At 43.9% G+C, this 120118-nt stretch overlaps 1 protein-coding gene across 4 annotated transcripts; it reads left to right on the top strand.

Moving 5' to 3' along the window:
* Nucleotides 1-27996: 27996 nt before the first annotated feature.
* Nucleotides 27997-109831, top strand: LOC121580748 (CMP-N-acetylneuraminate-beta-1,4-galactoside alpha-2,3-sialyltransferase-like). 4 transcript variants are annotated; one of them, XM_045224673.1, is made up of 13 exons: nucleotides 27997-28165; nucleotides 46323-46484; nucleotides 56560-56613; nucleotides 57098-57145; nucleotides 59200-59242; nucleotides 61398-61490; nucleotides 68465-68559; nucleotides 73740-73803; nucleotides 75542-75637; nucleotides 76767-76953; nucleotides 100176-100322; nucleotides 104649-104795; nucleotides 106305-109831. In XM_045224673.1, the coding sequence occupies exons 2-13, from the start codon at nucleotides 46376-46378 to the stop codon at nucleotides 106392-106394; spliced, it is 1173 nt and encodes a 390-aa protein (XP_045080608.1). In that variant the 5' UTR covers nucleotides 27997-28165; nucleotides 46323-46375; the 3' UTR covers nucleotides 106395-109831. The 4 variants fall into 4 exon arrangements, with proteins under 4 accessions (XP_045080608.1, XP_045080611.1, XP_045080610.1 ...); XM_045224675.1 differs by lacking the exon at nucleotides 27997-28165 and adding an exon at nucleotides 33027-33050; XM_045224674.1 differs by lacking the exon at nucleotides 27997-28165 and adding an exon at nucleotides 35372-35552.
* Nucleotides 109832-120118: the final 10287 nt, after the last annotated feature.

Genomic DNA, 120118 nt, shown 5'->3' with positions numbered 1-120118 from the left:
AATTGACCACAAGAAGCCCAAACTGATATAATATTTGCCTGAACAATCATTTCAAACTTTGCTTACATTTGTATACAATCACATATCTCACTATTATGCGTGAAATACTTTGGAACATTTCCAAAATTTAAATCACTTGGTGCTGATTTGCGGTTGTTTTTAGTCTTGTTTCCACCAATAAAACATGCTTGTTTTTGTTTTGCTCAGAAATCTTTGGGGGGCCAAATAAAATCACCCATGGGCCAAATTCGACCCACGGGCTGCCAGTTGGAGAACCCTGCGATAGATAGATACACTGAGTGTAAAAAACACTAATATTGAGTTGCACCCCCCCCTCCCTTTGCCCTCAGAACAGCCTCAATTCGTTGGGACATGGACTCTATAAGGTGTCAAGCGTTCCACAGGGATGCTGGCCCATCTTGCCTCCAATGCTTCCCACAGAAACTGTTGAGCGTGAAAAACCCAGCAGCATTGCAGTTCTTGACACAAACCGGTGTGCCTGGCATCTACTACCTTACCCCGTTTAAAGGCACTTACAGTGGGGGAAAAAAGTATTTAGTCAGCCACCAATTGTGCAAGTTCTCCCACTTAAAAAGATGAGAGAGGCCTGTAATTTTCATCATAGGTACACGTCAACTATGACAGACAAATTGAGGAAAAAAAATCCAGAAAATCACATTGTAGGATTTTTAATGAATTTATTTGAAAATTATGGTGGAAAATAAGTATTTGGTCACCTACAAACAAGCAAGATTTCTGGCTCTCACAGACCTGTAACTTCTTATTTAAGAGGCTCCTCTGTCCTCCACTCGTTACCTGTATTAATGGCACCTGTTTGAACTTGTTATCAGTATAAAAGACACCTGTCCACAACCTCAAACAGTCACACTCCAAACTCCACTATGGCCAAGACCAAAGAGCTGTCAAAGGACACCAGAAACAAAATTGTAGACCTGCACCAGGCTGGGAAGACTGAATCTGCAATAGGTAAGCAGCTTGGTTTGAAGAAATCAACTGTGGGAGCAATTATTAGGAAATGGAAGACATACAAGACCACTGAAAATCTCCCTCGATCTGGGGCTCCACGCAAGGTCTCACCCCGTGGGGTCAAAATGATCACAAGAACGGTGAGCAAAAATCCCAGAACCACACGGGGGGACCTAGTGAATGACCTGCAGAGAGCTGGGACCATAGTAACAAAGCCTACCATCAGTAACACACTACGCCGCCAGGGACTCAAATCCCTGCTTAAGCCAGTACATGTCCAGGCCCGTCTGAAGTTTGCTAGAGTGCATTTGGATGATCCAGAAGAGGATTGGGAGAATGTCATATGGTCAGATGAAACCAAAATAGAACTTTTTGGTAAAAACTCAACTCGTCGTGTTTGGAGGACAAAGAATGCTGAGTTGCATCCAAAGAACACCATACCTACTGTGAAGCATGGGGGTGGAAACATCATGCTTTGGGGCTGTTTTTCTGCAAAGGGACCAGGACGACTGATCCGTGTAAAGGAAAGAGTGAATGGGGCCATGTATCGTGAGATTTTGAGTGAAAACCTCCTTCCATCAGCAAGGGCATTGAAGATGAAACGTGGCTGGGTCTTTCAGCATGACAATGATCCCAAACACACCGCCCGGGCAACGAAGGAGTGGCTTCGTAAGAAGCATTTCAAGGTCCTGGAGTGGCCTAACCAGTCTCCAGATCTCAACCCCATAGAAAATATTTGGAGGGAGTTGAAAGTCCGTGTTGCCCAGCGACAGCCCCAAAACATCACTGCTCTAGAGGAGATCTGCATGGAGGAATGGGCCAAAATACCAGCAACAGTGTGTGAAAACCTTGTGAAGACTTACAGAAAACGTTTGACCTGTGTCATTGCCAACAAAGGGTATATAACAAAGTATTGAGAAACTTTTGTTATTGACCAAATACTTATTTTCCACCATAATTTGCAAATAAATTCATAAAAAATCCTACAATGTGATTTTCTGGAAAAAAAATTCTCATTTTGTCTGTCATAGTTGCCGTGTACCTATGATGAAAATTACAGGCCTCTCTCATCTATTTAAGTGGGAAAACTTGCACAATTGGTGGCTGACTAAATGCTTTTTTTCCCCACTGTACATTATTTGTCTTGCCCATTCACCCTCCATGTCTCAAGGCTTAAAAATCATTATTTAACTAGTCTCCTCCCCTTCATCTACACTGATTGAAGTGGAGTTAACAGGTGACATCAATAAGGGATCATAGCTTTCACCTGCATTCACTGGGTCAGTCTATGCCATGGAAAAAGCAGTGTATATAACAAAATGATGTTCTTCTGTGTCCTAATTGCTCCATTGTATAGCAATTCAGGAAGGGGCATCAATCTGTTTTGTTTTGTCATACATTTTAAAGGAGAAGTTCACTATTTTACAATTTGATGTTAGATTGTTTCTCACCCTGAAAATAGTGTATGGGCCAGGAGAAACTGTAATCCATGGTTCAGTTTTCTTTAAACAGCCATCACAAACTTTAGCCACCGCTAGCCAAAAATCTATGGAAGTAATGTGAGCATGTTTTTTATAATTTTTTATGGCCAAATAAGTAACGTCCCAACTAAAATTGAGTTGATTTAAGGGGATTTAGACATATCTTTTTTTTTTACATGCTCACAAGCCTTCACTTCCATAGATTTTTTTGCTTGCGGTGGCTAAAGTTAGCTGAAGTTTGTAATGGCTGTTTAAAGAAAACTGAACTATGGATTACAGTTTCTCCTGGTCCATAGACTATTTTCAGGGTAAGGAACCATCAAACGTCTAGTTGTAAAATAGTGAACTTCTTCTTTAACCTCTTAAGGACCGGACCCTTTTTTTTTCAATTTTCGCCTAAAATGACATACCCAAATCGAACTGCCTGTGTAGCTCAGGACCTGAAGCAAGGATATGCATATTCTTGATACCATTTGAAAATAAACACTTTGAAGTTTGGACTATTTTGTATCAAGTCTGCCCAAATGTGCTGAATTGGTCAATTGATACATTTTCAAGTACATAACTATACAGAACATACAAAAATGATATGGTAATACAAAATGTACGTTTACACACTCCCAGGAATGTCATACATGATGGATCATTAGCTTATACACTAACTTTCACACATCTAGATGGCCGGGCGGTGTGGGTGTGGAGCCAGAGACAGCAGGGGTTCAAACTGTCTCTTCCGTCTTCAATAGAGCGAGAGTTGCACCCCTCCTCAAAAAACCTACACTTGATCCCTCCGATATCAACAACTACAGACCAGTATCCCTTCTTTCATTTCTCTCCAAAACTCTTGAGCGTGCCGTCTCTAGCCAACTCTCCTGCTATCTCTCTCAGAATGACCTTGATCCAAACCAGTCAGGTTTCAAGACTGGTCATTCAACTGAGACTGCTCTTCTCTGTGTCACGGAGGCTCTCCGCACTGCTAAAGCTAACTCTCTGCTCTTATCCTTCTAGACCTATCCGCTGCCTTTGATACTGTGAACCATCAGATCCTCCTCTCCACCCTCTCCGAGTTGGGCATCTCCGCCGCTGCTCACTCTTGGATTGCGTCCTACCTGACAGATCGCTCCTACCAGGTGGCGTGGCAAGAATCTGTCTCCGCACCACGTGCTCTCACCACTGGTGTCCCCCAGGGCTCAGGTCTAGGCCCTCTCCTATTCTCTCTATGCACCAAGTCACTTTGTTCTATCATATCCTCACATGGTCTCTCCTATCATTGCTACGCAGACGACACACAACACATTTTCTCCTTTCCCCCTTCTGATAACCAGGTGGCGAATCGCATCTCTGCATGTCTGGCAGACATATCAGTGTGGATGTCGGATCACCACCTCAAGCTGAACCTCGGCAAGACGGAGCTGCTCTTCCTCTCGGGGAAGGACTGCCCGCTCCATGATCTCGCCATCACGGTTGACAACTCCATTGTCTCCTCCTCCCAGAGTGCAAAGAACCTTGGCGTGACCCTGGACAACACCCTGTCGTTCTCCGCTAACATCAAAGCGGTGACCCGATCTTGCAGGTTCATGCTCTACAACATTCGAAGAGTACCACCCTACCTTACACAGAAAGCGGCACAGGTCCTAATCCAGGCACTTGTCATCTCCCGTCTGGATTACTGCAATTTGCTGTTGGCTGGGCTCCCTGCCTGTGCCATTAAACCCCTACAACTTATCCAGAACGCTGCAGCCCGTCTGGTGTTCAACCTTCCCAAGGGGAAGGCACCTCCTTACCTTCAGGCTCTGATCCTACATCCAAACGAGGGCACTACGTTCATCCACCTCTGGCTCTGCTCCGCCTGCTAGCCCCCCTACCTCTACGGAAGCACAGTTCCCGCTCAGCCCAGTCAAAGCTATTCACTGCTCTGGCACCCCAATGGTGGAACAAGCTCCCCCACGACGCCAGGACATCGGAGTCACTGACCACCTTCCGGAGACACTTGAAACCCTACCTCTTTAAGGAATACCTGGAATAGTATAAAAGTAATCCTTCTACCTCCCCCACAAAAAAAATAAAAAAAAGTGGTTGTCCCACTGGCTATCATAAATTGAATGCACCAATTTGTGAGTCGCTCTGGATAAGAGCGTCTGCTAAATGACGTAAATGTAAATGAAAAAACCCAGTTCCTACATTTGAATATAAAAATGGATTTTATCAAACAAAACTATGCTACATTTGATCTCTGGGACCCTTAGAATGACAAATCAGAGCAAGATTACTGAATGTAAGTACATTATTTACCTTCAGAGGTGAATGTATCAAACCAGATGCCGTGATAAGTTTTTTGTTGTTGTGCACTCTCCTCAAACAATAGCATGGTATTTTTTCACTGTAATACAGTGGGGGAAAAAAGTATTTAGTCAGCCACCAATTGTGCAAGTTCTCCCACTTAAAAAGATGAGAGAGGCCTGTAATTTTCATCATAGGTACACGTCAACTATGACAGACAAAATGAGAAAAAAAAATCCAGAAAATCACATTGTAGGATTTTTGATGAATTTATTTGCTAATTATGGTGGAAAATAAGTATTTGGTCAATAACAAAAGTTTCTCAATACTTTGTTATATACCTTTTGTTGGCAATGACACAGGTCAAACGTTTTCTGTAAGTCTTCACAAGGTTTTCACACACTGTTGCTGGTATTTTGGCCCATTCCTCCATGCAGATCTCCTCTAGAGCAGTGATGTTTTGGGGCTGTCGCTGGGCAACACAGACTTTCAACTCCCTCCAAATATTTTCTATGGGGTTGAGATCTGGAGACTGGCTAGGCCACTCCAGGACCTTGAAATGCTTCTTATGAAGCCACTCCTTCGTTGCCCGGGCGGTGTGTTTGGGATCATTGTCATGCTGAAAGACCCAGCCACGTTTCATCTTCAATGCCCTTGCTGATGGAAGGAGGTTTTCACTCAAAATCTCACGATACATGGCCCCATTCATTCTTTCCTTTACACGGATCAGTCGTCCTGGTCCCTTTGCAGAAAAACAGCCCCAAAGCATGATGTTTCCACCCCCATGCTTCACAGTAGGTATGGTGTTCTTTGGATGCAACTCAGCATTCTTTGTCCTCCAAACACGACGAGTTGAGTTTTTACCAAAAAGTTCTATTTTGGTTTCATCTGACCATATGACATTCTCCCAATCCTCTTCTGGATCATCCAAATGCACTCTAGCAAACTTCAGACGGGTACTGGTTTAAGCAGGGGGACACGTCTGGCACTGCAGGATTTGAGTCCCTGGCGGCGTAGTGTGTTACTGATGGTAGGCTTTGTTACTTTGGTCCCAGCTCTCTGCAGGTCATTCACTAGGTCCCCCCGTGTGGTTCTGGGATTTTTGCTCACCGTTCTTGTGATCATTTTGACCCCACGGGGTGAGATCTTTCGTGGAGCCCCAGATTGAGGGAGATTATCAGTGGTCTTGTATGTCTTCCATTTCCTAATAATTGCTCCCACAGTTGATTTCTTCAAACCAAGCTGCTTACCTATTGCAGATGCAGTCTTCCCAGCCTGGTGCAGGTCTACAATTTTGTTTCTGGTGTCCTTTGACAGCTCTTTGGTCTTGGCCATAGTGGAGTTTGGAGTGTGACTGTTTGAGGTTGTGGACAGGTGTCTTTTATACTGATAACAAGTTCAAACAGGTGCCATTAATACAGGTAACGAGTGGAGGACAGAGGAGCCTCTTAAATAAGAAGTTACAGGTCTGTGAGAGTCAGAAATCTTGCTTGTTTGTAGGTGACCAAATACTTATTTTCCACCATAATTTGCAAATAAATTCATTAAAAATCCTACAATGTGATTTTCTGGGGAAAAAATTCTCAATTTGTCTGTCATAGTTGACGTGTACCTACAGTGAGGGAAAAAAGTATTTGATCCCCTGCTGATTTTGTACGTTTGCCCACTGACAAAGACATGATCAGTCTATAATTTCAATGGTAGGTTTATTTGAACAGTGAGAGACAGAATAACAACAAAATAATCCAGAAAAACGCATGTAAAAAATGTTATAAATTGATTTGCATTTGAATGAGGGAAATAAGTATTTGACCCCTCTGCAAAACATGACTTAGTACTTGGTGGCAAAACCCTTGTTGGCAATCACAGAGGTCAGACGTTTCTTGTAGTTGGCCACCAGGTTTGCACATATCTCAGAAGGGATTTTGTCCCACTCCTCTTTGCAGATCTTCTCCAAGTCATTAAGGTTTCGAGGCTGACGTTTGGCAACTCGAACCTTCAGCTCCCTCCACAGATTTTCTATGGGATTAAGGTCTGGAGACTGGCTAGGCCACTCCAGGACCTTAATGTGCTTCTTCTTGAGCCACTTCTTTGTTGCCTTGGCCGTGAGTTTTGGGTCATTGTCATGCTGGAATATCCATCTACGACCCATTTTCAATGCCCTGGCTGAGGGAAGGAGGTTCTCACCCAAGATTTGACGGTACATGGCCCCGTCCATCGTCCCTTTGATGCGGTGAAGTTGTCCTGTCCCCTTAGCAGAAAAACACCCCCAAAGCATAATGTTTCCACCTCCATGTTTGACGGTGGGGATGGTGTTCTTGGGGTCATAGGCAGCATTCCTCCTCCTCCAAACACGGCGAGTTGAGTTGATGCCAAAGAGCTCGATTTTGGTTTCATCTGACCACAACACTTTCACCCAGTTCTCCTCTGAATCATTCAGATGTTTATTGGCAAACTTCAGACGGCCCTATATATGTGCTTTCTTGAGCAGGGGGACCTTGCGGGCGCTGCAGGATTTCCGTCCTTCACGGCGTAGTGTGTCACCAATTGTTTTCTTGGTGACTATGGTCCCAGCTTCCTTGAGATCATTTACAAGATCCTCCCGTGTAGTTCTGGGCTGATTCCACACCGTTCTCATGATCATTGCAACTCCACGAGGTGAGATCTTGCATGGAGCCCCAGGCCGAGGGAGATTGACAGTTATTTTGTGTTTCTTCCATTTGCGAATAATCGCACCAACTGTTGTCACCTTCTCACCAAGCTGCTTGGCGATGGTCTTGTAGCCTATTCCAGCCTTGTGTAGGTCTACAATCTTGTCCCTGACATCCTTGGAGAGCTCTTTGGTCTTGGCCATGGTAGAGAGTTTGGAATCTGATTGATTGATTGCTTCTGTGGACAGGTGTCTTTTATACAGGTAACAAGCTGAGATTAGGAGTACTCCCTTTAAGAGTGTGCTCCTAATCTCAGCTCGTTACCAGTATAAAAGACACCTGGGAGCCAGAAATCTTTCTGATTGAGAGGGGGTCAAATACTTATTTCCCTCATTAAAATGCAAATCAATTTATACAATTTTGACATGTGTTTATCTGGATTTTTGTTGTTGTTATTCTGTCTCTCACTGTTCAAATAAACCTACCATTAAAATTATAGACTGATCATTTCTTTGTCAGTGGGCAAACGTACAAAATCAGCAGGGGATCAAATACTTTTTTCCCTCACTGTATGATGAAAATTACAGGCCTCTCTCATCTTTTTAAGTGGGAGAACTTGCACAATTGGTGGCTGACTAAATACTTTTCCCCCCCACTGTAGCTACTGTAAATTGGACAGTGCAGTTAGATTAACAAGAATGTAAACTTTCTGCCCATATAAGACATGTCTATGTCCTGGAAAGTTTGCTGTTACTTACAACAGTCATGCTAATCACATTAGCGCATGTTAGCGCAACCGTCCCGTATACAGGACACCGATCCCGTGGAGGTTAAAGGGCAATTCTGCCACTTTTCAACCTCATATTCATCATCTCCAGCACCAAACCAGCGCGTTTCTATGATGTGCTTAAAAAGACAAAGGTCCTAAAAAAATGCTTCTCTGTGACATCACAGGGTTGGATTAAAAGTAAAAAAACAGTTATTTTTAAAACCTGCATTGAGTTTCTATTTTTCTTGCTACCCGTCACTGCAAATCTGTGTTCGAAAATCACCGTTTTTGAAATGTTTTAACTTCATTTTCTTCTACAAAACTTAGTAATGCGCCGTTTTCACATACGTTGAACACTGGTATTGTGCTGGAGATAATGAAAATGAGGTTGAAAAGCGGTGAGGTTGCCCATTAAGTTCATAACATGAACGTTGTGCAAGAATAATGAAAACATCAGCAGCATCAATGAACATCAATTTCACAGTGCCAGAATTTTTTCTCTGTAGTTCCTGGTCAGACAAAGACTGAAACAAATGGCATCAGAATGAATGAATGAATCAGAAATGGCATCTAGTCAGAAACTAAATTCCTGTATTCTGGTGATCATGGCCATCTTCACACATAGTGTACCTGGTTGGAGAGTAGGCTATAGCTTATATTCAATTATTGGGATTTAATGAGAGGAAAAGTTCATATTGTAACATATTGTAGTCCCGTGTAGCTCAGTTGGTAGAGCATGGCATTTGCAACGCCAGGGTTGTGGGTTCGATTCCCACGGGGGGCCAGTATGAAGACAAAAAATGTATGCACTCACTAACAGTATGTTGCTCTGGATAAGAGCGTCTGCTAAATTACTAAAATGTAATACAGTGCATTTGGAAAGTATTCAGACCCTTAACTATTTCCACCTTTTGTTACATTACAGCCTTATTCTAAAATTGATTAAATTGTTTTTTCCCCTCATCAATCTACACAATACCCCATAATGACAAACAAAAGTAGGTTTTAGACAAAAAACATATCAAATGTGCATAAGTATTCAGACCCTTTACTCAGTACTTTGTTGAAGAACCTTTGGCAGCGATTACAGCCTCGAGTCTTCTTGGGTATGACGCTACAAGCTTGGCACATCTGTATTGCTGCTCTGGCACCCCAATGGTGGAACAAGCGCCCCCACGATGCCAGGACAGTGGAGTCACTGACCAACTTCCGGAGACACTTGAAACTCTACGTCTTTAAGGAATACCTGGAATAGTATAAAAGTAATCCTTCTACCCACCCCCCCATAAAAAAAAAAATCATAAATTGAATGCACCAATTTGTAAGTCGCTCTGGATAAGAGCGTCTGCTAAATGATGTAAATGTAATGTAAATATTTGGGGAGTTTCTCCCATTCTTCTCTGCAGATCCTCTCAAGCTCTGTCAGGTTGGATGGGGAGCGTTGCTGCACAGCTATTTTCAGGTCTCTCCAGAGATGTTCGATCGGGTTCAAGTCCGTGCTCTGGCTGGGCCACTCAAGGACATTCAGAGACTTGTCCCGAAGCCACTCCTGTGTTGTCATGGCTGTGTGCTTAGGGTCATTGTCCTGTTGGAAGGTGAACATTCGCCCCAGTCTGAGGTCCTGAGCGCTCTGGAGCAGGTTTTCGTCAAGGATCTCTCTGTACTTTGCTCTGTTCATCTTTCTGTCGATTCTGACTAGTCTCCCAGTCCTTGCTGCTGAAAAACAGCCCCACAGCACGCTTCACCGTAGAGATGGGGCCAGGTTTCCTCCAGACGTGACGCTTGACATTCAGGCCAAAGAGTTCAATCTCGGTTTCATCAGACCAGAGAATCTTGTTTCTTATGGTCTGAGAGTCCTTTAGGTGCCTTTTGGCAAACTCCAAACGGGCTGTCATGTGCCTTTTACTGAAGAGTGGCTTCCATCTGGCCACTCCACCATAAAGACCAGATTGGTGGAGTGCTGCAAAAATGGTTGTCCTTCTGGAAGGTTCTCCCATCTCCACAGAGGAACTCTGGAGCTCTGTCAGAGTGACCATCATGTTCTTGGTCACCTCGCTGACCAAGGCCCTTCTCCCCCGATTGTTCAGTTTGGCCGGGCGGCCAGCTCTAGGAAGAGTCTTGGTGGTTCCAAACTTCTTCCATTTAAGAATGACTGAGGCCACTGTGTTCTTGTGGAACTTCATTGCTGCATAATTTTCTTGGTACCCTTCCCCAGATCTGTACTTCGACACAATCCTGTCTCGGAGCTCTACGGACAAATCCTTCGACCTCATGTCTTGTTTTTTGCTCTGACATGCACTGTGGAACCTTATATAGACAGGTGTGTGCCTTTCTAAATCATGTCCAATCAATTGAATTTACCACAGGTGGACTCCAATCAAGTTGTAGAAACATCTCAAGGATGATTAATGGAAACAGGATGCATCTGAGCTCAATTTCGAGTCTCATAGTGAAGGGTCTGAATACTTATGTAAATAAGCTATTTCTGTTTTTCATTTCGAATATATTTGCTAAAGTTTCTAAAAACCTGGTTTTGCTTTGTCAGTATGAGGTATTGTGTGTAGATTGATGAGGGGGGGAACTATTTAATCCTGTGGCGGTCCTCATGAGAGACAGTTTCATCATAGCGCTTGATGGTTTTTGCGACTGCACTTGAAGAAACTTTCAAAGTTCTTGAATATTTCCGGATTGACTGACCTTCATGTCTTAAAGTAATGATGGACTGTCATTTCTCTTTGCTTATTTGAGCTGTTCTTTCTATAATATGGACTTGGTCTTTTACCAAATAGGCCTATCTTCTGTATACCAATCCTACCTTGTCACAACACAACTGATTGGCTCAACGCATTAAGAAGGAAAGAAATTCCACAAATTAATTTTTAACAAGGCACACCTGTTAATGCATTCCAGGTGACTACCTCATGAAGCTGGTTGAGAGAATGCCAAGAGTGTGCAAAGCTGTCATCAAGGCAAAGGGTGGCTACTTTGAAGAGTCTAAAATCTAAAATATATTTTGATTTGTTTAACACTTTCTTTGCTACTACATGATTCCATATGTGTTATTTCATAGTTTTGATGTCTTCACTATTATTCTACAATGTAGAAAATAGTACAAATAAAGAAAAACTCTTGAATGAGTAGGTGTGTCCAAACTTTTGACTGGTACTGTAAATACAGAAAAATGAAATAGACGGCATTTGAACCCAGTCTGACACAAAGAGAAGATTAATGTGGGAGACAGGTCTCTCATGTGAATGAGAGTTATGACTGGGGACCATTGGATATATGGGTTTATCAGTTCGCTGAGGTTGTCAGAGGAGAAGGCCAGTTGTATTCATGGAGTTTGTTAACAATGCTCTTTGGATCGAAAGTATGTGACTTTGGATTCAATGATGGATAATGAAAATCAATAGTCAATAAGACATTTTTACAGGTCTATGGGAAGCTTGCACAGAGAAAATGTAGTTGCCTTTCCTACCATAACAGAATAGTTAGTAACTAGATGATGACAATCATTAACACAAAATAGGCCTACTGTACATGGAGACATGTTCGCTATACTGAAAGGCAATAACATGGCTGTAACAAGTCACCACAATGTAAAGGTCCAATGCAGCCAAAACATTTCTATCTCAATATCAAATCATTTCTGGGTAACAATTAAGTACATGGAACATGCACTGGGCTATTAAAGTACCTGTAATTAAGCCAGCTAGCTACCTACCATTCAGCTGTTTTTCTAACCTCATTATCTGAAGCATTAACCGATAGAGCTAGCTAGCTAGCGGGTAGCTACTGGTAACTTTTAGCAACGGTGGATAGTTGTTTCCAATGTTATTTCACGCTTAAGAGTACCTGTAATTAAGCCAGCTAGCTACCTACCATTCAGCTGTTTTTCTAACCTCATTATCTGAAGCATTAACGTTAGGTAGTTAGTAGCTAGTGTATTTAATTACAGCTACTGATGACAGAAAACCACCCAGACAGCTGGCGTCGGGTAAGTTTGGCTTTATGCATAGCTTGGGCTTTGTCGAGTAGGGCTTAAACTATGTATTTGGATTGTAGTTGGGTATTGTAGCTGGGCATCGTGGGTTGTTGTGGGTAGTTGTTGTATGTAGTTATTGTAGGTTACTTCTGTATTCGGCGGTGCCGGGTGTGGCACGAAGCTAGCTGGCTAACTCACCTCCTGACTGGCTGGCGAGTAGCTATTAGCAACGGTAGCAACTAGGTACGGTGTCCTTTTGGCCAGCTACGTTCGTTCGCAGCGACGCCGTTTTTCAAGCAGGGTCAGCACAGCGGCCATTGCTAGCTAGCCAACACTGCCAGCTAGCTGTACTGTAGTAGCTAAATACAATATCTTTGTGCTAGCTAGCCAATGTTTATTTATTGCTGCGTTATGAAAGAACTAGACACGGACACGAATTATCTGTTTAGTGTGTTAACACACTATTGGTAGTTTGTTGTAACCAAGTATTGGTGCTAAACTGTGTGTTATTGGATGCTAGCATGCTAGTTAGCTATGGCGTCATAGTTAGTTAGCTGAATAAAGTAAGTTGAGTCTATTCCTTGAAACATTGAACCGCTGTAGTTTACAACAATTCTAATTTCTAAAGTGGAAGTTGGGAGAGTTTTATTCGGGTGGTTCAGTGAAACAATTATAGTTTCTGAGGTGGAAGTTGGGAGAGTTATATTTTTTTGGTGAGGGAGGCCCTGCTCTCTCCTTTCCCAGATGTTTAGTTCATTTCATTCCGATCTCCTCTGCATTATTGTAGCCATCTGCTACAGCCTGTCAACTATGCCTCTGCCTATCCCTGTTCTCTCCTCTCCGCACAGGCTACACAAACGCCTCACACCGCGTGGCTGCTGCCTCTCTAACCTGGTGGTCCCTGCACGCACCACACACCTGGAGTTCCAGGTCTCAGGCAGCCTCTGGAACTGCCGTTCTGCTGCCAACAAGGCTGACTTCATCCCAGCCTATGCTACCCTCCAGTCCCTCGACTTCCTGGCGCTGACGGAAACATGGATTACCACTGAAAACACTGCGACTCCTACTGCTCTCTCCTCGTCTGACCATGTGTTCTCGCATACCCCGAGAGCATCTGGTCAGAGGGGTGGTGGCACAGGAATCCTCATCTCTCCCAAGTGGTCATTCTCAATTTTTCCCCCTAACCCATCTGTCTATCTCCTCATTTGAATTCCATGCTGTCACAGTCACTAGCCCATTTAAGCTTAATATCCTTGTCATCTATCGCCCTCCAGGTTCCCTTGGAGAGTTCATCAATGAGCTTGACGCCTTGATAAGTTCCTTTCCTGAGGATGGCTCACCCCTCACAGTTTTGGGGGATTTCAACCTCCCTATGTCTACATTTGACTCATTTCTCTCTGCCTCCTTCTTTCCACTCCTCTCCTCTTTTGACCTCACCCTCTCACCGTCCCCCCTACTCACAAGGCAGGCAATACGCTTGACCTCATCTTTACTAGATGCTGTTCTTCTACTAATCTCACTGCAACTCCCCTCCATGTCTCCGACCACTACTTTGTATCCTTTTCTCTCTCGCTCTCCTCCAACACTACTCACTCTGCCCCTACACAGATGGTAACGCGCCGCCGCAACCTTCGCTCTCTCTCTCCCACTACTCTCTCCTCTTCCATCCTATCATCTCTTCCCTCTGCTCAATCCTTCTCCCTACAATCTCCTGATTCTGCCTCCTCAACCCTCCTCTCCTCCCTTTCTGCATCCTTTGACTCCCTGTGTCCCCTATCCTCCCGGGCCGGCTCGGTCCTCCCCTCCAGCTCCGTGGCTTGATGACTCATTGCGAGCGCACAGAACAGAGCTCCGGGCAGCTGAGCGGAAATGGAAGAAAACTAAACTCCCTGCCGACCTGGCATCTTTTCACTCCCTCCTCTCTACATTTTCTTCATCTGTTTCTGCTGCTAAGGCCACTTTCTACCACTCTAAATTCCAAGCATCTGCCTCTAACCCTAGGAAGCTCTTTGCCACATTCTCCTCACTGCTGAATCCTCCCCCCCACCCCCCCACCCCTCCTCCCTCTCTGTGGATGACTTCGTCAACCACTTTGAAAAGAAGGTTGACGACATCCGATCCTCGTTTGTTAAGTCTAATGACACTGCTGGTCCTGCTCACACTGCCCTACCCTATGCTTTGACTTCTTTCTCCCCTCTCTCTCCAGATAAAATCTTGCGACTTGTGACTACAGGCCGCCCAACAACCTGCCCGCTTGACCCCATGCCCTCCTCTCTTCTCCAGACCATCTCCGGTGACCTTCTCCCCTACCTCACCTCGCTGATCAACTCATCCTTGACCGCTGGCTATGTCCCTTCCGTCTTCAAGAGAGCGAGAGTTGCACCCCTTCTCAAAAAACCAACACTCGATCCCACTGATGTCAACAACTACAGACCAGTATCCCTTCTTTATTTTCTTTCCAAAACTATTGAGCGTGCCGTCTTTAGCCAACTCTCTTGCTATCTCTCTCAGAATGACCTTCTTGATCCAAACCAGTCAGGTTTCAGGACTGGTCATTCAACTGAGACTGCTCTTCTCTGTGTCACGGAGGCTCTCCGCACTGCTAAAGCTAACTCTCTCTCCTCTGCTCTTGTCCTTCTAGACCTGTCTGCTGCCTTTGATACTGTGAACCATCAGATCCTCCTCTCCACCCTCTCCGAGCTGGGCATCTCCGGCGCGGCTCACTCCTGGATTGCGTCCTACCTGACCGGTCGCTCCTACCAAGTGGCGTGGCGAGAAGCTGTCTCTGCACCACGTGCTCTCACCACTGGTGTCCCCCAGGGCTCAGTTCTAGGCCCTCTCCTTTTCTCCCTATACACCAAGTCACTTGGCTCTGTCATATCCTCACATGGCCTCTCCTATCATTGCTACGCTGACGATACACAACTAATCTTCTCCTTTCCCCCTTCTGATAACCAGGTGGCGAATCGCATCTCTGCATGTCTGGCAGACATATCAGTATGGATGACGGATCACCACCTCAAGCTGAACCCTGGCAAGACGGAGCTGCTCTTCCTCCCGGGTAAGGACTGCCCGTTCCATGATCTCGCCATCACGGTTGACAACTCCGTTGTGTCCTCCTCCCAGAGTGCGAAGAGCCTTGGCGTGACCCTGGACAACACCCTGTCGTTCTCCGCTAACATCAAGGCGGTGACCCGATCCTGCAGGTTCATGCTCTACAACATTCGGAGAGTACGACCCTGCCTTACACAGGAAGCGGCACAGGTCCTAATCCAGGCACTTGTCATCTCCCGTCTGGATTACTGCAACTCGCTGTTGGCTGGGCTCCCTGCCTGTGCCATTAAACCCCTACAACTCATCCAGAATGCCGCAGCCCGTCTGGTGTTCAACCTTCCCAAGTTCTCTCACGTCACCCCCCTCCTCCGCACACTCCACTGGCTTCCAGTTGAAGCTCGCATCCGTTACAAGACCATGGTGCTTGCCTATGGAGCTGTGAGGGGAACGGCACCTCCGTACCTTCAGGCTCTGATCAGTCCCTACACCCAAACGAGGGCATTGCGTTCATCCACCTCTGGCCTGCTGGCTCCCCTTCCTCTGCGGAAGCACAGTTCCCGCTCAGCCCAGTCAAAACTGTTCGCTGCTCTGGCACCCCAATGGTGGAACAAGCTCCCTCACGACGCCAGGACAGCGGAGTCACTCACCACCTTCCGGAGACATTTGAAACCCCACCTCTTTAAGGAATACCTGGGATAGGATAAAGTAATCCTTCTATGTTACTATGGCATATCTATGTTACTATGGCATATATATGTTACTATGGCATATCTATGTTACTATGGCATATCTATGTTACTATGGCATATCTATGTTACTATGGCATATCTATGTTACTATGGCATATCTACAGTTGAAGTCGGAAGTTTACATATGTTGGAGTCATTAAAACTTGTTTTTCAACCACTCCACAAATTTATTTTTAACAAACTGTAGTTTTGGCAATCTACTTTGGGCATGACACAAGTAATTTTTCCAACAATTGTTTACAGACAGATTATTTCACTTATAATTCACTGTATCACAATTCCAGGTAGTCAGAAGTTTACATACACTAAGTTGACTGTGCCTTTAAACAGCTTGGAAAATTCCTGAAAATTATGTCATGGCTTTAGAAGCTACTGATAGGCTAATTGACATTATTTGAGTCAATTGGAGGTGTACCTGTGGGAAGTATTTCAAGGCCTACCTTCAAACTCAGTGCCTCTTTGCTTGACATCATGGGAAAATCTAAAGAAATCAGCCAAGACCTCAGAAAAAAAATTGTAGACCTCCACAAGCCTGGCTCATCCTTGGGAGCAATTTCCAAACGCCTGAAGGTACCACGTTCATCTGTAAAAACAATAGTATGCAAGTATAAACACCATGGGACCACGCAGCCATCATACCGCTCAGGAAGGAGACGCGTTCTGTCTCCTAGAGATGAACGTACTTTGGTGCGAAAAGTGCAAATCAATCCCAGAACAACAGCAAAGGACCCTGTAAAGATGCTGGAGGAAACAGGTACAAAAGTATCTATATCCACAGTAAAACGAGTCCTATATCGACATAACCTGAAAGGCCGCTCAGCAAGGAAGAAGCCACTGCTCCAAAACCGCCATAATAAAGCCAGACTACGGTTTGCAACTGCACATGGGGACAAAGATCGTACTTTTTGGAGAAATGTCGTCTGGTCTGATGAAACAAAAATATAACTGTTTGGCCATAATGAACATCGTTATGTTTGGAGGAAAAAGGGGGATCCTTGCAAGCCGAAGAACACCATCCCAACCGTGAAGCACGTGGGTGGCAGCATCATGCTGTGGGGGTGCTTTGCGGCAGGAGGGACTTGTACATTTCACAAAATAGATGGCATCATGAGGAAGGAAAACTATGTGGATATATTGAAGCAACATCTTAAGACATCAGTCAGGAAGTTAAAGCTTGGTCGCAAATGGGTCTTCCAAACGGACAATGACCCCAAGCATACTTACAAAGTTGTGGCAAAATGGCTTAAGGACAACAAAGTCAAGGTATTGGAGTGGCCATCACAAAGCCCTGACCACAATCCTATAGAAAATGTGTGGGCAGAACTGAAAAAGCGTGTGCGAGCAAGGAGGCCTAAAAACCTGACTCAGTTACACCAGCTCTGGCAGGAGGAATGGGCCAAAATTCACCCAACTTATTGTGGGAAGCTTGTGGAAGGCTACCCGAAACATTTGACCCAAGTTAAACAATTTAAAGGCAATGCTACCAAATACTAATTGAGTGTATGTAAGCTTCTGACCCACTGGGAATGTGATGAAAGAAATAAAAGCTGAAATAAATCATTCTCTCTACTATTATTCTGACATTTCACATTCTTAAAATAAAGTGGTGATCCTAACTGACCTAAGACAGGGAATTTCTACTAGGATTAAATGTCAGGAATTGTGAAAAACTGAGCCGGTTGTGCGCCGCCCCATGGGTCTCCCGGTCGCGGCCGGCTACGACAGAGCGAACCAGGATCTCTAGTGGCACACCACTGCGCCACTCGGGAGACTTACTCAAAGACCACAATGTTCTAAGGTGCTATTTTCTGCAACGTTTCTCATCATGTTCGATGATCAGTACATAAGGTGCCTTCAGAAAGTATTCACACCCATTGACTTTTTCCATATTTTGTTGTGTTACAGCCTGAATTTTAAATTGATTGAATTGAGATTTTGTGTCACTGACCTAAACACAATACCCCATAATGTCAAAGAGTGTGCAAAGCTGTCATCAAGGCAAAGGGTGGCTATTTGAAGAATCGCAAATATAAAATATATTTTGATTTGTTTAACCCTTTTTTTGGCTACTACATGATTCCATATGTGTTATTTCATAGTTTTGATGTCTTCATTAATATTCTACAATGTAAAAATAAAGAAAAACCCTTGACTGGTAGTGTACATCACTGGAATCGTTCTGTAATTGGTTTATTCAGTGGGTCCTTCTACAAGCAGGGGATGCTAAAGGATATGTAGTAATCATATTCATTACATGTCATTATGTACATTGTGTTGAGAGAGTGACATAACATATGCCCTAATATTGATTCATGTCCTGGGTCGGCCTCTGACTGTTTCCCAGGTAGTGTGGGCTCTACTCGTTCTAGTTCTACCCTAGTCGTCGTGCCATGAGCCCATGCACCATACTTCCTGAGCTCACCACACTAGGCCATTGTGCTCTGCCTGCCCCCAGGAAACATTGCATGACATGTACAGGCATTGCATAAACCAACTCAAAACCCCAGAGAGAGTTCTGCCAGGTTTCTGTCCCTTTAGGGCAGAGAGAGACTTGCTGTGAGGAGAGTGCCTGTGTTCAGGTGGCAGGGTTGGTTCATCGACTCTGTTCAGCTCTGCTTTCCCCCAGGGGCCTGGGAGACTGAAAGGGAGCCACCTGCAGCCACACGACTGGCTGATGAGCATTGCCGCTGGGCTACGTGCCCTCGCTCCCCACCCCTCCCAGGCCGTGGCAGAGGATCATATCAACATCTGCTGACGGACAGGCAGAAATACCAAGCCTTGAACTGAGCAGCTTTGTTTGCCTTTTCCATGTGCCTCTGCCAGATGGAGAAATCAACAGTTACCGACAAAAAAATTAAATAAGGATTTATCGTAAGATCACCTGTGTCTGAGAATTAAAAAATTAGGCAAACCACAATACTGTATGTCCACATGAAAATACTTTTCTAACTAAATTATGTTTGAATTTAATTATTATATTTCAGTTGAATTCATATCAAAACTCCCCAAAAATGTTGCGTGACTTGAAAATGTGTTATGACTTGAGCCTACACTTGCATGAAAGCAAGTTTTATATGTGACATATTGATAGTAACTTTCCTGTATTCCCTTAGGCAAGGTTTTTTAGGTGATTCAGAGTTGACAGTACACCGCAAACAAACGTTTTATTTACTCAAAGTCACAAAGTCCTTTTGGAGACTAGAGGAAACAGACAATAGATATCATCAAACTGTCTCTGTTCCCCAGGTTATCAATGTAGTTCATCTCTAATAGTGATGCCATTGTGGTGTGAAATGTTACTCAGAACCGGCGGTCTGTAAAAAAGTGTGTAATATCCTGTGTCTGAGCAGCAGTGCTTGTCGAACTCTGGGAAGAGAGGTTACTCACTGCTCCCACACCAAAGTGGAGTTGTAATTTAGGCATCATCCCAAAATACACATCATGTTTTACTGGAAAACGTTTTGAACTGTGACACATTTTATTCTGAAATATTGTTGCAATGAGGATAACAAGTAGGGCAAGTTGCTAAGTGTATGTTTTCTACTGATACTGTCGGCTATATGCATCTTTATGTTATTCTGTTCGTATTTTTGTGATTTTCTTCTTCTTTTTTCAATTTCTTGTTTTTTTGCTCAATCCCACTGAAAAAATGGGGCGGCAGGTATCTTAGGGGTTAAGAGCGTTGTGCCAGTAACCGAAAGGTCGCTGGTTCTAATCCCCGAGCCGACTAGGTGAAAAATCTGTCGATGTGCCCTTGAGCAAGGCACTTAACCCTAATTGCTCATGTAAGTCGCTCTGGATAAGATCGTCTGCTAAATGACTAAAAATGTAAAATGTAAATAGTTGATAGGTGTCAACATGCATGTGTTATTTATAACACTACTTACGTTCAGTAATACAAAACATAAACCAGTCATTGATGAAGTGATCTATCATCTATCAAAGGGAAGAAATGCACTTCTCTTTTCCCACTAGCACTGACTTTGCTGATAAATGCTTTGTTGAGGGAAAATGTACTTGATTGTGATGTGTTGTTGTCTCACTTAGCCATCTTAAGATCAGTGCACTAATTGTAAGTCACTCTGGATAAGAGCATCTGCTAAATGACTAAAATGTGAAAATGTAAAAATGCATCATAAAACAATTTCCTATTACCTTTAACGGCCAGTTTCGCGCCTATTTGTATGATTTACAATAAATGCAATACCCTGTATTTCTGAAATAAATGTTTTTAATCAAAGGACCTTTGCTCATAACAAAGTATAACAGAGAAATCAGAGCCATACAGTATATAATAGTTTCGGTTGAAACCTCAAAGGCCATATTAGGCTCTGGTGAAAACCAAGCGGTTCATTTGGCTTCATTGGTTCTGTAGTTCCACTGTGATTGGCTGCCAGGTGTCAAAGCATGTGAGTATGTTGGATATGTCCTCAGGCCCCACAATGAATAGGTGAGCCTTACTGAGGCTATGAATTACCCAATGACAAACCAAGACTGAAGCGCTGAAGTGGGTCACTAAGAATAATGTGATTTAATACAGCCAATGTGAAAGTGTGGGAGATCGGTAATGGGGGCAAGGCAATGGGGAATGTGTGAGAGGTGTGACAGTTTCTAAATGAAAGGTGACAGAAGTCAACAGTAGTCAGAGGGGTCTCGCATTTCATACCACCAAGGATGTGATGGCTTTCTCCACTAACAGTAAACTATTGGATATGCGGAAAATCACATACATTAAGCCTCTTTATTTTCATCCACCATTCTCTTCTTCCAAACCCCCATTTTCTCACCCCCACTCCATATTTTCCATAATCCCTCTTTTTCCTCCTTATGCCCTATTTTCCCTCCTTCTCGGTCTCTCTCGGTCTCTCTCTCTCTCTCTCTCTCTCTCTCTCTCGCTCTGTCTCCCTCTCTGTCTCTCCCTCTCTGTCTCTCTCTCTCTCTGTCTCTCTCTCTCCCTCTCTGTCTCTCCCTCTCTCTCTCTCTCTGTCTCTCCCTCTCTCTCTCTCTCTGTCTCTCCCTCTCTCTCTCTCTCTCTCTCTCTCTCTCTCTCTCTTGTTCCCAGTGCTCTCCTTTATCTCAGAGGGGTATTAGTTGCTTGGGGGCCATGTGCCAATCACATGGTGGTCAGGTGGTAGAGCTACATTGTAGAATAATAGTGAAGACATCAAAACTATGAAATAACACATATGGAATCATATAGTAACCAAAAAAGTGTTAAACAAATATTATATTTGAGATTCTTCAAATAGCCACCCTTTGCCTTGATGACAGCTTTGCACACTCTTGGCATTATCTCAACCGCTCTCTCTTTTGAAGTGGAGAGTTTGGCTGTGGCTAAGTTCAATTAACTTCACCCAACAAAGTGATGCATTATTCCCAAATGCGTGAAGAGTCTGATGGACCGATACGTCAAACGTGGCCTTAGTTAGCCAATACAGAGAGCCGGGAGAATATCCATACGCATAGGCATTGGCTTAATCAGCTTAATCTACATTTGACATTTTCACATTTTAGTCATTTAGCAGATGCTCTTATCCAGAGCGACTTACATTTAGTGCATTCATCTTAAGATAGCTAATAACCACATATCACAGTCATAGTAAGTAGATTTTTCCTCAAAGTAGATATCAGCAAAGTCGGGGGGAGTCAAGTGTGAGTGTTAGTTCACGAAAGGGGGGGTGGGAGGGTGCATCTCCCACAACACCTTCCCAGTACACTGGTTGTGACTAGGAGTACAGCTACGACCGGTAGTGACTTTTGATAGCAGGTTAGGAGAGCATTTTAGCTAACCTTAACCTAATTCTCCTAACCTGCTGCGTAAATTCTCCTAACCTGCTACGAAAAAGTCACTTCCAGTAGTAGCTGTATACCACCTTGTCAAAACCCCGTACACAAGCACACCATATACAGTCCTTGGGGTTTTCTCATTTGGGAAAAAGACTGTCCTCCATCCTCTCTCCTCTGTGACATGGGAGTGGTCGAGGAGTGTGTCAATTCATTAGTAGGCAAACAGAAGAGTGTCCTCCCCTCCTCGATAGCGACCTTTCATCGAGGATACTCCTACCACGGAAGAGTTTTGAAAGTTGCCACACCCCCTTTAAATCAGCTTTTGTTTTGTCAGAGAAAAACATGCACACATTTAAAAACAATATGCTACTTGTTTTATCTATAAAATGTCTTGCACAACTAATTTCATTTGTTTTGAGCAATTTACACATTTGTTTTTGGGATCCACCCTTGTAAACATAATTGCCAAATGATGCGGAGGTGGAGAAGGTACTGTATGTGTTGCAAATCTGAGTGAGAAAGGTATGTGTCGCAAATCACTTCTGTGTATAAGTCCATAAAGTTCCTATATGAAGCGTCCCAAGGTTCATGCTACAGTTGAAGTCGGAAGTTTACATACACCTTAGCCAATCACATTTAAACTCTGTTTTTCACAATTCCTGACATTTAATCCTAGTAAAAATTCCCTGTCTTAGATCAGTTAGGATCACCACTTTATTTTAAGAATGTGAAATGACAGAATAATAGTAGAGAGAATTATTTATTTCAGCTTTTATTTCTTTAATCACATTCCCAGTGGGTCAGAAGTTTACATACACTCAATTAGTATTTGGTAGCATTGCCTTTAAATGGTTTAACTTGGGTTAAACATGTCGGCTAGCCTTCCACAAGCTTCCCACAAAAAGTTGGGTGAATTTTGGCCCATTCCTCCTGACAGAGCTGGTATAACTGAGTCAGGTTTGTAGGCCTCCTTGCTCGCAAACGCTTTTTCAGTTCTGCCTACACATTTTCTATAGGATTGTGGTCAGGGCTTTGTGATGGCCACTCCAATACCTTGACTTTGTTGTCTTTAAGCCATTTTGCCACAACTTTGGAAGTATGCTTGGGGTCATTGTCCATTTGGAAGACCCATTTGTGACCAAGCTTTAACTTCCTGACTGATGTCTTGAGATGTTGCTTCAATATATCCACATAATTTTCCTTCCTCATGATGCCATCTATTTTGTGAAGTGCACCAGTCCCTCCTGCAGCAAAGCACCCCCACAGCATGATGCTGCCACCCCCATGCTTCACGGTTGGGATGGTGTTCTTCGGCTTGCAAGGATCCCCCTTTTTCCTCCAAACATAATGATGGTCATTATGGCCAAACAGTTCTATTTTTGTTTCATCAGACCAGAGGACATTTCTCCAAAAAGTACGATCTTTGTCCCCATATGCAGTTGCAAACTGTAGTCTGGCTTTTTTATGGCAGTGGCTTCTTCCTTGCTGAGCGGCCTTTCAGGTTATGTCGATATAGGACTCGTTTTACTGTGGATATAGATACTTGTGTACCTGTTTCCTCCAGCATCTTCACAGGGTCCTTTGCTGTTGTTCTGGGAGTGATTTGCACTTTTCGGACCAAAGTACGTTCATCTCTAGGAGACAGAACGTGTCTCCTTCCTGAGCGGTTTGACGGCTGCGTGGTCCCATGGTGTTTATACTCTCGTACTATTGTTTGTACAGATGAATGTGGTACCTTCAGGCGTTTGAAAATTGCTCCCAAGGATGAGCCAGACTTGTGGAGGTCAATACATTTTTTTCCTGAGGTCTTGGCTGATTTCTTTTGATTTTCCCATGATGTCAAGCAAAGAGGCACTGAGTTAGAAGGTAGACCTTGAAATACATCCACAGGAACACCTACAATTGACTCAAATTATGTCAATTAGCCTATCAGAAGCTTCTAAAGCCATGACATCATTTTCTGGAATTTTCCAAGCTGTTTAAAGGCACAGTCAACTTAGTGTATGTAAACTTCTGACCCACTGGAATTTTGATACAGTGAATTATAAGTGAAATAATCTGTCTGTAAACAATTGTTGGAAAAATTACTTGTGTCATGCACAAAGTAGATGTCTTAACCGACTTGCCAAAACTATAGTTTGTTAACAAGAAATATGTGGAGTGGTTGAAAAATTAGTTATAATGACTCCAACCTAAGTGTATGTAAACTTCAGACTTAAACTGTATGTGCATCCTTATCAGGGAGTGTGAAACTATTGAAATATGTAACTTTCATTTTTATTGATAGTTTTACTGAGTTCCAAAAAGTATTGCTGTTGCTAACTAGCATGTATATGTGCTGCCGATGGCTAGCTGGGCTGCCGCTGTATGCTAGCGCGGCATTATCGGATATGTAGTCAAAGACAGTACAGTGTGTAGATAGGCAGAAACTGCTTATCCAATAGAAATCCCAGATAACGCTTGTAGGCGAAGTCAGTGACATTGGCTAGCTAAACCCATGTGCAGAAACACGTCATCGTGTCTAACCAAAGAGTTTTATAACTAACCCAAGAAAGACCACAGCCTGTCGTTTCCAATGGGAACAAATGAGTCAGTGTGCAGAACAGGCAAGGAGGTGGGCAGAGCCAAGCACAAGCTAGCAAGATCCGATTGGCGCGTTCTAGCAAACATTTGCATATTTCCATTAGGGAGCGCCTACTCTGTGAAATGCGCGTGTGCAATAACTCAATTCGCCCTTGCACTCCTTCTAAACAACGCCATTTTTTAAACAACTTTGGTAAAGTCTACAAAACTTTGTACACTCTTTTTGTAACAGATTTTCGTTCTGGGAACAGAAACCTGTATTAAGGTCAAATGTTTAATCAAGGAGAAAATTTGCAGAATGTTTGCCACAATCCATCTCGCTCAATCTTCTCCCACTGCAGGCCACTGGGATTCCTCTCATCACTATATTTGGTGGTGAGTGGAAACGCCAACCGGATGCTTCAGATCTATACATCCGGTGAAACATCTGACTTTAATCTGCGGTCTAACTGTCGCCTCACGACAAACTGCGCATGTGCAGGCCGTCGACTCAAAGGCACTCCTTCGGTATAAAGTTGTTTTTGACGAAAATGAAAACATGTCAGTTTGTCACTTTCACGAGGTTTGAGTAATAACATGTTCAACTACTTAAGACATTGGCTCGAATCTAGGTTGTGCCTTTAGATTTCGAGAAAATGAACAACTAACGAATAATTTTTCACTTCTCTCATTGACTTCTCAAACCCCGGCCTGGTCTGCTTGGTCTGTTTCGAAAGCGTCCCTAGAAGTCTCGCGATGTTGTGCCTCTGGGTTTAGAAAGCTCCCGTTAGGTCTGAATAGGATAAATGTGACTTTACATTGTAGCTTGTTTATAATACAGTGTTTTTGTACATGAGTTGTTGTATTTTAATACGATCAACACTTAGAGCACCTAGCAATCTATTAGAGATAAGCCTGGCCTCAGAGCTATACGAAATATAGCCTACATTACGTATTTTTTTAATCATCTCCAAGACGTATGATACCTACCAGTGTTGTAGTACTCGAGACCTACTCGAGACACAGGTCTCGAGACCACATATTGAGTGTCTCGGTCTTGTTTTGGTGTCTGATCAGTGTTGCCATGTTCGTGTTTTTTTCTCCAAATTGGGCAACTTTGAAAACGATGTTGCGGGTGAAAATTGGTGGCGGGTTATTGGGCTACTTCTAAATTGCACCGCGGCCGCCATGGCATTTCTCTTGTAAAAAATATAGATTTCACTTTGACCTGCTGCTATCAGGCAGTGGGCAGGCTGTTACTGATTGAATGGGGGAGGGCCGGAGGGGTGTGTGTGCGTTGAGAGCACTAATTGAGAGAGTGTTGCAGCAAGACGAAAATGAGTCAGAGGAAAACGCGCGCACGTCGTGGCAACTTTTTTACCAGGTGTTGGTAGGCTATTTAGATTGGTCTTCTTCTTCTTCTTCTTCTTCTTCAGTGGGGTTTACCGGCGGTTGGCATCCAACGTTATGGTGCATTACCGCCACCTACCGTACTGGAGTGTGGGCCAGAGACAGGGATAAACTAAATACTACCTGCCAACCCCGTTTCTCTTAAAAAAGATAACAAAATATTTGAGACTATATCTAATGACGCTCTACTCAATATACTCTTTAAACTAATTTCCTGTATCCCCTTCTCCCTCATACTAAATCTCATCCTCTCTCTTTCCCTCTGATACTGCCCACACTGTAGCAATACATGCTCCACAGTCTCTATTTTCTGACAATAATCACACTTTCCTGATGGATGCTTTCCTATCACGTTTAATGTCTTATTCAACTGGCTGTGTCCCACCCTTAATCTTGTAAAAATAGCCACTGCTCCTGCCATCTCTTCACCATCACTGTATATATCAGTATTTTTGCCTCTGCCTTGCTCATTGACACTTCAACATCAACATCCCCACTACTAAGTGCTTGTTTAGCCTGTTCATCTACCGCCTCGTTCCCCTCCACCCCCACATGGGCTGGAACCCAAGTAAATCTCATCTGAAAACCCATCTGTTTAATCCTGCCATGGGTTTGTAGCACCTCATAAAGCAGGTCTTGTCTGCTACGTGAGCTAAAGGACTGGAGACTCATTAACACTGCACATAAATCAGAGCAAATAACTACTCTGTCTAGCTTAACTTCCTCCACCCACAGCAAGGCCAACAGTATGGCCATCAGCTCCGCTGTATATACAGCCAGATGATTTGAAATACGTTTCCTGACTTCCACCCCACATTCCTGCACTACAAATGCTGACCCAGTACGTCCTGTCCTTGGATCTTTTGAACTATCTGTGTAAATGGGCACAAAATCCTCATACACAGTTTCCAGACATCTCTTAAAGAAATCAGCTGGATCAACACCCTCCCTATCTTTCTGTAGTCTCTCCAACACTTCTAGATCAACTACTGGAGACGGGAGTAACCATGGTGGATTTAGAGGAATAACTACCGTTGGACTAAACTCCCTTCCATACAGTCCCATCTCCTTCGCCTGGGTATTACCCACCCACCCAAAGCTTGTGTTCGGTCTTCGCTCATGTTCCCAGCATGCCTGTAAAATCCCCTTCGCAGGATGAGACACCCCATGTCCTTGTAGGTCCCGTGTAGCTCAGTTGGTAGAGCATGGCGTTTGCAATGCCAGGGTTGTGGGTTCGATTCCCACGGGGGGCCAGTATGACAAAAAATGTATGCACTAACCAACTGTAAGTCGATCTGGATAAAAGCGTCTGCTAAAATGTAAAATGTAAATAGTCTATTACAGATCGGATCAATGCAACATACAATGAGGAACGCCCAGCCCCCCACTCCTTCCCCGTCAGACAGCGCATCACATTTAGCACCTTCTTACACTTTCCCACCCCTCTCTCAATGTTTTCTGCCCAGGTCAGTCTAGTATCAAAGTATACCCCCAGGAACCTGAAGGCCCCCACCCTCTCCAAGTTTCTCCCATATAACCTCAAGCATACCTCATCCCCCACCTTCCTCCTGGTAAAGAACACTGTTTGAGTTTTCTCTACAGAGAACCTGAACCTGAACCCCACATTAATGCCCACCGCTCTACCTCATCAATTGCTTCCTGTACCTTCCTGACTATGTAAATCAAATCAAATCAAATCAAATTTTATTGGTCACATGCGCCGAATACAACAGGTGCAGACATTACAGTGAAATGCTTACTTACAGCCCTTAACCAACAGTGCATTTATTTTAAACAAAAAAAGTAAGAATAAAACAACAACAAAAAAAGTGTTGAGAAAAAAAGAGCAGAAGTAAAATAAAGTGACAGTAGGGAGGCTATATATACAGGGGGGTACCGTTGCAGAGAAATGTATGGCACATTTCTTCCCCTCTTCCATAAGGCACCATCATATGCAAATAACGACCTCCCTATATCCGGCTGTACCTGAGAGTAAACATCATTGATCATGATTGAGAACAAACAGAGATTTAGATTGGTCATTAACGAGACACCCTTTTTCCATAACATGCTACCCACACCGCACGCGTCGCATGCGCGAGCGTTGCAAAATATGTTATTCAATCCATTGCACCCACACTGCTCGCGCTCATCAACGAGCTTCTGCGTGGCCAGGCGATAAAATAGAACTCGGTTCTATTTGTGACGCTCAACGCGCTGCAAGTCCCGCCTCTTCCATCTCCTCATTGGTTTTTAGGAGCATCTACCACGTGGGCGATTGAAAGACACACTCCAGTTGGTGTTAATGCACCTTTTAAAGTTGGTTGCCAACGCAATATAAAGTCCAAAGAAGAAGAAGAAGCCTGAAGGAGAAGAGATTACTAGAAAACAAATGTTTACCGTTTTATCTGTGGATTAATTGTCGGAGTAGAGGACCTTGTGCATTTCAGGTAAAATAACAACCCAATGTTTATATCCCAGGACAAAGTAGCTAGCAACAGCAAGCTAGCTAGCTAAATTGCCATAAATGTTTAATGCTTTTCGACCTGTCCCCAAATTAATATAATTGGTTCAGAGTTTATTTTGATATTTCAACCTGCATGTCCTGATCGCGTCTGGTGTGGGGGACAAAATCAACTTGCGCGCGATGTCGTACGCGGACGGTCTGGGTAGCATGTGTAACATATTAACGCGTTAGAACTGATATAACGGCGACAAAACATTGGAAAACGACTTTAGGTGCACTAGAGTTCTTTAGATAAGTTCGCTCAGAGGTGGTTTAAAGTAAACTGCATTCTAATGTCGACTTTTCTTATGGATAACCATATCAAACGAAGGGTTTTACTCATGCTCAGTTCTAGGGTCTGGTGCGCTGCGCAAGTGGAAATTTGAAATGGAAGTTATGCAACTCCCTTGCATGCTTGTGTTATGGGGAACAAGTCCACAATGAAAATTACTTTAAATGTGGAGAATGATGGGCTACATTTGCAGCTGTTAGCTATTAGCAGGCTATTAATTTATAGGCTACTGTAGCCTACCATTTGATACAATAAATACAGTATGTTGAAATGACGATATCACTTGAGTCATTGCAAATCAATTGGTGGCACTTGTGTAGCCTACCTGGAGCTGGCAAACGGATTTAATAAATAGCCTATAACTCAGTTTGTTCATGTAGCCTTGTGTTATTATGAAAGTATTAATGGCCATGTTTAGTTAATTAAATTGGAAGTTAGCAATTGTGATCATGGTCACAGCTCTATTGCAAATGTATCATTCTCCACATTTAATGTCAGTTTCATTGTGGATTTTCTCCTGAAATGAGATGTTGGCCTATCAAGGACTATAGGCTACCTGCATCTAGTTCAGCAAAATGTAATTGCAATTATAAACCCAGATTTTTGTCAGTAGCCTATGCCTATTGCAATAACAAGTCATTCTCGCAAATAGGCCCTTTATAACAGGTTGTAGTCTTAACATCAGTCACATAACGGCACAATTGCCAGAAAATAGCTTAACATTTATTTTTTGAAGTTCATCCAAGTGTTTCTTGCACAGAGATTTTGAGATCCTCTGTCCAACTTTCATCACTCAAACTCTCCTGTCGTATTTATCTATAGTTATGCACATGCGCAAACGGGATTTGTTTACAATTATAAACTGGGTGGTTTGAGCTCTGAATGCTGATTGGTTGAAAGCCATGGTATATCAGAGATGTACCAAGGGAAAGAGGACAACTTACTTTTTACTGTTCTAATTACGTTGGTAACCAGTTTATAATAGCAATAAGGCAACTCAGGGGTTTGTGGTATATGGCCAATATACCACGGCTAAGGGCTGTTCTTTGTAGTATATGGCCAATATACCACGACTAAAAAGGTTTATTGGATAAATGTGGTAACTCATCTCTTGCTGCACATTTTTTGGGGGGATAGTTTTCAGCCTTTGTGGGCAGGTTTTCAGAGGTCATTGGGCTAGACATTTTAGCTAGACCTGGCAACCCTGTGTCTGATACATGTTTACTCAGTCTTGGACAGTGAGGACTCGTCATTTCTTTGAGAGACCATCCTAGACCAGCGGAGTAAAAAACTCATACTGTAATTATCAGCTTCAATAGAGTACCACAGTATGAGTCACAATACCCATAAAACCTAGCGGTCAAACAGGGAAATGGTTCCAATAGTTTTTCCACCATTTCATTTTTTCCATAGGGGATTTTTAGAAACACTTAAAATAAGGACTGTGTTTTGTGTAAGCTTACCCTAACGTGACATTTTGATAACCATGTAAATCTCTCTAGGACAAGGTGACTTTTATCAATATATACGCCTGTATTTTTTAGTGTTTCTATTCAATAGTGTGAAACTGCAGCCCGCAATTCCCTCCAGTCTTGGTCTTGACTCGGACTCGATTCGATCTGGTCTTGAATCGGTCTCGCTTTAGGTGGTCTCGGACATAACACTGATACCTACTAATGGTCTAGTTACTTGAGACAAAAATGAAAATAAGGACTTTGGGTGGACGTAATCTGCGACAGTCTAGCAATTCAAAGATTGCATGTTCGAGTAGCATTTTAGCTAACCCTAATTCTAAACGTAATCCAATTCACCTAACCTGATATGTAAATTATCCCAGTAATTCTCCTTTGTTGTTATGGTTCAACAAGCAACATGGTCTCAGATAACGATATGCAATACTATACATCCTCCAAGATGTATGGTAAGATGCATCCTCTAATTCGTATGATATTGTATGATCGCTATTCCATTCAAAATGTACTGTAACGTAACATATATCATACTAAATGGAGTTTCACAGATTTACTTACAGAATCATTCGAATTGCCCTGAGACCACGTTGTAGAGATGTGAGACAGGAAATGTGTTTTACTTTTCTTTATGGTCCTCTATAGAACAACTTGTCAGATGGTGAATTAAAGACTGTGTTCCTGACCTGTCTTTTCATAATATCATTGCAGGTATGGTTATATTATCGAAGAATTACCACTTTATGATCTTTGTATTGAAAACGGTTGATTATTTTATTCTATACATTGTGGCTATATGTATAAATTGTATAAATGATTGTGGAGTTCGTGATTACACACACAGAGAGAAAGAACAACTTGTCAGATGTTACATTGAAGACTGATGTGTTCCTTTCCTGTCTTTTAATAATGTCATTGCAGATCTACATAAAATACCTAAAAGACAGCTGTGGTGTCACTCTTCATTTCTAGATGGTTATGTGGTACATGTAAAGACATCAACCAAGTTAGAGTTACAGCTGTGGTTGCACTGGTTGACAAGTTGCTAGAGTAACAGTTGCACCCTTAACCACGTGTTGGATCTGCCTGACGTTGGCTTTTCGCCTCCTTCACTTCCTACCCGACAGTTTGACACATGACACGCTTTGCTGACATCCTGTCATCCTACATAGCGCCTCTGAATAGGTACACTGTGTGCAAAGTTAGTGTTTGAATGTTTGCGAGGCGAGGGTACAGATCAAACCGGCAGGTAGGCTGGCAGGTAGGAGTGGTGGGCCAGTAACCGAAAGGTTGCTGAATCTCCGAGCTGACACAATAAAAATCTGTCGTTCTGCCTCTGAGCAAGGCAGTTAACCCACTGTTACCCGGGTGCCGATGACGTGGATGTCGATTAAGGCAGCCCCCCCCGCACCTCTCTGATTCAGAGGGGTTGGGTTAAATGCGGAAGACACATTTCAGTTGAATGCATTCAGTTGTGTAACTGACTAGGTATCCCCCTTTCCCTAAAGAAAGAGACAGATACACAAAGAGGGAGCATGCAGGGCTGTGGCCAGTCTTTGCCTATTTCAGTATACCTACTAACACACCAGTGGAAGACCACTGTTAAGGCTGATTACCTCACAAGCTGAGCCTGTCCTCCCTGTCGTCTCTCTCTCCCACAGATAAACACAGTGTGTTGTCGTTGCGTGCTATATTGCTCTGTGCTTCTCCATTGTTGCATTTGTTGTGTTCTTATCTAAAACCCGGCCTATTCAGAAGGTTGGTTATTCTCTAATTTCATTGCATCATTTTGAATTCCATCACTTTGGACTTGTCCTATTTCCTTGTAGTCTTTTGTGGTGTTGTGTCATGGTCTTTCTCTGTGCTATTTTTCTCATAGTGTTGCTCCTCTGTTGTTTTACCAGCCAATTAAGCATCAGACTGCAGCAGCGTAAAATAAGCCCCCAAGGCACAAAGTCGTCACATGATGAATGATCCAGCCAATAATTGTTTGAGCAATCTGTGTCTGCCAGCATGTGATCCTCCTTCCCCATCAACCCCATTGCCATCAAAGCAGGGGTGGTCATCTGGCCGACCATTTCCCCAGATCAGACATCTAGGGGTTCCTTGTTGTGTCTGACTGGTTCAAGTTTGTTATGGTGAAAGATCACTCAGCCAGAGTGTAATTGATGTCAATCAACTTCAAAGGCTTAACTCACCTCATAGTGATTATTGAATAACAAATGCTGTATCTGGGGCTCTGAGGAAGATGCAGTTGTTTGACCTGTCTCTTTTCATTAAAATAAATGTGAGGTGTGCTCCAGTATGAATACTCTATATTGTTTTTCTAAGTAATTTGTCATCAAAAATAAATAAAGTATTTGCTGCTCCTGTGCTCTAAGACCTATTTGGATCGCCTATCACACAGATTCCTAGCTAATAACAGACTTGGTCTAAAGAGACTGGTAGGTGAAGCTCAAGTAGTAAGGGCAGCCATATATACTGTATTTCTTTAAAGATATGCTCCGGAATGTTGGCGACTACTAAGTCTTTTTTTAAACCTCACACTCAATTTTCGGGGCCAACTTTTGGCTCGTGAGCGCAGAACTACTGCCTAAAAAGTATTAAAAAGTATCGGAGAATCTCTTTTAGGGAGTCTGTTGTGTAGAGAGTATAGCTTGTCAACAGATGGTCGGTCGGTCAAAGACCTCAATTAAACCTCAAAATGATGTAACCGCTTTCATAAACAGCAGAGTCCAAAGAACCTCACGTCTTGTGAGATGTTGATTGTAGGAAACATAAGGGGGTATTATACAGTTAAAGAAGGCACTCTCAAACCCAATGAAAGCCCTGGGACAAATGTCTATCATGCTGAGAGAACTTGGCCCAAATGTCAAGAGACAGCAGCTAGAGAGAAAAAGCTTTTTGTTCACTCAGATTTGGGAGAAAACACATAGCTTTTTTATACACTCTCTGAACATCTTCCCAGGGGTCTACTGAATAGATGGCTGCGAGTTGGTGGTGCTGTACAAGTTTTGCTACTGGGCTATCTGCACATATTACATATTTTATCTGAAAAAATATCAAAGGTAAGAAATTAAACCTTTTAAAGATCTATTAATATTTAAAATATATTTGTAAGATTAGCTCCACATTTCATTTATACATTTTAAACTACTATGTTGCCGTTCTAGATTTTTAAAGGAGCCAAGATCTGTGTTGTAGTCTTGGGGGGTAAGTTATATCATGTCATTTTTTGAAGTGGGAGGAAAAGTAAATAATTTATTGCAGCGAACCATTGCTAAAGGACATTATTTTGATACCATCAAGTAGTTAACACTCCTGCAAGCCTCTTTTTCATGAGTAATGCATTTCTTGCAAGAGTGGTGATATTTTCAACGGCATCATTTGGGTGTAAAACCAGAGAGCGTTTGTTAAGCCTGAGGGACGGGGAGGGACATCTAGAAGCCATAGAAAACTAAACCACAGCATTGAGGATTAGATAAAAGTAAGCCCACACAACTAATAATAGTAACACATGAGACTGAATTTAAGAACCTTTAAACTGGAAAGAAAGTAAACCAAATTATCCCCTTATGCTTTTAAGCCCCTGGAGTGGCTTATACTTAAGCATGTAAACTGTGTGACTATACTGTCAGATAAAAAGCTAATCCCACCCATGAAATAGATAACATCGCTGCTATCGCTCAGATAGGCAATCCTCACAGAGGAGGGGTTTATGTATACTCATATATATCTCTCGTCAAGAGACAGGGATCCACCACTCAGGACGACTATATGTCACAATTACAGGCCAGCCTAAAAGAAAGCCTATAGGCTAATTGAGAGTAAAACAAATACATTGAAGAACATTGATGATGCTCTCCCAAGATCATGTGATGAAAAGTAGGGTTAGGGAACATGAGCATACATTCCTTCTAGGATGCATTGTATAGTTATATTATACAGCGGCTTGCATATGGTTGCTTATAAATTAAGATGAACCCGCTCACACTTAAATGGACTGCCATTGGCCGTCTCAACGCTTGCCCTGTGGTCACATCTAGGACCATCTTGCCTTTTTGAAGAGATATTTGATTGATGAAATTTAATTTTAGCATGGAAATTAACTATTGTACATGTATAATGTAGGCTACATGCGGCGCATTCTCAATGAACATTAACAGGTAGGTGATGTTATAGTAAACTTGTTGCAAACCACCTTCAATTGGGGAAATTTCACGTAAGCCCTGTTCAGCAAACATTTCATGTTCTATGGATGGAGATGGATGATGTTGAGGTAACTGAGCAGTAGTAGAGGGCACTATCTGCCTGCCACCAGAGAAGACTCCCATGAGGGCAGCTCTGATATGTTAACATGTTGTTGGACACAAGTGCCTTTGTGTTCCGGTATAAATACTTAATCTTCTCACTAATCTGTCTGGCCCTGATGGAAAACACTGGGTGTACGGATTGTGTTTCCTGATTGATTCAATATTCATAGATCAGTGTGCGATATTACTATACATCATAGGGCAGAGCAGATGCCTTTTTCATCCTGGCCCTGAGCCCAATATAGGATGGGGCCTATAAATGTCACATACATCACTTGGCTGCTCAGAGGATAACCGAATTAAGAGTGTAATCCGAGCAGGTGAGAGGATAGATCTGCTGAGCTCCAACAATCTGTGCCAGCAGCAACATTTGGTCAAATAGCCTACACTGTGGCCCTTAGCTACAGTAATGCATAGAACTCTGTCTGTTGGTATTTCTTGAAAAGGTTTTGACATGAGACTTCGCAAATTCTATCTCAAGAAGTAAGCTGTGTGAGCAGGAAACCACAATGTGAAAGCGGATATAAATTGTTTTTATTCACTAGGAAAGCAACTAGGCCATCTCTAGCCTATCTCTTAAAAATCACAGGCTTACCCTCCCTGTAGTTGATGGTCAATTTAATGTGAAAGGCAATAAATGGCCATACAACATTATTTGCCATTAGACATTTAGTAAACAACTGCCAGAACAGATCTGTTTATAATTGATCATGTGTATGGTAACAAAATATGTGCATGTCAAGCAAAACCTATAGATATAGTGTAGGCGACAATGCAACAAATACATTAATCTCTATTGTTGCACGTGAACCATCCAGTTAGATAGCTAAAATGTTGAAAGGACGATGGGGACAATGAAGGGATTTTGATGCTACCATCGGGTACATAAAGGCAAACTGCAAACATTGCACACGCAACAGCCGAATATAATGTAAAAGCTGACTGGGAGAGTGCCACGTGAAGGTTTGAACAAATGAAAAGGTGCATTCAACTCAATTGAAGTACTGGAGATAATCGCAAACGCAACAGAACCATATGACAGACCTGCCATTGAGCTGGAGTGGTTTGGAGAGAAGAGAGGGGGCGCGAGCAATAGGGGAGGGTGATTCTCGAACATCTTCTGCTAGTAGTTCTCATGTCATGAAGAATGTTCGGAAAAGTAGGGGGAATATGGTTGCGACCTTTTCGTTTTTTAAACTAGCGCTAGCGACGTCTAGCATTTTCTACAACAGGCAGTTCTGAAAAAGGGACGATAAGGTAACTACCATAAACATTAAATCTGTTTTCTTGTAGCGTGCTTTACGTTTTGAGGACGTCCTGTTTTTATACGACGTTGTGGTGAATGTTGTCTGGCTAGCTACGTAACGTTAGCTAGCTAGTTAGCGGTTGTCTACAATAACAACCTGGATATCTTGCATTGTTTCCAATCCATCTCATTGTCGTCTAGCTAGCTATCTAAAGTAGCTAATCTAGGTAGTTAGCTATGTTTTTGTAAATTACTTAATCTTGTTTCCAGTCGTCGTTCCTAACCCTTGGTTGTGGTGATTGCGATAACTAGCTATGTCTGACGGTATAGAAACCTCACAAAACCCAACGGCAATTTCCAGGTTAGCAAGAGTGCCAATGTAACCAGCCACTGTTACTGTTAACTTAGCTACAGTAACTAGATAAGACGACGGATAGCGAACTTCTTCATATCTTTTTTTGTGGGTTTAGGTGGATACAAACGTTTTGAATTGTCTCAACAACCCGACTGCCAGGGAAAGATAGTTTGTCCAACTAGCTAGCTAAGTTGGCTAACTATCTGCATTGATGTTTGAATTGCAAAACGGCTACATTCTGTATAGCGAAATGGGATGCTTGCTAGCTAGCTAAGCTAACTAGCCAACAAACCAGGCAGCTAGCGAATTACATGGCTCTGACGTTAAGAGTATTGTAACTGGCAGTCAAGAATCATAGTAACTAACGTTAATCATCTGGTACTTTATCAAAGGTTGGGTGACGATCCACTCCCTGTAGGGCTCCCTCCTTACATTATCCAGTAGCTACTCCCTGTATTATAGCTTTAATGTCACTTTTTGGGCGACCCGACCAAATTCGCATAGAAATGTGTTATAGAGCTGTCATTCTCATTGAAAGCAATTATAAGAAGTGGTAGATATGTTCTGTTCTATGTGCCTATTTCTATGCTTCCAATTCTTTCATTTCGTTTTTGTGTCTTTTGGTTTTGTACATCAGCTAAAAATACAATATATTTGGTTATGGAAAATATATTTTAGAGCGGTTTAGATGGTAGTCATTTTCTACACTATCCTTGCTTGTTTTGGCACATAAACTGAAATTAGGCGAACTATTAAAAATGTTGCAACCAGGTAATGGAGGAGCGATTTCTGGCTAGTGCATCTTTAACGTTTCCATTGGTAATCAATCGATTAGTTGGATTTTTACCCCATTTTCCTGGGATGATAGCGCTAAGTGATTTAGAGCTTTTTGAGGTCTATGCGCCTACATATTTTTATTCTAGCTTTAATACCTCAAATATTTTTCATTGTGCTCCTAAATTTATTTGTGTGCGCCTACATTTTTCAACTTAGGCGTACACGTGTTCCTTGTAAAAAAGGTCAGCATAGAGCCATGTGGGCAACAGTATAGATAATAGACTGAGCTGTAGCAGAAGCGTGTGTGTGGCGTCAGTATGCATGTTATGTGTGTGTGGGCGTATGTAATGTGTGTGTGTGTGCAAACTTGATGTTGGAGTTGTGCACGGCCACGCACTCATGGGTGAACCGTGTTGATGGTCAGCGTGGCGGATGTGTTGTTGCCTACCCTCACTGCTTGGGGGGGGCCTGTCAGGAAGTCCAGGATCCAGTTGCAGAGGAAGGTGTTCAGTCCCAGGGTTCTGAGCTTAGTGATGAGCTTGGAGGGGACTACGGTACTCAATGCTGAGCTGTAGACAATGAACAGCATTCTTATATAGGTATTTGTTTTGTTCAGGGCCTGGTTTCCCAAAAGCATTTTAAGGCTAAGTTCATCGTTAGAACCTTCGTAGGAGCATCATTAAATCTCCGAGCTGTTTCCCAAAACCGTAGTTATTAACATGCACTTGAAAATGCTTGGAAGCTAACGCCTGCATCAGACCACTCGTAGAACAGCTAAGTGCGTCGTTAGATGCTTTTTTGCCCTTATGTGTCACTTTATACACAAGATCTCCGCTGAACATTGAATCACATGGTTTATCTCCTTTGTGACCGCCGATAACTTCAAAACAAAGTTGACTACAAGGACAAAGTTGACAATGTCTTCGCAATTCATTCAAACAAGCGACATATAAAAATGTGGAGGTTTATCAGTCGTCAGTATTGTAAAATATTTCAAATGTTAAGGTAAGATTTCAATTGAGAAAGCTGAGCAGCTTCCTTTTTTTCGATCCTCTCAGTATCGACACATGCTCCAACGATGCACTTAGCGACTGTTCTCTTTGCGCTGTGTTTTGGGAAACGCATGTTACATCTTCGGCCGTTGTAGGAAAGATGCATCGTTAAAACACTCATAAGCCTAAATTCCATTGCTATCAGGAAACCCGGCCCGGTTCAGTGAGGGCAGTGTGAAGTGCAATAGAAATTGCATCATCTGTTGGGATGGTATGCGAATTGGAGTGGGTCCAAGGTGTCTGGGATGATGGTGTTGTGAGCCATGACCAGCCTTTCAAAGGATTCCATGGCTATAGATGTGAGTGCTACGGGGCGATAGTCATTTAGGCAGGTTACCTTGGCATTCTTGGGCACATGGACTATGGTGGTCTACTTGAAACAGGTTAGTATTACAGACTCGTCAGGGAGAGGTTGAAAATATCAGTAAAGATGCTCTGAGTACGCGTCCTGGTATTCCGTGTGGCCCGCGGCCTTGCGAATGTTAACCTGTTTTAAAGGTCTTACTCGCAACGGCTACGGGGAGAGGGCGATCAGTCGTCCGGAACAGCTGGTGCTCTCTTACATGGTTCAGTGTTACATTTATAAAGCTGTTTTACCAAAACTCCTACTGTACCTAACGTCATTAATATACAGTGAGGGGGAAAAAAGTATTTGATCCCCTGCTGATTTTGTACGTTTGCCCACTGACATAGACATGATCAGTCTATCATTTTAATGGTAGGTTTATTTGAACAGTGAGAGACAGAATAACAACAAAAAAATCCAGAAAAACGCATGTCAAAAATGTTATAAATTGATTTGCATTTTAATGAGGGAAATAAGTATTTGACCCCTCTGCAAAACATGACTTGGTGGCAAAACCCTTGTTGGCAATCAGAGGTCAGATGTTTCTTGTAGTTGGCCACCAGGTTTGCACACATCTCAGGAGGGATTTTGTCCCACTCCTCTTTGCAGATCTTCTCCAAGTCATTAAGGTTTCGAGGCTGACGTTTGGCAACTCGAACCTTCAGCTCCCTCCATATTTTCTATGGTATGAAGGTCTGGAGACTGGCTAGGCCACTCCAGGACCTTAATGTGCTTCTTCTTGAGCCACTCCTTTGTTGCCTTGGCCGTGTGTTTTGGGTCATTGTCATGCTGGAATACCCATCCACGACCCATTTTCAATGTTGAGGGAAGGAGGTTCTCACCCAAGATTTGACGGTACATGGCCCCGTCCATCGTCCCTTTGATGCGGTGAAGTTGTCCTGTCCCCTTAGCAGAAAAACACCCCCAAAGCATAATGTTTCCACCTCCATGTTTGACGGTGGGGATGGTGTTCTTGGGGTCATAGGCAGCATTCCTCCTCCTCCAAACACGGCGAGTTGAGTTGATGCCAAAGAGCTCCATTTTGGTCTCATCTGACCACAACACTTTCACCCAGTTCTCCTCTGAATCATTCAGATGTTCATTGGCAAACTTCAGACGGCCCTATATATGTGCTTTCTTGAGCAGGGGGACCTTGTGGGCGCTGCAGGATTTCAGTCCTTCACGGCGTAGTGTTACCAATTGTTTTCTTGGTGACTATGGTCCCAGCTGCCTTGAGATCATTGACAAGATCCTCCCGTGTAGTTCTGGGCTGATTCCTCACCGTTCTCATGATCATTGCAACTCCACGAGGTGAGATCTTGCATGGAGCCCCAGGCCAAGGGAGATTGACAGTTATTTTGTGTTTCTTCCATTTGCGAATAATCGCACCAACTGTTGTCACCTTCTCACCAAGCTGCTTGGCGATGGTCTTGTAGCCCATTCCAGCCTTGTGTAGGTCTACAATCTTCTCCCTGACATCCTTGGAGAGATCTTTGGTCTTGGCCATGGTGGAGAGTTTGGAATCTGATTGATTGCTTCTGTGGACAGGTGTCTTTTATACAGGTAACACGCTGAGATTAGGAGCACTCCCTTTAAGAGTGTGCTCTTAATCTCAGCTCGTTACCTGTATAAAAGACACCTGGGAGCCAGAAATCTTTCTGATTGAGAGGGGGTCAAATACTTATTTCCCTCATTTAAAATGCAAATCAATTTATAATATTTTTGACATGCGTTTTTCTGGATTTTTGTTGTTGTCATTCTGTCTCTCACTGTTCAAATAAACCTACCATTAAAATTATAGACTGATCATTTCTTTGTCAGTGGGCAAACGTACAAAATCAGCAGGGGATCAAATACTTTATTCCCTCACTGTACATACGAGTTACCATACCTGTTCTCAGGGATGGCTAACTCTGGAAATTCCTTTAGTCTCTGAGTTTGGTAAATCAGCGATTTGTTTTTTTGCACCTTATTTGGTGCCTCTAGGGCAATTGAGACGGCTGATTTGAGGACCTTTTTTCTGAAGAATGTGTTTGTTTTCTAAGATTGTGTGTTTTACCTCTGTTTTGCTCTTCGTATTGTTGTGTATATTTTTACTATAGGTCTCATCTGTAAAAGACACCTTGGTCTCTGCATGACTCCCTGTCAAAAGTGTTTGTGTTGAGTAACCTTGATTAGAGTATGCTGATGTGCACACTGGCTGGAATGTTCTGTTTTGACTCGACTGTTTGTCTGTGAGAAACAACCCAAAGCGGTGTCTGAGTCAGTTTACTGCTTTTATTGAAGGTATGCTTTTATTTTTTATTTTTTTGTTTTATTTTTTATGAACGCATGATGATATATGAGGAGCCTAATCCTGCTATGAATAGTCCTGTCCTATATAATCTTCAAGTCATAGCTATAGAATCAGGATACAGTATGCCTTTTGCTTTTAACCCCTGGAGAACATCTGTTGCTCTTTGCATTTTATGCTGCTCCATCTGTTATAATGGTCGCTGTAAAGAGAGGTAATGTAATCATATTTCTACACGAATTCAGCTGTGCACAGTCGCCTTGCCCATAAGAGAATGCTGCCACCACAATACTTGAAAATACAGGGGGTTTCACTTTGTGTTATATTGGATTTGACCCAAAACTGTAGTTTTTAATTTAGGCCAAAAAGTTAATTTCTTTGGTGTCTTCCAGTATTACTTAACGGCCTTGTTGCAAACAGAAGATAAGATTTGGAGGGGATTCTTTTAACACAGGCTTTCTTCTTTTCACTTTGTCATACAGGCCATTAATGTGGAGTGAATGCAATGTTCTTGATTCAAGTATTGTGGTGGCAGCATCATGTTATGGGAATGCTTGTCACCGGCAGGGACTGGAGTTTGTCATGATCAAAATCAATATGACAGGAGCAAAGCACAGGTAAAAAGTTAAAAGAAAATCATTAATGAGCTCATGGAGAACAGAGGAGTTGATCCTGATTCGATAACCCTCACAGATATCCTCCAATCACAATGATTATCCAAGTACTGGGACTCTCACTTTTTCCCCCTCCACAGAACACCTTGGTATCTGATTGCTAAGCAACCGTTTTTTGTTCGTCCAGATGAAACCAGTCTGTCAAAAGTTGCTAGCTCACATCAAAATTCTCAAACTAAATACATACTGCAATTCCAACCACAAAACCTATTTGCTTAGATTTTAAGCCTCAGAATACAACTTGCCTAGCTAACAGCTAAATGTTTTTTAAAATGTTGTTATAATTCTAATTATGAGGCTCCAATGAGCAACTCCGCCGTAAATTCAGCTGCATATTGAACGTTGAGATTGCCGAAAGGCCAGTCTCTTTGGCAATGACATGGTGTGCCAAGGAGTGGAATGTTAACTTAAAAAGACTTCTACGCAGACTACAGATATTCAATCACCTTCTGGATCAAGATCCGTATTGCTTTAACTACTGCCAAATATTTCCATGAAGAAACTGATAAAACACACAGGTGCAAAATCAAGGTGACTTACAAAGATGAGGAGGACCAACAGCAAGAGAGGGAGTGAGGTGATGTAGTATCCACAACTAAAGAATATGGAATCTGAAAAGATGTATCCCGAAAGCATGATTGTGTGCACATGCTAACAGAAAGGAATGAGGTGGGTAGCTAGCTGTGTCATTGTAGCAAAGTATTTATGCGTACATAAATCTGATCTATTAAAAGTTTTCATTTTCGTTCGATTATCTATACATTAGGCCAGGGTTCACCAACTGGCGGCCCGTGGGCCAAATCTGGCCCGCCAGCAATATTATTTGCCCACCCAATGCCCCCCAAATAAATTAATTATGAATATTATTTTCGAAAAATAAAAAATTGATTAAAAAAGTATCGGACCCGACATGCAAAAACTCCCAAATGCAATGTGCCAAGAAGGAAGTTACCCTACCTAAATAATGTAAACGTTACATTTGAACTTCATTCATGAGGAGAGGGAATGCAGGAGACAGTCAACTAAAAAAGCAGGCAGCGGACCATTTCGTGGTGCTGAAACGTAAAGCTGCAACCGCAGCGCAATCAATAGGCGGTGAACAGCGCCTGGTGCTGAAAATATAGCTAACTTGTTATGCAAGTGTTGCACAGCAACAGATGGAGAAACCCTACACAAGTCGAATAATTCATTTCAACAATAATCTTCATTTTAATTTGACTTTACAAACAACAAGAGGGCTAAATTGGAGACGATTTCTTCCGAGCCTAGGCCTATATAAAATAACTTAACTGGCTGAGGTAGGCTGAGACTTAACAGCATCTTTCACAATGAAACAAATACATGGCCTAATAGAAGTGGGATTTTTTATTTTATTAGGCCTACTTACAATTACAACTGACCAAAAATGTAGCATCTTACATAAAACAATAATTTAAAGAAAAAAAGACGGTGTCTGAATGTCTGTATCGGGATAGCCTGCTCTTTAACGACAGAACAAACAGAAAATACTGTCAGCTTGAAACCTAAATATCCCTGGATAAGCACTCACAATAATGTTAGTATTTACTAAATATAGTCATATAGGCCACTAAGTGACTTACTCATTGGGAAAAGTTGCATTTCCTCTCGGACGCAATCTTTTGGATGTCGCGTGACATGGGTGTGATTTTGATGCGCAGGCAGGCCTCATGACTTATGTGAAAGCCGGTTCCTGTCTTGAATCTAAATTGTGTTCATAGAGGAAAATGAGGACTTGCAGGTGTAAGTCGATCTGAACATTGTTAGCACATAAAATGCAAGTTTCTTTATTGTGCTGTATTCCTCTGAGCATGCCACCCAAAACGCACAAGGATTCGGCACTCCTGATTGCATCCATGATGTGCTGAAGTGCAGTAGCCTTCCAGATGACATGTCCAAATCGAACAACTCAAGCTTCCTAGTAAAGGCCTCAAGTTTTTCCACCATGTCCACGACTGTTTTCCCTCTTCCTTGTAACTGCCGATTTAACCCGTTTAAGTGACAGAATATGTCAGCCAAAAAAGCAGTGTGTGTAGCTTGCAGTTAATGCTTCAATGTTTCTGTGTCGGTCCTCTGTCTGGGGCGGGAAAGCCACTTTGAAAGTTCCATGCATTGATTCATAATGACGTCTGAGATTGAATTCTTTGTAAACAGCGACATTTTCATTGCAAATAAGACACACTGGCTTGGCATTGGGAAAATATGGTAAGATGAACGCATCTCTCTGTACTTCCCTGAAACTTCGATTTTCATTATCCACCTTTCTTTTTATACTTTTTGAGAGCGACATTTTCTCTTGCTATCAAGCTAATTGTTCTGAACGCACAGAGAAATAGATCAAATAATATTTGAATAGAGACATGGTGATTTTATGAGTGTAATCAGATCGAAATTATTATGTTATTGTCACTGAATTTATTATGTAGCCTACTAATCAGATGTGTTAAACATGTTTTTCAATTTGTAGTGTAGGACAATTAATTGTGCTAATATTACATACTAATTAAGTTGTGGCCCACCGACTATTAGCTCAATAAAAATTTGGCCCAAGACCGAACCTAGTTGACAAACCCTGCATTAGGCTTTCATCGGTCTTGGCCCAATAGGCCTGACATTTCACCTCTTTCAAGGAGCTTTCCGTTTTTGATGGCTTATTTTGCCTAAAAACCTTTAGGCCTACCTATAGAAAATTGCTAAAACAATTAGGTCCATGATCTAGCCCTGTTTTATTATTAAGATTAAAATAATTTAAAATACTAATAATTCATGTTTTGTGGAGCTCACAATACAATTGAATTTATTTTAACTTATTATCACGCCAATTTGATTGTGTGTGTATGCACTTCCGGTAATACTGTATACGGTACAGAAACAGTATGACGTATGAAAATCTGGATACTGCCCAACCCTGCCGTAGTCTTCTGAAAACCTAACCCTAGTTTTATTTTTCAGCGGGACAATTACGCACATGTTTTTATGCCAAAGACACACCAGAATGGCTTTCCAAGAGGTGGTGAGTTTCCAAAGCGTTTGTAGACTTTCACTAGGGACTGTATATTTAGCTCTAAATGATGTGCCCATGTTTTATGCCTACTTTCTTGCCTAAGACCTCAGTATTTCCTTTACAGACCTATTCAGGGCTAAAGTCTAGGCCAAGACTACACTGTGGGGTGACCAGCTTCTCCACAGGTGTCAATCAGTTGGGGCAGTGGCAATCATATCTGGCAGGTTTTCAGGAGATTGAGTGTTTGTGTTGAGTAACCTTGATTAGAGAACGCTGATGTGCACACTGGCTGGAATGTTCTGTTTTGACTCTGTCTGTCTGTGAGAAACAACCCAAAGCGGTGTCTGACTCAGTTTACACCGTTTATTGAACATATGCTATGAGCAAGACCGAGAGGGTTGTGTTATTAGTAGTTTCTTTATGAATAGGTGCTGCTATATGAGGAGCCTAATCCTGCTATGAATAGTCCTATGCAAATGGTTTTGATCAGTACAGTAACATAATGTTCCCCTAGCAGTTGCCAATAAAATAAGTTCTAAATGGATATTTTTTTTTGTCATCTGTAGCCCCATGAAATGAGCTAAAACAAGGTCAAGTCAATGCATGCGCTGTGAATAGACCTAGGCTACGCTGTGAATAGACCTAGGCTACGCTGTGAATAGACCTAGGCTACGCTGTGAATAGACCTAGGCTACGCTGTGAATAGACCTAGGCTACGCTGTGAATAGACCTAGGCTACGCTGTGAATAGACCTAGGCTACGCTGTGAATAGACCTAGGCTACGCTGTGAATAGACCTAGGCTACGCTGTGAATAGACCTAGGCTATGTCTTGATTTACCTAGTTTATCAATAGATTTACCATTCAAATAAATGATTACATTTTATGAAATAAGCATATTTTGCGTTATGTTTTGCATCACAAACAAAGTACGAGGGTAGTGAATTCAGCTGTAAGTTAGCAAGGAAAGTTAGATTGGTTAAAAACAAAGTCAAATTGATTGTATAATTGATTCATTTAATGCATATATGGATGTCTCTAAAAAAAATAGACCGTATGTTCAAATGTAATAATATTGAGCTCAAAAGATTCCCAACGATCTTAAGGCTAAGTTTGTTAGAACCATTGGGGTCGGACCGGTTCATTGTTAGAACCATTGGGGTCGGACCGGTTCATCGTTAGAACCATTGGGGTCGGACCGGTTCATCGTTAGAACCATTGGGGTCGGACCGGTTCATCGTTAGAACCATTGGGGTCGGACCGGTTCATCGTTAGAACCATTGGGGTCGGACCGGTTCATTGTTAGAACCATTGGGGTCGGACCGGTTCATCGTTAGAACCATTGGGGTCGGACCGGTTCATCGTTAGAACCATTGGGGTCGGACCGGTTCATCGTTAGAACTGGTCCCCGAGTAGTAGCTGAGTTTATCTGTCTGGATCAAGTGCCATTCTGTGACTTTGGCTAATATGCTTTCTTTTTTTATTTGTTGTGATACAAAACCAGGTATCGACGGTATCGTGACACTATTGTGTGCGTAATAACAGTTAATGAAGATCAATGGAATTTGCAGGTGTGACAAAATTGCGTTGGTGTTGGATTACATTTGTTTATACAATAGACATCCGGGTCGGGGTGATTTGTAAATCACACAGAAGTGCTAAATGAATGGGATTAAGAGAATGGGTTCATAACCCAGATATGACCACTATCTCTTCACTCATCGGTGCTGCATTCCAATCTCAGGGCACGACTGAGCAGGCATAGTGCCTCTTCCTTTGTCAAGGTGGAAACTATGGGAACCGATGGTAGGGGAGGCCAGTTGGATCATATTACCTCAGTCATGGAGAGTTTTTGGAAATTTAAAAAAACGTCTGTCGCTCAGCCTAGTTGGATGTTTGCTCAGCAGGAAACGTTCTGTTTTACTAGACATTGTTGACCAATTTCAACAATTGCAGTTTCTTAAGCCGCCGACGAGCAGTGTGCTCCACCTGTTGCAACACACTGACTTTTCATCTTCTCCCTCCCTTGATGAGCACTGATCTTGGCGTAATGGACAGCTGAAACTAATAGCTTGGTTTGGTGACCCACCTCATTGTGTAATCACCTCACTGGGTAAGCTAGTCTTCGATCAGTTGTCATTAAAGAGAGTAGATTGGGAAAGGTGAAACAGCCTAAGCCGTTTGTTACAGCCAGCCAGCCTATTTGCACACATTACTGACTCCTCCTGAACTCCCTTTTCCCTCCTCTCCTCTGCATCTCCAGTATCCTTGTAGGTGATGTGCCGGATGGTGCCATGTGAATGACTGAGAACCACCATGAAGTCGTCACACAAGCTGCTGTTCATCCTGTGCCCCATGCTGGTCCTGGGCTTCATCTACTACTCCTCTGGGAAGCTACACCTGCACATATGGGGCCAGAAGCCACGTGAGTTACGCTAGAAAGCCTATGCCTCTCTCCACTCATCCATCCATCCATCCATCCACTCGTCCATCCACTCATCCATCCATCCATCCATCTATTTGTCTATCTAACTGTCTGTTTGTTAGACTGCTGGTCAGTCTCCTCTCTCTCTCTCTCGATATGATTTTCAGCCTGTTGATTACTCCTGTCTTTCTGTTTCTGTTTGCTTGTCAGTCAAGATCTGTGTCACTGGTCTACACACAATACCCCAATAATGTCAGTGGATTTATTTTTGTTTTTTACAAATTAATAAAAATGAAAAGCTGAAATGTTATGAGTCAATAAGTATTCAACCCCTTTGTTATGGCAAGCCTAAATAAGGTCAGGAGTAAAAATGTGCTTAAGTCACATAATAAGTTGCATTGACTCACTCTGTGTGCAATAATAGTGTTTAACATGATTTTTCAATGACTACCTCATCTCTGTACCCCACACATACAATTATCTGTAATGTCCCTCAGTTGAGCAGTGAATTTCAAACAGATTCAATCACAAAGGCAAGGCAGGTTTTCCAATTCCTTAAAAAAAAGAGCACGTATTAGTAGATGGTTAAAAGCAGACATTGGATATCCCTTTGAGCATGGTGAAGTTATTAATTACACTTTGGATGGTGTATCAATACACCCAGTCACTACAAAGATACAGGCGTCCTTCATAGATCAGTTGCCGTAGAGGAGCGAAACTGCTCCGGGATTTCACCATGAGGCCATTGGTGACTTTAAAACAGTTAGTTTAATGGCTGTGATAGAAAACTGAGGATGGATTAACTACATTGTAGTTACTCCACACTACTAACCTAAATGACAGAGTGAAAAGAAGGCACTAAAGTAAAACTGCATAAAATGTAGCATAAAAATGAACTTTATATCCTGAATACAAAGCGTTATGTTTGGGGCAAACTCAACACATCACTGAGTACCACTCTTCATATTTTCAAGCATGGTGGTGGTTGCATAATGTTATGTGTATGCTTGTCATCGGCAAGGACTAAGGAGTTTTTTTAGGATAAAAATAAACCGAATAGAGCTAAGCACAGGCAAAATCCTAGAGGAAAACTTACTTCAGTCTGCATTACACCAGAGACTAGGAGAGGAATTCACCTTTCAGCAGGACAATAACCAAATATACACTGGAGTGGCTTTCCAAGACGGCATTGAATGTTCCTGAATGGAGTAGCTACAGTTTTGACTAAAATCGGCTTGAAAATCAATGGCTAGACTTGAAAATGGTTATCTAGCAGTGATCAACAGCCAACATGACAGAGCTTGAAGAATTCTAAAAAGAATAATGTGCAAATATTGTACAATCCAGGTGTGCAAAGCTCTTAGAGACTTACCTAGGAAGACTGCAGCTGTAATCGCTGCCAAAGGTGATTCTAACATGTATTGACTCAGGAGTGTGATTACTTATGTAAATGACACATTGCTGTATTTCATTTTCAATAAATGTGCATGTTTTCACTTTGTCATTTTGGGGTATTGTGTGTGTAGATGGGTGAAATTATTATTATATTAATCCATTTTGAATTACATTTCTGAAGGTACTGTAGACACACACACACACACACACACACACACACACACGTATAGATTCATGCTACACACACATCACAACTGCTGCTACCAGACTTATTATACTGCTCAATTTATACACTGCCCCCAATACAAGTGTAAATCTTTGACTATAAATTGTTCCTTCCTGTATTATACTTACGCTAAAATGTTTATTGTATTCTACTGAAACATTTACTTTGTTTGTGTTCTTATCTTTTCTTATTGTTGTTGCAGTGTCGAGAGGGAACCTGCAAGTAAGGTTTCGTTGGACGATGTATACCATGCGAATTCCATACATACGACTAATAAAACTTGAAACTATACATGTGTATTACCATTCCCTAGGTAGCCGAAGCCCATTTCTCTCATTCATTTCCTGTAGTTGATGAGGACTAAGAGTTCCAGCTGGAGGATACAACTACAGACTGAAGGCTGTGTGAGCCCTGTGGTCAGCTCCGTACCCGCCTGGCATGTTTTGGGTGTTGGTTGGTTATGAATCAGTGTTGGTATTGAAGAGGGCTACGTAATGTTGGAAAACCTGACTCTTCCAGGGCGTGGATGGTTGGGTGATGTTTCACTGCTGGGGGTCACTGAAACATTTCTTTGTAACCAGCAGAGGGGGCTAAAAGATTTCCCATAAACACACCCCAGAACTTTTAGAATTGGCTGGCAGAGGTTTGTTTCATATCAGCAGGAAACACTGTATATGCACTTTTCAGAGGAAGGGTTTGAATGGAAGTTGAAGGTTTGTGCTTTAGACTGTGGTTGCCTCTGAGTAACTTGTAGCCTGAGACATTGAAGGAAGCTTGAGAAGCTAAAAGGGACATTTTGGAAGAATATCAAAGTGTAGGGTCTTGTCCACCGGAGGGTGTTGTAATACCGCTGTGAGACTGGCATCCGAGAGGGGAGGCCCAGCTTCCTCAAGTTATCAGAGGCTCCAGTTACGGTGTCTGTTACTCTGTACACGCCCCCCATTACATTCCCAGTAAACATTGTAATTTTAGATACGCGTGCCCCTTCAAAGTAACTAATTTGAATATTTTTCATTTGCCTCAAGTTTTTTTTGTCATTTTAATTATTCAAAAATTATTAATTTGTCCTTTTGATTTATTCATAGATGATTCTGAAGTCTGTTTCCAATTATATAGTCCAGAAAAACACTGGGTTTGGGAGTTGTGGCTTTTTGCACACTGCTGCCAGATGTTAAGGTCCCGAGGTCTGTTTGTTCAAGAGGACAGGGAGCATGTTGACATCCCTTTTGTGTACTCTCCCCAACTCTGACTTTGTTATCTGTTATTTCACCACAGAGGATCAAACCGAATAATCCCTTTTCTACACTTTTGAGGTATTCTACTCTGGGAGTCTTTGAATCACCGTTCAGGGCATTGTGTTGTGTAACTACTGTTATGTAAATATTTATCCCTACAGTGAATAGGCTAATGTTAACTCAATGACCACCAGTGAATTTACTTCATGTTTTACAATGTAAAGCACTGAACTGGTGTGTCACAAATGGTCAACAGAGTAGCTAGGCTGCAGGGCTGAGTCATGTTTGAACCCCGATAGGCTATTTCTTTGCATTTGGACATTACCTACCTGGCACCTCGAACTTCAAACAAGTTCATATGGATGTTTTTATTCCCGCTGCGGCAACTCGAGAGGATGTTTTGACACTTCTGAAGTTTCCTTGACAAGAACCCTGTGTGCATTGCCTTTACACTGTCAATATTTCGGGTCCCTGGTTTCCCCCTCTAATTTCAGGACTAGAGCAGTGATGATGGCCCATAAAGCCTGGTTGTAGTGTCAGTAGACTGAGCCCCTTCTCCCAAATCTAAATGACCACTGACTATGGGAACTTTCTCATAAAGATGGATTTGAGTGAGTGCTTCAGTCAGTGAGTCTGACTGTCAGTTTGATATCATAGCCTCTGGAGGCCTATACAGTGCCTTACAAAAGTATTCAGACCCCTTGGATTTCTTCACATTTTATTGTGTTACAAAGTGGGATTAAAATGGATTTCATAATTTTTTTGTCAACAATCTACACAAAATACAGAAATCTAAGGGGTCTGAATACTTTTGCAAGGCACTTAGGTGGTGGTGGGCCGAAGACTTAACTTAAAGTTGATCGATCCCCTTCAAGGGAGGAGCTGATTCTTTTTTTTGTGTATGACAGTAAAACATTCTTACAATGACTATAACTTTTGTTGGCACCTTCAATTCTTGCACTTTTTCTAATAAAAATGATAATTCAACACTGGCCACTCAGGCAAACATGTCGAATTTCTAAACTTTGAACCAATCAGAACTCCCGTACATACCCCTCGTAATGAAGGCAGCCAATGGCCTGCTTCTATCTGTGATGTAAACACAGCCTCTTGTGAAAATGCGATCTGCTGTCTGATGAAGAGGAACAGATATAGCTAGCTAGCTCCCAGACTGAAGTAAGATAAATATCTGTTTTCGAATGTACTTGAAATATGCAGCATGCAATACAAATAGTCTTGATCATATGAAGAGGTGACTCCGTTGACCATTTAGCCAATTTATTGAAAGCTAGCCAATGTTAGACTAGACTAGCCAGCTACTGTAAATGTATATTTGTGTTTCATTAGCTATCTCTGTCAGTGAATTCAATTGTTAGATCATGTTTTGGCATGATTATGTCTCATTTCAAGCAACTTGCTGCATTTTAAAGAAACATTTAATCATATACTTTGCATAGAAACCCAAATAAAAGCATGTAGATAGATAGAAAGATGTGTGTCATGTATCCTAGAATGGAGGTTTTAAAAGCGACAGCTGCATATGCATATTAGCCAATACATATGGCATAGCCTGAAGGCACAGTGATGCCGTAATGTTGGTGGTTTACCAAATAAATGACTGGGAGCCTGTATATAGAGTGTGCAAGACTCTATGTAATTGTATATCCTACAGCCTACACATATAGCATACCTTGCAATACAATCTTCTCTATAAACAACTGTACAATGTGCTCTGCAATAAGATAACCAGATGAGTTCTCAAATAGCGGCTGCCCAATACCATGCTGAGCATGCATAATGTTGGATGCATTGGACTATAAGGTATGGAGAATGATAAAGAGCCTGTAGGGTTATCGAGAAAGCAGTTGGGAAATGAATGTTGGAGTTTCAAAATACTAAATGTTCAGAGAATTTGAGTATATGTACGTGGTTTAATTGATTTAACTTTCCTACTAACCTTCTAAAAGTTGTTGGTGCAAAGTCTTGCCAATACATTCATTATTCTGCTATGACTGAGTGTGAGACGTTTTCCATAATGTACGTTTCACGCATATACATTCAAACAAAGAACACCAACACAAATAGTGTTTCACCATTTATTGAGTATGGAGACAAATAGCAAAGGTGGCAGTATTTGAAATATCTAAATATAGTGTAACTTACCAATCAATGTATATCAAGTTCCGTGGAGGCCACAATCTTACAATGTTGCAGTCCAGAAATGAGCCTCACCATCTATGCCAAAAGCCTGGGCCTCTGATGGAGAATGTTGAACTGTCATCAACACATGCTTCAGTATTCCCCCTTCTCTCTAGGAGTATTTGTGTGCCCAGGCCCCATAGGCTTATCGAAAGGATCCCACCCTAGTCACTAATGTAGATGACTGATGTAGAGAGAGACAAGTGCCTTAGCACAATGCAATCTGAAGCTTGTGTGGCACAGAGACGAGAACTCTACCATCTATGGCAAAAGCCTGGGCTCCTGACGGGGACAATAGAATTCTCCCCACTGCATGTTACAATACTGATTCTACATTGAATTTAGTCTTGGAGATGCTCAAACAAGCACGTGTATCTGTAGTTGTTGTTCTTCAACTCTAAAATGCACTAGACTGTGTAAGACAAAACCCACGAAGAAAAGACAACAGGCAAATGCACAGCAGGGCTAGTTCAAACTGCAGTAGGATGGTTCTCCTCACAGGTGACTGAATCAGCCTATGCTTGGTGAATAGCACTTGGTTGATCTTTGGGAGCAGGACACAGGAGCGCTAAATAGGTTGTGAGACAAAAGTGAAAGACAAGAATGAATAAAATAAATAATCACAGCAAAGGAATGCATACTGAACAAAAACATAAACGGAACATGTAAAGTGTTGGTTTCATGAGCTGAAAAAAAAAAAAAAAATCCCAGAAATGTTCCATATGCACAAAAAGCTTATTTCTCTCAAATGTAGTGCACAAATTTGTTTACATCCATGTTAGTGAGCATTTATCCTTTGCCAAGATAATCTATCCACCTGACAGGTGTGGCATATCAAGAAGCTGATTAAACAGCGTGATCATTACACAGGTGCACCTTGTGCTGGGGACGATAAAAGGCATCTCTAAAATGTGCAGTTTTGTCACACAACACAAGCCACAGATGTCTCAAGTTTTGAGGGAGCGTGCAATTGGCATGCTGACTGCAGGAATGTCCACCAGAGCGGTTGTCAGATATTTGAATGTTAATTTCTCTACCATAAGCCGCCTCCAACGTCGTTTTAGAGAATTTGGCAGTACGTCCAATCGGCCTCACAACCGCAGACCACGTGTAGCCACGCCAGCCCAGGATCTCCACATCCGGCTTCTTCACCTGCGGGATCGTCTGAGGGCAGGTGCTGAGGAGTATTTCTGTCCTTAATAAAGCCCTTTTGTGGGGTAAAACTCATTCTGATTGTCTGGGCCTGGCTCCCTAGTGGGTGGGCCAATGCCCTCCAAGGCCCACTCATGGCTGCACCCCTGCCCAGTCATGTGAAATCCATAGATTAGAGCCTAATTAATTTATTGAAGTTGACTTATTTCTTTATATGAACTGTAACGCAGTAAAACCTTTGAAATTGTTGCATGTTGCGTTTTATATTTTTGTTCAGTATAGTTTGTGAGCTAGAAAATGAACATCCTGACAGTCTGAGGCAGGGTGCTATGCAATAATGCTATTCCAACTGTTGACAGGGATAATGTAGCATTTCTTATTTGTCAGTATGAATGAAATTAGTGGGTCCTGCCTTGACAGTATTAGATTTAGAGTACTTGTCCTATAGATTTTTGTAGTCTTAAATTATTACTTGGAATAAACTGATAGCTAAAACGCTCCTTGTCCCGGAATGACATGCTCGATAGTGATAAAGCCATCTTCTCCTGCTAGCTTGCAACAGATCTACTTGTTATAATTAGCTAGCTAGCTACATTACTAAGGTTCTTGTGTTCTAAGTTGGTATTCATTTTACAGCTTGCATTGATGGTATCACGTTTCTGTAACTAAATAGTTAGACTACAAATTTGAAAAAAAGACTACCTGGTAGCGGTTTGTCGGACGGAGATCTCTCTCTAGCTGTAATCACCAGCTGTCTACTACCTTAGATACGAATAATGTGATTGGCAGACATGATCAGCAGAGAGTACCATGGATAGTACACAAGTTTTGTTTGGTTTACAGTTTAGTACTCTGCAGCGTTTGCCTGTCCAGCTAGCGAACATACAAGTATTGAGATTTTTTTGTTGTTGCAAGAATTGTCATTGCCAACAAACAGAAATGTGTTCAGAATGAATAAATTATACACTATGTAAAATAAGGGGTTTAGGTGGTGGGCAGGCCTGGAACTTTGTGATTTTAGGGGCAAAGCCATTTGGCCTTCAAGAGTTGCCCAATCTGCCAGGGCACCAAGGCCATATGCTAGGTCACCAAGGCCATAAACCAAAATAGCCAATTAAATTGATTTGAAAACCGAAAAACAGTTGCCTGAGAGGAAGGAAACCGCTCCGGGATTTCACGATGAGGCCAATGGTGACTTTAAAACAGTTACAGAGTTTAATGGCTGTGATAGGAGAAAATTGAGGATGGATCAACTAACCAAAATGACAGAGTGAAAATAAGGAAGTCTGTACAGAATACAAATATTCCAAAACATGCATCCTGTTTACAATAAGGCACTAAAGTGCCATAGAAATTAACTTTGTCCTGAATACAAAGTGTTAGGTTTGGGGCAAATCCAACACATCAAATCACTGAGTAGCATTTTTCATATTTTCAAGCATGGTGGTGGTTGCATCATGTTATGGGTATGCTTGTCATTGGCAAGGACTAGGGAGTTTTTTAGGATACAAAGAAACGGAATAGAGCGAAGCACAGGCAAAATCCGAGAACTTGGTTGTCTGCTTTCCAAAAGACACTGGTCCTGTGTGGCTCAGTTCGTAGAGCATGGCGCATGCAATGCCAGGGTTGTTCGATTCCCACGGTGGACCAGTACAAAAAAAGAATTTAAAACATATGCACTCACTTCTGTAAGTCGTTCTGTATAAGTGAGTCTGCTAAATAACTAAAATTAAGATTTTGTTGTTGTTGACAAATTCACCTTTCAGCAGGACCTTTTCAGAGTGTGCAAAGCTGTCATCAAGGCAAAGGGTGGCTACTTTGAAGAATCGAAAATCTCAAATATATTTTGAATTGTTTAACGCTTTTTTTTTGTTTACATGATTCCATATGTGTTATTTCATAGTTTTGATGTCTTCACTATTATTCTACAATGTAGAAATGAGTAAAAATAAAGAAAAAGCCTTGAATGAGTAGGTGTGTCCAAACTTTTGACAGGTACTGTACATTGAAGTTGTTCCACTCAGGAACATCAAATGTTCCACTCAGGAACATCAAATGTTCCTGAGTGGCCTAGTTACAGTTTTGACTTACACTACCGTTCAAAAGTTTGGGGTCACTTAGAAATGTCCTTGTTTTCAAAAGAAAAGCAATTTTTTTGTCCATTAAAAGAACATAAAATTGATCAGAAATACAGTGTAGACATTGTTAATGTTGTAAATGGCTATTGTAGCTGGAAACGGCTGATTTTTAATGGAATATCTACATAGGTGTACAGAGACCCATTATCAGCAACCATCAGTCCTGTGTTCCAATGGCACGTTGTGTTTGCTAATCCAAGTTTATCATTTTAAAAGGCTAATTGATCATTAGAAAACCCTTTTGCAATTATGTTAGCACAGCTGAAAACGGTTGTGCTGATTTTAAAGAAGCAATAAAATTGGCCTTCTTGAGACTAGTTGAGTATCTGGAGCATCAGCAATTGTGGGTTCAATTACAGGCTCAAAATGGCCAGAAACAAAGAACTCTTCTGAAACTCGTCAGTCTATTCTTGTTCTGAGAAATGAAGGCTATTCCATGCGAGAAATTGCCAAGAAACTGAAGATCTCGTACAACGCTGTGTACTACTCCCTTCACAGAACAGCGCAAATAGGCTCTAACCAGAATAGAAAGAGGAGTGGGCGGCCCCGGTGCACAACTGAGCAGGAGGACAAATACATTAGTGTCTAGTTTGAGAAACAGACGCTTCACAGGTCCTCAACTGGCAGCTTCATTAAATAGTACCCGCAAAACACCAGTCTCAATGTCAACCGTGAAGAGGCGACTCTGGGATGCTGATCTTCTAGGCAGAGTTGCAAAGAAAAAGCCATATCTCAGACTGCCCATCTTTAATCTTTTCTTTTTATTGGCCAGTCTGAGAATGGCTTTTGAATGCAACTCTGCCTAGAAGGTCAGCATCCCGGAGTCGCCTCGTCACTGTTGACGTTGAGATTGGTGTTGAGATTGTTGACGCTTCACTCTTCCTATACGGTTACAATTAGATAACTTCCTAATTGGGTATTTAATGTGTTAACACCGACTTGTTGCACCATTTGAGGGATAGTTTTAAGTGTGGTTAAAATGCCAGTATATGGCAGTTTTAGTGCAGTCTCAACAAACAACCCAGTGTTTGCCGGCCTAGAATCCCGTGCCCCCTGCTCTGCTTTCATGTTCATACAGACAGCAGTGGGTCTCCTTTCTCATTGTTCAGCAGAGGCCTGTTGGTTGTGCTTAATCATCAGCAGTTAGACAAAAGAACACGACAGCTGTCCTCTGCTTATTTTGATAGAGGAACATTTTGTTGCTTTTTGAATACCTGGGATGGTTCTGTTTGAACCTGAGCCTCGTTATGCAAGAGTTCAGTTTTTATCTCTTTGAAATACAAATGAAGAAGACAAATCTGTAAGGGGAAGTGGAAAGGAAATGTGGACCTGTTGCCAACTGATAAAGATAACAAACAACATTCGTAAACGGGGCAGGGGGATTCACAGGTCAGGGTGGGTCCGCAGTGCCTTAAAGCCATAAAAATGGTTTTACGCGCCTGATGGGCAACAGTTGCATTTAAAAGCCCTCTGTAATGGGCCAGTTCTACCTGCCTAAAAGTCTAATAGATTGTAGATGTAGCTGCCTCTGTCTTGAAAATATTTTGTTGGGCAAAGAAACAATATGATCAATAAGGTGCGTCTCTGTTCATTTGTTTTCTATCTGACTGTCTGTTTGTGCTTGTTTGTCCTTGTCTGCTCTTCCTTTTCCTGTCCAGCCCTCTCGGTCTCAGTTGCTGAGCGGCCATTCTGTCTCATCTGATGTCCTCTCTAACCCCTTCTGTTTGCAGAGATTGATTCGGAGTCCACTCTCATAGTCCCGACTAAAGGTCAAAGCACCACAGGTAGACTGAGGTGCCGAGGCGCTAGCCCCCTTTATATTGAGTGATGGTGGGAAAGTGGTGAAACCGGGCTGCTTAGGGGCTCACTTTGGAATAACAACAACTCTCCACTAACACTACAACAAAAGCCTTGCATTTGATCCTCTTTGTTTTCTGACCAGAGTGTACTCATTCACTCATGTACTGTGGTCTTTGCTGGTACCTTTCAGAAACTACAACAACAAACACAATAATAATCGGAAATGTGCATTTCGTAGATGATTACCAGCACAATGGGAAGGCATCTTGATTTGGGGGATCCAGACTCTTGGTTTTTAATTGGACCTTGGGGTACTAACGTCACTAACCTCTCTTCCTCCTTGGCCTCTGTGGTATTAGAAGTTTGTGTCTTGTGCACATGCCCTTGCTAAGCCTATAGGGCTGCGGACACCGGTTGCCGTGGTTACCCCCACCGGACCGGGCCTAACTGACCCTTTTTGTGTTTCAGAGTTGGAAGCGGACGTTGCTCTCACCGTGGGACGAATAGTAGGCTCAGGTACAAACCTTTCCCCCTCCCTCTCCACCCCTCTTTAATAATACAGCTCCAAGTGCCTCCTGGAACACATCACACCTCAGCGGCCATGTTGGGGGGGTTCCTCATCTCTAAGAAGTTCACGCTTCTCACAAAGATAATCGTACGCTATTTTGTTTCTTGCAGAGAGAGCTTCTCTGCAGTCGACGTCGTCCCAATTAGAAGTTATAATGTCTTCAAAGGCTCAAGGTGTAATTTATGATGAAACTGTATCAGTAAATCGGATCTTTGACAGATAGCTAGTACTACAGGGTGGGAGTCGCTGTTCATTGTTATTGAACTGTGTTGTCTCCCAACATGGTGCCTGGCCAGACTCCCTGCAAGGCTGTGTCGCTGACTACTGATTTTACGAAGGTCCCATGCTTGGCTCCCTTTCCCTGGAAAGGGCTACTGGACAAACTCACAAACTGTTTTTTTAAAAGGTGTCCCATTGGCATGGCTAGAGAGAAATGAGTGTGACAGGCAAATGTGGCTCTGTTTTTCTTCAACCTTTTGAACCAAGTCAACCACCACACACACCCCAGTCCCAGACATTGGATGGCACTGGTGTCCGTGGGGGAGTTTCAGTTGGCCTGATCCGGAGAGATCACGACTGTGAGCTGCACGTAAACTCCTATTGACTTCGACCACATATCCCAAACCGAATGTGGACGGAGCAAATAAAGCACAGTTGAATCATCCATGTCACTCTATTGAATGATGCAACAGCTCCCTCTGTTGTTGAGCATAGAAAAGCAGCTCTGTATCAGCCTTTTTAAAAGGGGCATAAAGTTAAAGGTTAGGCAGCGACACAGAGTCTGGAGGGTGTCTGGTTCTAGGTCGTTTCAGTGGCCAAGGTTTATAATACAGGCAGGGTCCTGCTGCTTCCTCTGCTCAGCTCTGGCTTCCTACCACACACATAATATCCACACCATACACACACACTCTCATAGCTGCTGCATTAAAACCCATGGCTCATCTTTCAAGGCCCCGCTCTCCTCCTCTTCTACTTCTCTCATCTAGCATCCCTCTGAAGACGTAGCGCAACCTCAGGAGTGCTGAGAACTGCTTCCACTTTCACCCTTTCTCCCCAATTGCTTATTGTATTATCTTGATAAGGGGTCATTTATGTAATTGCTGTCCTTTTCATGTTTATTCAATCACAGATAAACAGTATTTACTGGCTTCGTCAGAAGATGCTGTTCAGTTGTGAGTAATGGTAAAGATCTGGATAGTTTCAAGCTGTAGTAGCTAGTAGAGATTCGCTAATAACACGTCTTCACTGTGATTCACAGATAAATGGCGAAGTGTAAATACTTCAGTAGCAGTAGGTTCCAGAGACCTGGGGCATTCTGTTGACCTAACGGTTTGACAGAATGATATATGAACTAAGTCAGCATGCCTCGTAGTGTATTGGCGTCATGCCGAGTCTCGTCCAGGTCACAGTGATGGATACATGTGTACACAAACGGACTGAAGTGGAATTCAAATAACTGTCTTTCGGAATTGATTTCCGTGTTGAAGGACACTATTACTAAGCTGTTAACTGTTTTCTCTTGTCCGAGCAGAAAAAGCAGGTAGATCTTTTTGAAGACAAATTTGGCTTGTGCTTCTTTCCCCTTCGCTACTAAAAAAGCCTAAACGCCGATGACGCTTGAAACGGCACCTATGGACCGACCCCGTACGGTCCTCCTCCATAGGTGAATCATAACTGCTGTTTTTAACTTATCATTTGGACTTGAATCTCGGCGGAATGTTTTTGGCTGGCTTTCCCTAACCCCCGCTTGTTTGACCGGCCGCAAAAATCTCTCTAACCCTAATGCTTTCAACAGAGTGTTTTACTTTGGTTTCTTTTCTTTATGAAAGTCCACAGGCTGTTTACTTGGCGAGAGATGTACGACTATGGCTACGACGCCAATAGTTGACTATGTTCAAGATGAGGATGGATGATCACTCTGTCTTGGTTCACAAGCCGTTTTGAATCCTGTTTGTTAATTTCAGTTTTCTTACCCATTTTCTGTCTCTTTCTTTCTTTATAGTGTATGATAAGCAGGGCTTTCTGCTGAAGCTGGATGGAAAGTTGTAAGTAAAACTACATTTTGTGAAGTAAAATGTCATTTTAAAGCCAAAGGGCCACATCTTTCTCATCTCCAATTGATTGTTGTAGCATATGCTAAATATGCTAATTTAGCAGATGCTAGTTGTCTGATCTTAAGAACGGGCTATATTCAGTTTAAACAAATCAGAAACTGAACTGGAACTAGTTTCCTGAATATTAGTATTGTGACCTATTAATCTAATTTGCATCACTAGTCAATTCAATAAACATGCCATCATTCATTGGAATTATTTTAGCCAACTTTACACCAAGCAATTGTGCTGGGTCTAATTGTTATAACCACACATCAATCCCTATGTGACTAATACATGTTGAGCTGTGTTTGTGTGTTGGGTATGGCTTATATGCAAACTTGAGTAATTGTATTTTGTTGGCGTGAGAGCGTATGTGTGTGTTGACGCTCCCACTGTAAACGTTCATTCTCATCACCACTCCACCACTACATGAGTATTTACATTTACGTAAGTCAATACTTTGTAGAAGCACCAACATTTGCCCATTTATTCTTTTCAAAATTCTTAAAGCTCTCTCAAATTGATTGTTGATCATTGCTAGACAACCATTTTCAGGTCTTGCCATAGATTTTTAAATACATTTAAGTAAACTGTAACTCGGCCACTCAGGAACATTCACTGTCTTCTTGGTAAGCAACTCCAGTGTAGATTTGGCCGTGTGTTTTAGGTTATTGTCCTGCTGAAAGGTGAATTCATCTCCCAGTGTCTGGTGGAAAGCAGACTGAACCAGGTTTTTCTCTAGGAATTTGCCTGTGCTTAGCTCCATTCCGTTTATTTTTATCCTGAAAATTTCCCCAGTCCTCCACAATTATAACATGATGCAACCACCCCTATGCTTGAAAGTATGGAGAGTGGTACTCAGTAATGTGTTGTATTAGATTTGCCCCAAACATAACACTTTGTATTCAGGGCAAAAAGTGAATTGCTTTACCACATTTATTGCAGTATTACTTTTGTGCCTTGTTGCAAACAGGATGCATGTTTTGGAATATTTTTTATTCTGTACAGGATTCCTTCTTTTCTCTCTGTCTATTAGGTTAGTATTGTGGAGTAACTACAATGTTGTTGATCCATCCTCAGTTTTCTCCTATCACAGCCATTAAACTCTTAACTGTTTAAAAGTCACCTTTGACCTCATCGTGAAATCCCTGAGTGGTTTCCTTCCTCTCCTGCAACTGAGTTAGGAAGGATGCCTGTGCCTTTGTAGTGACTGGGTCTGTTGATACACCATCCAAAGTGTAATTAATAACTTCACCATGCTCAAAGGGATATCCAGTGTAATTTTTTATTTTTTTCCCAATAGGTGCCCTTCTTTGTTGGGCATTGGAAAACCTCCCTGGTCTTTGTGTTTGAAATTCACTGCTCGACTGAGGGACCTTACAGATAATTGTTTGTGTGGGATACAGAGATGAGATAGTCTTTCAAAATTAATGTGGAAAAAGTGAAGGGATGTGAATACTTTCTGAAGGCACTGAATCTGTTCTGACCATACACTCACACTATAGGCACAACTTCAGGAGAGTGTTTCAATGCTAGTTCTCATCTGGACCTGCTAATACAACTGCCTACAGCAGTGGTCAACAGCTCTGATCACTTCCTCTGACCTAGAAAATATGGCACGTTAGCAAGAGACTCCAGCCCATTCCACTCCAGCTATAGCCTGTCCATCCATCCACGCACCCCCTTCACCCTGCCATGCCCCCATCTCATCAACACTCCCTGTGTGTGACAGATAGGCCTCCCATAGCGCTGGCCCCGTCTCCTCTCTCCCCCCTGTTTATTTGAACTAGTCGCGTGCCATATAGCAGGTAATTAATGAGTATGATAGCAATGAGGAGGAGGTACAAGGGGCTGTTGGATGCGGTAGAACTTTACCTCCTTAGTCCCTACTTTACCTCTAAATGGGAAAGGACCAGCATAGGATGGGCTAAAGGGATCATGTTGATTATTATTTGAATTATATTTTCTCCTCTCAGCTTCATCTCAAACTATTTTCAGTTCTTTCTTCCTGGGAGATCTTTGTTTAAATTGGATTGTGTGGAAGTGCAAACACTGCTTGTTATCTGGTCATGTTGTTATCCTTCCCTCTTGGTGACATTTGCAGGCCAGCAGAATTGGTGTACAAGTATGGCAACCTCAGCGAAGGAGTGTGCAAGCCGGGCTACGCAGCTGCCAAGATGACCGCCATCTATCCAAAGTGAGCAAAACTCTCTTCAGGGTTTGATTAGAGTCCTTGAGTGCATGTTGAGTCTTAAGAGAATTCCTCTCTTTGTCTCCACTCCTTTGTACTTTGCACTGCTGAAAATACTGGTCAGGTGAAGGCAAATTAATTTCAGTTTAGTGCAGATGAAGGAGAGGAGATAAGGAGAGGCAGGAACTCTAAGCTATTGAGACGAACCCCTAGAGAAGTTATGACATTACTCAAGCCAGCATGGCCTATGGGGATCGACTCAGAACATTAAAGCCCCCACATTCCCACACAATCTTTTAGTAATTCATTCATATCCTTACCACAAACACTATACTAGGATCATCAACTAGATTCTGCCGCAGGCTATTTTTTTTCTTGAGCAGATGGTAAGGGGGCTGGAACATAATTACAAATAATTTGTAGTCTGCAAATTGACTGCAAGAAGCCCAAATGGATATAATATTTGACTAAAACATAATAATTTCAGGCCTTGCTTACATTTGGATATGATCACAGATATTTCTCTATTATGCGTGGGAATACTTGGGAACAGATTTCAAAAAATGTTAATCAATTGGAGCTGATTTCCTGGTGTTTTTAGTATTATATCCAAAAATAAAACAATTTTAAAATGTTCAGAAAACTTGGGGGGACAAATAAAAGCGGGTTGCCAGCTGGGGAACCGTGCACTACACCATGTCCTCATCAGCCCTCCGAACACAAAAGCATCTCTGTTGGGAGAATGTAGCCCCCATCCAACTCCATTTTAAATGGATGCCAGAAATGAGCCGCCGCTGAGGCTTTTTGTTGGAGGGGCAACGACTTCCTGTCCAGGAGGGCATTACTCATCACTTGTCCTCCGAACACGATCCACGGAACACTCGACGGCCCTCCGTGATGCCACTGGGCCTTTGATGCCACTGGGCCTTTGATGCCATCCCTGCATCTCCTCTCCAGCCACGAGTTAGTGTCTCATGAGTGCTCAACAGCTCTGGCTAATAAAGGGGCATTTTCCACATAGCAGAACAATGGCCCGAGGCATTTTTACTCAGCTGCCTGTAAATGTGGAAAATGGCGACTCCATCTTAACATACTGTACGATGATGCTGTGTTGATCCGTGGTCTGCAAAATGACGGCTAATAGTGGCTCACAATGCTTAAATTGGCTGACTGTTTTGAATGACAAACAAGACATTTTTACATTTTAGTCAGAGCGACTTGAGTGCATACATTTTTTTTTTTCATACTGGCCCACCGTGGGAATCGAACCCACAACCCTGCCGTTGCAAACGCCATGCTCTACCAACTGAGCTACATCCCTGCCGGCCATTCCCTCCCCTACCCTGGACGACGCTGGGCCAATTGTGCGCCGCCCCATGGGTCTCCCGGTCGCGGCCGGCTACGACAGAGCCTGGATTCGAACCAGGATCTCTAGTGGCAGTCGTTAAAGACCAGCAATGACATGATATTTATTGTATTTTGTGTTTCTTATTCTTTCTGAAACAACATATTTGGATAAATATGACTCTCATACCGAAACCAAAAGGGTTGTGTAACACGTCGTCATGGCGTGTTACACAAATAGTCTTATGATTATTATCTAACTCAAGAGAAAAGGCCTAACTTTGGGAGAGCTACGTTGGGGCGCTGCTAAATTACAGCAGTCGTTAAAGAAAAAGCCGTCTGGTTTTCAGGCGGTTTTCAGGCCCTTCCAACTACTACGAGGCTATGTGTTAACGATGTCTCCCAACGACTTCCTCTAATCAGCCACACGTGTCGGATCAAAGTACCCTACAAAACAGCCCCTTCTGGGACAGCATTGATTACTACCACATTCACTTCAGTAACACACAATTCAGTTAGTACAATTAATGGCTTATAGTGACAGTTATGTGTGTCTGTTAGATGTCCTAGAGTCTGATGAGTGCCATGTGTGAAAAAGCAAAATGTCTGGTTTGGTCATGCATGACATGTACAACTACAGATGTCAAATCTAAATATTCAAACTGCTACCTCTTTTTGGCCACTTTTGCTTCCCTGTCAGCCCACTCACATAGAGGAGTGGCATCCCCAGCTCTGTATGACAGATCTAAATCCCTTTCTTGGTCTAACACTCACAACGAAATAAGTTGATGATTCACGTAAAGACATGGCCTACATTTTCTTGGCAAACTGAATTCAGCATGAGTTATTTAATCTGTAGTAGAAACAAAGTATATACAGTGGGGAAAAAAAGTATTTAGTCAGCCACCAATTGTGCAAGTTCTCCCACTTAAAAAGATGAGAGAGGCCTGTAATTTTCATCATAGGTACACGTCAACTATGACAGACAAAATGAGAAGAAAAAATCCAGAAAATCACATTGTAGGATTTTTAATGAATTTATTGGCATATGATGGTGGAAAATAAGTATTTGGTCAATAACAAAAGTTTCTCAATACTTTGTTATATACCCTTTGTTGGCAATGACACAGGTCAAACGTTTTCTGTAAGTCTTCACAAGGTTTTCACACACTGTTGCTGGTATTTTGGCCCATTCCTCCATGCAGATCTCCTCTAGAGCAGTGATGTTTTGGGGCTGTCGCTGGGCAACACAGACTTTCAACTCCCTCCAAAGATTTTCTATGGGGTTGAGATCTGGAGACTGGCTAGGCCACTCCAGGACCTTGAAATGCTTCTTACGAAGCCACTCCTTCGTTGCCCGGGCGGTGTGTTTGGGATCATTGTCATGCTGAAAGACCCAGCCACGTTTCATCTTCAATGCCCTTGCTGATGGAAGGAGGGTTTCACTCAAAATCTCACGATACATGGCCCCATTCATTCTTTCCTTTACACGGTTCAGTCGTCCTGGTCCCTTTGCAGAAAAACAGCCCCAAAGCATGATGTTTCCAACCCCATGCTTCACAGTAGGTATGGTGTTCTTTGGATGCAACTCAGCATTCTTTGTCCTCCAAACATGACGAGTTGAGTTTTTACCAAAAAGTTCTATTTTGGTTTCATCTGACCATATGACATTCTCCCAATCCTCTTCTGGATCATCCAAATGCACTTCAGACGGGCCTGGACATGTACTGGCTTAAGCAGGGGGACACGTCTCGCACTGCAGGATTTGAGTCCCTGGCGGCGTAGTGTGTTACTGATGGTTGGCTTTGTTACTTTGGTCCCAGCTCTCTGCAGGTCATTCACTAGGTCCCCCGTGTGGTTCTGGGATTTTTGCTCACCGTTCTTGTGATAATTTTGACCCTACGGGGTGAGATCTTGCGTGGAGCCCCAGATCGAGGGAGATTATCAGTGGTCTTGTATGTCTTCCATTTCCTAATAATTGCTCCCACAGTTGATTTCTTCAAACCAAGCTGCTTACCTATTGCAGATGCAGTCTTCCCAGCCTGGTGCAGGTCTACAATTTTGTTTTTGGTGTCCTTTGACAGCTCTTTGGTCTTGGCCATTGTGAAGTTTGGAGTGTGACTGTTTGAGGTTGTGGACAGGTGTCTTTTATACTGATAACAAGTTCAAACAGGTGCCATTAATACAGGTGACGAGTGGAGGACAGAGGAGCCTCTTAAAGAAGAAGTTACAGGTCTGTGAGAGCCAGAAATCTTGCTTGTTTGTAGGTGACCAAATACTTATTTTCCACCATAATTTGCAAATAAATTCATTAAAAATCCTACAATGGGATTTTCTGGATTTTTTTTCCTCAATTTGTCTGTCATAGTTGACGTGTACCTATGATGAAAATTACAGGCCTCTCTCATCTTTTTAAGTGGGAGAACTTGCACAATTGGTTGCTGACTAAATACTTTTTTTCCCCACTGTACACTGACAGTCAACTTGGCCATAGAAACTCCCTCCCCCTCATGAAGTGAGGTCCCTCCACCTTGACCCATAAGACTCTAAGCACTGTGCAAGCCGGTGGGGGGGGGGAGAAGAGACTTCACTTCAGGAGATTGAGGGAGAGGGGGTTTCTCTATAACAGATAGAAAGATCAGGAAACATTTTATTTATTTATATGTATTTAACCCCTTAATTTTGGCACTAAACAGTCTCCATATATACATTACCAGTCATATATACACTACTCATTCAAGGGTTTTTCTCTATTTTTACTATGTTTTACATTGTAGAATAATAGTGAAGACATCAAAACTATGAAATAACACATGGAATCATGTAGTAACCAAAAAAGTGTTAAACAAATCAAAATATATTTGAGATTCTTCAAATAGCCACCCTTTGCCTTGATGACAGCTTTGCACACTTGGCATTCTCTCAAAAGGCCCTGCCCCACAGAATACAATTTATTTTCAACACCTCCCCTCACGCCAAACTGTTTGTATTGGAGCCCTAAATCAAGTGTTGGCGGTGAACTTGAGTGGAGCGGTTATGAAAATATGAACTCCAGTGAGAGGAAATGAGCACTCTATGCCCCGGCCTCCTGTTTTAGGAGCCCTGTCTCTTTAAGACAAGCAGACCAGATCCCTGTCTGTCCATCCGTTCGTGGGCTAGGAGACTCTTGACTGTCCCAGTTATATATAATGCGGCTGGGTCCCTGAAGCCACATGTTGATGAATCGCGGTTTGTTTTGGCAAGGGTCTACTTCTTTGTCAGGTGATGTGAGGAGAGAGAGATGGAGCGGGAGAGCCAGACATTACTTACTCCCCCCTCCCCCTTATGACACTGTGGTACAACTTGTGCCTCAAGTGCAATTAAGGAGTTTGGGGAAGGCACAACATTAAGGAGTTTGGGGGAGGCACAACATTAAGGAGTTTGGGGGAGGCACAACATTAAGGAGTTTGGGGGAGGCACAACATTAAGGAGTTTGGGGGAGGCACAACATTAAGGAGTTTGGGGGAGGCACAACATTAAGGAGTTTGGGGGAGGCACAACATTAAGGAGTTTGGGGAGGCACAACATTAAGGAGTTTGGGGGAGGCACAACATTAAGGAGTTTGGGGAAGGCACAACATTAAGGAGTTTGGGGAAGGCACAACATTAAGGAGTTTGGGGAAGGCACAACATTAAGGAGTTTGGGGAAGGCACAACATTAAGGAGTTTGGGGAAGGCACAACATTAAGGAGTTTGGGGAGGCACAACATTAAGGAGTTTGGGGAAGGCACAACATTTTGGGAAGTTGAAAAGCGGCTCCTCTTGTAAAACATGTTTGGTCATTGATTTCAGACACACTTAGTAGGATGTGAAGTCTGGTAATCTGATAGCGGACTCGGATTCCTTTGGTGTTAGTAGCCATCTTCCGCTTGACTTGTCGCACTTAACTGGCGGCAGGTAGCCTAGCGGTTACGATCGTTGGGGCAGAAACCGAAATGTCGCTGGTTCAAATCCCCGAGCAGACTAGGTGATACATTTGTCTGTGTCTGTGCCCTTGAGCAAAGCACTTAACCCTAATTGCTCCTGTAAATCGCTTGGGATAAGGGTGTCTGCTAAATTACTAAACTGTAAACTGTGGGCAGGCATAACTAGTGGTTGGTTAAAATGGCCCATGGCACCCTGAGTTCCTCCTTCAGATGTTGTAGAGGACCTGTTGTGGTTTGCGCCCCGGGCCTGTGTGAGTTGTTACTGTCAGCGTAAACTGAGAAGTTGCCTGTGTTGTAGAGACATAAACCGTCCTAGGACCAGTAATGTCCTTGTTATCCCCCTCTGTTTAAATGCCAGTCTGCAAGCTTGTTGTGAAAACCTTCACTGCGAGCTGTAAAAGTGGATCATTGGAGCTGCAGGCTTGTTAAACGAGAACCCCTGTGCTCTCCCCAGTGAGACAGCGGGTCATAAAAACAGACATCCATCGTCCGGCCACACTTCCAGAAGCAGCACGTACAGCTCTGGCCTGACTGGGGGAAGTGGCTCCTTCTGATTTGAGGGGAGTGCTTTATCAAAGGGGGGGTCGCACAGCCAGGGAGACATTTTAAATGTACTGTGTACCCTTAACAGTCACAGCTTCTTTGAGTATGACAAACGAGATTTGTTTTTATTTGAAGCCACCGAGGGCAGGGGAAAGTGGGTTTATACTGTCATGGCACATTTTCCTGTAGTCTAAAAATGTTTTAAGATCTTCAAAGGAATATATTTTTTTGTTTGCTTCGTTTCTGTACATCAAACCCCGGTCTGTATACCTGTAAGTAACTAGGTTGGTGTCGGAGTACTTTGTTGGTGCGCCAACTGTTTCTGCACACATTACCAATCAACACTGCCCTCTTAAGTAAGACGGCCAGGCAAACACTGATGTCAATACATCGTCAGGACACGTATACCCAAACTATGCGTCAAGAATGATTTAGACCTTTTCCTGGGGAAAAAAACTTTGTCAATGAGGGTACATGCAGGAGGCTTGTTCTCTCTTTCTCCCCTGTGTTATTTATTTTCCTTCCTTGAGTCAACTCATTTTGCTCTCTCTGTGTGTGCAGGATTGGTTTGGGGAACGTTGTTAGATTGATGAGTGGAACAAGCGTCTCCTCTTACGGCCCAGTGTCTTTAACTCCTGGCAGGACATTCACACCAGAGCCCCAGGGGTCACGGCAGAGATGAGTGGGGGCCACGTCCTTCTCAGGGAGAAAGGGAGAAGAAACGCTTTTAGAAAAAAAACTGTCAACTTCTAATTTAGTGTCCAGCGAGACATTGGGGTGGTGTACCCCCAGACACACATTCTCCGCTTGATCACTCACCCGTGCATGGTTGTTCAGGTAAACTCCATTGCTCATTGACAAGTGTCAATCCAACTTGATTAACACAGCACGCTATCTGTGGTGGATCTCTCATAGCAAGCTATCTGGAATAGGACAAGGGTTTGGCTGGCTTTTGAACTATGCATCTGGAAATGAGAGTGCACGACTAAGAAGTCAACACAACACAAAGTAGGCCTATTTTGTTTAACTTTAGTCCTCCTGGACTGTTCATGGGTGAACAGACAATCTGAAGTCCTTCTCTAAAATATATTAATCTCTCCCGTTCTTCTCTCTGCTGTTCTTCTGACAGGTTCATGAAGCCAGCTCCCATGTTTCTCGACCGGAACTTCAAGCGTCTGGCCAAAGTCAACAGTTACTTACCTCCATTTGGATTCAAAACACAAGGTAAGACGCATTGCGTGTCTAACACGTGCACAAATTGGATTATGCCCCCGTCCATGTATCTCATTGATAGAGTAACTTGTCATGGTGGTTTTAGAACTGTGTATGGATGGTGGTTTGGGCTGGATAGGTAAGCTAAAGAGAAGAGGGTGCCAGGGTTGTACCATCCTTATCACCACGCGTCAGTTAGCGCTTGGTGATAGAGCTGGCAGAACAGCCCTCCTGGCCTACTTGGGTTGATCTAATTCTGCTCCTGTCATGCTCACTGATGTCTCCACACACTGCCTCTGACCGTGCCATTGCCTGGTGTGGGGAGCAGGGTAGAGGGTGAGAATGGGATGCATTAATATTACAGGACATTTCTTGCTACGGCAACATCTGGATAGCGAGACAGCACTTTTCAGTTTCTCTGAACTTCTACAAACTTCTACGGCATTTTCCAACTTCAACACCCATCCTAAATGTATGGCGAAATGCATCAAACTACTTAACATATTATATATTAATCATTTAGCAGAGACTCTCTTATACAGAGCAACTTACAGGAGCAATTAGGGTTACGTGCCTTGCTCAAAGGCACATTGACAGATTTTTCACCTAGTTGGCTCGGGATTCGAACCAGTAACCTTTCGGTTACTGGCCTGACGCTCTTAACCGCTAGGCTACCTACCGTTCTTTCCTCGACTGTGAAGTAGTCACGTCTCAATACGGGGTTAGGTAGCTCACTGACTGCGACAAGACCGACAAGAATCTATGCATTTCACGAATCAAACTTGAGAACATCATGCTATCAGAATTGGAAAGATGAGGTAAAAAAGGGTGTGGCCTGAATGCATGCTCTCTCACATATTTTCCAATACTTATGAACAAAGTTAATGTAAAGGTACACTGAATGTTACCTATGTGCTCTGGCAAGGGCCCTCTGCCCCGCTCTCACGCGCTGGTTTTCAAAGGCGAGCAACTTGTGTGCACACTACACCTGGATTCTGTTTTTTCCACGGATGGTGACTGCAGTGGGGTTTCCCTTTTAGCTGTATGGAGAGGTAGTATGTGTGGATCTTGAATAGCACTCCACAAAGGATTCCAAATTAGAAACCCCAAAAATGTAAAGCATGACAATAAACGTTTATTTTTGCTTGTTTTGCAGCCAAGCTGCCATGGAGGTTTACTTGAAACAGTCTTGTTCGCTAGACTTTATGCAGTTTTTACCACTCCATCCTACTATAAGCAAACATGAAAGCATTTTTTACAGGGACCTTTTTTAACACCTAAAGCAAGGGGTACCCAACCATTTTCCCCCAGGGACCCCTATTTCATGACCCACACATTTCAGGGACTCCTATTTTATGCCCTCCCCCAACGCCCAATTAATTATTAATTTGTTTAGCTTTTTCTGTTTAGGGAAATGTCTGTTTTTAAGCTAATTTCCTGCAATGTTACATATTAACCTCTTAAGGATCAGACCCTTAAAAACATTTTTTGACTAAAATGACATACCCAAATCTAACTGCCTGTAGCTCAGGACCTGAAGCAAGGATATGCATATTCTTGATATCATTTGAAAGGAGGTACTTTGAAGTTTGGTAAATGTGAATTTAATGTAGGAGAATATAACACATTAGATCTGGTAAAAGATAATACAAACCAAAAAACATGCGTTTTCTATTTTTTGTTTTGTTCCATCATCATTGAAATGCAAGAGAAAGGCCACAATATAATATTGCAGTTTAGGCGCAATTTAGATTTTGGCCACTAGATGGCAGCAGTTTTTGCAAAGTTGCAGATTGATCCAGTGAAGCATTGCAATACTGGACTATTTTGTATCAAGTCTGCCCAAATGTGCCGAATTGGTCAATTTATACATTTTCAAGTACATAACTATAGAGAACATACATAAATGATATGGTAATACAAAATGTAAGTTTACACATTCCCAGGAATGTCATACATGATGGATCATTAGCTTATACAACTTTCACACATCTAGATGGCGGGGTGGGTGTGGAGCCAGAGACAGCAGGGGTTCAAACTGTAGAACCCAGTTCCTACATTTTAATATAAAAGTTGATTTTATCAAACAAAACTATGCTACATTTTATCTCTGGGACCCTTAGGATGACAAATCAGAGCAAGATCACTGAATGTAAGTACATTATTTACCTTCAGAGGTGAATTTATCAAACCAGTTGCCGTGATATGTTTTTTGTTGTGCACTCTCCTCAAACAATAGCATGGTATTTTTTCACTGTAATAGCTACTGTAAATTGGACAGTGCAGTTAGATTAACAATAATTTAAGCTTTCTGCCCATATAAGACATGTCTATGTCCTGGAAAGTTACTTACAACAGTCATGCTAATCACATTAGCGCACGTTAGCTCAACCGTCCCGTATACGGGACACCGATCCCGTAGAGGTTAACATGACTCATGACATCTTTTGGATAGGCCTAGTTCATTCATGATAATAAGGCTGGATAAAGGTCAAATAAAACCTAGCCCAGATTTTTTTTCAAATGTTACTAATATGTTCAAATGTTATTATTTATATACATTTAAGTATCAATTTGGTTGCATAATGGGAATAGCTCAGTTATTGCTACAGAGTCACCCATTGTTTAAGATAACATCCCATTCAAAGCAAAGTCCAATTTAATTATTCTCCATTTTGTACTCCTTGACTTTAGCTGGTCATGTCTAAGCATCTGACTGTTATATAGACAAACCAAGGATATCCCCATGTGCCATGGAGCTAAGCTTTTGGCCTAGACCAGGGTTTCCCAACCACCGGGCCGGGGACTGCTGGCCTAGACCAACTGACCATTAAAATTTTTTTAAAAATGTTTAGTCATTTAGCAGACGCTCTTATCCAGAGCGACTTACAGGAGCAATTAGGGTTAAGTGCCTTGCTCAAGGGCACATACCACAATGCACCTAGAATAGATAGTTTGATAATGTTGAGATATTTCTGTCCTGGATACAATTATGCTCTTTGCCAATCCCTAGTGATTCATAAGCATTGTATATTTATCAATGTTAGACTTACCAGTCTCAGGTGTTTCCCTTTACCTTGTGTATACTCTGCTCTATAGCAGCACGCTGTAGCAGAACAATCGGAGAGCGGGTTTAGCGACACATCCAATCCCTCCTCCATATTTCAGCTGAAGATTTTCCTCGCCAGAACCGTGTACGTCAAGGCGATGGCCATTTGTCTGAGCTTCTGCCCAGACATACTTGGCTGAGGTGTTTATCCTGGTCGCTAATAACAATTAGCCGCCATGTCTCCCCCTTTGATGAAACCTTCCCTGCTGCGATTTCTCCCCCCCTCGATTCAGGTGTGGTCCTCTGTTTATGCTGCCCGGGGTGATGCTTGATGCCAGACATCGACCCCTTGTCCAAACAATGGGCCGCTGCTCTTTTTCTGCTTTTTAATCATTAGAGGGGATAAAGCTGTAAGCCTAATGCATTACTCTAGCAAGAGACCCATGTAGATACTTACATGGGGTTGTGGTGAGCCTAACGGCATTTAATATCAGCTGTTTAACAAATACATTCAGCACTCAACTGAAATGTGATTATACACTATACATACAAATGTATGTGGACACCCCTTCAAATTAGTGGATTTGGCTATTTCAGCCACACCTGTTGCACACAGCCATGCAGTCTCCATAGACAAACATTGGCAGTAGAATGGCCTTACTGAAGAGCTCAGTGACTTTCAACGTGACACTGTCATAGGATACCACCTTTCCAACAAGTCATTTGTCAAATTTCTGCCCTGCTAGAGCTGCCCCGGGTCAACTGTAAGTGCTGTTATTGTGAAGTGATAACGTCTAGGCGCAACAACGGCTCAGCCGCGAAGTGGTAGGCCACACAAGCTCACAGAACGGGACCGCCAAGTGCTTAAAAATCATCTGTCCTAAATTGCAACACTCACTACAGAGTTCCAAATTGCCTCTGGAAGCAACATCAGCACAAAAACTGTTCTTCTGGTGCTTCATGAAATGGGTTTCCATGGCAGAGCAGCCGCACACAAGTCTAAGATCACCATGCGTAATGCCAAGCGTCGGCTGGAGTGGTGTAAAGCTTGCCGCCATTGGACTCTGGAGCAGTGGAAACGCATTCTCTGGAGTGATGAATCACCCTTCACCATCTGGCAGTCCAACGGACGAATCTGGGTTTGGCGGATGCCACCTGCTCCAATGCATAGTGCCAACTGTAAAGTTTGGTGGAGGAGGAGTAATGGTCTGGGGCTGTATTTGTTGGTTCGGGCTAGGCCCCTTAGTTCCAGTGAAGGGAAATCTTAATGCTATAGCATACAATGACATTCTAGACGATTCTGTTTTTCCAACTTTATGGCAACAGTTTGGGAAAGGCCCATGGAAGCAAGTCCCCGCAGCAATGTTCCAACATCTAGTGGAAAGCCTTCCCAGAAGAGTGGAGGCTGTTATAGCAGCATAGGGGGGACCAACTCCATATTAATGCCCATGATTTTGGAGTGAGATGTTTGACGAGCAGGTGTCCACATACTTTTGGTCATGTAGTGTACATGCAAGTGAGTGATTCTAGATATAAATCTCCCAATAATTTGGCTATGGTAGATCTATATGACTAAGATGAGAAGGAAAGAGTCGAGAGGTGCTAGTGGGCTGTGGGGGCGAAGACAAATTTGTCTTAAACACCAGAGTCATGATTCCTCCAGAATACCCTCTGGAGCATGGCAGGAACGCACGCTATGGCTAAACAGCCCTGTATCTTACACCACCAGACCCAGCTCTGTGTCCTCCTGGTGAGAGAGCCCTAGCACAGCACACTTCAACTGGGAGAATGTGCTTGTTTGAAAACAGCGTTCCTCACTGAGTGGTTTTATGGGCAGTGCTTTTTTACAAAGCCCTGTTTCACCCGGATTCATCCGTCCTAAAAGCACTGCCGGTTTTCCAATGTTATTGTCACCGGGTCCGTGGCTTATCCTTATCTACGTGGAGGGATGTTCTCTCCTCCAGACCTCCAGCTCTCCCAAGGACCACCTAGCCTGCTACAGCGTTTTCTGGGCATTGAAGTCCTCGACTGTTGGTTATTGAAGAGGAGCTATTAATCCTTTTCATGAGGGGTTTGTCTGTGAACTAGCAATAATAATTCATTGTAGTTGATATCTAAACTGTCTGTCTTATTTTTTCCCCAGAAAGAATCATAGACATTATTCTAACTGCCACAAAAAACTATGGGCTGGGTCAAGACCTTGACAGGTAATTGCCACGGGAATTAAGTAACACACTCTCACACATACAGTTGAAGTCGGAAGTTTACATACACCTTAGCCAAATACATTTAAACTCAGATTTTCACAATTCCTGACATTTAATCCTAGTAAAACTTCCCTGTTTTAGGTCAGTTAGGATCACCACTTTATTTTAAGAATGTGAATTGTCAGAATAATAGTAGAGTGATTTATTTCAGCTTTTATTTCTTTCATCACATTCCCAGTGGGTCAGAAGTTTACATACACTCAATTAGTATTTGGTAGCATTGCCTTTATATTGTTTAACTTGGGTCAAACGTTTCAGGTAGCCTTCCACAAGCTTCCCACAATAAGTTGGGTGAATTTTGGCCCATTCCTCCTGATAGAGCCGGTGTAACTGAGTCAGGTTTGTAGGCCTCCTTGCTCGCACACGCTTTTTCAGTTCTGCCCACACATTTTCTAAAGGCTTGAGGTCAGGGCTTTGTGATGGCCACTCCAATACCTTGACTTTGTTGTCCTTAAGCCATTTTGCCACAACTTTGGAAGTATGCTTGGGGTCAGTGTCCATTTGGAAGACCCATTTGCGACCAAGCTTTAACTTCCTGACTGATGTCTTGAGATGTTGCTTCAATATATCCACATAATTTTCCTTCCTCATGATGCCATCTATTTTGTGAACTGCACCAGTCCATCCTGCAGCAAAGCACCCCCACAGCATGATGCTGCTTCCCCCGTGCTTCACGGTTGGGATGGTGTTCTTCGGCTTGCAAGCCTTCCCCTTTTTCCTCCAAACCAAATGATGGTCATTATGGCCAAACAGTTCTATTTTTGTTTCATCAGACCAGACGACATTTCTCCAAAAAGTACGATCTTTGTCCCCTTGTGCAGTTGCAAACCTTAGTCTGACTTTTTTATGGCGGTTTTGGAGCAGTGGCTTCTTCCTTGCTGAGCGTCCTTTCAGGTTATGTCGATATAGGACTCGTTTTACTGTGGATATAGATACTTTTGTACCTGTTTCCTCCAGCATCTTCACAAGGTCCTTTGCTGCTGTTCTGGGATTGATTTGCACTTTTCGCACCAAAGTACGTTCATCTCTAGGAGACAGAACGCGTCTCCTTCCTGAGCGGTATGACGGCTGCGTGGTCCCATGGTGTTTATACTTGCATACTATTGTTTGTACAGATGAACGTGGTACCTTCAGTCATTTGGAAATTGCTCCCAAGGATGAGCCAGGTCTACCATTTTTTTTTTCTGAGGTCTTGGCTGATTTCTTTTGATTTTCCCATGATGTCAAGCAAAGAGGCACTGCGTTTGAAGGTAGGCCTTGAAATATATCCACAGGTACACCTCCAATTGACTCAAATTATGTCAATTAGCCTATCAGAAGCTTCTAAAGCCATGACATAATTTTCTGGAATTTTCCAAGCTGTTTAAAGGCACAGTCAACTTAGTGTATGTAAACTTCTGACCACCTGGAATTGTGATATAGTGAATTATAAGTGAAATCTGTCTCTAAACAATTGTTGGAAAAATTACTTGTGTCATGCACAAAGTAGATGTCCTAACCAACTTGCCAAAACGATAGTTTGATAACAAGAAATTTGTGGAGTGGTTGAAAAACGAGTTTTAGTGACTCCAACCTAAGTGTGTGTAAACTTCCGACTTCAACTGTACATACTAGCACTTACACACACACACTTTCTCTTTTCAAACATTCTAACTGGCCAGACATTCTTCTCTTCCAGTTTAAGTTGTAAAAGATGCATTATCGTGGGCAACGGTGGTATCCTGGCTAACAAGTCTCTGGGCTCCCGAATAGATGATTACGACATTGTGGTGAGGTGAGTCTTTACTTCCAATGCAAGGGCAACATAGTGCCAGTTCCTGGGGTAAAAAAGGATGAAGTCCTGCTTAATGTGAGTTCCTCCTGAACTCTTGTTAATGTTAATTGACTTAGGTTAGGGCTTAGATTGATACATTTCCCTGCATGAGTGTAAACCTACTGTTTTATCAGTATGAAGGGTACTGGGCATTTGTTGGCAAGCCCCGTATCAGAAAGAAACTAAATAGAAACTAAATGACCAGTTATTGTTTCGATTGGCAAAAAATGTTGTCATATTTGAGAGGAGTGAAACTAAATTCTCAGGCTGGCACCTAGGCTATGTAAAGTCCCCAGTCATGCTGTGATGTCAACACACAACGTATAGAGCCCCACAGTGGAGGTGTCATAATACCCATAAAACCTAGCGGTCAAACAGGGAAATGGTTCCAACCGTTTTTCCACCATTCATTTTTCCCATAGGGAATTTTAGAAACACTTAAATTAAGGGCTGTGTTTCGTGTAGGCTTACCCTGGTGTGACGTTTTGACTAGGTGACTTATCAATATATTCGGCTCTGTTTACTCTGATTCGAAAATGCTAATTAGCATCAAGGTAGACATCATTCAAGACTACAAATCCCTGCAAGCTCCCACACGTCATCTTTGCTAACAGGTGTATTGTGTCATTTTAAAACTTGCACAAGACAGTTCACAGAATTGTAAATTTAAAGAAATCTAGCCAAGTTATTCATTACTAAATGTAGCTATTAGATGGTTAATCCAGAGATTCTTACCTTTGCCTCGATTGGGCAGTCTTGTCCAGATCATCATGGTATTTGTTGATCTTTATGATAGCCACATTAGCAGCTAATTAGCATTTCATTTTTGGGGGATAAATACAGGCAAATTATATTGATAAAAGTCACCTTGTCCTAGAGAGATTTACACAGTTCTCAAAACGTTACGCCAGGGTAAGCCTACACGAAACACAGCACTTATTTTAAGTGTTTCTAAAATCCCCTATAAGAAAAATGAATTGTGGAAAAACGATTGGAACCATTTCCTTGTTTGACCGCTAGGTTTTATGGGTATTATGACTCATACTGTGGTACTCTATTCGCCCACATAGCGTTTCTTCTCCAACCGCAGGTTGAACGAGGCTCCAGTGACTGGTTTCGGCAAGGACGTGGGCACCAAGACCACCATGCGCATCACCTACCCCGAGGGGGCCATCCAGAGGCCTGAGCGATACGAGAAGGACTCGCTCTTCATCTTCTCCGCCTTCAAACCGCTGGACTTCAAGTGGCTCAGACAGATGGTCTTCAGAGAGAAGCTGGTGAGGCGTACCTCAAGCCTGACTTATGTTACCATTATTCGTTGGGACCACTAAGAAATTCATCACACACAGTTAGTTGGTCATGTTAATTAGAGGTTGTGTGCACTTCCACTGCTCTAAAAGAGTATAATTCTTTCTTCTGCAAAATGTCCAGTCCCACCTCCTTTCTAGGTCTTCCATTGCTTCATAACATTGAAGCGACCACATGCACATTAATCCCACTGGATGTTTTGGATAGTTTGAGTGCTTTCTGTGGCGCTGAGTGATTTTTAATTGTATTTTTTGTTTGTTTGTTTAAGCCATTTTGGTCGTAAACAGACAGTGTGTCTTTCTTCTGTCGCGGTCATTTGCTCGTCCTGTGACATTCAATAGATGTGGTTGTGGATTCTCACAATGCTTTCCCATTTTCTCACGAATATGAAAATCACAGTTTAAATTGTGGTTTATAGAAAAAAACTTTCTGAACTCTGTTCCCTCCGCTTTTCATTCTGCCATGACCTAAAACAATTTTCCCATTTAAGGACCCTTTGACAAGCCACTGACTGCAACGCTTGAGTGACAGCCGGCGAATTGGCCTCTTAATCAGAGGCTCTGGCCGACTGAATGGGTCTTTCCTTATCTCTGCCAGGAAGGATGGCAGACATTTTAATGACTCTGTGTCCTCTCTCAATCTGTTATCACTGAAAGAGCTCGCACAAGCACTCTCGCTTGTCTGTAGTCACTCCACCACAGTCAGGGTAGGGTGTGCTCAATTCAAGGACATTCCCGATGGAGTGAAAACGGTGCCTGCCTTTGAACTTCAATCTTGGCCGGGTTGAGTTTCTCCATATAGGGGGCTTCCTGCTCATTTTCTGTAGGGATTCTTCTTGCAAATCTGGCAAGCCAGCGTCTTGGGAACCCGCTTCCTATCCAGCGCAGCTGTTTGACTTTCAGGGACCAGCGGCCAGCAGGAATTTTTACTGGGTGACATTTGTCAAAATACAAGCTTCTGGAGAGATGGAGGGGTTAGGAGGAGGGAGTGAGGGCTTAGGAGGAGGGAGAGAGAAGGAGGGGGTAAAATGAGGGTTAGAGAGAGGGGGGTACGAGTAAGTGAGAAAGAGGGAAATAGTTGGCTGCTTGATGGCCCCTTAGCCTTTTGAATTGGGCAGATTTGTCTGGACATAATCAGCTGGTAAATAGCGGGACAGTGGAAATGGTGGACAGAGATAATTGATCTGGCCTCTGTCTCCTGACAGATCAGCCTTTGATCTGCAGGGGAAGGAAGAATTGTTCTCATGAAATAAATCGCTGGTCAAAAGTACCGTCTCTTTTCCATGACAGCATTGTAGTTGTGATGGCGCGCACGCACTGAACTCATAGTCACACCAACTCACTATTTCACTGAACTCATAGTCACACCAACTCACTATTTCACTGAACTCATAGTCACACCAACTCACTATTTCACTGAACTCATAGTCACACCAACTCACTATTTCACTGAACTCATAGTCACACCAACTCACTATTTCACTGAACTCATAGTCACACCAATTCACTATTTCACTGAACTCATAGTCACACCAACTCACTATTTCACTGAACTCATAGTCACACCAACTCACTATTTCACTGAACTCATAGTCACACCAACTCACTATTTCACTGAACTCATAGTCACACCAACTCACTATTTCACTGAACTCATAGTCACACCAACTCACTATTTCACTGAACTCATAGTCACACCAACTCACTATTTCACTGAACTCAAAGTCACACCAACTATTTCGGGTGTAATTAACTAAATGTAATGGTCAATTATTTTACACTGCCATTAATGTAAATATAGCCTAAACTATGGAAATGTATGTGAATTTAGAAGCTGGACTTTTATTGAAACTGCAGAAATCACTGACAACCATAATAGGGCTCTGAGAACAATGCAAGGCATACTTTTTATTGTATTTATTTAACCTTTATTTAACTAGGCAAGTCAGTTAAGAACAAATTCTTATTTACAATGACAGCCTACCAAAAGGCAAAAGGCCTCCTGCGGGGGCTGGGATTAAAAATATAGGACAACACTACATAAGGAGAGACCTAAGACAACAACATAGCATGGCAGCAACACATGACAACACTGCATGGTAGCAACACCACATGACAACAACATGGTAGCAACACAACATGGCAGCAGCACATGGTAGCAGCAAAAAACATGTTACAAACATTATTGGGCACAGACAACAGCACAAAGGCAAGAAGGTAGAGACAACAATATTACACTAGTTACCAAAGATAATTTGCCTTAAGTGAATACTTTGTAAAGAAATTAAGTTTTAAAAGAAATGGTGCTGACTGCTGAGACGTTGTACTTCTAACTGTTCATCATGTCTACTGACACACACAGACCTGGACAGCTGCAGTTTTACACCGTATTTAGAGCGAGTCCACTTCAATACGTCCGTGCGTGTATGTAGTAAGTGTATCATGTTTGAAGTAGGAGTGGGCGATATACCGGTTTGATAGTAAAAACCGGTATTGTGCCGCGCCATGATATGGATTTAGCAATATCATGGATACCGCGATTTATTCAGAATTCATAAATTCGAATTTTGCATCAATATTTTTTTGTTCCAAATTTCAACTGAGTGATAGTACTAAGTAGCTACATCTTTTTTTTTTTTTTTTTATCCAACCTTTCTTGGTTCTTACGAATAAAAGAATGTATGTTAATATGTTGACCTATTTTTATGAGCGCACGTCGCATGCACTTGTTGCACGCATGTAGTGCTAGCAACAAAGAAGTGTGCAGGCAGCTGCAGTTAGGAGGCAGGTTAACTATTGGGGGAAAACTTTACAATCCAGGATGAGCGAAAACACAGAAATTGATGTTGCTCAAGAGCAGGAGGATAAATTGGTTAAGAAGAAAGGGGGCACCTCTGTTGTTTGGAACTGGTTTGGCTTTAAAATCTCCGACCCCGACCAAAACACTACCCTATGCAAGTTGTGTCGTCGTGTTGTCTTAGCAAAAGGTGGAAACACGACCAACCTGTTCAATCACTTAAAAACATACATGTCCGTGAGTATGAACAATGCACCAGAATGCGTGAGACAGTAAGCCCAGGAGCTCGCCGAAGACAAGCCAGACTCGCACTCAACAATCAATTATATCATCATTTGCTGCCGGTACTTGCTATGAGAAGACGAGCAAAAAATGGATAGACATCACAGCTGCGATTACAAATCACATAGCGAAGGACATGGTACCGATTCAAACTGTGGAGAAAGAGGGGTTCAGAAAGTTGATTCAAACTCTGGACCCAAGATATGAGATCCCGAGCCGCAAATATTTTAGCCAAAAATGCCTGCCACAGCTTTACACAGAATGCTGGGACAGAGTTTACAGTGAGATAAATAACATTCCATTCTTCTCCACTACTGCCGATCTATGGTCAAGTCGTACCACAGAACCTTATATAAGCCTCACAATCCATTACATAGACGGTGACTGGAAACTGAAAAGTAAGTGCCTACAGACGTCTTATTTCCCAGACGACCACACCGGGAAATAATTGCAGGTGGGCTGAGGGACATACTGTCGTCCTGGGGATTAAAAGAGTCGCGTCAAGTTTGTATGACGACCGACAGCGGATCGAACATGATCAAGGCATTGCAGCTGAACAAGTGGGCAAACCTTGGATGTTTCGGACACAGGCTGCACAATGCTATTGGTAAGTTTCAGGACTGTAGCCTAGGCCTACCCTGTATGATGCTTATTATTAAGAAAAATACAGCTCACATCAGCCATGTACCGTAGGCTAAATCTAAGCACATCAGATTTGTAAAATGTGTAACAGTTGAATGTAAATGCCGTAAATCCTCAAACAAAGATTAAAAGTTATATTGTATTGTGATTTCTATATAAAAATGCATTATTATTAATTATTATTGTATTGTGATTCGATTATTTTTCACCCTATTATTTTGATTTCTTATTCCCAATTTCCAGAGAGGAGTGTCCAAAAACGCTCCCGGGCCACAGGGGTGTGCGATTTCCCGGGCCACAGGGGTTTGCAAAAAGGTGGTTAGCACGTTCTCATACAGCTGGAAAAAGCAGAAGGCCCTGATGACAGCACAGAATGAACTAAGCCTGCCCCTGCACAAGCTCATCACAGAATCTCCGACAAGGTGGGGATCTCGTCTGAAAATGATGGAAAGAGTCCTGGAGCAGGAAAAGGCCATTACACAGGTCCTGGCAGGGGACAAAAAGACACGGCACCTTGTACCTACCTGGCAAGACATCCAGGTCTTGGAATCAGTCACAGCAGCACTGAAGCCACTCCAGGACTTTACAGATGCCCTGTCAGGAGAAGCGTATGTGAGCGTGTCCTATTTGAAGCCTGTCATCAATCTGTTAAATGCAGAGGTTCTAAATCTGAGCAAGGACGATACAGAACTGACCAAAGAGATCAAGATCAAGGTTCTTGATTACTTGAATAACAAGTACACTGACCCTGCAACAGATGAGCTGCTCTCCATGGCTACCTTTCTAGATCCAAGGTTCAAGACCAGGTACATGTCCGCTGAGAAACTGGAGGACATTAAGGTATTTATTCATTTGTTCTTGTTTTATTGCTTCAAATGTAAAGCACTTTGGGCTGCATTTTATGTATGAAAGGTGCTATACAAATAAAGTTTAATTATTTTCATTTTTAAGGTGAGAGCTGCCTCAGAGACCGAAGCCCTCCTGGTGGAGAACACAGCCCTGGGAAAATCGTCTCTTGCAGAGGATCACACTGACAGGGAGAAAGAAGCTTCCACTGCTCATCAATCAGGCAAGAAGCCCAAGAAGAGCCTTGGGAGCTTCTTTAAGCAGACCAGCAGTGCACCTGCCTCATGTTCAGAGAGGCAGATCATTGAGCAAGAGCTGAATAGCTACATTCTGGCAACGGCAGCAGACAGCGAGTCTGATCCTTTGGAGTGGTGGCGATTTCACGGATCTAATTTTCCACGTGTGAGTTGTCTGGCAAAGAAATACTTATGCATCCCTGCCACAAGTGCCCCCTCTGAGAGGGCATTCAGCACTGGGGGCAATGTGGTGACATGTCACAGGGCAGCACTAAAGCCAGAAACAGTCAACATGCTGGTATTCCTGGCACGGAACTTGTGAAGAAAGTTCTAGTGAAGATTTGTTGATATTGTTGATAATTGATGGTTGAGGCTTGAAAGGTTTAGTTTCAAACGGTTAGTTTTTACATATCTACGGACCGTAGCCAAAACAAACACACGTATTTGAATTTGTAATTACCTTATTTTCTTTATCTCCTGTTATTTTTTATTTAATTTTACTTAATATCTAATTTATATATATATATATATATATATATAGGCCTACCTACCTCATGTTTACGGAATGCATGTTTGCACAATACAAATAAAAACTTTTCAGGTCCATACGGTCCAATGCCTCACTCTTTCTGGTTATATAAGGTTCAAATACATATTTTTCCTTAACTAATATAATTTAACCAAGAAGGGATATTAAAATGTGATTCATATTTTTTTACGTCATATATCGTGATATCATATCGATATCGTCTGGACAGTGGAAAATATCGTGATATGAATTTTAGCTCATATCGCCCACCCCTAGTTTGAAGTGTCTTTTTAAGTGTTTTGTCACTTGACAAATGAGGCCCATCATTGTGAATTCCTGCTGATGAAAAACGATCCTAGATTCTCTGTTCACTCCTAGAGATAGATTAGCATTGTACACACTCACACACACATTCCATCTGTTGCCGCAACCAGTTTCTCAGCCTGTTTAACTTTGGACGTGTTTATTCTTTGACGGGTAAATAAAAAGGAATGGCGTTTACATGTTCAACCAGACATTCAACTAATATCAGGTATTTACATTCATTCAATTAACCTGAGTAGATACAGTATATCCCTATGAGTGATTTGGGGGAAATGAGTAATGAGATGTGAAACATGATTAATTCTCTCAATAAACAACCAGTTACCTTGGTAACAGTGTAGGCAGTCATATCTGTTGACTGGAAACTGTTTAACTGTATCTGCTTTTTAGTCATTTTGGAAACCCTCATCAGAAGACAAGTAATCTTGTTGTGACTGACTGTTAGCGTAGCTTCATTGCTACTGGAGTATCTGCATCATAAGTGGCCTAAACTATCGCAATGGAAACATAACAAACATGATGTGTGTGTGTGTGTGTGTGTGTGTGTGTGTGTGTCTCACATTTTCACCTCTTTAATACCAGAGCATGAGCAACTATACAAAGACCACAAGCTTTAGAAATATCATGTTTTTGGACTCCCAGTATACTAATCCCTACACACAGCCTCTCCCCCCTCCCACCTTTATATTTAACTTTGAACAGTTGCTCTGTGGGAGCTTTGATGTCCTTTGTGTGGTGTGGCCACTCGCAGGTGAAAGGAATGCGAGGCCCTTTCAGGATGCCCATCTCTCACCAGGTTTGAAAGGGAAGGTTTCTCGTTGCTTCTTTAAGGTGGGTGGGAGGTGCGCTTTCGTAATAATGCTAATTAAAGTGGCTCACCTGTCATGTCCGCCCATTTCCCCCCTCTCCTGGCAGAAGTGTTTGGATGACTAACTGACTGAAACCTTGTTACTAAAAGACATCACAAAGGTTGAAGAGTAGTAACCTTTATTGCACAGAGGGATTTGGAAATGTCATAATAATTTGCAATTATGTTATTCAGTGAACTGTCATTTAGAGACGACCCATGAGAAGTCAGGAAGTTTGACGATGCAGTAAGAAATGGAGTAAAGTGAAGGAATGAAAATGAAAGCTGTGGAATACACTACAAACAAAAGTATGTGGACACTTGCTCGTCCAACATCTCACTCCAAAATCATGGGCATTAATATGGAGTTGGTCTCCCCTTTGCTGCTATAACAGCCTCTTCTGGGAAGGCTTTCCACTAGATGTTGGAACATTGCTGCGGGGACTTGCTTCCATTCAGCCACGAGCATTAGTGAGGTCGGGCACTGATGTTGGGCGATTAGGCCTGGCTCGCAGTCGGCGTTCCAATTCATCCCAAATGTGTTCGATGGGTTTGAGGTCAGGGCTCTGTGCAGGCCAGTTAAGTTCTTCCACACCGATGTCGACAAACCATTTCTGTATGGACCTCGCTTTGTGCACGGGGCATTGCCATGCTGAAACAGGAAAGGGCCTTCCCCAAACTGTTGCCACAAAGTTGGAAGCACAGAATAGTCTAGAATGTAATTGGATGCTGTAGCATTAAGATTTCGCTTCACTGGAACTAAGGGGCCTAGCCCGAACAATGAAAAACAGCCCCAGACCATTAGTTGGCACTATGCAGTCGGGCAGGTAGCTTTATCCTGGCATCCGCCAAACCCAGATTCATCTGTCGGACTGCCAGATGGTGAAGCGTGATTCATCACTCCAGAGAATGCGTTTCCACTGTCCTAGAAGTTTCCACTTCACAATAACAGCACTTACAGTTGACTGGGGCAGCTCTAGCAGGGCAGAAATTTGACGAACAGACTTATTGAGAAGGTGGCATCCTATGACGGTGCCACGTTGAACGTTACTGAGCTCTTCAGTAAGGCCATTCTCCTGCCAGTGTTTGTCTATGGAGATTGCATGGCTGTGTGCTCGATTGTATACACCTGTCAGCATTGGGTGTGGCTGAAATAGCCAAATCCATTAATTTGAAGCGGTGTTCACATACTTTTGGCCATGTAGTGTAACTTCCCAGTGAAGTCAAATAGCCCTTAGAGAGGGGTCGAGAGGGACTTGCAGCTTCCCACTGGACAAACACTCACACACACACTGTGACAGCTTCTTAACATTACATCCGCCGCTGTCATTCAGTAGAAACGGGACCCACACCACGAGGCTCAATCTGGTTTTAATCCATGGCTTCCTGTCTCTATACCTTAAACCCTAATTATTTCAGCCCTACATGCTTAAGAGTGGTATTATAACATGTCACTCTATTTTAAAGGCAGACCACCACCTCTCCTACCCAAAGTGATGCATAGTAATGAGCTTGATTCCATAGTTTGTTGATGTTTACCGATATACTCAAGCATAATGATCGTTTTTTTGTTGGTGTAATTCTGATTTCTTAGTGACACACACCGACACCTGCACAATCCTGCCTTTGGGTCTGTGTGTTTGTATATATGGGGAGCTTTTCAAACAGGGCCCATGTAGGATATACACCCAGTGGTAAACGTGGCGACTAAAGGTGGGCCTGTGGTGTTCTTTCCTTTTTTTGTTTACAGGAGCTCACGCTGCTTTCTGAAGGACACACTCACGAGAGCTCTGTCTGGGAAGACCACTGCTCGGTTTAAATGTGAAGCTTCAAGGAATGGCTAAAATAGACAAATAAAAAAGATCTAAATATGAATATAGCCTAAGTCTAAAAATAGCTACTCACAAAAACTGTTCTCCTAAAGGGAACAGCCATGTGTGGAAATCTGTCTGCAGAGCCAGTTGCAAGGCAGCGCTCTGTCCCCAGGACAGTTTGGCTGCTCTCAAGGTTTCTTCCTTTCTAGGGAGTTTTACCTCGGCTTACTCTTGAGGGGTTTAGAGAGTGCGTTATATCATAGCTTATATATTGTGCAGATCAGCAGTAGATGCTCCATAGCCTTAATGTAACTCCATAGCTGAGGACACAAGCCTGGGACAGAAATAGTATCTATATGTATATTTCTGACGACCAGTAAAACATCTGTAAAGGAACCAAAAGTAGCACGCATACATACTCACAAACATGTACATACCAGTAAACAACCAAGCGGTATCTGCGGAAATGCAAGTAGTCAAATCCTGACTAGCATCCAGATTATTTTATACAAAGCAGAATCAATAACTTAGCCAGCTAACTTTGATACAACTTCAGATGTAAGCTAGCGTTTAATTCCCTGGTTTTGACATTAAACTGGGTTATTGAGTATCTTGATGGCGCTTCTTAATATTATTTTGAAAAGATAGTTGGCTAATCATTGAACAGCTTTGAGGATCAGGGGACTGTTGTAGTCGGTTTGCTGTAAGTCAACAGCTCCAGACCCTGCCAGTGTAGGCAAGTAGAACAGAGGTCGTTTCAGACGCCCTGCGGCCAAGAAGTTCACACAAGTCCTCCTTGGGGTCGGAATGCTGTCAAGTGTTCCCATTGTTTTCCCTGTTTGCCATCATGGGAGTGCGAAGCATGGGTTTCACACACTGGATAACCCCAGAGAGACTGGGAGAAGAGAAACCGCCATGACCCTCAGAGAGGGCAGAGGTCGTAGTGTGCGTCAAGAAAAGCAAAAGCAAATTGGCAAATGCTTAAGATTCCTCCCAAAAAAAAGGGAATAATATGCATCAAAGTACCTCCCAAGTTTGGACTCTTTAGATCTTTGGTAACTGGAACTTTGGTCTCAGTCTTGCCAACCTGATATTCTCTGGGCGAGTGCTCCTCAAAAGCCCCCCCCTTTCCATACATCTTTCTCAAGAAGTTCCTTCCCTGTGGCAAATTGTGGCGAGACACTGAACCTCGTAAACGCTGAGTCAAACGTGTACACAGTGCTAATGACCTCCATACAACCTTAATTGGGTTTGTTTGTAGCTCGGTGCTGCCATTTAGACCTTTAGGTTTAGTTATGTATCCCTGTGGTCTGCTCAAGCCTGGTCCAGAAAAAAAGTCATGACTACTACCCATTCAGTAATTGCAGATGGGAAGGAACCTGAATGGTGTAAGCAATATGGCGGAAGCGCTCCTAAGCCCATTGAAACCCCAACAGCTATTACTTACAGTACACCTACGGTGTAGCTGGGCCCTCCAGACCTTCAGAACACCCAAGGAGTAGGGCTACTGGGACGGGGTATGGGGGGTTTATTAGAAAGGGAGGCAGTGTCCCTCTCCCTGCTTCTCTCTGGTTTGCTGTTACCCTGTCCAACTTGGACTGACGGTCTCGGCTGGCTGCTTGTGGCTGGGTGCAGGGTGAAGCGTGTTTGTTTTAATTTGCACAGGGACCATCTGTGTATGGCCTGCAGATGTGAACGCTCTTAACTCGCTTGCCCCTCTCTCCCTTTCTCCCGTTGACCTTTTCTCCTTCCCTCCCTCCCGCCCCTCAAGCAATGGCAATGACTAGTTAACTAGAACACGCACCGTATAAAAACGGCTCATTTCACTTTAACAGTGTGTTCCTGCTATACATGAACTGAAATGCAAACAGGACACCATATAGGCTAGACATCTCCAGGGTGTTCTAGTCTGGGGTCGCCTTCATCCAATTGAGAAGAAAAGCATAACTTGAGTGGCTTATCGTCAATTGCACATCTATGGAGGGAATGCCCAGTATGTTATATCATTGTGTTTACATGGATGTCCACCCTGAGAGTTAAGTCATTTCCTGCGAAGCACCTGGAGCTACTATTAGGGGTTTTAATGATATTTTTATATGCTTTAGAGATCGGTCTTATGTTCCAAAATTTGAAATTGTGTTTTTGACATTGGATAAAGACTCAGCTTCAAAATGGTATATCACACACTGCAATTGGAGGAACAATAGGAAAGTAATTCTGCTTTGAAAGTTGATAAACTTGTAACCCCACTTTTGAGAAATGGCCCTTGAAAAGTTTGAGTTCAGTTTTTACACTTCTTTGTTCACACACCCATTCAGCATCGTTCACAACCTCTTAAGCCTTAGCCCCACCCATCTCTTTAAGGATTCACATGTGAGGCCATGTGCTAAACAGAGTGAATAAGGTAGTGTAGTAATCAACCAAAGATTTCAAGACTAAAAGTGGTGAAAGTAGTAGCCTACAGTAAGGGAACAACTCCAGGTAAAAATACACTTTAAAAAGAATGTAAGATCAATAAAAGTTGTGCAAATCATGTTGGTGGCAAATGAAAGAATCAAAATATGTTGGTTATGCTTTACATACCAAGTGTTGTCATCGATTCCTTATAGAGACACCACACCCCTGCTTTTGTCACATGAGATGGCAGCTGCTTTCCACCAAAGTGTTTGTGTCATGGGTGGCGTCCTGGTACTACTATTGCATTATCCTCTGCACAGTTATTGATGAAGTTCACAACACGCTGCAAGTCCTCATGCTTCAGGTGTAACCTATGCTTGCTTGGGCCGGCTCTCTTTTTGATGGGAGGTATTAGACCATTCTCCTTGTATGACTGGTGAAGGAGAGTCAGGTGTGTTCTGCTGATGCTGAAAGACAAATTCCAGATAAAAATATGTTCATCATTATTAGTCTAGGCTTACCCAGACACACTTGTCTAAATTGATGGGTCATGTGAAAGACCGGCTCCAACCACCCCCAAGATACATCTAGCTAAGTGGATGGATCTCTATTGTCTATACCTGTTCACATGTTCATGAAATACAATATATGGCCGTAATCACCCCCAGACACCTGGCTAATTGATGGGTCATGTAATCATCTGGCGAAGTGGAGTCTTTTGTTTAGACCTATAGCTAGCGAGCTCGCTAAACAGTTAACCATAATCCCAACCTGTACAGTAGAAATACAAACGGATTGTCATGGCTAGCCACCATGCATGAAATGATGTAGTATGAATCTGCAGGTAACTAAAGCTAACCAACTAGGTTCAATGTTAGCTAGCTAACAGTAGGCTATAACTAGCAATGCAAACGGATTTCTGAGATATTAATAATATTACTACACAGATCATACCGTAGCTAGCGAGCCAGCCAGCTAAACATTAGCTAGGTAGCAGTATGCTTTAACTTGCAATGAAAATGACTTTCTGACTAAATTAGAAACTTATAATATCTGAAAATGTAGCTGGACTCTTACCCGTATACATGGATGAATGCTTCACAGACATGGTTGGCTTTAGTTTGAAGATGTAATCTGGAGATAGGTGTTTTATACAACAGCCTTCTGTGTTCTCTTTTTGACTCCTTCCGCATTTGCAATCAAACGTCAGAATTTTCTCGTTCTCATACTCCGCTTCCACCGGGCATTCCACTGATTTCAAAACTCGGTGAACTTCTTCTGTGACAACACTGTTGCTCTCCGTTTCTTCCCCATCACTGTCATCAGAAGACTACAATGTCTGGTTCAATTAAAATGATTTTTACTTAAGTCAGGGATTTCCTCATTGTCTGATTCATTTTCAGAGTCAGAGAGAGTCAGCATGGCATGATCGTCCTCCAGAAAGTAGTCCATCACAACTTTTTCCAACTGATCTTTGTCGATACCACCTGCTAAATTCAGGGCAGCAATGTTGAGAGCGGTAGCAACACTTTTGCAGTTCTTCATGGCTATATCTTTCAAAAACCCCTGGTAGCAAGGATTATCTGAGCAGCTCATGTTCAAATCAAATCAATTTTTATTTGTCACATGCGCCGAATACAACAGAAGTAGACCTTACAGTGAAATTCTTACTTACAAGCCCTTAACCAACAATGCCGTTTTAAGAAAGAATACCCCCAAAAATCACAAAAAAATTCAATATTAAATCATACGAAATAAAAGTAACAAACAATTAAAGAGCAGCAATAAAAATAACAATAGCGAGGCTATATACAGGGGGACTGGTACCGAGTCAATGTGCGGGGGCACCGGTGTTGCCATGTTATAGATAGAAGCTAGCGGAAAGGTCCCTGTCTTTTTCCGTGGCTAAACCAACTAGGCTCGTAATTTAACAATTTTAGTAATATTTCAAATCAAATTGTATTATCCACATGCGCCGAATACAACAGGTGTAGACATTACCGTGAAATGCTTACTTATAGCCCTTAACCAACAATGCATTTATTTTTCAATAAAAAAAGTAAAATAAAACAACAACAAAAGTGTTGAAAAAAAGAGCAGAAGTAAAATAAAATAACAGTAGGGAGGCTATCTACAGGGGGGTACCGGTGCAGAGTCAATGTGCGGGGGCACCGGCTAGTTGAGGTAATACAGTGGGGGAAAAAAGTATTTAGTCAGCCACCAATTGTGCAAGTTCTCCCACTTAAAAAGATGAGAGGCCTGTAATTTTCATCATAGGTACACGTCAACTATGACAGACAAATTGAGGAAAAAATTTCCAGAAAATCACATTGTAGGATTTTTTATGAATTTATTTGCAAATTATGGTGGAAAATAAGTATTTGGGGCGGCAGGTAGCTTAGTGGTTAAGAGCGTTGTGCCAGTAACCGAAAGGTCGCTGGTTCTAATCCCCGAACCGACTAGGTGAAAAATCTGTCGATGTGCCCTTGAGCAAGGCACTTAACCCTAATTGCTCCTGTAAGTCGCTCTGGATAAGAGCGTCTGCTAAATGACTAAAATGTAAAAAATGTACAAACAAGCAAGATTTTTGGCTCTCACAGACCTGTAACTTCTTCTTTAAGAGGCTCCTCTGTCCTCCACTCGTTACCTGTATTAATGGCACCTGTTTGAACTTGTTATCAGTATAAAAGACACCTGTCCACAACCTCAAACAGTCACACTCCAAACTCCACTATGGCCAAGACCAAAGAGCTGTCAAAGGACACCAGCAACAAAATTATAGACCTGCACCAGGCTGGGAAGACTGAATCTGCAATAGGTAAGCAGCTTGGTTTGAAGAAATCAACTGTGGGAGCAATTATTAGGAATTGGAAGACATACAAGACCACTGATAATCTCCCTCGATCTGGGGCTCCACGCAAGATCTCACCTCGTGGGGTCAAAATGATCACAAGAATGGTGAGCAAAAATCCCAGAACCACACGGGGGGACCTAGTGAATGACCTGCAGAGAGCTGGGACCAAAGTAACAAAGCCTACCATCAGTAACACACTACGCCGCCAGGGACTCAAATCCTGCAGTGCCAGACGTGTCCCCCTGCTTAAGCCAGTACATGTCCAGGCCCGTCTGAAGTTTGCTAGAGTGCATTTGGATGATCCAGAAGAGGATTGGGAGAATGTCATATGGTCAGATGAAACCAAAATATAACTTTTTGGTAAAAACTCAACTCCGTCGTGTTTGGAGGACAAAGAATGCTGAGTTGCATCCAAAGAACACCATACCTACTATGAAGCATGGGGGTGGAAACATCATGCTTTGGGGCTGTTTTTCTGCAAAGGGACCAGGACGACTGATCCGTGTAAAGGAAAGAATGAATGGGGCCATGTATCATGAGATTTTGAGTGAAAACCTCCTTCCATCAGCAAGGGCATTGAAGATGAAACGTGGCTGGGTCTTTCAGCATGACAATGATCCCAAACACACCGCCCAGGCAACGAAGGAGTGGCTTCATAAGAAGCATTTCAAGGTCCTGAAGTGGCCTAGCCAGTCTCCAGATCTCAACCCCATAGAAAATCTTTGGAGGGAGTTGAAAGTCCGTGTTGCCCAGCGACAGCCCCAAAACATCACTGCTCTAGAGGAGATCTGCATGGAGGAATGGGCCAAAATACCAGCAACAGTGTGTGAAAACCTTGTGAAGACTTACAGAAAACGTTTGACCTGTGTCATTGCCAACAAAGGGTATATAACAAAGTATTGAGAAACTTTTGTTATTGACCAAATACTTATTTTCCACCATCATTTGCAAATAAATTCATAAAAAATCCTACAATTTGTTTTTCTGGATTTTTTTTCTCATTTTGTCTGTCATACTGACGTGTACCTATGATGAAAATTACAGGCCTCTCTCATCTTTTTAAGTGGGAGAACTTGCACAATTGGTGGCTGATAAATACTTTTTTCCCCCACTGGATGTACATGTGGGTAGAGTTAAAGTGACTATGCATAAATAATTAACAGAGTAGCAGCAGCGTAAAAAGATGTGGTGGGGGAGCAGTGCAAATAGTCCGGGTAGCCATGATTAGCTGTTCAGGAGTCTTATGGTTGGGGGTAGAAGCTGTTGAGAATCCTTTTGGACCTAGACTTGGCGCTCTGGTACTGCTTGCCGTGCAGTAGCAGAGAGAATGGTCTATGACTAGGGTGGCTGGAGTCTTTGACCATTTTGAGGGCCTTCCTCTGACACCGCTTGGTATAGAGGTCCTGGATGGCAGGAAACTTGGCCCCAGTGATGTACTGGGCCGTACGCACTACCCTCTGTAGTGCCTTGCGGTCGGAGGCCGAGCAGTTGCCATACCAGGCGGTGATGCAACCAGTCAGGATGCTCTCGATGGTGCAGCTGTAGAACTTTTTGAGGATCTGAGGACCCGTGCCAAATCTTTTCAGTCTCCTGAGGGGGAATAGGCTTTGTCGTGCTCTCTTCACGACTGTCTTGGTGTGTTTGGACCATAATAGTTTGTTGGTGAAGTGGACACCAAGGAACTTGAAGCTCTCAACCTGTTCCACTACAGCCCCGTCGATGAGAATGGGGGCGTGCTCAGTCCTCTTTTTTTCCCTGTAGTCCACAATCATCTCCTTTTGTCTTGGTCACGTTGAGGGAGAGGTTGTTATCCTGGCACCACACGGCCAGGTCTCTGACCTCCGCCCTATAGGCTGTCTCATCGTTGTCGGTGATCAGGCCTACCACTGTTGTGTCATTGGCAAACTTAATGATGGTGTTGGAGTCGTGCCTGGCCATGCAGTCATGGGTGAACAGGGAGTACAGGAGACAGAAGTTTGTTATTAAGGGACATGAAAGTTCACATTTTCAAAAAGGAATTTCTTCAAATGACTCTCCTGTGAAGTAGTGACGTCCGTCATATGCCCAGCTTTCTGTAACAGGTCACATATGTTCTCTGGAGGGATGTGTGGGCCGTAGAGGTTGGAAGGGTTATCGCTGCGATTACAAATCAGTCAGAAATGTACAGACCTTTTTGAGGAAATCTTCCATACACTTCAGGTGTTTAGATACTTATGATCCGCCACCGCTTTTTCCAGTGAGGGATTTCGATATCTTGTTTGGGGTTTGTGCCATTTTAGTATTTTCAACACACCTAGCCTCAAACACCACTTTCATCAGACTGTTGGTTGCCATAATTTATTCCACTCAGATTGATCCCCTGTTCTCTGTACATCTTATTCTCCCCGGGTCTGGCATTGTCTTGCTCTAATCCTGCCCTTGACTCTCTCGTGTAGGTTTATCTTTTTCCTAGACGGAGCCACTTACCAGAGCCTCTGTTGTAGTGCGTTCAGCAGGTGATTTGTGAGGCAGTCAATGTTTTTCAAGTATTAGACTATTCGTGCAAATACAAACAGCATCTAGACATTCCTAGTTAGTCTCCAGAAAAAAAACACACCACTTGACATTTTGATGTTTGTTAGGTCTCCTCAACATAATTTTATAAAATGGGAGCATTTCTGGGAATGTATCTCCTCAGGCTCAATGGTGTTTACCATCTATACACACATTCTGTCTTCCACAGACAAACCTGTTGTTAATCATGGAGAAAAGTGTTTACCTTACCAAGGCTTGCACCTGTTTTAAGATTGTTGTTGACCAGTTGGCAGTTAGAGTAGATATGAAATGACTTTCCAAACGCCATCTATTTGTTTTGTTACTCAGATTTGTTCAACTAAGCACTCTTTTATTTTATTTTTGCACTGAGACTGCTGAAGTGGGAAGATTTTAGAGACTGAGTCAAAGCGGCTACATTGAGGGAGAGGCCAAGAAATTAAAGCTCAGACACACCGGTAGGATTGTCAAACGTTTGCCTGCCGACATTACTTAGCACCTCTGAACAGAGTGTCGGCAGTCAATCTCTTTTGTGTTCACACAGCAAGGACCTTAGAAGTAATCAGCCACTCAACCTTGTTAAAATACTCCAAACCAGAAGGTGGCAGTAGCGTTGTTTGGCAATGCATATCTGTGCATATTGCTTATGGTCTAGATTCCAAGCTATCTGCGCTAATGTTGCTATTTTGTAGAAACCCTTGTTGATAGTAGCCAGATGGTCACAGCTTACTTACTTACTTACTTACTTTATTGTCCCCATGGGGAAATTTTGTTGCAGTGTCATGTACACATTTACAGCTACAGTGCCTTCAGAAAATATTCATACCTTGACTTATTCCAGATTTTGTTGTTACAGCCTGAATTCAAGATCGATTAAATAGATTTTTCCCCCATCCATCTACACACAATACCCCATAATGACAGTGAAAACATATGTTTTTAGAATTTTTTGCAAATGTTTTAAAAATGAAATACAGAAATATATAATTTACGTAAGTATTCACATCCCTGAGTCAATACTTTGTAGAATCACCTTTAGCGGCAATTACAGCTTTGAGTCGTCTTGGGTATGTCTGTATCAGCTTTGCACATCTGGGTTTTTCACGCTCAACCGTTTCCCCAGTGTATCAAGAATAGTCCACCACCCAAAGGACATCCAGCCAACTTGACACAACTGTGGGGAGCATGGAGAGGGGGTGCAACTAAATTTTAGGAAGGTGTTCCTACAGTAGACACGTTAAACACACACATGCGTAATTGACGCCACACACACTTTCACACTTCACATAGGCTGCTGCTACTCTGTTTATCTATCCTGATTGCCTAGTCACTTTTACCCATACCTACATTTACATTTTTGTTATTTAGCAGAAGCTCTTATCCAGAGCAACTTACAGGAGCAAATAGGGTTAAGTGCCTTGCCCAAGGGCACATCGACAGATTTTTCACCTAGTCGGCACAGGGATTCGAACCAACGACTTTTCAGTTACTAGCCCAACGTTCTTAACCGCTATGCTACCTGCCGCGATGTACATATTTCTTATATGTACGTATATAGTCTCGTTATTCTTTTGTTACCATTTCCTTTATTTGTAGCAAATTTTTCGTTCTTTTTAACTCTGCATTGTTGGGAAAGTGCTCGTAAGTAAGCATTTCACGGTAAATTCTACACCTGTTATATTCGGCGCATGTGACATACAATTTGATTAGATTTGAAAAGGCAAAGCCCTGTATGGGATTATTTTGAGTACATTGCTGGAAAGGACAAAAGCTAATTTATTGTACTGTCAGAAGATGGTAGCGTGTGTGGAACAGAGACAAAAGGGGAAAACACATCTGAATCGCACCCACAAAGAATTTCAGGATAAAGACGAGGTGAGACTGCTATTATTTTATGTTTGGAATTCGGTCAGGATTCATCTCCTGGTATCATATGAACACACATAAGACGTGGAAAATTTGAAGAATTTCAGGAAATTTGCTTAAAAATTACTACATTTTCTCCACTCGATGGCATAATGTGAACAACTGCAGAAAATTTGCTTTAAAACTCTGCCAACAAGAAGGGTGTAAACAGTTTGGGGTCACATGGGTTGCGAAATGGGGGTTTGTTACTACGCCGATAAATGACTATATCCATCTGGACCTTTGCCACCTAGGACATTTGTGTGACTCGACCATCTCAAATAGCACTTGAGTACCACTGCTATAAACCTACAACGTATACACTACGTGGCCAAAAGTATGCGGACAACCCTTCAAATTAGTGGATTCGGCTATTTCAGCCACACCTGTTGCTGACAGGTGTATAAAATCGAGCACACACTCACGCAATCTCCATAGACAAACATTGGCAGTAGAATGGCCCGTACTGAAGAGGTCGGTGACTTTCAACGTGGCACCGTCATTGGATGCCACCTTTCCAACAAGTCAGTTCGTGCCCCGGTTCAACTGTAAGTGCTGTTATTGTGAAGTGGAATCGTCTAAGAGCAACAACGGCTCAGCCGCAAAGTGGTAGGCCACACAAGCTCACAGAACGGGACCGCCGAGTGCTGAAGTGCGTAGCGTGTAAAAATAATCTGTCCTCGGTTGCAACACTCACTACCGAGTTCCATACTGCCTCTGGAAGCAACGTCAGCACAAGAACTGTTCGTTGGGAGCTTCATGAAATGGGTTTCCATGGCCGAGCAGCCGCACACAAGCCTGAGATCACCATGCACAGTGCCAAGCGTCAGCTGGAGTGGTGTAAAGCTCACCGCCCCGCCATTGGACTCTGGAGCAGCGGAAATGCGTTCTCTGGAGTGATGAATCACGCTTCACCATCTGGCAGTCCAACGTACGAATCTAGGTTTAGCGGATGCCAGGAGAACGCGACCTGCCCGAATGCATAGTGTCAACTGTAAAGTTTGGTGGAGGAGGAATAATGGTCAGGGGCTGTTTTTCATGGTTTGGGCTAGGTCCCTTAGTTCCAGTGATGAGAAATCTTAACGCTACAGCATAAAGTGACATTCTAGACAATTCTGTACTTCCAACTTTGTGGCAACAGTTTGGGGAAGGCCGTTTCCTGTTTCAGCATGACAATGCCCCCGTGCACAAAGCTAGGTCCATACAAAATGGCTTGTAAAGCTCGGTGTGGAATAACTTGACTGGCCTCAGAGCCCTGACCTCAAACCCATCGAATACCTTTGGGATGAATTGGAACGCCGACTGTGAACCAGGCCTAATTGCCCAACATCAGTGCCCGACCTCACTAATGCTCTTGTGGCTGAATGGAAGCAAGTCCCTGCAGCAATGTTCCAACATCTAGTGGAAAGCCTTCCCAGAAGAGTGTACGTTGTTATAGCAGCAAAGGGGGGACCAACTCCATATTAATATCCATGATTTTGAAATGAGATGTTCGACGAGCAGGTGTCCATATACTTTTGGTAATGTAGTGTAAATCATTCCTAGCCACCTATGCCTCCATACATTCCGTCCCTAACACTTAAAACGAAAACTGAACCTAAATAATATACAAAACATTTGTTTTACTGAAACTGAATAAAAACTACTAAATCAAGTCTGAAAACTAACAAACTGAATTTCAAATAAAAATCTGAAAACCTAATATAAATAAAAACTAATAGAAAAACACAACTATAATACCCTTGGCCCGAAGAGTTTGGTCTGCTTTGTGTTTTCATTTTTGCCATGGAAATTGTTTTGCAATACAGCCCTAACAAACACCACAATGAGCACGTACACTTGTGGCTGCTGTGGAAGAGGAATGTAAGCATTGATGTCACTGAGATTATGGCATGTAGTATTGACTCATTAAACACTGTATAGTAGCTTAGATGGACATGTAATATAATGATGTTAATGTCTTTCCGTTTTGTGGGTTTGCAGTCTTCAGGTATGTTATACGTTTCATTACTGTGTTGGCCGGTGACTCACCCAGAGCTCCCAGGTCTAGTTGAGTCATTCACCTTTTTCTACAACTAATATAATTATATCCAAAAGGCGACATCTGTATTTTATCTCATTGATGAGCCTCTGTTAGGCATTGAAAAATGTTCACCAGGTAAGCCAATGTCAACACTGGTGGAACTGAGGTAGTTTGGCCAGAGCTGAGGCCCTTGTCTGGATGAGAAATCTTAAACGTACTCCTATTCTCTCTCCCTGCTATGCAAACAATTACCTCTCCAATTAAAGGCTGTTTTAACAGGTGCCGGCGTCAGGGCACAGCCTCGTGCACACACTTCAATCTAATAATCCAGACTAATTTAACCATAAACCTGTCGTGAGAGAAGGGAAACAGCCATTTCCTCTACGCTAAACCACAACCCAACACTGCCATCGCCCAACAAGCCATGCACACTCCTGCTCACCCCAGTCTGTGTGCTCGCGCGTGTATGTGCACACGCATTCGTCTGTGTATAAGTATGGTTGACTCCGGTTTAGCATGGCGTGTGAGCGAGTAGGACAGGATCAATCTGCAGCTTCCTGTTTTATCTTTTCAAACGGACCATCAGTTGAGTTTCTCCTGACTCACTGGCCTAGGGGTCACAGCGCAGGGGAAATCACCTCCTGTCCCTCAGGGGCCTCTTCAGAGACTGTTCTCTGGCTTCTGAGTGATATAACTTCATTAGATACGGAAACCTGTATCTCATTTGGTGTTATAGGCCTAGGTAGTTTCATTGGAAATGATCAGTGTTCATTTAAAAGCAATGCTGTTACCTGCTAAATAGCTGTCCTCTTGGATGTACCTTTCTGCAACACTCTCTCTTACTACTTGTTTGTCTGGCTCCTACGTCAGACATGACACTCTCGTCTGTGTACCATGTCTTTGAGTCGGCACCTTCCCTGCTTTCCACAATAAAAAGCATTGCTTACAGCTTCTACAGCGCTTCCTGCCAAACAGATCCCCAAACACAAGCAGCATGTTGACAGGAGAGATTAGGTTTTCCTGCCACGGCTTGCTGAGGGGGCGGAGGCCCCTGGTTGAAAACACGCCGCTCAAAGCCACCCAACTGCGCCTCCCATTATTCCCCCCACCCCCCCCAATATCAAAGGCGGCAGGGCGGGCGTCTGACTATTTGAACAGGTGATTCCCATTTACATCTGCTGACCCCTTTGGCTGTGTGCCAAGTAGTCAAGCAGGCAGGCAAGTCTGTCAGCCAGTGTTTGTGGCAGAAAGCTACTGTAATACGCCTGATGAGGGATGTTGACATACAGAGGACTACAGCTAGCCGTAGCTACTTGGCTAACGTTATAATATATTATTGTAGATTTGGCAGATATTTGGGAAAAATTACTAATCAGATTTGAATGTTAATATTCTGGCTTTTAGATTTACCATGTGTATTGAGTAAAGTATGCGCGGAAGTATGTTTTTGCATTCCGTTGCATATAAAGTCAGACAATGGGCCAAAGTATGTGCCCTTAGATTTCAGCCTAATTTACCATCGGGTGTGGTGGAGTCAGTCTGGTCTCTGTGGTGATTGGAGTAGGAGGACCCAGAGGGGTGTGAGGGCTCCCAGAACCCTCTCTTGAGTTCAGGGTGTGATTTGGCTTACTTCCTGTAACACTTCCTGCCTGATGACAGGGCGCTACCGTGGTCGTTATTATGGTCGACAATAGAGGATTTTATTAGTCACATGCACAGGGTCGCAGATGTATTTGCAAGGTACAGTTAAATTCTTAAGTTGTCCCCAGTCACCTTGCTGTGTGTATAAGTAGCATCTCTCTCCTTCAGTTTCCCGACAAGGCTGCAATCAATGCACAGTTTTTGATTCGGGTAAATTTTGGTAGCTGCCTAGTGGTGGATATTCAGCAGCCTGATGCTCTGGGGGTATAAAGTGAAAGGGGGATACCTAGTCAGTTGCACAACTGAATGCATTCAACTCAAATGTGTCTTCCGCATTTAACCCAACTCCTCTGAATCAGAGAAGTGTGGGGGACTGCCTTAATCGACATCCGCGTCATCAGCGCCTGGGAAACGGTTGTTGTTGGGGATTAACTGCTATGCTTAGGGGCAGAACGACAGATTTTGTCCTTGTCGGCTCGGGGATTCGATCCAGCATCCTTTCGGTTACTGGCCCAATGCTCCTACCCGCCAGGCTGTCAGTTTTTACCATGATGCTTCTATATTGCCCGCGTCTAAGTGATGGAAGGGGGAGAACAGGCCGGCTCGCGTGGCTGAGGTCCTTGATGATCTTCTTTGACTAGCCTCTCAAAGCACTTCATGATGACGTGAGTGCTACGGTTCGGTAGTCATTCGGTTCAATTGCTTTCCCTTTCTTGGACACGGGGATGATAGTGGATATCTTGAAGCAGGTGGGGATAGCGGCCTGAGCTAGAGAGGGATTGGAAATGTCAGAAAACACATTTTACATTTACATTTTAGTCATTTAGCAGACGCTCTTATCCAGAGCGACTTACATTTAATTTTTTATTACATTTAATTTTTACACAACAGCTAGCGGGTCTTCACATGCTGTGATGGTGCGGCTAGGGATGCCATCTGGGCCGGCAGCCTTACGAGGGTTAACACGTTTGAATGAGTTACAAACGTACTCCGTGGAGACCGTAAGCATGTAGCCCTCATTGTCCTCAGGGAGAAAAAGGTGTTTAGCTCGTCCGGTAGGGCGGCGTTGGTATCCCCGACATGCCTGGCTTTCTTTTTGTAATCCATGATCTTTAGAAGCCGTGCCACATACGCCTCGTGTCCAACCTGCTGAATTGTTCCTCCACTTTGTCCCTAAACTTGTCTCGCCACCTTGATCGATCTGCGTAGGTTGTATTTGAGCTGTTTAACCATACAATTGTCCCTGGTCACCTTGCCGTGTTTATAAGCAGCATGTTTCTCCTTCAGTTTCCCAACAAGGCTGCCATTAATCCACGGTTTTTGATTCCTGTAAGTTTTGAGAGGCTGATGTGACCTGTGGTTCTATGTCAATGTTATTGAAGATAATCTCTTTGTGTTTAAACCTCTGTCTACCTCATACTTAGAAGTACTCCTTTTTACCCCCAAAATGATAAATTGGATGTTACTTTCAATGCCTCCCGAAACTCACAATCTCCCCTCTCTCTTTTTTCCCTCTCTCTTAGCGTGGTACAGAGGGCTTCTGGAAGTCAGTGGCCTTTTACGTCCCCAGGGAGCCCACAGAGATGCGCATCCTCAACCCCTACTTCATCCAGGAGGCTGCCTTCCAGTTCATCGGCCTGCCACTCAACAACGGCCTCATGGGGAAAGGGGTGAGTGACACTGACAGAAACCCGCTCTAGTTCGATAGAAATGTATCGAACAATTTATGCATTGGAATGTTCTGAGATGAACCCTCAGAATGTTCGCAGAAACCATGTATGGTGCTATGTAGACGTCACCTGGATTTAAGGTGGATAAGATTCAGCCCGGTTTGCAGTCTGCACGCAAACGCATATGCAGACATACATTCACGTATGCAGTACAAGAGTGCATAGACTCTTACTCACTCACGCCCATGTATTTTAAGTTTAAGAATACACACAGGCACACCCTGACAGAGGCACAATCCCTCTTTCAAACATTAACACTCTCTCACACATGCTACGAAACGGTACACAACCCATAGGCAGCCCGGGAGTTGATGACCGACCGCACGTTCATAACCAAAGTGTGTTTGACACACTTCAGGCCCCAAACTCAAACCTCGCTGCCAGTAGAACCCCTGTTCCTATGACAACCACAGCAAGGCAGAAACTTGCCATGCCATTACAGGAAATTAAACCGTTAAAACAACTGCAAACATCTCTCTAGATCAAGGGTCGGGAACCCAAGTGAATTTTCACAAAAACCTAGCGCTCTAGTAGCTGCAATGGATGAACCTCGTGATTCAGAGAGAGAGAGACATTGGGTGCACCTGACTGCATTTCAAACTAAACAAAACATAATTGTGTTGAATAGTTCATCATGGAGCCACAAAGGGGTAGTTAAAAGGCCACATAAGACTCCAGAGACACGCGTTGCAGACCCCTGCTCTTGATGAAAGGGAAAGATTTATGGAGGGAAAATGAAGCTTCAGACGTATTACCTCATTAACTCCTCATAGATGTATTTTGTTCTCATTTTGGTTTTGAGGGGGGCATCAGATGAGACTGTAGATTCTGGACTGCCACAGGCTCTGCTGGTTTTCTTCTCTCCTTGGCACGTAACTAATCAATCAAACGCATTGATTGGCTTCATGAGGCCACTTACCTAGTTTACCAAGACCATGGCTGGCTGATCAAAGGGAATAGGTTAGATAAAGACCAGCAGATGCTGTCACCCCTCCAGGACTGGAACTGTGCAGCAGACTAGCTTGAGAGGCTGATGAAGTTCTACAGAGGAGTGCAGGGGTTAGGGGGTAGGGAACATGCTGCAACAGGCATTAGAGGGATGGGAAGGGTTACAAGGAGTGTGTACAGCCTTCTGCCTTGAAGGGGCGACCACCAGGACACCCCTGGCTGAACTTTGGTGTACAGGAGGAACATGTGTGGAACATGTGGGATGCCCTGGTGCCCCCTCAGACAGTGTGTGTGTGTTGGGGGGACTTGTCCCATATAATACTGATCAAGGCGGGATACAGCCTGACACATCCTTCCCCTAAAATGCCCGCCTGTCTTTCCCCTGATTAGTGTGATGTGTTTGTATGATGTGTGTGTTTGCGGGCTAAGCTACACCTACCCTTAGGGCTCCAAATCAAGGTAATGATTTAGAGCCCCCCCCACCACCATCTCCTCCCCATTAGGCCCTCCTCACTCCCCCCCCACCACCACCATCTCCTCCCCATTAGGCCCTCCTCACTCCCCCCACCACCACCATCTCCTCCCCATTAGGCCCTCCTCACTCCCCCCACCACCACCATCTCCTCCCCATTAGGCCCTCCTCACTCCCCCCACCACCACCATCTCCTCCCCATTAGGCCCTCCTCACTCCCCCCACCACCACCATCTCCTCCCCATTAGGCCCTCCTCACTCCCCCCACCACCACCATCTCCTCCCCATTAGGCCCTCCTCACTCCCCCCACCACCACCATCTCCTCCCCATTAGGCCCTCCTCACTCCCCCCACCACCACCATCTCCTCCCCATTAGGCCCTCCTCACTCCCCCCCACCACCACCATCTCCTCCCCATTAGGCCCTCCTCACTCCCCCCACCCCCCACCATCTCCTCCCCATTAGGCCCTCCTCACTCCCCCCCACCCCCACCATCTCCTCCCCATTAGGCCCTCCTCACTCCCCCCACCACCACCATCTCCTCCCCATTAGGCCCTCCTCACTCCCCCCCACCACCACCATCTCCTCCCCATTAGGCCCTCCTCACTCCCCCCACCCCCACCATCTCCTCCCCATTAGGCCCTCCTCACTCCCCCCCACCCCCACCATCTCCTCCCCATTAGGCCCTCCTCACTCCCCCCCACCACCACCATCTCCTCCCCATTAGGCCCTCCTCACTCCCCCCACCCCCACCATCTCCTCCCCATTAGGCCCTCCTCACTCCCCCCCACCCCCACCATCTCCTCCCCATTAGGCCCTCCTCACTCCCCCCCACCACCACCATCTCCTCCCCATTAGGCCCTCCTCACTCCCCCCCACCACCACCATCTCCTCCCCATTAGGCCCTCCTCACTCCCCCCCACCACCACCATCTCCTCCCCATTAGGCCCTCCTCACTCCCCCCACCACCACCATCTCCTCCCCATTAGGCCCTCCTCACTCCCCCCACCCCCACCATCTCCTCCCCATTAGGCCCTCCTCACTTCCCCCCCACCACCACCATCTCCTCCCCATTAGGCCCTCCTCACTCCCCCCACCCCCCACCATCTCCTCCCCATTAGGCCCTCCTCACTCCCCCCACCACCACCATCTCCTCCCCATTAGGCCCTCCTCACTCCCCCCCACCACCACCATCTCCTCCCCATTAGGCCCTAGGGTTTGAGGAAGTGGAGGTCTGCCCTCTCAAACCGCTGTGTCATTGTGCGGGTGCGCCTGTTTAAGCAAATTGTTAATCGCGCTCAGCTCAGGACGAGTTAACAACTGGCCCAGAACAAAGCCATGAGCACAGGGAGAGGGATCGAAGGGATGGTGGTGCCATGTCTGTCACAGACTAGTGGTGGTGGTAAAGGAAGATGGAGTTAATATAGACATTTTCAATGCTTGCTTTTACTACCTACTGCTGTTAGAGGAAATGGTGTTGGCTAATAATAATAATAATAATAATAATATGCCATTTAGCAGACGCTTTTATCCAAAGCGACTTACAGTCATGCGTGCATAATTTTTTTTGTGTATGGGTGGTCCCGGGGATCGAACCCACTACCTTGGCGTTACAAGCGCCGTGCTCTACCAGCTGAGCTACTTGACACACTCTCATTCCCCCTTCTAATAATGCTTTGTTCCCATAATGCACCCAAACATAAGATACAATATACAGGTAAATGCCAAAATAAAGGAAACCCCAACATTTACATTTACATTTTAGTCATTTAGCAGACGCTCTTATCCAGAGCGACTTACAGGAGCAATTACGGTTAAGTGCCTTGCTCAAGGGCACATCGACAGATTTTTCACCTAGTCGGCTCGGGGATTAGAACCAGCGACCTTTCGGTTACTGGCACTACGCTCTTAACCACTAAGCTACCTGCCGCCCCACATAAAGCGTCTTAGGGCGTTGGCCCACCACAAGCCGCCATAACTGCTTGAAAGTGCCTTGGCATAGATTCTACAAGTGTCTGGAACTCTATTGGAGGGATGCGACACCATTCTTCCACGAGAAATTCCATAATTTTGTGTTTTGTTGATGGTGGTGGAAAACGCTGTCTCAGGCGCCGTTCCAGAATTTCCCGTGTTCAATTGGGTTGAGGTCTGGTGACTGAAAGTCGCTGCATGGTCAATCCCGACGTCTGCATTGGCCGTGCAGCATTTGGCCTCTGCATGCCTCCGGAGGCTCCGCAATTGCGGCACACCCTCCATACGTGGCAAATAGACCGCCATTGCCCTCTGTTCTATTGGCGAATGTGCAATCACTGGATGAGCTCCATTCGAGACTATCCTATCAACGGGACCTGAACAATTTTAATATCCTATGTTTCTGAAAGTCGTGGGTGAACGAGGACATGGATATACACTGAGTGTACAAAACATTAAGAACACTTTCCTAATATTGAGTTGCACCCCGCCCCATGCTCCTTTGAGACCCCTATTTCAAAGTCACTGTGATCTCTTCTAGCCATGGTTTGTTTATTTGGTTCCTCTCTTCCTGGAATCCACAAAAAAACACAATACAACACATGACTCGTAACAAAACACTGATACACAAGGACAGTCACACAAATAATGGTAGCAAAAATAATGGGCAACTGGGTGTTTTTATACATGACCCTAAGCATGATGGGATGAAAATTGCTTAGTTAACTCAGGAACCACACCTGTGTGGAAGCACCTGTTTTCAATATACTTTGTATCCCTCATTTACTCAAGACTTTCCTTTTATTTTGGCAGTTGCCTGTACGATACACTATAAAGAAGTGACATGGCCACCTTTTGTGCTTTTCCCTCTTCAGAACATTCCAACCCTGGGGACTGTCGCCATAACGATGGCCCTGCATAACTGTGACGAGGTGGCGGTGGCCGGCTTCGGCTACGACATGAACACGCCCCACGCGCCCTTGCACTACTACGAGACGGTCAAGATGTCCGCCATCAAAGAGGTGCGTGTTTTTGTTGCATTCAAATACACTGGAAATCGGTCTTGGAGTGATGTTTCCTCTCCTTGTCTACACTAAGTCACACGTGAAAGAACTGGAAAGGTGAAAATGCATTCTCAGAAGACAAATCCACCATATTGTTTTCAGAAAAGTGCAGATTAGAGAGACTATATTGGCTCCCCCTCCTAGACCTATTAGGCTAACGAGGGTTTTGTTCCATTTTCTGTCTTTTTGATTGGCTCTCTCATCCTCCTCCCGTCCAAGTAAATGACCCCAAGATGGAGCCTTTTAGTCCTCCACTCCCGACTGCCTCAGTGTTCTATTATGCCAGATGTCACAGAGGGGAGCTGACGTATGAACTCAGAATGATAATCTTCGTCTAAACTCCCAGTGAACCCTTACCATGTTGAGCCATGTAATCAATGGAAACCTCATCTAGTAGGTCCATCATCATTGGAACACTGAAAGACACACTGTCATGTGCTTCCACTGGTGGTAATGTGTTATGGTCACCTCTCAGGGAGCGATGAGATGCAGTGGTATCCTTACTCTCTGTCGAACATAAACTAGTCCCCTCCTAAAACAGGGCTACTCAGCTTAAACTCAGAATGGATCCAGGTGCACTTTAGTTTGTTTTTCAACTTTCTGTAGCTCGTGTGAAGGGACTGAACAGGAGTGAATGTAGAATACCACACTGTTCAGTATTTCTGTACATACCATTCGTATGTGTTCTGTAGATGCAAGCATGTTAAAGAGAGGGGGAGGTTGCTTCCGCCTCATCCTCTCTCTGACCTAGCTCGTCATCCCTGGACTCTCAGCTTAAATCACAGACAGCAAGGCCTGAAGACACACACACCCTGGTGTTACTGCTCACATGGCTCTCCCGGCCCTGCTCCCTGTAGTAAAGCAGTGAAACCCTAGCCCTGGATCCGTGTGGTTCTGTGTGCAAGTGTGATCCGTCACAGAGTCGGGGCCAGGCCGACCCAGACAGACCAGTGGCTCTCAGGAGAGGCTCGGCCCCACAGCCTGGACCCAGGCAGAGCTCTGGGGTCCAGTTCAGCCCAACCCAACCCAGACCAGCCCGGTCCTCCCACTCTCAGGCCCCAGAGCCTCCCACAGGAATCACGGGCTCTTGTTACACACGCTGCAGACCAGACTGAGGTCCCGGAGCATAGTGGGGAATGAAATTGACACAATGTGGTTCCACTCACACACAAACACACACACACTCTCACTACAAACTCACTCTGACTCCATCATATTCACCAGAAGAAAACAATGGCAGACATAACTACATATGACAAGGCTCTTAAAACCCATTGAAAGTCAAAATGGTTTGACGCAAAGAGTTGGAGAAGGTTGTTTTCATGCAGTGTTGTGCAGAATAGAAAACCCAAAATGTCCTTCATAGGTTGTTGAGAACCGTTTCTTGTCTTTGATCCTGACCCCCGCCCCCCCACTGATCTTTGACAATCTTCTTGTTTCTCATCTTGTTCCCTTTCATCTCCACAGTCCTGGACACACAACATATCCAAGGAAAAGGAGTTCCTCCGCAAGCTGGTGAAGGCCAACGTCATCACGGACCTGACCAACGGGATTTGAGTCTAACTGTCCCAGAGGTTTGCCTTTTCCCAAAAGAACCACAGAACAGAGGATTCTGGGAATTAACCTGGATGTGGGTGGGGGGGACCCTTAGAACCCAGACCCTGGTGGTCTGCATACTGCCTAAGTTTTTATAAAGAGGAGAGTTAAGCGGACTGCTCAGTGGAGTGATCCACATACGTGCCTTCTGACCCAGGCTCCTGTCTGACACAGCCAGGAGAGACATAGGCCTGGATCAGACGTCTTCAGGACAGTCAACGGACGATCCGACGATCCGCGTTTACCGTTTCAATACCCCCGAGAATCGCGTGAACGAACAAGTGATATGGAAGAGGATGATGACACGGATGGCTGGATGGATGGAAGGCCTGACGGACAGAAGAGACAGAGGGACAGATAGTTACAGCAGTGCCAAACGTACGTACCTCGTTACAAAGGGGGGAGGAGACGCCCTCTCCCTGTACTGCCTGAATGTATTCACTTTAACAGTGTAAATATCAAAGATTATTACTTTGCTTTTTAACAAGCTGCAGCGACCCCCATCCCATCCCCTGTTCTCTCAGTACTGCCTTCACCGGCGAGCCTCCCTCCGTCCAGGCATCGGCGTACAGTACATATCTCGCCTCAGACCCACACAAGGCCTTTTTTTAAACCTTTCTCTCCCCCTTATCGCTTCCATATCAGCAGGCCTTTTTTTAAACCTTTCTCTCCCCCTTATCGCTTCCATATCAGCAGGCCTTTTTTGAGGCCACCCTGCATTTTGCGATTATCATTGCAGATTTTAATATCCAGAAAGACAAGAGGCCTGGATTATTTTGTTGCATTATCATTTCCTTCTTCCAGTTCGCCACGACGTGCTTCCTCAATGACTCACTGAGGTGTCATTGGTTGTTGAGTGGATGTCACTCAAACCTGGGCTGAGACCCTAGTATTTCCAATATGACTTTAATATAAACCCAAGTTGTCCAATACTTCAGTCAGATTGCAGTGAATCATCCACAGGAGTCATATTACAATGTTAAACCATACTTCAGTTTTTCAGTTTTATCCTGTTTGGTTCATGATATTAAGTATTGCGCCGGTGCCTCAGTATTACAACAGCACGCTATGGTTACAGCTTCCCTTGCTGCTTCCCTCAACATCATCAACTACACTCAACTATGTCAAAAAGTGTCTGATTTTGTTTATTTTTAAACTGTGCTAATCAGCTTTATAAGGTGATGGTGAGTTTTTAGTTCTTTGTATCTTTTTGGATGACATTTTGGCTGTTGCACAAAAAAAAAAATATTGTCTGTGTTTTTACTGCTTTCATGGAGGTGCATACTTACTGTACTCCTGTATCCACTTCTCTTCCTGTCATTCAGTAAGATCAATTAGGGTTGTGTTCATTTGGCGAGAAATAGAAGAGAACGTACTAAAACATTGACTGCCTGGACTTCAAATTCCAAACCTGAATTTTTGTGGTGTTACGAAATTGTTTTTTAAAATGTTTTCCTTTGTGTGCTGTAATGAACATGACCAAGTGGTCAAGTATCACAAGATGAAGCCCTAACGGCCCAGTATAACAGAGCGAGAGACCCACTGGTCTGGTAATAGTGTTCCCGTTCACACCCAAGTGTTACAGAATAATTTGCCACTTGTCCAGTATTTCAACAAAAACCCAAGTGGTCCAATACTTCAGTGGGTCAGTATTATCATATTAGGCCCCACATGTCCATTATTTCAGTCAGAAAATCATCCACAGGAGTTGTATTACAATGTTAAACCATACTTCAATATTTCAGTTTTATCCTGTTTGGGTCGTGTAAGTCGCTCTGGATAAGAGCGTCTGCTAAATGATGTAAATGTGATATTAAACCCAGACTGGTATTACAGTGTGAAAGCTTACTGGTCCCAAGTTTCTCAGTGAAAGGCCCATTTGGATAGTTGTTACAGTTCAAGCGCTAACAGATCAGTATTACAAGATGAGACACCACGCTATGGTTACAGCCTCCCTTGCTGCTTCCCTCAACATCAGCAACTACACTCAACTATGTCAAAAAGGGTCTGATTTTGTTTATTTTTAAACTGTGATAATCAGCTTTATATGGTGATGGTGAGTTTTTAGTTCTTTGTATCTTTTTGGATGACATTTTGGCTGTTGCACAAAAAAAATGTATATTGTCTGTGTTTTTACTGCTTTCATGGAGGTGCATACTTACTGTACTCCTGTATCCACTTCTCTTCCTGTCATTCAGTAAGATCAATTAGGGCTGTGTTCATTTGGCGAGAAATAGAAGAGAACGTACTAAAACGTTGACTGCCTGGACTTCAAATTGCAAATGTTTGTGTTTTATTGCGAAAGGTTTTTAATAGTTTTCCTTTGTGCTCTAATGAACACGAACCAGTTTCGGAGAGGCATCACTGCTCTCTCTTGCTGGGCTCCCTCAACAAAATGTTCTCCCTTCTGTTCTCAATGGGGAAAAAACTACATGGAGGAATCTTAACCTAGCCTACAATATTGGTGTTACAATACCTATCCAGGCCCTTCAAATTAGTTAGGGGAAATTAGGCTGCGTTTACTCAGGCAGCCCAATTCTGATATTTTTTCCACTAATTTGTCTTGTGAAAAGATCTGATTTGATTGGTCAAAAGACCAATTAGTGGAAAACTATCTGAATTTGGCTGCCTGTGTAAATGCAGCCTTTGATCCTTTCCTTCCAACCTAGATGATAATCTTTCAGAAATGGGACCCTGCATAAGACTGTCACTGCTTGGGTACAAAGAACAGCTCACCAATGCACTAACCACCTGGCGAGGCCCACTCAGGCTGCGTTTACACAGGCAGTCCAATTCTGATCTTTTGCCCAATTATTAGGAAAAGAGCTGATCTGATTGGTCAAAAGACCAATTAGTGAAAAAAAGATCAGAATTGGACTGCCAGTGTAAAGGCAGCCTTACTGGCCCTCTCATACAGGAGAGAGAGAGAGAGAGGTTAGACCAAGTGAGGTATCCAGCGGGACAGGTGATCTGCCCAGGGGTAGGTTTATCTCTCATCTTCTCTCAGCAGGGTTGGACTCGATTCCATATCAAATATAGACAGATTAAATAGTCAGTCATTTTATATCATTATTTTTTTTATTAATAAAAATAAATAATGTGCATCCTGGATTGGACAGGAATTAAAACAGAATTGACCCCAACCTGGTCTCTAGGCAGAATGCAATTATTACAACTGGAGACTGCAATGACCTCATACAGGAAACCTCACCATATCATCCAACGAGAGAGGTCAAAATCAGTCATCACCTTGCCCTAACCTAATCAATCACTGGCAAGGTCGTTACAGATCAAATCACAAGTGTTAGTTTCTTTTTATATATTATATATATCAAGACATTGTCCTATCTGCAACTTGTTAATAAATACGTTGACCGCTTGGTCGCTTTGTAAGGTGACTGATGGTGTGTGTGTATTTCTTTGTTTGTTTTATGTTATCACACACGAAGCACTGTCAACGTGTGGTCTGTGGTATGCCGGCAACCCTCTGCGCCGAATGTAAGGCCTTTATGGGGTTACAAGGCCCTGGTGTTCTTTCCTGATGTGCACCCCTCATACTATAGCTCTGTCCATTATTCTGTTTTAGAGCTTATAGACTCCACAGGAAACATAGTGTTAGGATAAAGAGGATGGGTCTAAGCGTGGAGAAGGATTTCCTCGGATTCCCTCCTACCTGCTGAGAGTGGAGAAATCATGTTTCAATCCCCTATCCACTCTTACTTCCTTTCTAGCACTCTCGCTGTCTCTCGCTCTCCTTCACCTGCCAAACCCATATGAGGATCTAGTTTCATTGTAGTGGCCCTGAGGGACCCATCCAAACCAGGAGAGAGACACTGTTGCAGTTATACTCCTAAACAACACACACACATATGCAAACAGAATGGGGGGTGGTGAGAAAGTACTGGTGCACAGCTGCTGGTGGTGGACGCTGGAGCTCTTTAAAGGGCCTTTGGTGCTGTTCCATCCTGCCGTTTAAAAGGGTGCCAGCAACACCCGGCCCGTCGCGCTGCTGGCCACCAAAACTGCACTGACTACTCTGACTCAACAGACCTCACTGTCCCTCCGGCGAGCCATGACGATGCTCCGCCTCCCAGTGGCGCCCGAGTTGTAGTGCGCCTGCACCCCTTCAGCAGACTCCCCTTTTATTCCTGGCGACAGGTTCTGCACTCCGCCTCCTCTCCATGGGCTTGGAATGGGAAAGCCGTAACCCCTAGGCCGAAACCTAAACTCCTCGTAAAAGTCAGGGAGGGCTGGAAGTGAAAGAACGTGCGCAGAGAGACGGGAGAACAACATCTGTCTTTCACTCTGTTTACTTTAGAGAGGGTCAACTGAGATGGAGAGCAGCCTTTCTGTCCTCTCCTCTCTCTCTCTGACCCGCGCTGTCTCTCTTTGTACCCATCCCTCTCTTCGATCCATGGTGACATACTTAATCAGTGTCAAGGTTAGGACTTTTTAGTGAATACTGGATCGACCGTGTGACTAACGATCTCCGGAAAGCTTTTTTCCCCTCCAATACTGTCTGTAATTGGCACCCCACTGACATTCACACATACTTTTGGGCTGTCAATTATACCGTATTCTCAATATAACCGTATTCTCCTCCTCAGTATTTCAAGGAATACTTCACAAAGCGTTAGTTCCTTAAATTTCCCCCCATCCCTCAGCGATTTAAAACGGCCACAACAGGAACCCTTCAGAAAAAGACAGAGAAACATCTGGAATAGTAGCCTTCTAGTATCCTCTGTCAACACTGGAACATTCACTAATTACCATTGCAGTGGTTGAAGTGCTACCAAGGCTTATGCCTTAAAAACAACTTAATAGTATTTGGGGGAAAATAAATAGAAAGAGGAAGTGACAGGGTTGGTTTGTTAGCTTTTCCAACCTTAAAGAATTCCCAGTAGTGCTCATCATGGTGGGATTACAGCCTCGTTAACAAAGCCATACAGTATGTAGGCTGTATTTTATTGTCTGTTTGCATAAACACTGCCATAATAAGTATTGAGACTGCACACTTGAAATACCATTCATGAAATGAAAACACCCAGAGTCATTTCATAAATTGACGAGAACTGAAATGACCTAAATTGGGACTGGTTTGAGTGACTTCGATGGAGGTTCCCACTTGTAAAGAGAAAACAAACTTGTACAGGACAGTTGGACAAGACCCAAGGAGGAAAGGCACCTTGGGATAGAGGAGGATGGGGCAGTGAGCGGACCTGTGCATTAGATGAAACTGGAGAAACCCAAAGGGAACCGAATTCTCTTAATTGTCCCTCACATCTGGAGGGTGCACTACACTCCTCTTCTAACCCCCTCCATCCTTCTCAACATCCCCCCATCCTGTCTGGAAACATGGTGGGACACGGTCAGGTCCAACGGCCCAGACGTCTATCCGGTAACCGTGGAAACTGCTCTGGACAACCCCCTGCTGAGCAGTACAGGGACTTGAACTCAGCGTCAGCGGAGAAACATTTCTGTACAAATGAAGTATGATCATCATCTATTCCTTACATCCAAACATGTTCAAAAGGCAAATCCTTTAAAAGTCCTAGAGAATAATATTTTGAAAATGTAAGCCCATCCCGTGTTGCCTGAGCTTTGCCAGCTTCCCAACCAATTTCCTTACACTTGCCGACTCAATAAATAAGCAGCAGACAAATTGGGTAGATTGTGTTCAAAGAGTATCACAAAGGCGGCGCGCTGGAGCGAGAAGCCATCTTAACAGGACAATGGCTTTGCCTTGCTGCTGGCCGGTGACTTGCAGGATGTTTCATTACTACAATACTGTTAAATCATTCAGCTTTTCATCTCAGGGGCTTTTCTCTTTTAAGTGACTATCTGCAACATTTAATGCAAAGTGTGATGAATAAATGTGTTTCAAAGTATAAGTAGGCTATAGAATGGGAATGGGCATGTTATACTGCAGGGATCATCAACTATACTGAATACAAAATATAAACGCAACATGTAAAGTGTTGGTCCCATGTTTCATGAGCTGAAATAAAATATCCCAGAAATGTTCCATACGCACAGAAAGCTTATTTCTCAAATTTTGTGCACACATTTGTTTACATCGCTCTTAGTGAGAATTTCTCCTTTGTCAAGATAATCCATCCACCTGACAGGTGTGGCATATCAAGAAGCTGATTAAACAGCATGATCATGGGCCTCCCAAGTGGCGCGGCGGTCTAAGGCACTGCATCGCAGTGCTAGAGGCGTCACTACAGACCCGGGTTCAATCCCGCTAATATCCAGCAATTTCGCACAGCCATTGAAGAGGAGTGGGGCAACATTCCACAGGCCACAGTCAACAGCCTGATCAACTCTATGCGAAGGAGATGTGTCGTGCTGCATGAGGCAAATGGTGGTCACACCTTTTTAAAGGTATATGTGACCAACAGATGCATATCTGTATTCCCAGTCATGTTTAATCCATAGATTAGGGCAGAATAAATGTATTTAAATTGACTAATTTCCTTATGGACTGTAACTCAGTAAAATATTTGAAATTGTTGCATGTTGGGCCGATTTGTTTCTTGAGCGGACGGTCAGGGGGCCGGAACATAATTACAAATCATTTGTAGACTGCAAATTGACTGCAAGAATCCCAAACAGATGTAATATTTGACTAAAACATAATCATTTCAAACCTTGCTTACATTTGTATACGATCACGTGTCTCTGTATTATGCGTGGGAATACTTGGGAACAGATTTCCAAAATTAAAATCAATTGGAGCTGATTTCCTGGTGTGTTTAGCCTTTTATGTCCAACAATGAAAATTGTTATTAATTATTTGTTTTGCTCAGAAAACTTGGGGGGCCAAATAAAACCACCCACGGGCCGTCAGTTGGGGAAACATGTTATACTGTATGTGAAGTATCAGATTTAGTGTAGTACAAAGTATGGGTATGGAATGTCTGTCATTGCAGGTTGAGTCAGTATGTCATATTCATGAGCGATAAGGAGTAATTAGTGTTTATATAACAGTTTGGCAGTCTCATTTATCCAAAACCTTAGCTAACTACATTTTTCTGACTCGGCTACTCTTGGGAGAACTGGAGGACGCAGGGCTCAGAGTTACAGGGTGGATGACAGTAGCGAGGTGACATTTGCCCAAAGTTATGTTCAGTGACTGCGTTCTGCTTGTTGGCACAGCTTAAGACGTGCATGTGTTTGAGTGTGTGTGTTTTGGGTGCCTGAGTGTGTTGTCCTTGTGCTCATGGGGCTTAGCAATGGGTGTACACACAAAGCTGCGAGGCCGCACACAATGCCGGACAAGTTCGTTATCATCTGTCAGTGTGATGGCTTGGCACTTGGCATACTGCTCATGGCTCTTGTCATGAAGCCATGCATATCAAAGCACATTCTTCTTATTAAGTGACAATGCCGAAGCACTGATGTCACGGCTGTAAAGTAAAATTGCCCGTGAGAAAACATATATACGTAGGCAGCATCTATATGGTGCCTGTTGCCAGAGGCATGTTCTCAGAAGACCCTGTCAAGCTCCTTTTCAAAAAGCTTTGAAACTGTCATTCATTAGTTTCCTTGTTCTTATGGTTCAATATCGCTCTTCTGCATTGATACGGCTTTATATGTATGCTTTCACAATCCCGTCTCTGACTGTGTGAGAGAGTCATCCGGAGAAATGTACTAAACATGTATTGTGTAATCCTCCCATCTGTCTCACCTTACCCAGGTGTCCCCTTGCCTTAGGGTCCCTCTCTGGCATAGGTCCACAGGTTCCACTATGTTGTTGAACCTGCCATGCTCAGCTGTGTGTGTATAGTTACCCGGGTTCTATTAATAGGGATCGCGGGGCGGGGATCCTCCCTTGCGTTTGTCTCTGCCTTGTGTGTGGTAGAGAGGAGAGCTGGGCGAGCGAGGTGCTGTTTGCCCAGGCTTTGTGCTCTGCGGGCCCAATGTTTGCCCTGGAGGGAGTGCTGGAGCTGGCCTGGTAGAGGGGGTGGAAGGTGGGGGGGTTTGTGGAGGGAAGGTGTGTGCCGTACAGCGCAGTCATAAGCCTGAATCTGAAGTATGTCAGGCAGGCCCTTTCTGGAAGGAATCCCCCTTCCTCAGTCTCTCTCTCCACCCTCTGCCCTCCCTCCATCTCTCCACCCTCTGCCCTCCCCCTCCGTCTCTCTCTCCACCCTCTGCACTCCCTCCATCTCTCTCTGCACCCTCTGCCCTCCCTCCATCTCTCCACCCTCTGCCCTCCCTCCATCTCTCTCTCCACCCTCTGCCCTCCATCTCTCTCTCCACCCTCTGCCCTCCCTCCATCTCTCTCTGCACCCTCTGCCCTCCCTCCTTCTCTCCACCCAGTGCCCTCCCTCCATCTCTCTCTGGACCCTCTGCCCTCCCCCTCCATCTCTCTCTCCACCCTCTGCCCTCCCTCCATCTCTCTCTCCACCCTCTGCCCTCCCTCCATCTCTCTCTCCACCCTCTGCCCTCCCTCCATCTCTCTCTCCACCCTCTGCCCTCCCTCCATCTCTCTCTGCACCCTCTGCCCTCCCTCCATCTCTCTCTACACCCTCTGCCCTCCCTCCATCTCTCTCTCCACCCTCTGCCCTCCCTCCATCTCTCTCTCCACCCTCTGCCCTCCCTCCATCTCTCTCTGCACCCTCTGCCCTCCCTCCATCTCTCCACCCTCTGCCCTCCCTCCATCTCTCTCTCCACCCTCTGCCCTCCCTCCATCTCTCCACCCTCTGCCCTCCCTCCATCTCTGCACCCTCTGCCCTCCCTCCATCTCTCCACCCTCTGCCCTCCCCCTCCATCTCTCTCTGCACCCTCTGCCCTCCCTCCATCTCTCTCTGCACCCACTGCCCTCCCTCCATCTCTCCACCCTCTGCCCTCCCTCCATCTCTCCACCCAGTGCCCTCCCTCCATCTCTCCACCCTCTGCTCTCTCTGCACCCTCTGCCCTCCCTCCATCTCTCTCTGCACCCTCTGCACTCCCTCCATCTCTCTCTGCACCCTCTGCCCTCCCTCCATCTCTCCACCCTCTGCCCTCCCTCCATCTCTCTCTCCACCCTCTGCCCTCCCTCCATCTCTCTCTGCACCCTCTGCCCTCCCTCCATCTCTCCACCCAGTGCCCTCCCTCCGTCTCTCTCTGGACCCTCTGCCCTCCCCCTCCATCTCTCTCTCCACCCTCTGCCCTCCCTCCATCTCTCCACCCTCTGCCCTCCCTCCATCTCTCCAACCTCTGCCCTCCCTCCATCTCTCCACCCTCTGCCCTCCCTCCATCTCTCCACCCTCTGCTCTCTCTGCACCCTCTGCCCTCCCTCCATCTCTCTCTGCACCCTCTGCACTCCCTCCATCTCTCTCTGCACCCTCTGCCCTCCCTCCATCTCTCCACCCTCTGCCCTCCCTCCATCTCTCCACCCTCTGCCCTCCCTCCATCTCTCCACCCTCTGCCCTCCCTCCATCTCTCCACCCTCTGCTCTCTCTGCACCCTCTGCCCTCCCTCCATCTCTCTCTGCACCCTCTGCACTCCCTCCATCTCTCTCTGCACCTCTGCCCCATCTCTCCACCCTCTGCCCTCCCTCCATCTCTCTCTCCACCCTCTGCCCTCCCTCCATCTCTCTCTGCACCCTCTGCCCTCCCTCCATCTCTCCACCCAGTGCCCTCCCTCCATCTCTCCACCCTCTGCTCTCTCTGCACCCTCTGCCCTCCCTCCATCTCTCTCTCTGCACCCTCTGCACTCCCTCCATCTCTCTCTGCACCCTCTGCCCTCCTCCATCTCTCCACCCTCTGCCCTCCCTCCATCTCTCTCTCCACCCTCTGCCCTCCCTCCATCTCTCTCTGCACCCTCTGCCCTCCCTCCATCTCTCCACCCAGTGCCCTCCCTCCATCTCTCTCTGGACCCTCTGCCCTCCCCTCCATCTCTCTCTCCACCCTCTGCCCTCCCTCCATCTCTCTCTGCACCCTCTGCCCTCCCTCCATCTCTCTCTCCACCCTCTGCCCTCCCTCCATCTCTCTCTCCACCCTCTGCCCTCCCTCCATCTCTCTCTGCACCCTCTGCCCTCCCTCCATCTCTCCACCCTCTGCCCTCCCTCCATCTCTCTCTCCACCCTCTGCCCTCCCTCCATCTCTCCACCCTCTGCCCTCCCTCCATCTCTGCACCCTCTGCCCTCCCTCCATCTCTCCACCCTCTGCCCTCCCCCTCCATCTCTCTCTGCACCCTCTGCCCTCCCTCCATCTCTCTCTGCACCCACTGCCCTCCCTCCATCTCTCCACCCTCTGCCCTCCCTCCATCTCTCTCTGCACCCTCTGCCCTCCCTCCATCTCTCTCTGCACCCTCTGCACTCCCTCCATCTCTCCACCCTCTGCCCTCCCTCCATCTCTCCACCCTCTGCCCTCCCTCCATCTCTCCACCCTCTGCCCTCCCTCCATCTCTCCACCCTCTGCTCTCTCTGTACCCTCTGCCCTCCCTCCATCTCTCTCTGCACCCTCTGCACTCCCTCCATCTCTCTCTGCACCCTCTGCCCTCCCTCCATCTCTCCACCCTCTGCCCTCCCTCCATCTCTCTCTCCACCCTCTGCCCTCCCTCCATCTCTCTCTGCACCCTCTGCCCTCCCTCCATCTCTCCACCCAGTGCCCTCCCTCCATCTCTCCACCCTCTGCTCTCTCTGCACCCTCTGCCCTCCCTCCATCTCTCTCTGCACCCTCTGCACTCCCTCCATCTCTCTCTGCACCCTCTGCCCTCCCTCCATCTCTCCACCCTCTGCCCTCCCTCCATCTCTCTCTCCACCCTCTGCCCTCCCTCCATCTCTCTCTGCACCCTCTGCCCTCCCTCCATCTCTCCACCCAGTGCCCTCCCTCCATCTCTCTCTGGACCCTCTGCCCTCCCCCCTCCATCTCTCTCTCCACCCTCTGCCCTCCCCTCCATCTCTCTCTGCACCCTCTGCCCTCCCTCCATCTCTCTCTCCACCCTCTGCCCTCTCCATCTCTCTCTCCACCCTCTGCCCTCCCTCCATCTCTCTCTGCACCCTCTGCCCTCCCTCCATCTCGCTCTCCACCCTCTGCCCTCCCTCCATCTCTCTCTCCACCCTCTGCCCTCCCTCCATCTCTCTCTCCACCCTCTGCCCTCCCTCCATCTCTCTCTGCACCCTCTGCCCTCCCTCCATCTCTCCACCCTCTGCCCTCCCTCCATCTCTCCACCCTCTGCCCTCCCTCCATCTCTCCACCCTCTGTCTCTCTCTGCACCCTCTGCCCTCCCTCCATCTCTCTCTGCACCTCTGCACTCCCTCCATCTCTCTCTGCACCCTCTGCCCTCCCTCCACTCTCTGCACCCTCTGCCCTCCCTCCATCTCTCTCTCCACCCTCTGCCCTCCCTCCATCTCTCTCTGCACCTCTGCCCTCCCTCCATCTCTCCACCCAGTGCCCTCCCTCCATCTCTCCAACCTCTGCTCTCTCTGCACCCTCTGCCCTCCCTCCATCTCTCCACCCTCTGCCCTCCCTCCATCTCTCTCTGCACCCTCTGCCCTCCCTCCATCTCTCTCTGCACCCTCTGCACTCCCTCCATCTCTCTCTGCACCCTCTGCCCTCCCTCCATCTCTCTCTGCACCCTCTGCCCTCCCTCCATCTCTCTCTGCACCCTCTGCCCTCCCTCCATCTCTCCACCCTCTGCCCTCCCTCCATCTCTCTCTGCACCCTCTGCCCTCCCTCCATCTCTCTCTGCACCCTCTGCCCTCCCTCCATCTCTCTCTGCACCCTCTGCCCTCCCTCCATCTCTCTCTCTCTCTGCCCTCCATCAATCCCTCTCTCTGTGGGTTACAGCAGACTTGGTGACAGTCTGTAAGGGAGGCCATGCCGTGATTATGCAAACATTGAGAGGAGGGTGGCAAACAAACGAGTGTGTGTGTGTGTGTGTGTGTGTGTGTGTGTGTGTGTGTGTGTGTGTGTGTGTGTGTGTGTGTGTACTAGATCCTTTGTTAGTTCATGAAGAATGTAAGAATGCAGTAAAATCACTCAAGTGTATGGGACAGAGAGCATAAACAACTTGGGAGTCAGTCCATGCCCACTGGGCACACACTGGTTGAATAAATGTTGTTTCCACGTAATTTCAATGAAATTACATTGAACCAACGTGGAATAGACGTTGAATTGACATCTGTGCCCAGTGGGTGGGTGATATGTGAATTAGAAGAAAGTACATTTCCTCAAAGTACAGTGAGGGAAAAAAGTATTTGATCCCCTGCTGATTTTGTACGTTTGCCCACTGACAAAGACATGATCAGTCTATAATTTTAATGGTAGGTTTATTTGAACAGTGAGAGACAGAATAACAACAACAAAATCCAGAAAAACGCATGTCAAAAATGTTATAAATTGATTTGCATTTTAATGAGGGAAATAAGTATTTGACCCCTCTGCAAAACATGACTTAGTACTTGGTGGCAAAACCCTTGTTGGCAATCACAGAGGTCAGATGTTTCTTGTAGTTGGCCACCAGGTTTGCACACATCTCAGGAGGGATTTTGTTCCACTCCTCTTTGCAGATCTTCTCCAAGTCATTAAGGTTTCGAGGCTGACGTTTGGCAACTCGAACCTTCAGCTCCCTCCACAGATTTTCTATGGGATTAGGATCTGGAGACTGACTAGGCCACTCCAGGACCTTAATGTGCTTCTTCTTGAGCCACTCCTTTGTTGCCTTGGCCGTGTGTTTTGGGTCATTGTCATGCTGGAATACCCATCCACGACCCATTTTCAATGCCCTGGCAGAGGGAAGGAGGTTCTCACCCAAGATTTGACGGTACATGGCCCCGTCCCTTGTCCCTTTGATGCGGTGAAGTTGTCCTGTCCTTTTAGCAGAAAAAACACCCCCAAAGCATAATGTTTCCACCTTCATGTTTGATGGTGGGGATAGTGTTCTTTGGGTCATAGGCAGCATTCCTCCTCCTCCAAACACGGCGAGTTGAGTTGATGCCAAAGAGCTCGATTTTGGTCTCATCTGACCACAACACTTTCACCCAGTTCTCCTCTGAATTATTCAGATGTTCATTGGCAAACTTCAGACGGGCCTGTATATGTGCTTTCTTGAGCAGGGGGACCTTGCAGGTGCTGCAGGATTTCAGTCCTTCACGGCGTAGTGTGTTACCAATTGCTTTCTTGGTGACTATGGTCCCAGCTGCCTTGAGATCATTGACAAGATCCTCCCGTGTAGTTCTGGGCTGATTCCTCACCGTTCTCATGATCATTGCAACTCCACGAGGTGAGATCTTGCATGGAGCCCCAGGCCGGGGGAGATTGACAGTTATTTTGTGTTTCTTCCATTTGTGAATAATCGCACCAACTGTTGTCACCTTCTCACCAAGCTGCTTGGCAATGGTCTTGTAGCCCATTCCAGCCTTGTGTAGGTCTACAATCTTCTCCTTGACATCCTTGGAGAGATCTTTGGTCTTGGCCATGGTGGAGAGTTTGGAATCTGATTGATTGATTGCTTCTGTGGACAGGTGTCTTTTATACAGGTAACAAGCTGAGATTAGGCGCACTCCCTTTAAGAGTGTGCTCCTAATCTCAGCTCGTTACCTGTATAAAAGACACCTGGGAGCCAGAAATCTTTCTGATTGAGAGGGGGTCAAATACTTATTTCCCTCATTAAAATGCAAATCAATTTATAACATTTTTGACATGCATTTTTCTGGATTTTTTAGTTGTTATTCTGTCTCTCACTGTTCAAAT

This window comes from Coregonus clupeaformis, chromosome 14, assembly GCF_020615455.1.
Source record: "Coregonus clupeaformis isolate EN_2021a chromosome 14, ASM2061545v1, whole genome shotgun sequence".
NCBI lineage: Eukaryota > Metazoa > Chordata > Actinopteri > Salmoniformes > Salmonidae > Coregonus > Coregonus clupeaformis.
This window is presented reverse-complemented; position numbering and strand designations above follow the sequence as displayed.

Excerpts from the sequence above, each read along its gene's own strand:
- LOC121580748 (XM_045224673.1), top strand. The coding sequence starts at position 46,376 with ATGAAGTCGTCACACAAGCTGCTGTTCATCCTGTGCCCCATGCTGGTC. Across the intron at positions 73,804-75,541 it reads CTGGGTCAAGACCTTGACAG|TTTAAGTTGTAAAAGATGCA; the intron begins GTAATTGCCACG and ends CTTCTCTTCCAG. Across the intron at positions 104,796-106,304 it reads AGATGTCCGCCATCAAAGAG|TCCTGGACACACAACATATC; the intron begins GTGCGTGTTTTT and ends TCATCTCCACAG.